General features: G+C 39.3%; 2 protein-coding genes across 2 annotated transcripts in view; both read right to left on the bottom strand.

Annotated features, from left to right (window-relative positions):
* The window catches only part of ISOC1 (isochorismatase domain containing 1), a 19,451-nt gene extending 7,841 nt beyond the window's left edge, over positions 1 to 11,610 (bottom strand). Inside the window, exons 1-3 of the mRNA XM_039236681.1 lie at positions 11,269 to 11,610; positions 314 to 433; positions 8 to 211 (exon numbers count right to left, since the gene is read on the bottom strand). Coding sequence (XP_039092612.1) covers positions 8 to 211; positions 314 to 433; positions 11,269 to 11,571 — 627 coding nt within the window. The 5' untranslated portion in view covers positions 11,572 to 11,610. The remainder of the gene's footprint in view (positions 1 to 7; positions 212 to 313; positions 434 to 11,268) is intronic.
* A 36,241-nt stretch (positions 11,611 to 47,851) lies between these two features.
* On the bottom strand, positions 47,852 to 120,989 carry SLC27A6 (solute carrier family 27 member 6). Its single transcript, XM_039236700.1, has 10 exons — positions 120,509 to 120,989; positions 103,857 to 104,060; positions 88,944 to 89,102; positions 87,513 to 87,637; positions 65,849 to 66,043; positions 58,955 to 59,045; positions 54,990 to 55,188; positions 53,668 to 53,765; positions 52,371 to 52,501; positions 47,852 to 48,228 (listed from the first exon to the last, which is right to left on the bottom strand). Exons 1-10 carry the CDS (start codon positions 120,987 to 120,989, stop codon positions 48,052 to 48,054), a joined length of 1,860 nt encoding a protein of 619 aa, XP_039092631.1. The 3' UTR covers positions 47,852 to 48,051.
* Between the last annotated feature and the right edge of the window lie 23,190 nt (positions 120,990 to 144,179).

Raw genomic sequence — 144,179 nt, 5'->3', positions numbered from 1 at the left:
TACTTACTTCTACTCCAAATAACACAACACTCCTGACTCCAGGAATCTCGGCTAATGCTGCTTCTACTTCTGGTAATACCATTGAAAACTTGGTCTTGGGAAGTACCAATTTTACGCCTGTTAAATCAATTTCTTGAACAGTGCTTCCAAGACCTTTAGGGTACTGTTCTGTTACAATAACTGGAATTCCTAACATCCGGGCCCCTTGTAACTGGAAAAAACAAACAAAGATAATTAGCAATATACTATCTGTACATATATAAATGTATATCATGCTTCTGCAAACCGGAAAAAAATAAACAAGCAAACATACCAATCTCTGTCCCACACTAATAATATCCCCAAAATATTTGATGGCTGGTCTGAATCGTTCCTGCATATCACAGCAGAAAAACACAGTGCTTGAAGGTGTAAGATTTCCCAGGGTGGTGAGCTGAGAAAAAAAAGAAAAAAGAATGATTTAGCACTCGTTATACAACGACATTTGTTTTCAGTGGAGGTCAATAAAGGAGAAAAGTGTTCCTACTGTTTGACCCAGTAAGTCACGTCTATAACTATTATCCCTAAGAAATGAGTTGAATTACAAAAAAAAAGGAAAAAAAATATGCACAAAGACATTCACTGAATTGCTTTCAATAGTGAAAATTAGAAATAAACCAAGGACCAACAATACAGAAATGACTACACAAATTTTAACACATTCACATGATAAAACGTTTTTTTAGAGAGCCGAAATAATATATGCAAATAACTTTTCAAAAACTTTGAGCCATCTAAAAAGAAATGCTCATAATCTACTGTCAATTTTAAAAAGAGAGCACAGTTCAATAGTATTTCAATAATGTAAAAATACAAATAGAAGGCAGAAGCAAATATGTCAACATATTAACAAGGAGAAACAAATATGAGTATTAAAAATTAGATACCACTGTTTAAAAAATTTTTTTAATGTTTTATTTATTTCAGAGAGAGAGAGAGAGAGAGAGAGAGAATGAACAGGGAAGGATCAGAGAGAGAGGGAGGGAGGGAGACACAGAATCCGAAAGAGGCTCCAGGCTCTGAGCTAGCTGTCAGCACAGAGCCTGATGCGGGGCTTGAACCCAAGAACCATGAGATCATGACCTGACCCGAAGTCAGAAGCCAACCGACTAAGCACCCAGGGGCCCCAATACTATGACTGTTCTAGTGACTTCCTACTTTATTATCTATGTGCTGGTCTGAGGAACCCTGGCATCAACCTTCCTTTGGTGTGAACTCTACAGACATGGAACACCAAGGTCATGGCAGAATAGGTGTGCTATCTGTAGTCTGAACACGAGGTACAGGGTTTTCCTACTCTGCCAATAAAGTCTGATTAAAATAAATATTCAAGCATTTAAATTATATATTTTATCATTAGCTGTTTTAATGGGTGTTGGTAGTATTTTTTTTTCTTTATGGTTTTCTTATATTTTCCAAATGCTATTTAAAAACCCTTCCCAATGATATTTTAAAATATGCACTGGGGCGCCTGAGTGGCTCAAGCGTCAGACTCTTGATATCAGCTCAGGTCGTGATCTCACAGTTGTGAGATGGTGCCCCACAGTTGGGTCAGGACTGAGCATGGAGCCTGCTTAAGATTCTCTCTGTTAGGGGCGCCTGGGTGGCTTACTCGGCTAAGCATCCGACTTTCGCTTAGGTCATGATCTCGCGGTTCGTGGGTTCGAGCCCCGCCTCGGGCTCTGTGCTGATAGCCAGCTCAGAGCCTGGAGCCTGTTTCGGAGTCTGTGACTCCCTCTCTCTCTGACCCTCCCCTGCTCACGCTGTCTGTCTGTCTCTCTCTCTCTCCTAGAAATAAATAAAAAACATTAAAAAAAAAAAGATTCTCTCTGTTACTCTCTCCCTCTGTCCCTCCTCCACGATCTCTAACACCACACTAAATAAGTAAAATAATAAATAATAAAAATATGCACTGCTTTTACTGGAAAAAACCGTTACGATAGTAAACATCTTAAATTTGATGCATGCAATGCTTACAAGTATGAAAAGTAACATTGAAAACAATCTGTAGCAGACACTACAGAACATAAAACTAAAAAAAAAACCAAAAAACAAAAAAACCCCAGAAATCCATGGGGCTCCATGGGTGGCTCAGACAGTTAAGTGCTAGACTCATGATCTCTTCTTTTTGGTTCATGAGCTAGAGCCTCACATTGGGCTGAGCACTGAGAATGACGAGCCTGCTTGGGATTCTCTGCCTTCCCCCTTTCGCTGCCCCTCCCCCCAAAATAATAAACAAACTTAAAAAAAAACCCAAAAAACTCCAGACTTGCTGCAGTCATAAACAAAGAAATATTAAGATGCTGTTCTCAGGAATAACTTCTTGGGAGTTCAAAAAAGAAATGCAATAAAATGATGCCAAACACATCACCACCGTTAAATAGACAGCCATAAAGGTGACATCCACATTCTTAAAAAAATATTCATCACAATCAGGAAGTTAACGAATTAAGGTTAAAAGCAGGTATTATATTACCAAGCTTTACATTAATTACTGTTAAGGGCTTGGGCTACAACTTGGGCCCAATACGGATTTACCAAAAAGTAAAAATGACTGTTAAATGTAAGAATTTAATGTCACTCATGGATTCTTCAAGGCCCATGCTTCTTTCCTTCCTACCTTCTCTCATTTGAGAGAGCACATATACAAAGGAAGCAGCCTGGTCTTTTTTTTTTTTTTTTTTTTTTTTAATTTTTAATGTTTTTTATTTATTTCTGAGAGAGAGAGACACAGCATGAGCAGGGGAGGGTCAGAGAGAGAGGGAGACACAGAATCCGAAACAGTCTCTAGGCTCTGAGCTAGGTGTCAGCACAGAGCCCGACGTGGGGCTCGAACCCACAAACCGTGAGATCATGACCTGAGCCAAGGTCAGATGCTTAACCGACTGAGCCATCCAGGCTCCCCAAAAGCAGCCTGGTCTTGAATGAACCCATACCCCTCCTCTAATTAGCCACTGCTTAAGTCTCGCCTCTAGTTACCCTGTTTTCCCCTAAAACCACCCATGGATAATACCTGTCAATAATTTCCTCTATAGAGGAAACTGTGTCCCAATCACCTGGTGTGGCTTCCCCACCAGCCTGGCCCTAGACCCTGCCCTGGTGCCAGTGCACAGGGCACACTCTCAGGAAACAAATGCTCTAGGAATTAAATGAATCATTAAAAGAAACCTTTTATCCTTAGTATGACCGTCCTAGTGACTTTGTACTTTATTATCTATGTGCTGGTCTGAGGAATCCTGGCATCAACCTTCCGTTGGTGTGAACGCAATAGATGAGCAACACCAAGGGTAGGGTGGGACGTGTGTGCCATCTGTAGCTTTAACATTATGTACAGGGTTTTCCTACTTTGGCAATAAAGTCTGGTTAAAACAAATATTCAAGCATCTTAAATTATATATTCTATCTTTCACTGTTTGCTTACTTCACTTTTTAATGCAGGTGTCATGCCTCCATTTTGGTCCTCTTCCAAAGCAGTATCATGTATACAGGAGTACTCAGGACACAATTTTAAAAACCAATCACTATATATGAGTATGTATTTGAAAATTCTCAGTGAAAATTATATTTTGGCTAAAAGGGTTCAAAATCCAAATGAGTCCCTAGGCGTCTACAATGTGTTTAGGGCGCACTACGAAATGCAGTTTACCCGTGATTGGTCTGCTTCAAATTATAGCAATGCAAGTCAGCTATTCTTGCCATTCCACGGCTGGGAGCACAGTAAGCAGGCCAAGTAAACGGGGAAGGGCTGAAGCGTGCTGGATGGCCACGCACTATCATCCTTAGAGCTCGTACCTGCTGTATCTCCAGCTCACAGGTCTCATCTCAGATAATGGATGAACTCTGTGTACACTCCTAACACAGTGAGCTGTGCACACGCTAAATTCACAGAAGGTCATAAACAGCAGATCAGAAAGGAGAAGTGCTGGAGACAGGCAAACTGGTATCAGCAAGAAATGACAGGTGACAGAGAAAAGATTCAACACACAGTAAAAGCAGATCAAAACTCAACTAGTTCCACACTCTAGACTTCTAGTGGAGGTGTAACTGTATGTATATAACTTATAAACTAGGACAGGATCATTTTATAGCAGGCTCACTCAGAAAATGTGAAATTATATAATACCTCAGGACCACAATATTAAAATGGTCAAAATATCCAATACTGGGATATTTAAAGGAATAAAACCTTACATACACAGAAATCCTAAATATTGAGGGTTGTGGTGTCCTGGGGTTTCTGTTACCTGGTGCTTCCCTACATCTCCCTTCAGATGGTGAGGTATCCTGCTCCAGGTAAGGAACTACAACAGATGTATGTCATAGTAGTCACAGACTGGGGACGTCAGAAGATGCAGCCATAAAATTCTCACTACCTCGCAAAATCCTTCTAGTGCAGGAACTTATCTACAGGCCTTCAGCAACTCAGAGAGAAACCAGAGAGGTAATCGGCAAGGCATATTATGCAGCGATGACGGATTATACTTTAGTTATTCAAAAATGCCCAGATCGCCTCCTCTCAGTAATCCAGACTTTAACTCCTGACACCTGCTTGGACATGGCCTGCACTGAGTAATCTGCTTCCTCAAAGCAGAATATAGAGGCAGTATGGTGACTTTACAGTGGAAAAGACAGCTGTGATATCACATTGATAGTATATATGATAAAACTTGATGAGAACAATCTTGATGATCTGGCTCTCAAAATCCCATTTTAATCTTTAGAAAAACATCAGATAAACCAAAACTGAGGTACATTCTACCAAAATACGTGACCAATATGCCTCAAAACTGTCAATGACATCAAAAACAGGAAAAGTCTGAGAAACTTTCACGGGGGTCTAAGAAGACAAGATAACTAAATAATTAGAATCCAGGAATGGATCAGGGAAGATAAATTGCAGAATAGCAAATTAAAAGTGGACTTGGCCAAATGCCATCCATCACAAGTAAAATACAATTACAAATCAATGCATATTCAAGCAGCATGAAAAATTCACACAAGAAAATACGTGTGTATATACATACGTACCTTCCTATATCTATCTGCAAACACCCCTACATACACACATGCAGATAATACACATTTCAATAAACATTTAAATACAAAAAAATTGATCGAAGCCAACAGCTTCCTCAAAAAATGTTCTAATATAAATTGTTGTCCATTTTATTTATTTATTTATTTGGTCCATTTTGTTAAGAACTGTCAGGGGCACCTGGGTGGCTCAGTTGGTTGAGCGTCCGACTTTGGCTCAGGTCATGATCTCATGTTCATGGGTTCGAGCCCTGCGTTGGGCTCTGTGCTGACAGCTCAGAGCTTGGAGCCTGTTTCAGATTCTGTGTCTCCCTCTCTCTCTGACCCTCCCCTGCTCACGCTTTCTCTCTCTCTCTCTCTCAAAAATAAATGAAACATTAAAAAAAAAAAAGTGTCATAGCTGATACTTGACCTTAGATTTCATAGTCAAAAAACTTTTCGCCTCCAAGTACATTATTACCATTCTCATGACAGTATTTTCCCCTCTTCACTACTACAGGGGTTCTGACCATTTTCGCACAATGACTGCACATGTGCAAGGAACCTGAACCTCTCATGCTAAGTGCCCCAGGTTACTCAGGACAGGCACATACAGGGAGGCTGGCCTTGTGGAGGGACTCTCTGTGCACCAGTTCTGTTCTTCCATAAAGCAATACATGGTAGGTGTTGTATGTTGAATTGTGTCCCTCAAAACTCATATGTTGAATTCCTAACCCCCAGTATCTCAAAAAGTAACCCTATTTGGAACGAGAATCATTGAAAATCTAACTAGTCGAGATGAAGTTAAACCAGAGAAGGGTGAGTACCTAACCCAACATGACTACCATCCCTATAAAAAGGGGGAAATTTGATGGGGCACCTGGATGCCTCAGTTGGTTAAGCATCTTACTTCATTCAGGTCAGGTCATGATCTCACCACTCATGAGTTTGAGCCTCACCTGGACTCTGTGCTGACAGCTCAGAGCCTGGAACCTGCTTCAGATTCTATGTCTCCCTCTCTCTCCCCTGCTTGCACTCTGTGTATCTCTCTCTCAAAAATCAATATTAAAAAACAATTTTTTTTAAAGGGGGGGGGCCTGGGTGGCTCAGTCAGTTAAGCCTCCTACATCAGCTCAGGTCATGATCTCATGGTTTTTGGGTTTGAGCCCTGTGTCAGGCTCTGTGCCTCAGCTCTGGGCCTGCTTTGGATTCTGTGCCTCCCTCTCTCTCTGCTCCTCACCCACTTACGCTCTGTCGCTGTCTCTCTCAAAAATAAATAAAACATTAAAAAAAAGGGGGGGGGCGGGAATTTGGACAGAGAAGACCTTGCAATTGAAGGCAGAGATTAAGGTAACGGGTCTATAAGCCAAGCAATGCCAAAGATTGTCAGCAAACCACCAAGAGCCAGAAAAGAAGCATGGAAGAGATTCTCCCTCACAGCCCTCAGAAGGAGTCAACCCTCATCACTAGTCTCCAGGACTATGTAGAAACAGATTTCTGTTGTGTAAGCCACTCAGTTGCAGCACTGTTAGAGCAGCCTTCCAAGGTCAACTACTACAGTGTGTAAACTATATCTTTAGGAATGATTAAAGTTTAGAATTGTAGGGGCTCCTTAGTGGCTCAGTCAGTTGAGCATCTGACTCTTGCTTTCAGCTCAGGTCATGATCCCAGGGTCGTGGGATTGAGCTCCACATCAGGCTCTTTGCTAAGGAATGAACCTGTGTGAGATTCTCTCTCTGCCTCCCTCACCTACTCTCTCTCTCTCTCAAAAAAAAGTTTGGAATTGTAAATGTGATGTGTTAAAAACTGTGGTAGTCTATTATAGTCACACAATAGGCATGATGTGCCTGGGAGAGAGTCCAAAGGGGTACGGAGTATCATTATTTCACTGAGCAGTATTTCTAAGCACATGTGATTACCACAGTAACAGTAAGGCCTTCCTCCAGGACTGACTCCCTTAAAACAGATTTCAACGATGGGATCTCCTGGGGTTACAAGGCTCCCTACATGGCAGAGCTGTCAGCGGCGTTGGAATCTGAGACCAAATCTCAATTTCACTAAATTCAGTTACGTGAAATGATACAAATCATTAACATTTTCAAATGGCAGTTTCTTAACAAAGCAACCAAAGGGCATTTCCATCAGACGGCTTCGTCAAGGATTCAATGAGCTGCATGTACTCGATCAAAAAATTCATAGTTCCCACTCTGAAACATGGTATTTTCTGAAACAGGTAACCTCCACAAGGGACAAAAAGCATACAATGCTTTGGGCGGAATCCACAGTGTTAAATGTTAACTTTTTTGAAAATGACACACACACAACCCCATGTAACCGATGGGGTTGAGGCAAACCGCACCCTCAAGATCCAGCTGTTAACTCTCGGTGCCCCGACACTGCTCACCTCCCAGAGATCTGTCCGGCCTCTTCCTCTACTCTGCTTCTCAACATTATCTCAGCATTATTATCTATCTGCTCCTCCTACATGCTCCCACAGCAAAGGTTTTGTAATCAAAAATCACCACCTTCAAATCCAGGAGGCTCAAGGGGGTACGGATTCGTTTCCCTCACCTTTCTTCCTTCCTTTCTATGTTTTATTTATTTTTGAGAGAGAGAGAGAGAGAGAGAGAGAGACAGCGTGAGCAGGGGAAGGTCAGAGAGAGAGGGAGACACAGAATTGGAAGAAGGCTCCAGACTCCGAGCTGGCTGTCAGCACAGAGCCCCACGAGGGACTCGAACCCACGAACCATGAGATCATGACCTGAGTTGAAGTCGGATGCTTAACCGACTGAGCTACCCAGGCTCCCCTTTTCCCTCTTCTTTTTAAACCCTGCCTTCTCTCCCTTCCCACCACGAACCCTGGGGTCTCTTCTAGCTAGAAAATGTCCATGCCCCCTGTTAAAAATAGTAATAGTAGTAATAAGCCTTCAAGAACGTGAAAGCTGGAGTCAAATCCCCTCCCAATTAACCATCTCAGGAAAGGTCAAGATAACCTTCCCAGGGAAGCCCTGATCTCCTGCCCACACAAAGCTGTCAGGGCCTCCCTCCTAGGTACAGAGGCAAAGTGGCCTCACTGGCATCCTCCTTAAAATGTCCATTTCTTCCCCTCTTCCTTTGGGCTCTGCCTTCCCTGATGACAAGCTGGAAAATAAAGTGCTGGTGGTATAATATCAAATTTACAGGCGTTTCCAGGGTTCAATGTTCCCGTTCGTTAGAACCTGGGAAACACCTTTTGAAAAATTAAAACCCGTAAATTATAAAATGACCTAAATTCCCACCATATAATCCTCTCATTTATATTTCTTCCTCTGTGTCTCAAAATTTCCCTGAGACTTCAAGCATTCTGACAAAGCACAAGACACATAAACCATGCCTGAAACACGAGCTGACTTCAGCTACCTGAGCTGTCAGCGGACACTCAGTCACTTTGACAGAACATTTCATAGACGAAGACACTCCTAAGTCCAACACTGGCAACAGGAGTCTCAAAGATCAGTCCCCACAGAACAGCGTAACCCACCGGGGCGCAGACAGTATGGCACAAACGACCATGGTGTTTTACAAGGTCAACAGCAGTAGCAGTCAGACAAGCATGAAAGCAAAGTCCCGCCCCTATGCAAATTAAGAATATATTCTAGAATATACAGTACGTGAGCCAGGAACCTAGAGGCTCTAAGGTCTGTGTTCAGGAAAACAACAAGTTCCATTATTTAAGCAGTGGACTACATGTGGCCAAACTTATGCTCTCTGGCCCCTGCCTCTGGGAGAAGGGGTCTGCTATGCCCAGTAGCAAGGCCTCAGTGATGGGCCATCTTGAATCTTCCTAAGCGACAGGCATCGACAACAAAGAGCAGTGAACACCAGGAAAACAAATGATATTACAAGCCCAAGTCTGTGGCCTGTTTTCTATGCTGCTTGATGTTTTCATTAAGCACAAAAAGAAAAGATGAATGCTATGCTCAGCTATAAGGAAGGCCCTTCCCAGCTCTGCCGGCTCCACCATTACCTTGGAGTCTTGGGAAATTTACCATCCGTTCTGCTCTCTTGCAAAGTGAGAGTTACAGTATCAGGTAAGGAACAAGAATTCGGTCTTATCCATGTTTGCTTTCATTGTGCCAGGCACTTAATGCTGCCACTCAAATGTCTGTGTCATGAACTCTATGGTCTCATTTAGCTACAAAACATCCACGTCCTTTGAATTATACAGCTAGGTTCCAAAAACATGTAACAAAACATCATGGAAAGAAATATCTTCCCCTTCACTTCTGAGTATACACAGACATAAATACACATGTGTGTGTGTAGATCTTCTCATATACATAAAAACAGGCTTCAGAATAGGCTTATGGATATAGATGAGGTGTGTGTCCTTCCACATTATTTTTAGGCTAGGGGAGGGACCCAGCAGAAGAAGTCAAAGTATTATCATTACTAAAATGAGATAATATAAAATAAACATTTTTTACAACTTTGAAATATATAAAGTATTATATAACAGAGGCTTAGGAATTCTTGGACTATTTAGTGAGGTATAAATAACATTTTTTAAAAGATGGAACAGAGTTCTGCTATTATAATTTTTATTTTAAACATCGCCACCAAAAAAATTATGTTGTGTCCTGCACCACGCAAAATATTTCAAAAGCCACAAGTGACCTGAATTATATAATGCCTTTTGAGAATGTCCAGGATGTTTCAGGTACACACATGTTTAATAAAAAAGAGTCGGCAGACCTGAGCCTTGAATTTTTCAAAATAAAAAAAATCTTATCTGGGGGAGAAAGGCTACAGGAAATGCATCAGAAAGAAGTCAGCATCCTCAGGATCGCTCCAGATCTCCTCAGTTGGTATGTGGATTCTGGCCTTTATTAATGGATTTATCAAAGGTGCATTCAACTTCTTGGGTATTTTGGCAGCAATTATCTAAATACACTGACAAGGAAGGTTGCAAAGAGGTGTCAGCCACAAAAACTCCTGAAGACATAAAAGCGGGGGAGTATTATGAACACCTACAAACCACCATTTCCCTATCGACAGCAGGACAAATTCTGGGGGATCAGAGATATCCCTGTAGGATCTCCAGGAATAGGCAGTAGAATCTCATGGCCTTTGTCCTTTGAACATAAGGAATTTATCCAGGTTAAAAGTACCTGCTTTGGAAGCTTCTGGCATGGGTGGTGTCATAGCACACAAGACCAATTCTGCAGCCGAATACAGCTGGAAAAAAAAAAATCTAGAAAACAATCTTAAGAATATGACATTTGAATATTAAAATTCCTTCTAAGCCTGAATCCCACATTTCAGTTTGGTCTTCAGAAGAAATACCTTAACCGTTTCTCAACTAAAGAAAAAAATGTGGATAGTGTAGTATCTAAAATATACCTTACGTTCTTCCTTTTCAAAAATAAAAATCCTCCAGTGAATCCTCTGAGCCTAAAAAGGACAGGAGACAGCCCCGCATGGTACTGGGGAACCTCTTTAAAAAAAAAAAAAAAAAGTATAAAATAATCCTCAGGTGCAACAACTTTCTCAGCCAGAAAATCGTGGTCTAGCAAAAGTTCGATAATTAAAAGGTATTACAGTCCTAGAGTCAAATGACTTTTTCAACGTAGGCGACGCATATGTAATCAACAGATTCGGTAGCCAGTTACCAAGAAGAGGCTACGCAAATGATTGTTTCGCTTAATGTTAGGGGAAGATTAAGCTCAAGAAACTGAAAGCTGGGGAGGGGGAAAGGTCTGACTCCCGAAGTTTGTGTTGCCGCAAGTGGTAAACACAACTCCGGGTAACAAACCCTAAGGCCAATACTCTGCATCAACTCTCTACCCCATTGGGCATCACCCCCAAATAAAATCACAGCTAGTACCGCACAGCCCTTCGTTACGCAGGCGGCTGGACTTGCTTCAGGCACACAAAGCGGATGCGGGCGGCCGAGGACCACACACGTGGGGGCGTTCGCGCGCGCCGCGACCCGCTGGGGAGCCCCCGCCCCCGCCTCGGGGGCGGACAGCTGCCGGCCGTCCCCGTACGACTGGCCCCTTCTCCGAGCGGTCCCCGAGGACTGCGATCGCCGCACAGCCCTTCCAAGCCGGCGAGGCGCGCAGGGCCCGGCGCCAGGGCGGCGCGGGGCACCTGAGGAGCGCGGCGGGGGCGGAGACACGGACGCGCGGGGACCTGGAGCAGAAGCTGGGCGCGCGGCCCTCCGGCGGGACCCACCTGGATCTGCAGCGGCACGAGGCGCACCTTGCAGCGCTCGCTCACCGCGAAGCCCTTGGGCAGGTCCACGTACTGGCCCCACTCTTCCGCGAAGAGCTGCACTACGAATTTGCGGTGCATGTCTATCTGGTCGCCGTACAGGCTGAGGAACTTCTGGATGAGCAGCTCGTAGCCCGCGCCGTGCGGCACGGACGAGGGCCGCGCGAAGACCGAGAAGCAGAAGAGCACGGGGACCGTGCCCGACGGCGCCCCCGCGCCGCCGCTGTTGGGGAGCGCCGGGACAGCCAGCTCCGCCGCCGCCATGTTCCCCCGAGCGTCTGCCAGCTCCGAGGCCAGCGAGGCGCAGACAGGGCCGGCCGCCGCGGCCCCGCCTCCCCGCGCCGCCCGCCCGCTCTGGAAGGCGAAGGGGCGGGCCCTGGCCGCCGGGGCCCGCGCGCCCTCCTCCGCCCCTCAGGGGGCGGACCGCGGCGGAGGGCTGGGCGGCGGGGCCGCGGCGAGTGCACCGACCAGCGCCTGCGCCCGCTGCCGGGACCGCCCCCTCCAACCGGGACCTCCCTGGGCCGCCCGGCCTCGGGTCTAGTACGCGGGGGAGGTTTGTGGCCCCACCTTTCCTCGCGCTCCGCCCACCTGCCAAGGAGCGCTGTTCGCGGGGAGTTTACGTGGGACCCAGGGCTGCCTGGCTGCATCTGCCGGGACGCGTTACCCAACAGGTATTCCTGTGCAGAAGCATAGTCACCCCTCCTCGAGGGTGGCAGCAGTATTTGCAAAACCAGTAAGTCAGGCTGCTAGAGAGCCTGAGAAGAGCAGCAGAATGCATGTTTCCTGAGGGCCATCCGAGGCTCAGAATTTCTTATTTTTTCAGTCCCGTGGAACACAGTATCTCTCGTAATAAGTCTGAGATCTTGGCCTCCCTTTATCTCAACTCAGTTTCAGGGAGACCTTGGATTGGGAATGGCAAACTATAGAGAGGTCTATGAGTAAAAAACGAGACTTTATATTCAAACTGAGAATTTGTTTTTCAGTAAAGGGGATCACCTGCAAATTAAATAATCCTCTGCCTTATGAACACTGTCAAGAACTGTGTACAATGAATTGGAATTAGAGAAGCATACACTATGAACTAAATTTCCTTAACATCAGGTCCTGGGAAGGCAGGCTCAAGAGTCTAAACACTTTTTAGATCTTAGGGGTTTCCTCTTCTTAGAAGGTAATTTAAAAAAACGATTTTTTAATTTTTATTTATTTTTGAGAGAGTCAGAGACAGAGTGTGAGCGGAGGTGGGGCAGAGAGAGAGGGAGACACAGAATCTGAAGCAGGCTCCAGGCTCCAACCTGTCAGCACATCACAGAGCCTGACATTGCGCTCATACTCACAAACCTTGAGATCCTAACCTGAGTCAAAGTCGGATGCTTAACTGACTGAGCCACCCAGGCACCTCTGAAGGTAGTAAGTTTTAAGTCAGGGTTTCTCACCTGGAATTGTTGCCATTTGGAAAGCATACTAGTTTTTCAAGGCAGGGGTGGGGGGAAGGGAGGGTGGTGGGGAAGCAGTATCTCCTATATTTGTAAGATGTTTAGCAGCATCCCTGGCCTTTACCCATTAGTTGCCAGTACTCCTGGCTCCTCCCCGGTCTTCACAATCAAAAATGTTTCCAGACATTGCCAAATATCCCCCAGGGGGCACATTAGCTGCCAGTTGAGAACTGCTTTCAAATAATGCTAAGACCGTCATTTGGCCTTTATTGCTCACTTATACACAAACTACTAAAAAATAGTCCGTTTTCTTTATCTCAAACTTTGGGAGATTCCATTAAAAACTCTTATTGTCTGAACCCATCAAACCCAAAATAAGAGTTTTGCAACTATTAACTCCATTGAAAAGTCTTCCATATGCAGATGTGAAAATCTGTGCCAATAAGAGTTACAGTTGTGAAGCTCCACTGACGCTCTAGAAAAAGATAAGGAAAAGATAACATGCAATTAAAAGCTAAGAATGAAAGCCAGAGGCCTCTTTGGTAGCACTGAAAAAGGCTCTTAATTCCTGCAGTAGGAAGGCAGGGAATGCTGAGGACCAAGGGTAGGAGTTAATATTAAGAGTAGCAGAGCTTCAAAGAAGGTTAAACTCTTAAACTGCTATTTTCTATGCCAGAGCCAGAGCGCTGGTTGGAAATGGGACCATGACCCATGGAATGGGGTTGATGATTCCCCAAATCATGAGGCCTCAGATTCCTTAGTGACACATTCCTCCTTTTTTTTTTTTTGAAGACAGTGCAGAGGCTTTTCCATAACAAGATGTGAACTCCCACCAGGATTTCCACCCCAGTTTTTCTCCTAGTACCCAGGCCCATAACATAGCCTTAAGGAACAGCAAAATTAGGCCACAGGTGTACTGGGCCTCGTAAGAAAGGAAAGGGACCATATCCCAAAGCAATAGTAGAATCCAAAGGAAGAGCTGAAAGAGTATGTGTAACACTGGATTATGAGGACATGTGATCAAAGATGTGGAGCAAAAGTTTATCAATTAAGAAATACTCCTGGCATATAAATTTTAACACCCTGGTAAAGCTTTGGAGACATAGTCTGAACACAGTGCATATAGGGTAGCTCCTACATGAGCCATATGTTTATCTTCTCACCCCGAAGCTATGTTAACTGTTTTTCCCTCTGTCATAAGACAGAGACAAACTGGCAGAACATCACATTTGTCCACTATATTAATAACATCCTGTTAATTGGACAAGATAAACAAAAAGTAACTATTTGTAGAAGTTCTTGGCAAGACACAAGAACTCCAGAAGAGACAGAGAACCTCTAAGAAGTTTCAAGGGCCCATAACAAGGAGATCTGGGATGGTGACATGAAAATGCTTATATGGGAAGGAGCACCAAGTGTGACAATTTTCATGTTTCATGGTAATGCTCACTCAAGAGGATCTACTATAGGAGAGACACTATGTCAGTGCGTAGACAACCAGAATATAAAAAGGACTCTTTCTACTTGATGATAAAAAGACAACCCAATTGGGGTGCCTGGGTGGCTCTGTTGGTTAGTCATCAACTCTTGATTTTGGCTCAGGTCATGATCTCACGGTTCATGAGCCCCCTCATTGGTCTCTGCACTGACAGTGTGGAGCCTGCTTGGGATTTTCTCTCTCCCTCTCTGCCTCTCTCTTTCTCTCAAAATAAATTAAACATTAAAAAAAGACAACCCAATTAAAGTGGGAGAAAAGGCTTGAACAAGCACTTAATAGAAATAGATGAACAACTGTCCAACAAGCATATAAGAAAGTGTTAAACATCACGAGTTGTCAGGAATATACAAATTCAATTAACATAAAAATAGTACTTCTCATCCACTAAAATAGTTAAAATTTAAAAAAACAATAAGAGCAATACAGAACTAGAACTTTTATACATTTCAGTGGGTCTGTAAAATGGCAAAAACGCATTTTGGAAAAATTGATATGGCAGCTATTTACATAGTTAAACATACATCTATTCTTTATCCACAAAATCTCGATCCAAAGTATTTATGCTAGAGACATGAAAATGAGTGCCCACAAATACTTAGACACAAATATTTATGGAAGCTCCGCTGAAGATATCCAAAAACCAGAAATAGCCCAAATTCCAGTGAGGTTTGATGAACTGTTGGTGATATATTCACACAGGAGAATACCACAAGAAATAAAAAAGGATGAATATCTGATACACAGAACAACACAAGTCAATCTGAAAAAACAACAACTAAAGCAAACATGAAGCCAGACACAAAAAGGTATATTTTGTGTGATTCCATGCAAATGAATTTAAAAAAACATAAAACTAACCTCTGGTGATAGAAATCAGAACAGTGGTAACCTATGGAGGGATTGCAAGGACTGGAAGAGGGTCTCAAGATTTTCTGTGTTGGTAAAAATATTCTATACTTCACTTGCATAATTAAGATCTGCATGCACATTTTGCTATATGTAAACTTTTACCCTAAAATAATTAAAAATAAAAAGTACAATCCAATATCTTAGTTCTCTGATCCTAATTTCTGGCACTCACTCTCACTCCCCACTGATCCCTTGTCATTCCATATCCTTTGTACTTGCCATTTTTTCTGCCTGAGAACTCTTCTCCCAGGTAGCCACATCCCATCTGGGTTTTAAAGGAGCTTCCTATCGGCTGCCTCGCTGAATTTAGGTCTATGTTTAAATACGAACCTCAAATCAAGGAGGTCCACCCTTTCTTTCTGACATAAGATAGATCACTTACTGTGATTATAGTAAGTAAGCCAACACCTATTTCCTGCTTCACTTTCCTTGTCTTTCTTAGCATTTATTTCCATTTGTATATATTGTGAGAGCAGAAATTTGTTTCCGTCATTCCCTGCTATATCACAAGGCCTGAGAACACCACCTGGCACGTACTAAGCTCTCCACAAATGTGATGAAGGGTTGTTACAGTGAATGTATCTTTAAGCTAACTGTACTGAGAATTCAGAGGGATGCTCAATCAAAGATACTATTGTTTAGGTGAATGCTTTGTCTATGTTGTAAATTAATCCCGGGACAGCTATTAGTAGAGGATTACTGGATTTCTCAGGAGTCTCCACACAAGATTATGTGGCTCCATTGGTGTTTTCTGAAAACGTTGTGATAAAGAAAGCAAAGAAAGTCAAGTATCAGACAGCCTTTACACCCTTCTCCACGGAGATTTCTGACAATTTTCTGCAAGATAAGGGGCGGGTGTCAAGATGTCATTTCATACATAGAAGCAATGTGGTACAATCAAATGATGTGAAGAGCTACCAGATAAAATAAAAAACCAGAGGAGAGACCTTAAGATAATCTACTAGAAACATCTAGCAGAAAATTATGGCCAGGATTTATTATCATTTCATTATAACATCACCAAAGATCTTAAGTTGATTACTGGCACATCCAGCTGTGACCATCTCCCATAATGTTATTCAAACTCATATTAATGTAAAATTAAATTGCTTGAATTTTCCATCTAGTTGATCAATGAATACTATATGCTTAGGATTCTGTACTGAACAAGAAAGATAAAATTCTTACAGAGCTCCTTGCTATTATGGAGCTGACAGTCTACTGGGGTAGGTAGGTAGGTAACCATGTAAACAAAAGCAGATGAGTGAAATCACCCCAGTTAGCTAAAACAAAGAAACTACATTGAACACAGTAAAACTAGGTCCTTATCCCCTATATTCCACTTGAACTGCCCTTGTCAAAATCACCAACAGACTTTCTGTCCCTTGGCAGTGGTAGGAGGCAGAATATTTTAAATAAATTCTCTGTGATATACTTTCTTAGAAGGCAACATTTAAGCTGTGATCTGAGTGGTAGGAAACAGTTTTCCAGAGGGAAGAACAAGGGCTCTTAAAGTGTGACAAGCCTACTATGTTTGAGAAACGGTGTGGTTGGAACATAGTGAACCATATGACACAGGATATGTGATCAATGGCTATAACCACATAAGGAATTTGGTGGGTTCTTTAAAATTTTTTAAAGTTTATTATGAGAGAGAGCAAACAAGAGCTGGGGAGGGGCAGAAAGGGAGAGAGGCAGAGAGAGAATCATAAGCAGGGTCCACGCACTGGAGCCCAACATGGGGCTTCATCTCACATACCATAAGATCAAGACCTGAGCTGAAATCAAGAGTCCTCTGCTTAACTGACTGAGCCACTCAGGCCCCCCAAAATTTGGTTTTATTTTAAGTAAAATGTTTTAATCAGGGAAATGACATGAAATGATTTATGATTGAAAAAAAAAAAGCTCATCTTAGTAGTATGTGGGAACTTGAATGTGAGTGTTGAAAGTAGAGGCAAGGAGACCCACTTGGTTGGGAAATGCAGTCATCCAGGCAAGAGGAGAGGGCTGATTGTTCTGGAACAGTGGTTTTCAGCAAGAGGTGATTCTTCCCTGGGGCATATTTGGCAATGCCTGGAGAGAGAGACAGATAGAATGGCCAACTATGTCAAAGACTGCTGAGACATCAAGCATGGAGAGAATAAGCAGAGAAAATAAGGGGACATAAGGTCTCTTGGTGATTTTGACAAAGGCAGTTTCAGTGGAATAGAGGGGATAAGGACCTGGTTTTATTGAGTTCAAAGAGAAAATTGGTAATGAGAAATGAGTGGACCAATTCATTAGATTAAGAAGGACAGGAGTTTAGAACAATTCTTTGAGGATAGAAAATGCCAGAAACATTGGATTATCATTATTCTGTGGTGAGAATTAACCAGGAGAAAGGGAGACATTTATAATACAGTGGGAGAGAGGATAATTGAAGGAGAACAGTCCTTGAAAAGGACAGAACCCAGAACACAGAAAGGGGGGGTCATGCTTCTTTCAGGAACAGGGATCCTTGTTCTGTTGAGAATGAAAGGCAGAGAAATTGGGTAAACATCCAGGTAGAGTAATAACTTTGAAATAAGAAAATAAGTGAGTCTATTTTCTTTTTCATTATATATACTTTTGTTTAATATTTATTCATCCTTATTCCTTACTATCTATTATCCTTATTTCTTAGAATGATTTAGATATACATTATTACATTAAAGGCAGTCATAATTTTGGCTTGGCCTGGTATTCCTAACTCTGTCTTTTTTAGTCTCTTTTTAAAGAATACACTTTTTAAAGAACACATATCTATTTTAAAACATTCCTTGCCTCATAGCCCATCTTTCGAAGATAGAAAGGTGTTTATAGTTTATTTCATTTTGTATTTCAGAACTGCTACGTATCTCATAAGGCAGTTTCTGTCCCATGTGGAATCTGGTTCATTTCTCAATAAAGAGACTCCTGGGGTGGAAAGGAAATAGGCAAATTATAAACTTGTTCTGCTCGAACTGTTCTTGTCAATATCATCAATGATCTTCTTGCCCGTCTCGTGACTATGCCTATGGCTACGGGTTATGTCTGTATTCTGAACTTACTAGAATTTTCAAGCATATGCAACACGTTTCTCATCACTCTCTGCTTTTTGAAATCTTTTTAGGTTGCAACTAATATTGCCTTATGTTCCCCTGCTTTTCCTTCTTACTCACTGCTTTCAGCAGACTTTTTTTTTTTTAAGTTGTTGTTCTTTCATTATCTGACTTTTAAATGTCAGCGCACAGCAGACATCAGTCTTGAGTCTTTTTTTTTTTTTTTTAATCTCTGTACACTTTCCCTAATTGATGTGATCTGGTCCCTAATTGCCATCTCTATGTTACAATAAAGTTTTATCTCCGATGTTGACTCCTCCCTGAAGTTCACACTCATATGTCAAACTGCCTCCTTGATCCCTCCACCTGATAGCTCCAGAACTTCTCAAACACACTGTGATCAAAACAGAACTCTATGTATCTTTCTTCAAAGTCTTCCCTCATCTTAAAAAGTGCAGTCATGTCCCAGTGATCAAGCTAGAAACCTGTGAACTCTTCTGGACTTATCCCCTCCAGCACCAACACATTCATTTTGCCAGCATACCCATTGCTTCTACCAACCAGTGTTGCTCAAGTTGCTACCACCTAGTGAAAGCACAGGAGCTCTCTCCTGGATGGTTGCCAGCGGTTTCTCTGATTTAGCTCTTGCCCCTGAGGCCATGCTGCACGCTGCAGAGTGAACTGTTAACAAAGTAAATGAGAACATTGCACTTCTCTGCTTACAACCCCTCATTAGCTTCCAACTAGATTTAAAATGAAAGGAAATACATTTCCTTTACATGGTCCGCTAGGCCTTACAGAGTCTGACTCCTACTCTACTTCTTTGCTCTCATATCCTCTCTTCCTGTCCTTAACTCCCACAGCTCCAGCCTCATTGAATTTTCTAGAATCTTCTGGCTTCAAAGCCTTGCACTTCTTCTGCCTGTAAGATTGTTTCCCATGATTTTCCCAGGCTGGGCCCATTCTCATCCTTCAAATCGGCCTAAAGTAGATTACCTCAATCCTATCTCTTCAGTCTTACCTTGTCACTGTCTTTATTTTTTCCTTGGCACTTGCCATTCTGTATTCTTTTACATAAGTTTATTTATGAAGCGTAGACACTATATAAAGGCACAATCCCATCTCTTCCATCAGGGCATTCCTAGAGGCGCCTGGGTGGCTTAGAAGGTTAAGCATCTGACTCTTGATTTTGGCTCAGGTCATCATTTCATAGTTTATGACCTTGAGCCCTACATCCAGCTCTGGACTGATAGCACTGACCTTGCTTGGGATGCTCTGTGTCCTCTGCTCTCTGCCCCTCTTGCTTGCTCTCTCTCTCTCTCTGTCTGTCTGTCTGTCTGTCTCTCTTTTAAAAATAAATAAGTAAACATTAAAAAGAAGTATTCCTAGGAGCACAGTGTCCGTTGAATAATATAGACTCAACAAATACATGAATAAATCAATGAATAACTAAATGTAATTGATTTACCTTTTTCCTTGTTCTCTTTATTCTCTGGTTGAGTAATTTGAAGTTATTTTCCACCCTTTCCCCAAAGATGTTCCAGTGGATTTACGATTTATGTCTTTGTGTGCTCCTAGTTCCCTACACCTAAATTATTGACAGCCTGAGTTTATTTGTTGAGATCCTACCAATTACAAACACAGCTGTTTTCTCTTATCTGTGGTTTCACTTTCTGCCATTTCAGTTACCAGCAATCAAGCACCTTCCAGAAGCAAATGACTCTTCTGATGTATCCTCAGAAGGTTAAGAGCAGCCTAATGCTACATCACAATAACTAAGTTAATCACCTCACTTCAACCTGTCAGGTAGGCACTTTATCATCTCACATCATCACAAGAAGGGTGAGTGCAGTACAATGTGATATTTTGCGAGAGGGAGAGAGACCACTTTTACAGAATTTCTCTCATATTGTTACAGTTATTCTATTTTATTATTAGTTATTGCTAATCTCTGTGTCACTGCTGTGCCTAATTGACAAGTTAAACTTCATCATAGGTATGTACGTATAGGAATAAAACATAGTATATTTTGGGTTCGGTAGTGCCCACTGTTTCAAGCATCAATGGGGGCCTTGGAATGTATTTGTTGCAGACAAAGAGGGACTATTGTACTTGTATTTGCAAGGGACAAATGGCTGACCAACTGTTTATATGCCGAATGTACCTAGAAGTCTCGAAGAAGAAGGTGGTTGGCAGCAGATCCATGAGGTCATTTAAAGCAGGTCTCTGATTCTGCTACTCTTCCTTTCATGGTCCCGTGCAGTTTCCTGGTGCTCCATACAGTTCCAAGCATCACACAGCTATACTGTGGCTCAAAGCAAGGGCACCACAAGGGCAGTCTCCTTCCCTTGCAATTATTAAAGAAAAAGTACATTTTCCAGAACCCCTGAGCAAACTTCTCCTGACACATCATCGGTCAGGAGCAGATCACATGCCCATCATTGGACTTGCAAGTAGGTATTGTGGTCTAAGGAAGGAGGGAATGGCTTCTAGTGGACAACAAAGAACAAGAGCTATAAACAATTATAAGAATAGCCAAATTCAGCCTTTCACCTCTGGCCTTGCTACATGAAGGCAGCAGATGGCAACTGGCTCAGTTTACACATTATTACACAGCTCACAATCTTGGGATGCTTTTCAGCAGAAGCATTGCGGTTGAAGCAGACAAGGAGGCTTCAGTCTTTTTCCACTCGGGTAATGCATGTCTGGCTTTCCTACATGGCCTCTATGGCCACTTTATATTGTCAATTTTATCACCCCCATTAAAATTTAAAATCTGGCTGGGCGCCTGGGTGGGTTAGTTGGTTGAGCATCTGACTCCTGAGTTTGGCTCAGGTCATGATCTCATGGGTTTGTGGGTTCGAGGCCAACATCAGGCTCCATGCTGACAGTGCAGAGCCTGCTTAAGGTTCCCCCCTCTCCCTCTGGGCTTTCCGCTGTCAGTGCAGAGCTCTCGTTTTGGATGCTCTGTCCCCCTCTCTCTCTCCACCTCTCTCTTTACCCCTCACTTGCTCGCACACACTCTCTCTCTCTCAAAAAGAAATAACCATTTAAAAGTATTTTTAATCTGGCTATGATGAAGTTAAGTGATTTGTCATAACCTCCTTTCTGGAGCTCAAACTTGGCAAAAATAGGATTTCTGTAATTATTATTGCTTTAATGCCAGCATCTCCTTTCACTGTCAGGATTTTCCCCCACTTTAAGTTTATTAAAAAGTTGGACTATCTCCTATTACTTACGTTTCTTTTCAGGAATAACCTCTCCAATCCTAATATGCTACCCCCAAACATTGTGCCACCAGGCTTTCATGCTTTAGAGAGTAAGGCAAACAATATTTGGACCTAAACCAAAAAACATGGTAGGATCTTTTGTGCACAAGTTTTGGTACTTTTCTTCAAACTCGCCTAAGTCAATTGTCTACTTAAACTTCCATTGTTTCTGATTGAATCTGTGCCTTGGTCTAATCTTTTTTGGATACCGTTTATTGAATATTTCCTGCTCACGAGGTCTAAGACTAAGCATTTTACATGTGTTTATTTAATTTCACACAATAATCCAAAGAGAAAACGTGGCTTCACTGTCCACCCTCCTCCCCACTTCTCAGTTTACAAAGAAGGCTAAGGGCTAGAGAGGGCTTGGAAGTGGGTGCTCGGAACGCGTAACTTGTAACTACAGAGTCACTTTAGTTGGATCACCTTCTCTTGCATGAGTTTCTTATTCTTTGGGAGACAAAGTTTTAACTCTAGATACTGCTCAGGGGCACGTTTTAAGGCCGTAACAACTATGTCACATACCTTCTAGGTGATTTTACTGCATGGACTATGAGTAGAACATCATCTTAATTAACCAGAAGGAGAAGGCTGTGGAATGTGGCCACTGCTTCCCTGTAAGGCTCTCTGAGTCCTCTTCTCCTTGTTGCTTCTGATTAAACTGTCTTCTGGTGGAAGGTGGGATGCCAGATGGCAGGTTCTTTTCACTTGCCTCTTGAGAATAAGCTTCTGTCTGAAAATCCCTTCAGTAGCCAAGTAAACAGAAACACATTCCTTGAAAATATATAGTTAATAGTCCTTGAGCTGTCTGATCCTCAATATTTCAGCATCTGAAGTTCTGGCTATTTTCTTGAGATACTAACAGCAAACGTTTTATAATGCTTAGTATGTTAGAAGTACAGGTCTAAGCATTTGTATTAGTTTCCTGTGGCTGCAGTAACACATTACCTCAAACTAGGTTACTTAAAACAACACGAGTTTAGGGGTGCCTGGGTGGCTCACTTGGTTAATTGTCTGACTCCTGGCTTCCGCTCAGGTCATGATCTCATGGCTTGTGAGATCATGTGAATCCTGCTTGGGGTTCTGTCTTTCTCTACCCCTCCTCTGCTCACTCTGTCTCTTTCTCAAAAATAAATAAACTAAACAAAACAAAACAAAACAAAAACAACACAACTACAATGTATTTTCTCACAATTAAAGAAGCCAGAAATCTGAGGTCCATATCAGTATCACTGGGCTGAAAGTAAGATGTCAACAGGCCTGTGCTACATCTGGAGATTATAGAGGAGAGTCTGTTCCTTGCTTCCTCCAGCTTTTGGTGGCTGTTGGTATTCCCTGGCTTATGGTCACATCACTTCAATCCCTGCCTGCATCAATGTAACACCTTCTTCTATATCTAAATGTGGTCAAATATCCCTTTGCCTTCTTCTTATACAGATACATGTAATTGCATTTAGGGCACCTGTGGATAATCTTCCCATCTCTACATCTTTTTGATTTAATAATTTGCAAAGACCTTCTTTACCATAGAAGGAAACATAGATGGGTCCCAGGAATTAGGACCAGATAACTCTGGGAGCCATGATTCAGTCTACTACAAATTTTATATATGTAACTCAATCACATTGCCATTGAGGAAGGTATTATCATTTTCCATATTTACTGATGAAAATGACACACAGAGAGTTCATACAACTTACCCAAGATCAAACAGCCATTAAGTGTCAGTGTCTGGACTTAAACCCAGATTTGTGACCTGAAAAACTAGCTGCCATCGTAATTCCATGAAAATAAAATTCCTATAGAACCCCCTAGGCTGAGTGTGCCAAGATTGAAGTCTAATATATAGAAGTCTCTCCTTTAAAGGCAGTACTGGATTATGGAATTTCCCCACTTTCTCCTCTTTGGCAGGACTCCTTGCTCCACTGTGTACTTTATCATCTTATACATACACAATCACTCTAAGTGCAGGGCTTTTAGAATAATGTGATAAAAGTGTGTTGTATAAACTGCAGGCAGTTTAGGTATCTGCTGAATGAATGGACTTTTAACAGATCCATCAAAGGAACACCATGTTTGAGTTGGCAATAAGCAATAAGCAAGCTCAATAGATCCTTCTAGAAGAGCTTGCTAGACTCCTATATTCCCCAAATCACGGCGTAGTTAAAGATTCTTCTATAACCCTGGTATTTCAGGAAAGGCTTTTCCAGACTGAAAATCCCTTGGCATCAAACTTCTGGAATTCCAGCAGACAATTCTGTAACCTTTGGGTTACAGAGCATTGAAGGCTCTGCCCTTTGAAATCTCAGACCTATCCATCTCTGCTTTTGGTTCAGGTCAGGCTGTTTTAATCAAGTAGCCCATTTCTGTATACATGTTCTGGAGCCCCATCCAAAAAGCTCTATATTTACATCTTTTCCCAAGTCTATATTCCTTAGAGTACCCTTTCAACCAGTTCATTTTTTATTTTTCTCCCCCATATACTCAGAGTTTTACCAAAACACAATTTTTCACATCACTAGACTCTTAAGTTCAGGTCACTTGGCCTGAAGTTTACTTCCTTCCATATGAATCTCATTCTTCTCTGACCAAACCAGCACAACAGCTCACATGCCCTTCACTTTATAGCCTTTAGCTATCCTCTTAGTGCTGGCCACAATAGTTATTTCTATTCTGCAAAATATTGGAAAGATGTATTCAAAGCATAATACCGCATCAAATAAAAATGTTTTTAAAAAATATTGTATGTTGGGAGGTGAAATAAGATAGTCCCTCATACATTTCTGGCGAGCATGTAAAATTAATATAATCGTGTTAAAATGCAACTTGCCGTCATCTGTCAAGAACCTTGAAAATATTATCTTTGATCTATGAACTCTACTCTGTAAGTCGGTACAGGTTGAGGTGCTATAACTGAGAAATTCAAGCATGTAAACTGGTTTAAAGACAAGAGAGGTTTATTTTTCATTCATGTGATAGCCCCAGTTGAGCAATTTTCTTCAATACAGTGATTCAGAGATCAAGCTCCTTCCTTCTAAGGCATCGCCATATCCTAATTCTTTATCACCTGCATCTGGCAGACATAAGAGAAGAGAGAGCATTGTATTCACTTCGAGTTTTAATGCAGAAGGACAGCTGTCACTTCCCTTCATATCCCCTGGTGAAAACCCACCAGACAACCAACCGCAAGAGAAACAGAAACACAGTCTAGCCTACATGCTCAGAAACAAAAGGAATTAATTTTTTGTTGCTTAGGTAGCTGTCTTGGGCACCTCAATTTTTCCTAAGAAGCAAGCCTGAATATAATACCAAAAGCATAGTGTAGTGGGAATATAGCCCTAATACTGAGCATATACAAGCATCATAGACAGATAAGTGGGCTCCAGTTTGAATGCTGGCCCTGGCTTTCATAAACTGGGGCCCTTATGTAATTTAAAAGTCATTCCATTGGGGCGCCTGGGTGGCTCAGTCGGTTAAGCGACCAGCTTCGGCTCAGGTCCTAATCTCACGGTTCGTGGGTTCAAGCTCCGTGTCAGGCTCTGTGCTGACAGCTGGCTCAGATCAAAATCTGTTTCGGATTTTGTGTCTCCCTCTCTCTCTGACCCTCCCCTGCTCACGCTGTCTCTCTCTCTCAGAAGTAAGTAAAACATTAAAAATGTTTTAAAAAAATAAATAAATGTTATTCCATTTTATAGTGTGGATAATTCACTCTCATTGGGATTTGATGAAGATTAAATATATTCAAAGCATTTACAAAAGTACTGGTTACACAGTAATCATTTCACAAATGTCTACTATTATTATAACTGCTCTTTTAAAGTTATGTACAAACATATCTATGACAGTTATTCTTGTTAAACCAAAACAATCTAAATGTATCAGTAAGTTAATCAGGGCACATACATTGAAGTAGGAGATATTTGTAAGGAATATGAATTTAATTAGGTTAAACTACCAAGCTATATTAAAATCCAAAATGCAACAAAATTTTAACCACTGTTATCTATCATTCTTCATTTTTTTGTTTTAACTTTTTATGTTTTTGAATTTTTAGTGACTTTTACTGTTTTTTTCTTGCTTTTGCTGTTTCTTATGTTAAACTTATTTAAAATAATAAAATATTATAGATGTATTTGAAATTCCATTAAATCCCTCCTGATACCCCTCTCTCCCTCTAAGAGAAAATTTTTTCTTGAGTTGATGTGTAGCCTTCTTGATCAGGTATTTAACTGACTGTGCACATATTTTTACATAAAAATATATGATAATTTGGAATTGTTAATATTACATGAGTGCAATATTAAATTTGGTTTATAAATGTATAAATAATAAATTAACTTTTAATTAATTAATTTTCATGCAATATTATGTATCCAATATATTTCCACATTTAGTCTATACATCTAGTTCATTTAAAATTCTATAGTCTTTCATTGGGTGCCTGTAATACAATCCATTCATTCATTCTCCATAGATTAAGATTTCCAATTTTGTGCTATTCCTGAGAAATACTGCAATGAATATTCTTATATATGCTTCCTGTGAACGTGTCGTAGATTTCAACTTATAACTTTAGCCTTTGCCATTTGTGATAGTCCTTTACATATTCACTAGTATGGTTCTCTCTCTCTTTTTATATATATGTATTCTCAAAACTAACCACATTTTACACTACAAGTACACTAAATGCCACTATGTATTGTGTGGCTGGATATATTGCTTGTCAAACTTAAAAATCAAACTAAGATTTGGTAACTCTGGTGGGAAATTGTATTTATTTTCAAGTTGTTTTTATTGTGAATAATATATGTGCTTCTCTAGAGATTTTTGGGGACAAATGTATATTTCCACACAGATCAAAGATAGACAAACCCTTGAACCTCTTGCAGCTCATCTAGCTTGTAGCTAAAGACAACGGAATCTAAAAATGTTGCCAACTCTCAAGGATTTTCATACTGCTCATCCAGGCTTAAATATCTGCTAATTTAGATAATGGCTACAGCCCATCCGCTAATAGTATTTACAACAAAAACATATGGCCAGTACTTGGAAGGCCAGTTCTTAGCTAATGTGAGTCATTTCCAGATGAATTAGAGATCATTTATATTGTCAGCATGAATTCTATTTGAGTGCTCTGGCGTTTACCAGGGTTGGCCCTAAGAATAGATATTGGTGGCTACTTATGTGTTACCCACGAAGGACTCTGAAAAAGATTACCTGCCCATCACAAATTAGGAATACAGACTGGAAAAAGCACTAAAGCTTGAGGGAAGTGGCTGGGATGGGGGAAGATATAAAAAAGCAAGCAAGCAAGCAAGCAAGAAAGAAAGCCAGAAAAGAGTAGGAAGATAGAGACTGAGCAAGTTAAATTCTGTGTTAGTCAGAATCAGGGCTAGATCATGTTGCAGTAACAAGTTGCCCCTAATAATAATGATGGCTAACCCCATTAAAATATTTTTTTGCTTACATATATATTCCTCAAGATGTAGAAGCTTCTGTGATCATCAGAATTTCCACCCCACAATTGATATACACCATTTCTGATCATCCTTGATTGTCTACGGCAGATGCCATAGCTGCCTATAACTTCCACAGGAACTAATACATCTTCCATGGCAGCCTGGAACATTTGGTAAACAGCATAGTGACCACCAAAGACCACCAGTGTGGTTATCAAATGTTGGTTAAGTTGGTTCACTCTCTCTTCCCAAAAAGAGAATACATGTACCCTGACTCCTAGAGAGACAACCCCTGAACCCCACCCACTCAGCACGGTGTTACCAAGCCCCAAGTTCAGCTGCCTGTCACTTGAAAGACCAATACTCAAGAGACAGTTTTGACTGGAAAGGAATTTGAAGTTTATTCAGGAGGCCAGCCACCTGAGGAGAAGGTGGACTCTTGCCCAAGAGTCAACTCTGAGGTTTCTGCCTGGTCTTGGGGTTTTGAAAACGGTTTAGGGTAATTAACCAGGAAATGGAATGGCAGTGCTCTGCAATATTTCTTGATTACATGCTGACTCGATGGTACCAGCTAACAATGTTATCTCAGTGCCCCCCGGGGGGTTGTATGAGCAGGTTCAGTTTTTGTTCCACAATGTGCAGGAATATTCTGCTCATTCTGCAAAGGAGGGCAAGGTCCTACAGATAGATACACAAAGGGAGGTTAGTAAAATCATTTGTGTGACCTGAAAGATGAAAACATTTTGTTTAAAAACAAAATACTAGGGTCATCAAAAAGCCAAGGTTGCTTCAATCAGACATGCTGGCCTCTATGGCTTGGGCGAGTTTTAGTCCTACACCCCTCAAGGCTAGTGGCCTCCTTGCTGCAGATCATGGGACTTATTTCAGAAAGTAAGGAGTGTGTGGACTTGAAGCAAGTTAACAGACCAGTTAGAGTGCTGTTACAAGGTCATTACGCTCATTATTTTAGAACTTTGCATTATATTCTTTCATATCTACCTCAAGTTTGGATACGGCTACTCTTAAATGGAGAACTATCAACTAAAAGACAAGTTAACACCTTCCAACACACACACACACACACACGCGCGCGCGCACGCGTGCTTCATACATTGGTGTAAGAGAAACAGGTAATCCTGCTAAGACTGGAAGCAGTAAAAGGCCAGTTCAAAAAGTAAAGAACTGATAAAAACCACTAGTTTAGTGTGGTTTCTGTGAATCTTACCAATGAGCAGCATCAGGAGGCTGTCTGGCATCTTTCATCCAAAGCTGGGTTTAGGATGGTACCTGGAAAAGACAGACACTCCATTACTCAGTACTTTGCCAAATTAATGCAATGAAATAAAATCTTCTATATCATGTCCAAAGATGGGTAGACATCAGGAGAGGTCACAGTTTACTTTTATCCCAGGCTTCTCTGTCAGCTTCTAGATGCGCAAAATTAAACTCCCTGGTGGGCTGACTATATTTAAACCGCAGGACTCCTCCAGCAAATGCATTTTGCGTTTATTTCCACCTCACTTTCTTCCCGCCTATGCGGTCTGCAGCCTCTGAGCTCATTTAGACTAGAGTCTAATATCCGTGCCTCTGGCATCTGGTTTGTTTGGTCCCAACTGAGTCTTTCCCTTCAGAAGATAGATCTATAAAAAGAAAAGGGATATTTTTAATAAGCGTGGAAAACTTTCCCGTTACAAATGTTTTCATAATGAGACCAGTGGCTGAAAAATAAAATTTGAAATGAGAAAGTTTGGGGGTAATTTTTAATATGTAGGTAACACTTCAAGAAGGATAATATCCTGGGGTAATAACCTGGGAGGAAGTATAGAATGCCAAACACCATAGGGAATAAGCAATTGGAAAAAAAAAAAAAAGCTTGGGGAACTTTTCAAGAGAAGTCAGTTGAGGAAGCTGACCCTTCCTGTCATGATTTGAACGCTAGAAGCATAGGTATTATCTGGGAAGTGGCTGGGAAAGCATAGTCTTAGTTACTGAACCTTACAGGATCAGAGTCTGCATCTTAACTATATCATGTGTTGATTCAGATGTGTGCTAATGTTGGCACTCAGCAAGATTTTAATTGTTAAAAGTTATTTTAGAATAGTAGGGTATAATTGCTCATATATTCTTGAATTCAGAAAGCAGAACCTAACACAGTTACCAAATGTAACATAACCTAACTACGGGGTTATCAGTAACTTTATTATTAAGATTAAGTCACCTCTTTTGTACTGAAAACAGTACAAAACACTGTAGACTATTACTGCTGAGATAAACTTTATGGCAAAGCAATAATGTAAACTTTGAAAAAACAACTTGAAAGGGAGGAATGCCTTATAATTTACATATTCCTGTGCATGTACGTATGCATAAATCATGTATACAAATATCTAAAATGTAATGTAAATTAAAAGTGTAATCTTTGTCATGTCAGTGTCTTTATCTAATAAAGGAAACCTACATACAGAGAACTTAAATGTATCCAATGTCACAAAAATTTTCTGTAAATGTTTATTTACTTTTGAGAGAGAGAGAGAGAGAGCACAGTGGGGGAAGGACAGAGAGAGAGAAAGAGAGACAGACAGACAGACAGAATCCAAAGCAGGTTCCAGGCTTTGAGCTATCAGTGCAGAGCCCAATGCGGGTCTTTAACTCACAAACCAAGAGATCATGACATAAGCCTAAGGCTGATGCTTAATTGACTGAGCCACCCAGGCGTCCCCAATGTCATACAACTTCTAAGTGGCAGAATATGGAATAGAATCTAGTTCTCCTGATCATTATATTGCAATGTATCTAATAACTTTGATGCTGAAATAGTTTATTAACTACAGTAGTATGTTGTGATGAGTTTCAAACAAGAATCAAATTATAGCTTGAATGTTAGGGACATTATGTTCATGTTTTCTGGAATTTTAAATAAATGAAATGTTTATCTTGCAAGTAAAAATATTTCTCATAATTTGTAAGCATATTTTTAATGTTTATGCTATTGTACCATTATGTACTTTTCTACTTTCTAAATCAAATGGGGTAAATTTAATTTAAACACTAACGCTTTAACTCCAAAATTTTAATTTCACTAAAGGCTATCACAAAATTTTAAATATGAAAGCTTTTCTAACACTTGATTCATTTCAATCTATTCAATTTATATAATGGAAACCATAAGCTATTAATAATAAAGACTAATTTATTGGGTAATTTCTATGTGTCATGTACTTAGGTCAAATTTGCACCAATAAAACTTCCTTCTCTTCAACATACTGATATATATTAGTTTCAAGTTTATCATATGTAAATAATACCTTATTTATATCTATACTTTAAAAACAAGGAATGTAGAAAATCAAAACACTTGTGTTATAATAAAATAATCTAAAATTGCATGTACACTGTGATTATAATATACGTATCCATACATATTAGAGAATGAAATGCAAAAATAAGTTTATTTGCTAATGGAGAGTTATAGATTTTTGCTCCTCTAGATATTTACATAATATTATATTATTATTTTCACAAAAAACTGAGTTCTCTGTGTGTGTGTTTTCAAATGAGAAAACAAGTGTTTCCTCCTACTGTGCTTAAATTTGTTTCTTAGTGATCAGCTTAGAGGAACATAGAACTTAATTTCAATTGAATTAGAGACATTAGTCTTCTTTCATATGTTTTGGTTCTGTTTAAGTTTTTATCGATCACAAGTTTGTATTGTCTCATCTTCTAGAAGTGTCATAGTTTTACCATTCATATTTCAATTCGCAATTAGCATGTAATTGATTTTTGTTTGTGGCAGGGTGTTGAGACAAGTTTTATTACTTTTCCACATGGATATCCAATTTTCACAACATGGTAGTTTGAAATCAGCATCATTTCCCCACCGATCTCCAGTACTACTTTTCCACAAGTCAAATGTCCATATGCACATGGCCGTCTTTCAGGCTGCCCTGTTCTGTTTCTTTCTTAATTTCTCTACCTTTGTGATACCATGATAATATCTTAATTATATTAACTGTATAGTAAATCTTTTATTACAGATTTTATTCACGTCATAGAAGAATATTCAGATTAACAACGTCTTTTTAATCAGGGCAACATTTATTTACTTATTTATTATGTATGTATGTATGTATGTATGTATGTATGTATGTATTTTAGAGAGAAAGAATGTGTACACAAGTCAGGGAGAAGGAAAGAGAGAGAGGGAGAATCCCAACCAAAACCCTGGGATCATCACCTAAGCCGAAATCAAGAGTGGGTTGCTGGGGCTGCCTGGGTGGCTCAGCTGGTTAAGCGTCCAACTTCAGGTCAGGTCATGATCTCTCAGTTTGTGAATTCGAACCCTGAATCAGCTTCTGTGCTGACAGTTCAGAGCCTGGAACCTGCTTCAGATGGTCTCCTTCTCTCTCTGCCCCTCCCCTGAACATGCTCTATCTCTGTCTCTCAAAAATAAACATTAAAAAAAAAATTTTTTTTTAAAGTGTGTTGCTCAACTGACTGAGCCCATAGAAAGTCTAACATATATGTAACTAAAGTCCAAGAAGGAAAAAAGAGAGACAAAGAATGAGACAAAAGGAATATATGAAGTGGTAACAATTAAGAATTTCCTGAAACTGACTAAAGACTTCAATTCATAGATTCAAGAACACCAAATTGTGATCAAGATAAAATTTTAGAGGCAAATAAGTGGGGAAATGGTTAAAGAGGGCACAAAAACAGAAAGAGAAACAACAAAGAAACATATTACATAAAAAGCAAGTAGAAGCATTATAGGTTTTGCTCAAATACTATGGAGGTTAGGTACAAATTCAAATACCCGTTCTATTGTATGTAACTGTAGTGAGCACTAGGATTGGGCTGTTTCAGAACCTCTCAGATGCCTTGAAGATACTATGCAGTTTCTGCAGGAGCTGATCCCTTCCCAGTCTACCCTAACTCCTACAACGCAATCTTCTGAGCTTAATAGAAAGCACTGTAGACTCGGAAGGGTCCCTACCCTTGGTGGGTTCTGGAGTGTCTTTGTCCCAGCTCCCCCAAATTCTTTCATTAGTGTGGCTGGGCTTCCCGGATACTGCTTTTTGGTCAACCCAAGACCCATGGGCCAAAGCAGCCCCAAAGGGACTCACCATTTCTCTGCATTTCTGTCAAGACTCGGTTATTTGCATTTCTGTCTTCGCACCCAGTGATGTTGTGCTACTTTATTAGGATACTGATCACTTTATTTTTTTTGCAACCTATTTTTTTTGCAGGTTTTCTAGTTCTCAGTGGGAAGTCACCTGGTTTGCCATTACCAGTAAAGATAATTCCACCCTTATTATTTTTTTTCACATGCATAGGGGCTACCATTTCACCTTCCTAATCTAGTTCAATGGCTTCTTCATTTCTGAAACTTATGAAAAATAAGGGTTTGAATATAAACAGCACAGAATCTCATTAAAAGTCAGAGAATCTCTGAGTTTCATCATTAATATTATATTTAATATTTGTAAGTCAAGGGTTTAACCGGTTTATTGTATGCATTGCCCTTGTATACTATGTACTAGTATACAATATTAATACATATACTATGCATATACTATATTAATACTATATTTATTGTATACTATGAATACATGCCTAGTATTCAGTTCCATCAAGATTCAAATGGACCTAAACTTTATGGAAGCATGTTCAACATCAACTTTATTGTGCTTAGCTAATTCTAAGGAAAAACATGGTAATAATAGATATAATATTAGGGATATGGGGCAAGTGGTCTCCAAATATTTATAATCTGGAAGATACTAGAGAGACAGGAAAACCAGTAACTAAAAGCAAAGACAGAAATAAAGATGAATATGTGCAGAAGACAAATTCCATTTTTTTCTTCAATTTTCCTAGGCTCTACTAGGGCTCTCTCGAGCTGCTCGTTCACCTAGTATGCAAATAATGAGGAATCGGGGGTTCACATGAGTATTTCTCTCATCCCATTTTTGTAGCTTTATGCTTGCTTATTCTTGATAATGAAAACAATGCCAGATGGTATGGCCAGTTAATAGGCTCTAAGAGACAGCTACCAGAACTTACATGGGATCTAGTCTTAAATACTCAATTTAGTTGCTGTCCTTTATTGTGAATGGGAAATATACAATCAGTTGGCCAGGGATAGACTGAGTTACTGTATGTTAATACTTCAAGCTTTGTTTAATGCAGTTGTGTTCAGAGACTGCCTGTGAAGTAGAAAAGATTTCTTGGTAAAGACAAAGTCTGTGATGGCTGGTGAAGAGTGAGTATGAATCATCAAGGTTGAGAAGGGTATGAGGGAAGGGTGACTAACACAGGGATGTATTTAAGAGATGTATTTTAAAATCTTACCATGGGAGAAGCAAAGGAGTAATTTCTGCCTCTAATCGGAAAAGAATTTCTAACCTGATGAATTGATTGAACAGATAATGGTGCAGTTTACTGTGATTAAGAAATACAATTGATTGAAATCCCAAGATGCACCAAACTTAAGAAACTGGATTACAAAGAGGGGGCAAAGGGCTATGAGAAGACATGGAAGAGAATCCAGAGAAAGTAATATCAAAGAAGTCAAGAGATTTGAGAGTTTCACAAAGAAATAAACACCCAAAGATATCAAGTGAAGCCTGGAAGTCTAAATAGAAAATAGTGAGAAGCCATTGGGTTTAACAATATGTTGACTATTAAGGACTTTTAGAAAGCAATTTTGACATCATTATGGCATCAAAAATGATGTACCAAAAACCTTACATATGCAGAAATCCTAAATATTGAGGGTTGTGTCTCCTGGGGTTTCTGTTACCTGGTGCTTCCCTACACCTCCCTTCAGATGGTGAGGTATCCTGCTCCAGGTAAGGAACTACAACAGATGTATGTCATAGTAGTCACAGACTGGGGATGTCAGAAGATGCAGCCATAAAATTCTCACCACCTCGCAAAATCCTTCTAGTGCAGGAACTTATCTACAGGCCTTCAGCAACACAGAGAGAAACCAGAGAGGTAATCGGCATGTGACATGGAATGGTAGCTATAAACGAATCAAGGTTGAGGGAAGGTCTTGTTTCCCCCAGAAGGAGTAAACTGAGAGATCAGAAAGTCCCAGGGGACTGGTAAGATTAAATAGAGGGAAAAAATTACACAGCTGACAGAGAAAATACCAAGTGAGAAAGAGGGGTCTTTTTTTTTTTTTTTAAATTTTAACTATTTATTTTTGAGAGAAAGAGAGAGAATAAGCACAGGAGGGGCAGAGAGAGGGAGACACAGAATCTGAAGCAGGCTCTAGGGTCCAAGCTTTCGGTGCAGAGCCTGATGCAGGGCTTGAACTCACAAACTGTGAGATCATGGCCTGAGCAAAAATCGGATGCTTAACCTACTGAGCCACTCAAGTGCCCCTGACAAAGAAGGGTCTGGATGGAAAGTAATGATAAGAATTGCTCATAAAACAGAAGGACATTTTGAACATCTGAGGGTAGGCAAACATTGTTTAATGAAGATATAGATGTGAATGTGTTTGGAGAGGCTTAGCTGTGTAGATGATGCATGATCACACCTTAAATGATGAAAGATACATTGATTAAGCTTTACTCTGGAAACTTAGTTGAAGTTGATGTTTAATACAAAAGATATAATTAAGAGAAATAAGACAATTTGTAATAGTCACCCACATAATAGAGACTCTAAGTAAGATAAATGATACTGTGAGCCAATCCAAAAAGAATATTTTAATTAAAAAATCCTGCATTCAAGACTGAGCTTGAATGACAATTATGGGATGGAAGAAAGTTGCTGATGTTGTGTTAAAGGCTATGTTCTCATCAGGAAGGCCACCCTTAGCCTTAAAGGACGTCCAGCCCATCAACCTAAAAAAGGCCAGTGGTCACAATGGGGTGAATATCTGAGATGGCAAAAGTCAAAGAGGAGGACATGCCTAAAAATATGATAGAAAATAAGAGCTGAGGAAAGAGTTTTTGAAGCATTCACCACAATTCACTGCACCTGGTAATCTTCTATTTATATTGGCCTCTGGGATTTCGATAGAGGTCCCACATCCCTGTTTGCCTGGTTTACATCTGTTGTCACAGCATCCTCTCCTATTTAACATTTGTCATGTGGTGAGCCTAGATTTAGGCACACCTGGTTGAACATGAGACTAAGAAAGGTCACGCAGAAGTTAAGTGAATATGTCAAGTGAAGAGGGGTAAGACATTTTTAAATTAGATTGCCGTGTCCACTGGTGTTTGCCCAAAGCCACTCCCAGCCAAAGCATTTTGCTTTAATGTAATCTGACCTTGATATGCTTGATTTTATAAGCGTCCCTGTTCAAACTGCAGGAGATTAGCTAAGGCTGAACTACTGACCTGATGATAAAGATCTAATCACAAGAAAAATGCCCCAGAGGCTCATAAACCCTCTCACTGAATCCAATGCTTTTTAGATCAAGAGGCAGCTACCTTAAAAGAAGTAGTTATTTGTAGCCACACGTAAAGGACTGTATTAGCATTGTTTTTAAGGAGAGAAAAGGGGGAAAATCAATATCTCCTTTTCCTGTTAATTTGCTTTGCCTTTCTTCTTTTCCCTTCCAATTCTGGGGAAACTGGCTTAAAATTTGTGTATTTTTTCTTGAACACAAAATCAATACAAAACCCTCTACAGGCAGCTGAGGGATTTTATACTTCAGAGCAGGATTTTCCAACTTTGGCATTAAATATGCCTAGAAGGCTGGTTAACACACAGGTTGCTGGGTCCTGCCCCCAGAGTTTGTTTCAGTAAGTCTGGTTCTGAACTGGAGAGTGGAGGAAAGCTAGGTTTCTAATGCTCCTGCTGCTGGTCCCAAACCACACCTAAGAGTCCCTCCTTACTAGAGGCAGCTGCTCAAAATACTGTGTTCCTTGTGTGGCACTCGAGAAGCCCTGACTCATTCTTGCCCCATGACACTGCTGCCCGGGTGCAGTGAAAATTCAGGCCTGCACTGAAATCCCAGATCACTCATGATGAGTCACACACTTCAAGAGACTCTGACCCTCAGCGGCTCATGTGAGAATTAAGTGAGAACATATTAAGTTAAATAGCAACCAAAGTAAAAGGCCTGATCAAAAATCCAGAAGCCCAGGGGGTACCAACACAGAGCCTGTGGGACCAGAGGGATTAGCTTAAATGAGCTCATTCCACATTTGTTAAGTGTGCCAACATGGACGCCTGATCAGGGTAAAAAAGGCTTGTCTGTGGCCACTAATCAGTTTCTTTGATATATTTTTTTTTAATTTAAAAATTTTTTTTTAATTTTTAAAAATGTTATTTATTACTTAGAGAGAAACAGCATGAGGAGGGGAGGGTCAGAGAGAGAGGGAGATACCGAATCTGAAGCAGGCTCCAGGCACTGAGCTAGCCATCAGCACAGAGCCTGACGCGGGGCTTGAACCCACGAACCGTGTGATCATGACCTGAGCCGAAGTCAGATGCCTAACCAACTGAGCCACCCAGGCACCCCAGTTTCTTCCATATTTTGATATGATTGCAATCTTAGGGAAAATGGGAAATTTTACTTTTCAGATTACTTTTTTTAATGTAGGTTCCACTTTTTTAAAATAGGGCAATTTTACAGATTACTTATTATTATTATTATTATTATTATTGGAGCCCAATGCAAGGCTTGAACACATAAACCTTAACCAACTGAGCCACCCGGATGCCCCTAATTTTACAGAGGACTTCATAAAAATAGATAAACAGTAAGCCGTTGTTCTAACGTAGCACTTCTTAAAGTTTTTTGGCTCCTGAACTTTGAGAACCCAAGGAAAGCTATGGACATTTTCCCCAAGTGAATGCATACAGTTTGTTGAGGGAACAGTTCAAGAACTTCTGAGAGGTCTATATTCTCCAAATTCAGAACCTCTTGCTCTAAGGGTTTCAGTGAATGAGCTTTCCACAAAGTTAGGATCTGAAAGGCTTCTTCCAGGAGGATTGCAGAATCAGGAAGGGCTACCTCCCACTCCCCAATGAGCTGACCCCATCTGTGTCTTTAACTCAAACTTCTTTTGTCCTAGAATTGTATTCATTTTAGCTGCTGTGGAAAATTACCACAAACTGTGCAGCTTGAGAAGAACACAAACTTAATATTTCACAGCTCTGGAGGTCAGAAGTCCTAAAATCAGAGTGTCAGCGAGGCTGTATTCCTTCTGGAGGCTCTAGGAGCAAATCAGTTTTCTTGCCTTTGTCAGTTTCAAGAGGCCACGTGCATTTCTTACTTGGCAGCACCTGCCTCTACCTTTGCAGCCAAGAGCCTAGCTTCCTTAAATCTCTTTTTCATCTTTGTATCTCTGGCCTTCATGCCGAGGTCTCTGGCTTCCCTCTGTCCCTTTGTGAGGCCTCTGTGACTATATTGGACCCACCTAAATAATCTAGGATACTCTTCACATCTCAGTATCTTTAACTTAATGATTCTATAAAGTCCCTTTTGTACGTAAGGAAATACATTTTCAGTTTCTGGGAATGAGAACATGAATCCTGGGGTATGTGTATGGGAGACATTATTCTGTCCACTGCAGTATTCAGTTTATTATCATCCCTCTCACATACACTGGCTCTTGGTTGATTATCATTATTTTCAACATCAGTCAAATACAATGAATAATAACTGTGGATTTCAGTTAAACGTTTTAAACTTAGTACTAGTGAGGAAGGACACCACTAGCTGCTCTATGAAGTGTAAAACACTTATAAACTTAGATATTTATACACACAAAATAATAATGTCTCTAATTCTTGAATCGAAAACTTGAACATTGTGGAACATGGTCAAAAGAGCCTATCTATATTTTCAGACCTATGAAAAAATACAGAAAAAAAGCAAATCAGTTTACCTTAAAAGTCCATGAGGTAATTTAAAAAAAAATTTTTTTTAACTTTTTAAATTTATTTCAGAGAGAGAGAGAGAGCGTGAGCAGGGGAGGGTCAGAGAGAGAGGGAGACACAGAGTTGGAAACAGTCTCCAAGCTCTGAGCTAGCTGTCAGCACAGAGCCCGATGCGGGGCTCCAACCCACAAACCGGGAGATCATGACCTGAGCCGAAGTTGGCCACCCAACCGACTGAGCCACCCAGGCACCCCAGAGGTAATTAATCAAAAAGTCTTGTGCTCAAATATAGAAAACCACTATGAAATGCAGGAATAAAGACATAATTTCACAGAAATAGTGTCAAGAATAAAATGTTATTTTTTAGTTGATTCGGTGTTCAATATGAGTTTCTAAGATAATGTAATTTTAAGCTGAATTAATTACTTGTAGTATATTATTTAGAAAAGGAGATAACATCCATTCATTCAACAAAGATTGTTTTGTATGGTAGATGCTATCCACCATACACAATTTGGAAACTCTCTACTTTGTACTATTAGAATGTCCTCAGTTTTAAAAATTTTAGATTCATAAAACCTGAGCAAAAAAATTCACATTACAGTTACAGGAAAAGGCCTAATCGTTACACTCAATAAAAGCTTGGTACAGTGAATTTTTTTTTCTGAATTGTTGTATATGATTATGCAGTTCTATTAGCAAAAATGTATGTAAACCTGTTTTTCTATTATCAGTTGCATGATGCATATTGAGGTTTTAAACCATCTGCTTTTGAAAAAAATATATAATTTATTGTCAAATTGGTTTCCATACAATACCCAGTGCTCATCCCAACAAGTAAACTTTCTGCTTTTCAAAATATTCAATTTAACATCACCATCTGCTGAATGGGATTAAGAGCACAGTAACCTTGATGAGTGCTGAGTAATATACGGAATTAGTGAATCACTATATTGTACACTTGAAACTAACTTAACACTGTGTTTTAGCTGTAGTGGAATTTAAAAAAATTTTTTAAAGCAAGCACATTCTGACACATGCTACAACATGGATGAACCTTGAAGACATTAGGCCAAGTGAAACAAACCATCTGTAACATTTGAAAACTGTGTTTTCTTTTCATTTTGTTCATGTCTCATGCACATCTGTCAGGATATACTACAGTATAACCATTTACAGAGCTTACATGCTATCTTCATTTTTAGCTGAACTTTTAATATATTGCAATTTTAAGCTGCAAGAGTAGTAAAGGCGGTATTATAAAAATCTTTTAAACCAATAATTATGTCCACGATATTCTAAATTGTCTCAGCCTTTTCCACAGACTCAAATCCCGGTTTCATCATTGTATTTGGGATGGACACATATTTTTAAAATCCTGAACTGATGCATTTGTAGGCAGATGCTATTTGTGTTAAAAGTTTTACGACATCAGGGGCACCTGGGTGGCTGAGTCAGTTTTAAGTGTCTGACTTTGGCTCAAGATCTCACAATTTGTGGGTTCAAGCCTCGCCTTGGGCTGGGTGCTGACAGCTCAGAACCTGGAGCCTGCTTCAGATTCTGTCTGTCTCTCTCTCTCTCTCTCTGCCTCTCCCCTGCTCAAGCTCTGTCTCTCTCTGCCTCTCCCCTGCTCAAGCTCTGTCTCTCTCTGCCTCTCAAAAATGAGTAAACCTTTCAAAAATTAAAAGAAATTTAAAAGTAATTAATTCCTCTTCTTCAATGAACTAAACATGGAAAATAATTAGGAGAACATGAGTGGTAACTGGTGAGTATATATCACACTGCAGACTCAGGTGCACAGGAAGGGAAACCAGGCCATGGTGGCCTTGACCACTTGATGCTGGCATCGGCTGACCTGTCCATCATCCCACTGCCCATCTAGTCTGCAGATCAGGCCCGGGGCAGGCACATCAGTGGCAGCTGAGCCTCCTCCCCAACTGTGAAGCTTTTTGTTCCAACTCTTTCAATACCACAATGCCCCTCTAAAAGGCTTGGAAAAATACTTGGCTGGGCTCCCAAACCCTGCTGGCACAAGAAGAATTCTCTCGGGCTATCTCAGACCACTTGTGCTTAGACACACCACAGGCAGTTCCTACCACACCACGCCATATTGGATGAAGGGGTCCTTGAGGTCTTGCTGCCTCTCAGGACTTTACTTGAACTGGGGTTCAGACTATACCCCCCCCCAACCACTGCTCTAATTAGGGTTTCTACTCTTCTTCTCTTTCCTGGTTTTTGGCCTCAGACATCAGCCAGGGAGCAGAGCCCAATCCCTGGGAATCACAACAATATCTAACCCTTTGATATCCCCCGCCACCCCCACTTCTAGTCTGGTAAACTGGAATATTATCTCCAGAGACAGGAAGCAGTGGCTCTGACTGACTTTACAGCTAACCCTTGTGAAGCTCGGAAACTAAGTATTGACTTCTTTGTTCTGTGTTCTGCTGTAATAACAGGCCAAATTGGAAGTAATGGCTGCCCCTGCCCTAGTCAGGTAGGAAGGTGGTGAGGAGAGAAGGGGGAGGGAAGAAAGGCTGCTTCCTCCGATAACTAGGAGGTAGAAGCACATGCAGAGTCTTAATATCAAACTTAAAAAGACGAGAAAAAGGACAAATTTGTAAGTGATTTTGTCAAGGGGAAGCCTTTAACTTATGTGGAATTCTTGAAGTTACAGGAGTTGTGAAGAGAAAATAACTTCACCTGAAAAGGCAGAGGATCAAGGGAAAAGCAGAGAAGAGTGCTAGTTAATAAACCAGCTTTTCACAAGGCTTGTGTAATTTGATTTATTGTATTTTTTCTAGGTACAATTTAAATTTTAGATTTTAAATGCTATGAGGAATGAAAATGGGCTGGGCAAAAAGGAATTCAGTCCCATTTTTACAAGTTCTCTTCTGGTCACAAAGTGGTTGCAAAACTTTTACCTCAGGAGGAGCACCTGGCTGGGCCAGTCAGTGGAGCGTGTGACTCTTGATCTTGGGGTTGTAGTTTCACACCCTGTTCTGGGTGTAGAAATTACCTTAAAAAAAATAAAATCTTTTTTTTAGTCCTGAAAAAAGTGAAAAAAAGAGGTAGAATGTGTTCTCATCATCTTCTCCCCTTCTTATTGAAGACTTTCAACCCTAACTCTCAGATGCTGCCAAGTATTATGATAAATTGTTTTTTTTAAATTTTTTATGTTTATTTTTGAGAGAGACAGAATAAGAGCAGGGGAGGGGCAGAGAGGGAGACATAGAATTCAAAGCAGGCTCCAGTCAGCACAGAGCCAGATGGAGGGCTCAAACCCACGAACTGTGAGATCATGTCCTGAGCCGAAGTCAGACGCTTAACTGACTGAGCCACCCAGGTGCCCCTGTTTTTCTTAATTTTATATATTTTCATTGTTACTGAAGTAATGCTTGTGTTTTGCTAGACAACTGTATTTTTCAAAGCACAATATGAATTTTATTCTATACAATAACAAGGAAAGAATCCAGGCACCAGACCAAAAGGGCATTATAATCTCCTGCCATAAGAAAATAATCCACTTATTCCATGGAGAATAAGATGCCATGACCCATAAGGAGAACGATATGAAACTGATAACCTGAGCATGCGTCCCCCAGGGCCACAGGCTGACCGTAACTGATCCTGGGCACTCAGGAAGTAGGCTGCCAGCTACCGATACCAGGAGAGCAGCAAACCAATATAGAGATATCCATACTCATACAATCTATTTTGGCATTTGAAAGCTTATTTACTCCATCTCTTAAAGTATCTTTTACATAAAGTAATGCATGTCAAAATTTCTTCTTACAAATTATTTCTTCACAATAATAGCCACATCTAATTTTATTGTCCTTTTCCCCTTCTGGTTATGGCTTAGTACTACTGGTAATGTCAGACTTTGTGCTTGACTTACATTTGAACCTGATTTAGCAGCTTTCCTGGAAGTCTCTGATGTGTTTCCTAGTGGATGTGAGCACATCAGGGTACTTACAATGACAGGTAATAGGAATCCCAAACTAAAGGGGCTTCATTACTTCCTGTAACTAACGGTCTAGATAAAGAACAAATTGCTTGAGAGATCCAATTTGGGAATTTTGCTCCAATTTTCTGCAGTGCTCAATTTCACGCTTCTGTATGTGCTCGTATTTTTTTTTCCTTAGCTCAATCGCCACATAATTGGTTTTTTTTTTTTAATGTTTACTTATTTTTGAGAGAAAGAGAGAGAGACAGATTGGAAGGCATGAGGGACACAGAGAGAGGGAGACACAGCATCGGAAACAGGCTCCAGGCTCTGAGCTGTGAGCACAGAGCCTGAGGCAGGGCTTAAACTCACAAGGCATGAGATCATGACCTGAGCCAAAGTCAGACACGTAACTGAGTGAGCCACCTGGGCACCCTGTTAATCACTACATTAAGTGTAACACAGCTGTCTTCAACAGTTAGGGCAACTCGCTTCCTCATTCACCTCTGGCTGGAGAGTCTGCCTTTCCATTGTTCTTTGTTGAAAGTAAGGAAGGACTTTTCCCAGGAACCCCCAGGAAACTTACCGAGGTGCCTCATTAATGAGAATATAAAGCTCATTTCCATTTTTAACAAGCTATCATTGAAGGGAATATCAAGAGCAACTTGTTCTACACCATAAGCTTTGGTCAATTACACAAACCTTACAATTGATAGAAGGAGAAAATCATCATCATCATCATCAATACCATCATCATCACTATTATCACCATTTCAGATAGGTTAAGGAAATTAAACATACTGGCCTTCATTTATGGACTATTTTTTTCTATTAGAGAGACACCCCCCCCCCCGACTCTGCATCTTGTCAGTAATACCTCAGTGACCTATTCCCTCAGCCTGGAGCTTCAAGTAGTCAGTCTTTTTCTAGACTTCTATGTCCAACCCCTGCCTTTCCATGTTCCTCCTACAAGCCTTCTCAATCAAGCACACTTCCTCTCCCTTAGTTCTGCTAAATAAAGGTGAATGAATATTCTGTATGGTTTTCATTCCTGTATTAACTTGCTGATTAATGGACACTTAGATAGCTTTGTGATGAATAATAAGAAGGAATGTTATTTGTTACTTATAATCATTGTTGTCATGTTTGGATTAGTAAGATTTGGGAATCCACCCCTTCAGAAATGTAACCTTGTACTAAAATCAAGATTCCATGGGAAAATGACTGTATTTTTATCATTTCCATTGCCATAAAATTCATTTATTATTCGAATAAGTATATGGCTCTTAATTTAAATAACAGTTTTTTCCAAATTAATGTGTCCATTCATTCATTCATTCAATAGGAGTGATATTGCACAACCTAAATCCTGTACGTAGGAAAGAGCCATCTCTATTTTTGCAAAATGAAAATTACACACAGTTGTGTGTATTCAGTAGGTAGACGTGCAACAAGCATTTTTTTTTTTTAATTACTGAGTGTACCCAGGGCCTTCACCTTTGTTGTCCATTTCATCTTCACAACATTTTTGTAGGATTTATACTTAGAGTTATAGATTTATAACTCCTATTTAGCAGGTGAGGCAAATAAGGGTTAGAGAAGTGACTTACCAAATGTAACCCAGCTAGGTAAACGCTGAGGCTATGAGAGAAGAGAACACAGTAACCCTGACTCTAACTGCACTTTACTCCGGAGTTCATTTTTTTTTAAAAAATATTTACTTATTTATTTTGTGTGTGTGAGAGAGAGCTTGAGCAGGGGAGAAGCAGAGAAAAAAGTAGACAGAAAATCCCAAGCATGCTCCATGCTACCAGCGTGGGGCTCTAGCCCACAAACTGTTAGTTCATGACCTGGGCCAAAATGAAGAGTCAGACACTTAACCTACTGAACCACCAAGGCTCCTCCTACTCCTGAATTTAAATAGAAAGTCATAATGCTGGACACCAGACACGGCAATGTCAAGGTGGCAATGCACTTAATTTCCAGGAATCATATATTAAAATAATATTTTGGTATGCATTAAGCTTCTACATCTGCAGTGTGGGCCAGTAGATATATGCCACTGTTTGGGAAGTTTTTTAAGAAATAAAAATCACTGCGGATTAATAATAAGAAAGATCATCATTCACTATTGCATAGAGTTTACAGAATGTGTTAATCTGGTATCTCTTACACAAAGACAATAATTTTCTAAAATTGCCCAATATTTTACATTCCAACCATAGACACAAGTCTTTATATCTCTGGGTGTTTACTGACCTTGACAGTTTTGAGGAGTGCTAGTCAGGTATGTTGGAAAGTGTTCTCATTTGGCATTTTTCTGATGCTTTTTCTCAGGATAAGACTGGGGTTATCTCTGGGTTATTGCTCACAGTCTTTTTTTAGCCCAGTGTGAATGACTAAAGTCTAAGAAAAACATATGAGAAATCTGTATTATTGCTTTGTTTTTTTAATATATGGAACTTCTCCTATTTCCCAGAAAAAAAATTCTTTTTACTACAAAATCCTACTGATCTAAATGTCTTTTCATGTTTTCATAGCAGACACATTGTAATAGTTACAGATAATGTTTTCTTCTTGGGTTTAAATAGAGTGTGAAGGTAACTAAATAGCAAGATCAGGTATTTTGATGCAGATCAAAAACAATCGACCATTTATAGACTTCCTTTTTATTTTTATGTACTTTTTAAAAATTTTTTAAAAAGTTTATTTTGAGAGATGGAGAGAGTGTGAACAGGGGCAGGGCAGAGAGGGAGAGAATCCCAAGCAGGCTTCCCACTGTCAGAGCAGAGCTGGAAGCAGGACTCAAATCCCGGAGCCGTGAAATCATGACCTGAACATAAACTAAGAGTTGGACACTTAAGTGACTAAGCCACCCCGGAGTCCCTAGACTTCCTTTTTATTTCATTATTATTTTTTAAACTTTTTAATGTTTTATTTATATGTGAGAGCAAGAGAGACAAAGCATGAGTACGGGAGGGGCAGAGAGGGAGACACAGAATCCAAACCAGGCTCCAGGCTCCTAGCTGTCAGCACACAGCCCCACCTGGGGCTCAAACTCACAGACCCTGAGTCATGATAGTTTGGCTTGCTTCTCAGTCACCAAAATATTTGACTAGTACAGGATGTACAGTAGTAGATTTGACCATTCTCTTTGATATAAACCAATTAGGTCATATTTTTCCCTTCTTGGTTTTCTTGGCAACATCAAGAAAGAATTACCTTTTAGTTTGTCAAATTCAGTTTGACAGAAATTTGTGCATTAAGTTATTCCCTTTTTGGCATAAGCTTTCACATATTATCTTCAATATTTTTATTTCATTTGCATGAGAATATAATACCTGGTCTCAATACTGCAACTCTTAATACATAGAGAATTTGCTTTAATTTTCCTTTATGTCATTGACAGTTTACAAAACATGTCTGTAGAAAATGGCATTTTTTGGCTCAGATGTTGACTTACAGAAAATAGTACGTTCAAGAAATAGCACAGAGAAGAGCCATCATAAAAAAAAAAATCACAATGACTTATCTAACTCCATTCCCAAATGTGGCAGCAGAATGTCAGCATAAGTCCGTCATTGGCCCATCTATTACTGGTACGGGTCCTTTCTTCCCATCCATCATGCACGTGGAAGCCAAAGTAATCCCTTGGCTGCTCTTTCTATTCCAGCCCTAATTCATAAACAAGTAGAAAGAGGTAAAATATCTGCCCATTCTAAGAGAGTTTTTTCTTCCATATCTGGAATTAAAAGTTAAAATATTTAATTTCAGTTTGAATCACAATCTAATTTACTTTTTCAAAGGTAAGACGGCAGCACTTAATTTCAGGTAATTTCAGCTTCAATCATTTCCTTCAACTTTGGGTCTACGTCCTGAGCGTGTGCCGTGGACGCTTGGAGAGGAGGGTGGCATTGAGTTAAGTGCCATGCAATTGTCTCTCAAAAAGTCATTGTTTTATTTGACTCTCAAAGATCCGTGCTGTTGGTCACTCAGATGCCCCAGCCCTCTAGCAACCCAGTGTCCTTCTCCCTAATCTCCTGCTAAAATGGAAGTCATGGGAACCATTCTATTTCTGAAATAGCCTCATCTCTGTGTCCCTAAGATCAGCGACTTTGCACTCCAGGAAGAAGCCTCTCTTTTCTAGATACTCTTAAGGACTTTATTTTTCTGAAATTATAATCAGAAACCTCCTTTCCCCCTGCTTTTATCCTAGTAAAGTTGGATCTTGGTAGGAGGTCCATTTCTCATATTTTCCTATTTTTTTTGCAAGTGTTTGTTCTTAATATATATGTGGGCAACTTCCTTCCCCAAGTTTCTAGATGTTTTGTCTTACTTCCCAACTCTTTAAAAACTTAAATCTTTCGTGTCTTGTTTTAAAAGTGTTTTGAATGTCATGCGGTCTTATTTTCTTTTTTTTACCTTATGAGTTATTTTGTGCACTGATGGACATTTTTTACAATTAAAGGAAAAGCAGAGAAACTCACTATCTCAATTTCTTACAGTTAATTAACCTAATTACACAGAGGGCCCATTTTGGTCTTTATATGTGTTTTCAATGTGGCTGGAGTTTCTTTTGCCTTTGAAGCAGTTTTCAGTTGCACAAGCCTGAGGCTTTGTTTCTCCCATCCATCTATTGTTTCTTTGATAATCTGATCCCAGGTGTTTTCTATTTTCCAGTAATTTCTGACAATGTTTTATCTACAGAAGACAGACTCTTTTGTTCCTCCCCCCCCCCATCTTTTAGTGGATTATTGTCTGCATAGTATTTTGTCTTTTACTATAATGGATTTGACAGGAAAGGTGTGGGTAAGGGAGGGAGATGCGTATGCCAAATTCACCATCATGATCTAATCTATGAAGATTTTAAAGAGTTAGGAATTAGCAGAAAAATGTTCATTCAGATTTACTGCAGTAAAGAGCACCCGTAAATTAAAAATATGTGCATAAAGGCAAAGCAGTTTTTTAATGGGAAAGGTAAGGAACATCAATCACCAATGTAAAAATTCAGTGCCAATTTATTCATTCACTTAATAGTTTTTTAACAAAGGACATTTATCCATTCTCACTTAGTGGGAAAATACACTTATTTAATTCATCCTATTTATCACTTAAAAACGTTTTTCCCTTTAAAAATTTTTGAGCTTTGCAAAATTGATTATATTGCCTCTTTTTTTCCCTTAAAGTTTGACCTCTTATTTCTGTTACTTACGGTTAACCTTTACATTTAAAACATATTTCAACTCCATAACCTTTGTTTTCTTAACAGTGACGAAAAGGAACTACAGGATCTGCAAATTCTCTTCCAACCAAAATAAGCGTTTTAGCAGAGGAGGCAACATGAGGCAAAGCCAGCTTTCCTCTGGGTTGTGCAGGGAGCTGGGTTTAGGAGCGAAGGAGTTTCCTGCTGTCTCAGGCTAGCTCCACAACCCCCTCCTGTGGGAGAAAGCTCACTTTGCTGAGAGTCCTTCATGCAGTTCTAGCTTGAAGCAAATCTTGGAGCTCGGTGCTTCCAGGCCAAACGAAGTCCAAGGGTGTGTATTACACTGACCTTGCAATACATTTCTCAGTTAACTACTCACAAGCCTGCTCACACGCAAAGCCTTTTCTGCCTCTGATCTTGGGGTTAATACCTGCATTCGATTATAGTCCATTCTTTCTCTGTATCATTCATTAGTGGTTTCTGGAGCTCTGTTGGATTTTTATCATTAAGTTAATCCCATTTACGTATCTTCCAAAAGTTCCTAAATGCTTTGAGCTTCCCAGTTTTCTTGCTTTGCTGTCTCACACTCCTGTGTTTCTTCTATCATTTGAATGAATGTGAGTTCAAGATAAGGGTGATAGGAATGCATATATTTGGTCAGTCAGCTTCCCCTTCTGGACGTTTACAATTAAAAGCATCAGAAACAAAACACCTCACAGCACATATTAATGAAGATGATTTTATTGAGTTACAGGACAGCATACATAAAAACCAAATACGTGAGTATAAATTAACCAATTTTTCAAAACTAGAAATTTTAAATATTTAAAAGTACATTTTTACTAAGCGCCTAAATTGTTAACCACTTATTTATCATTTAGAATCTTTACAATTAAAGCAAATATTAGTTATGCACTGAATCCTCAAATAAGACAAATAATCAACTAAAGTTTGTTTTGAATTAAAACAAATAAAGGTCCTACTGAAAGAACAACTGTTGCATATTAAGAAAATATGTTAATTAATGTCCGTTTCCTTCCTCATTTCATGTTAAAGAATCATATACTCGCCTCTCTCCTGTCCTAAGAAAACATGAAAATCCAGTATGTAAAAAATCTTAAAGTTTGATCTCCCCTAACATGATTTGATCATAAAGTTCTTTAGTCAAGGGAACATAAGATCTTTTCAAGTTATCCATCAAATAGAGTTGGTCAGAAATTTTCAGTGGACTAAACCCTTCTTCTACCAAATGAAACTTCCGTAGTTTGAATGTCTCTGTTGTTTCCATATTCTCCTATAAAATAATGGCCAGAATTAGTGGGGTCATTTAACATTATCTAAAATATATAAACAAAATATTCAGTAATATAGACTACAATGTTTAATTATAACACTTTCATATCCATTGACCATCTCTCTATTTACTACTACTTATTCAACATTAGAAACTTTAAAATGCCCTCTAAAACAGTGGCAACTTACCTCTAAACTTTATTCATCCTATAAGAATTATGAAAATCGTCAGGTCACCTGGCTGTCTCAGTCAGTTGACAGTGTCCGACTTTGGCTCAGGTCATGAACCTGTGGTTTGTGAGTTCAAGTCCCACATTGGGCTCACTGCTGTCAGCCTGTCAGCAGGGCCCGCTTCAGATCCTCTGTCCCCCTTTCTCTGCCCCTCCCTCACTCGCACTCTCCCAAAAATAAATATTAAAAAGAGAGTTATGAAAATTGTCAAAAACTAATTACGCCTAATTATAAACATGTCTAAAACACACAGGCTTATCTCTTTAATTCACTGCCAGTACACTATGTACAGAGAATGTTATTAGACACCAAGAATATAAAAGCTATAAAAGAGAACATTCTATTCCATGAGGCAGAATTCATTAAAAACCAGAAGGGGTAAAGGATGATCTAAAACTTGGGTTGCCAGTCTCTGCATTGAGGTGGTTTGTGGTATCCCCGGTGAATTTCCAGAGGGTTCAAGGGATGTTTTGAATTTTCTAGGTAAACCCAGGGACATCTGTCGGTCACCACTCGCAAACTACTAGCTCAAAGTAGTTCACAGTTCCAATATTAGTTTGTGATACGTTCTTCCCAATGATGTCATGTCTTTGTGAAACACGGTTTTCAGTGGTTGCTGTGATAAAAGGCAAGTACAGCTGAAAATCAATGTGGGACAAGAAATTAGGCTGACCCTGTTCAGTCCCATCTAATCCCTGCATCTGAGGAGTTGTACGATGTCCAATTTACTCTCATTGGTACTTTGGTTATTTAAAAATAAAAGTGTTTTTTCTTTCAAATTGTATGGATTACTTTTTCAAACAGCAACTAATTTGTTAGACTTACGAATTTGTTTTGACCTAAATACTGAATAAATGGAAGTTTAGGTATTTGCTTGACTCAAGAATGCCAGGAAATATTTACTGAGACACTAAAGATGCCATGAATCTAGAAAATTTCAGAAGCTCTGCTTTAAGGGATTTAAAGGAGATAAAATGGGGATGCCTGGGAGGCTTAGTCAGTTAAACGTCTGACTTCGCTCAGGTCACATCCTCAGTTTGTGAGTTCCAGCCCTGAGTTGGGCTCTGTGCTGGCAGCTCAGATCCTGGGGCGGCTTCAGATTCTGTGTCTCCCTCTCTCTCTGCCATTCTCCTGCTCATGCTCTGTCTCTCTCTCAAAAATAAATAAACATTAAAAATTTATTTAAATAAAGGAGATAAAATATATCTCTTTGTGGCTGTTTCAGTCATGGAGAAGCAGCTTGTTTTAAATCAGATGACCACGTTGAGGTCCTTATAAAGGTTCTAGGAGTAATATGGCCATTTTTATTTATCCTTTTGAACTAATTCAAGAGTCAGGTTCTCTGTGAATCTTCTTCCCTGATCTCATTCATCCTTACTGTCCCCGCCCTTCCCCAATACTATCATCACAGAATTAGAGCTATGTAGAAACACATACTCTTTTCCTCATTTTTAGAAAATCAGAAGCTCACTATATTTATACTACTGATGTTCTCCCTTAAAAAAAAAAAAAAAAAAGGCTTTATAATGTGCCAGATAGATTTCCCCAGAATAGGTACTTTTTCATTAGGTAATGAAAAATGATTAGGTAATGGTTTAATAAGATCTCATCTAATTATATATTTTAATTAAGATTACTCTTATTCTAACATATAAAGAATATCACCAATTTTTATTGCTATAAATAACACTTTGAAGAGCATCTTTACATATAACACTTGTTCATCCTTGATTATTTTCTAAGGATACATTTCTAGAAATGAAATTACTGAGTCAAAACATATGTAAATTCTAAGAGTCTGATTATATACTTACCAAACTGTTTTCTAGAGAGATTATAACACTTTGTGTTTCTACAAGCAGAATGAAAGGACCATTTAATTTCACTGCACCCATACTGAGGAATACCATATAATTTTTTTTGGTAAAATTCATGTTTTAATTTGTGCTAAATGGACTTTGATAAGATTTTGATTTTGATAAGATAGTTGCTTTATTCATTTTGTCAGATGTGACTTATACTTTTTGCACTGCATCTATCATATCATTTATTAGAATTCATTTGCTAAATAAATATTTTGACTGCCAGCCAAGTGCCATGCATTGTGCTGACTACAGCAAATACTGTAATGAACATAACTGTCATGGCTCTAGTTCTTTGAGGTATTTAATGACACTAAAATATTTCCTAAGTCGGTCCAAGACTGATTTAGACTTCGAGAGTAGTTCACAGGTGAAATATTTCTTCTGCTTAATGAAAGTGGATTTTAAGTTGCCCCAGGAGAAAAATGTTTAAGATATTATTTCATCCATGAGCTGTGTACTCCATTACAATCCACTGTTTCTAGGGCAGTAGGGGGAAGCCAAGAGGGAGCTGGGTATAGTTATAAGAGGGAAACATGAAGAGTCCTTGTGGTATCAGGAATGCTCATATCTTGACTACAGTCAACGATGAATGAAGCAACATGGGTGATTAAAGTGCATAGACCTTAATACACACACACACACACACACACACACACACACACGTGCGTGGGAATATAAGCAAAGCAGGAAATTAAATAAGATGGATAGATTGTATCACTGTCGATGTCCAGGTTATAACAGTTTTCAAAAATATCATCGGTGGAGGAAAGCAAGTAATGGGTAGACACAGGATCTTTCTGTATTATTTTTTACAACAGCATGCGAGCCTACAATGATCTCTGCAAAGATTCCAGTTAAAAGGTGTTACTTCTGCTTCATATTTACTTACCTTTAGTATTTCAGAGTATTTTAGTGAAAATAATCTGAGGCAGTGTATGAAAAAAGACTCTTAAAAATAAAAAAAAAATTATGTAAATAAAATATGTATTTATGACCATTAAGATGATATGTCCCACTGGCCAAGTAGTGACAGGGCCACAAAGATGCTCAACAAATGCTTTAAAGATGAATATGAGGCCATCGAATGTTCCACTAGAGATGTAACAATGATGTGACAAACGTATCCAGAAAAGCTCTATGTGATTGGATGTTAAGACGGTAAGTACGATCTTTGGGTTCACAATACTAAATGCACGAATGGCTGAAAAAATGAGCAAGCAAATTGACATGGTAGCTAAGTAAACTTCTCTTCTTACTGTTTTTTATTCTAATAACCTAAGAAGAGAATGCCCAGCTCTCCAAATACGTTCAGAATTCCCAAAAGGTATAAAGTCCTGGCGGGGGGGGGCGGTTGGACAGAAGGAAGATAAAAATTAAAAGCAGAGGGGCGCCTGGGTGGCTCAGTCGGCTGGGTGTCCGGCTTCAGCTCAGGTCATGGTCTCACGGTTCGTGGGTTCGAGCCCCGCGTCGGGCTCTTTGCTGACTGCCAGCTCAGAGCCTGGAGCCTGTTTCGGATTCTGTGTCTCCCTCTCTCTCTGACCCTCCCCTACTCACACTATCTCTCTCTCTTTCTCTCTCAGAAATAAAGAAAACATTTAAAAAAAAAAATTAAAAGCAGAATTGCATTTGCTTTTAGGCTCTGCACACATCCGGCAGACACCTTGAGGTCAGCTTGGTGGGACGTGATGTTAGGCACAGAGCATCACCTGTCTTTACAAGGCTTGAGGGAAATGTAGTTCTGGCGTGCCGCCTTCTCTGAGGTCTTGAGTGAAGAGGAAGAAAACAATTCTATAATGAGGACAAAGACATCTTAGCATTTCATCATACTCCCTTCTATAATTAGGCTTTGAAGATGGCATAAATTAGCATCCCAATGCTTTGCAGTGTTCTTGAGATTTTCTAATAGAAATAAAATGCCCATAATATCTAAAAGATAAAATATTACTTTGTAAGGAGACCATCTCCTGGATTCCTGGTCTCGTAGTTCAGCTGAATCTTTACTCAAGCACAATTACCTGAATTCTGAAAGTTCAAGCAGTAAGATTACCTGAATTCTTAAAAATCTTGGGCAGGCATAAGCTGGTAGAAAAGATACAACTTGTTCATAAACTTTGTCCAGGTCTAACGACCTATTTGGTTTTAAAATAATAGAAGCCATTCCTGCTTTCCCTTCATAATCTGAAAGAAAAATAGTTTGAAATAGCATTAATTTTACAGGCACTAGGCGATTTTTAAAAGGGTCCTGTTAATTACGTACTAATAGTTGCAAATAGCAACATTAATCCTGTCACAGAAATAACAATGAAACAGTAGCATAAATGAGTGGGTCCTTCTTTGAGCATAAGATTTGCTCCCCAGAAATAAGTTAGGAAGAGGGAATGGTAGAGTCTATTCTTAATCATCCACACCACGTAAATGAAATAGATGGAGTAGAAAACACCATAAGTAACCCCTAGTTTACATCCTACCATCATTAATATAAAATATTAAGAGGCAACATTTATTTACAGGTGAATATATTCCAGACAAATGTACATGTTAAAGGCCAATGCTAAAAATAACAGACAACACTGTTTTTAAATTTAAAAACTAGACTGGTATTCCCATAACTAATTCCACAGATCACTTACTGCCACCTAATCATGCCACCTACGGAGTTTTTCAGGTAATTAGAATCTCCTATAGCTTTTCTCTAGCACCCAATGTCTGCCTGTTAGAGTAAATATCCCCTTCGTCTGCCTCCTATTTAATACTCCCACCTCATGTGTCCTGGGCACCTACAAACATTAGTTGAAAAACATTGTTGTTTATCAAAACAGAACAAAAGAGTCAAGGGGCATAGCGAATCCTATAATTCTAAGTTGGTAACTTTTCTATGTTCTTTTTACCATCGTGAGAAATCCTCTCCTGCATACTTTCAAACATAAATGAGGCCAAACAGATTTTAAAATTATTTTTGAAGAAGACTCAACTTAGCTACAAGTTAGTGTCATAAAACTTTTAAACTAGAACATGTCCCTGTTTAGTAGCATGTATAAACTCTAGTCATAAAGAGAACAATAAACTATGGAAAAGCTGTAACTATTTTCGAGCAGTGAGTCACTGACCAGAGCGATCAAGCTTTACCTAAAAATATACACAGACATTGAAATTAAGTTGGTACCTGATGTGACCATGAAATTTCTTAGCCTGCTCTAGAGCATTACTTGCCAAGGCGAGCCTAAGATACTTATTGTAATTGATAAAAAAAATGAAATGATGCATTAGTAAGATCACTGCAGAAGTACAGAAAAGTGGCACATTCTATTCGGAGAATTCTTCCCAAACCGGAAATATATTCGTACCTGGCACCGCCACCCCATAGACGTTTGTTTCCTGTATGAAATCCAACATTCCAATAACATCAGCAACCTCTGTGGTCGCAACATTTTCTCCTTTCCACCTAAATGAAAAACAAGTTCCAATTAATGCACCTATATTTGAAGAAGTAGGCATCCAGTTTTAGTCGTAGTGCCTTGTGTTTGGCTCTATGCCAGCACCTAGTAACAGAACACAATGGCAGTTTTCAGAACGAACGGAAGGCATGTGCAAGGGAGCACTTTGTTGACAAGTCAATAAAACCAGAATCAGTGTTTTCATTAAAATTACTTCATCTGTATACATTGGTTGCTGTAAAGTGTTTTTCTATAATATGTCACAAAAGGATAAGAATGATAAACCTCTCTATTTTCAGATGTATTAACACTTCACTACATAACATTCCCTGTGTCTAATGAAAGAGATAGAAAAAAGTGAAAGGAAAGCTATAGTGGCTGTGCACGTACTGACCTAATTTCTAGGGATTAACCCCTTTTGCTCCTCAAATGCCAATGAATATTCTTTTTTTAATTTAAAATTTTCTTAATGTTTATTAATTTTTGAGGAAGAGAGAGAGACGGAGTGCGAGCAGGGAAGGGGCAGAGAGAGAGGGAGACACAGAATCCGAAGCAGGCTCCAGGCCATGAGCTGTCAGCCCAGAGCCCTTTAGGGGGCTTGAACTCATGGACGGTGAGATAATGACCTGAGCTGAAGTTGGACGCTTAACTGACTGAGACAACCGGGTGCTCCATGAATATTCTATCTCAATTAAAATAATTTTACATATGTTGAGCACATTACATGGTACAAGAAAGTGAGGAAGTAGGAAGTATGACTAATTTATTCATTCAAACATTTTTTTGAATGTCTTCTGTATGTTCTTCACTGTTCTATAATCATAGATCATGAGTGATAATTTCAGAAGCCCAAAATAACCTTAATTAAGAAATGTAAAAAAGATAAATTCAGCCGTTTTATTGTTTTCATCATTATGTCAAGAATCAGACCGTATTTGACCACACTGGTTTCTGTTTCAACCCTGCCATTTAAACACTATATCTGTCTATTTTATGTTCTAATGAAAGGAGCTCACTGATTTGGACCACAAATGATAAAAACTGACATCAAGATTTAACTTAGGTTTTAATCTAGCAACAGATGGCCAATGAATTTTTAAATGAGGAGACATTATTGAGATCAAAGCGCTCTGCCTGCCCCCACGGGGTCTATAATGTTTCAAAAGAGCTGCCTTGCTGAGAGCATGGTTCACAGTCACAGAACCAGCAGTACAGCCGAGGATATTTCATACCTGAAAGTGTCTCCAATACGGTCCCAAAAATAAAGGAAATTCTCCCGATCTTGGACCATTAAATCTCCTGTGTTGAAGTAAACATCTCCCTTCTTAAAAACATCATAAAGCAGTTTCTTTTCTGTATGCTTCTTATCCCCAGCATAACCAAAGAAGGGCTTCTTCTCATTCACTCGAGAAATGAGAAGTCCAGGTTCTCCTGGGAGAGAAAGGCATTTTTCAGTTATTTGATGAAAATGATTATTACACATATCACGCACGTACTTGATATGTGACCAACCCAAACCAGTGCTGCTGATCTTCCCCTGAACTTATTTTTATTATATTTGACCTCATTCACTCTGGGTGTCTGCATCTAGCAAATCCTTTCACAGACTGTCACGGACACAAATTACTTTGGAACAATTAATGAAAAGGAAACCGAATGTCAACAAAACCATATTAAATTCATTTTACATCCTGTGTGGATAAGCAAAGGCTACTTTTCTTTTACGTTACATAGATTTTTAACACTGAGAATAATGACAACCATATAAATAACCACAGTAACATTTTAAAGAAGATTATGATCGCAGTGATATTTATCGGGCATGTACTTCGTAGCAATCCCCATGAGCCCCTTGCAAATGTTATCCTGTTTATTCTTCACAGAAAGCCTTTGAAATTGATCATCAAAATCCCTATTTCACCGGAAAGAAACCATGGCCCAGAAGGGTGAGGTAAATTACCGAAGACCAACCAACAGATGGAAAAGAATGGACCTAGAACTCAAATTTAAGGCTACAATTCTGCAGCATGGTTTCTGTTCAATTCTATCTCTGGTCTACAAGTTATTAGAAGTTTAAGAAAATGTTTTATTCTTATGGAATGTTGTCTGGATATCCTCAATGAGCAAAAGATGATGCACAATAGTTATTAGCATTACTTATATTTAGATACATTATTTGAAAAAAAGAATTTTCAATCAGATTTACTCAAATTAATCAGGGTTGTGCGCAGCAAGCTGCACAGTAAAAAATTTCTTCTACTATGAGAAGGGTAGAAAGCAAAGGGAAACAGCAATCACTGCCTGAGAAAAAAATTTTTAAATGTTTATTTATTTTTGAGAGAAAGAGAGAGGGAGACAGGATCCAAAGCAGGCTCTGTGCTGAGAGTAGAAAGCCCGATGTGGGGCTTGAACTCATGAACCGTGAGATCATGAGTTGAGATGTGAGATCATGACCTGAGCTGAAGTCAGATGCTTAACAGATTGAGGCACCTAGACACCCCATCCCAGAATATTCTAAGGCCATTGTTGACTTGCTATAGAGAGAGGCAACATCTACATGAATTGATTAGATGGGGTTAATTCCAGCACACTGTAAAGTGATTCATAGTATTTTAACATTCTCTATTGAACTCTTGTTGCTTCCACTCCTTCTGGACATCCTGGCTTCCAAAGGCATATATACCACTGGCAAAACCACACCTGCTCCACTGAAGAGGCTCCTGGTTGCCAGTGTCATCAATGACACCTTCATCTTCATCATCTTCACCATCGCCATTGCCATTGCCACACTTTCCGAGCACTTTCTGGCTACGAGTCATTATTCTGAGCACTTTATTTTATGTATTCCATTTGATTATCATCACAAACCTATTACACAAGCCCTCATATTATCTCCCTTTCAGAGGTGAAGAAACCAAGAAAGAGAAAATAATGTGCCTAGTGTCACACACTTGCCAAATGTTTTTTTAGGCGGGGTTCATCTGACTCCTAAGTCTGTCTTCCGTCACATATTCCTTCAGTCTACAAATCCTCTATTTCATAAATTTCCAAGCTTCTCTTATTTCCCTTAGGATCTGTGTTCTTTTTATTTTTCTTCTTCAAGACACAGGTTGATAGTTTCTTCCCTGACAAAGTAATTATTGCAAATGCTTAAAAAAGATTATAGGGTTTCTTCTATCTGTTCAAGGCAAATGTATGCAAGACACAGTATCATTAATGGAAAAAAATACTGAACAATTCATAATGAGAACTGTAAAACACTAAAGCAGATGTTTGGGGACAATCTGCTTTTTAAGAAACCCTGAGTTCACATACACAGTTCTTATATAAGTAGTCCCAATGTCAGATATGATTGTAATTGTAATAAATAAAATACACTAGGGGTGCTTGGCTGGCATGGTTGGTGGAGCATGTGACTGAATCTTAAGGTTATGAATTTGAACCTCACATTGGGTACAGGGATTACTTACACAAATAGAATTGTAAAATAAATAAAATTAAAAAAAAAAACACAAGGAAAGTGTGCGTTTATAAAGGCCTTTGCAATCATTTTAGAAATGAATTTTCTCTTGGACACAGCTTACAGAGTTGAATTAGGGAAAGATATTTTATAAATGCCCTTAGGCTTGAAATTCAGAGGAGAATGAAATTTGTGTTTTGATAGATAAGGCTTATATTCTTTCCAAGCTTTCGGCTACCAGAACAAACAAACCAACCAGGCTTGCAACCTTTATCTCCATATTTGAAGTAACAATTTAAATGAAATCATCTCTGAAATGTAGTCTAAGCATATTCTGAGGCGGCAAAATGTAATTTTGGCCTGATTTATTCAGACTGAATGTCTAAACAATTCCAAATGCAGATATCTACATTTAAATTTCTAGACTGATTATATGCAGCAGCAAGTTAATTGGGGCAGTTGCTTTTATTAACATGTCTAACCAAAAATTATCAGAAAGTCTTCCTCGGGGGAGGAGAGGAGTGAGTGGGGGAATAGAAGGGGGGAAGTAGCAAGCCACACACCAGGCTCTCTGTAGAGTTCTACACATATCATGCCATTTAATTGTGAACAATAACCTCATAAACAAATATTGTCACCTCTACTCTACATACGAAGAAAATAGTTTCAGCCTGAGTGGCCTGCCCAACGTTGGACAGTTTCTAAGTGTGAGAGCCCACATTTAAATCTAAGTCTGCCTGACTTTTCACTATACATAGAATGATAACTAAGGCATTCTTTTTCACATTATATCTTTGTCATATAGGACATTAGTGCCACTGTAACAACTAGACATGGTAGACTGAGAAAAATATAAGCCCAGGAGCACCTGGGTGACTGAGTTGGTTAAGCATCCAACTCTTGATTTTGGCTCAGGTCATGATCTCATTGTAGTAAGACTGAGTTGTTTGTCGGGCTCCACTCTCTCTCTTCTTCTATCTCTGCCACCCCTCCACGTGTTCTCTCTCTCTCTCTTTCTCTCAAAATAAATAAATAAACTTTTTTTAAAAAAAGGAAATATGAGGGGCGCCTGGGTGGCTTAGTCGGTTAAGCGTCCGACTTTCGCTTAGGTCATGATCTCACGGTTCGTGGGTTCGAGCCCCGCGTCGGGCTCTGTGCTGACTGCCAGCTCAGAGCCTGGAGCCTGTTTCAGTCTGTGACTCCCTCTCTCTCTGACCCTCCCCTGCTCGCGCTGTCTCTCTCTCTCTCTCCTAGAAATAAATAAAACATAAAAAAAAAAAAAAGGAAATATGAGTCCAGTAGTAATCTGTTCTAAGTTTCAATAACTTGGGGCATCTGGGTGGCTCAGTTGGTTAAGTGTCCAACTTTGGCTCAGGTCATGATCTCACGGTTCGTGAGTTCAAGCCCCATGTCAGTCTCTGTGCTGACAGCTCAGAGCCTGGAGCCTGCTTTAGATTTTGTCTCCCTCTCTCTTTGACCCTCCTCCCATTCATACTCTTTCTCTCTCTAAAAAAAAAAAACCTAAACATTAAAATTTTTTAAATTTCAATAACTTACTATTTGAGTGACCCATTTGAGACCCCTAACATCTAATAATTAAACTCTTCTTCCTGCACTGAAATTCCAAACAAGTCCCCTCACATATTACTAATAGCCATTCATTCTAAATTCAGTAGTAATTAAACAGAAATTCAGAAACGTTGCCTGAAGGGACATGGTCAAATGCAAGCATCTTACCTTTTTTCACAGGAGTACACCAGCCCTGTTCATTTCTAATGGGTTCATCTTTCTTAAAATCATACTTTATCATGTCAAAACTGAATAAAAGCTGCCAAAACAAAATTAAACACACAGTAAAGACAAAAACAACAATGAAATATTCCTTTGTGCAGTGACATCTGCTGGTGATGGACTTTTTGTTCAGTCAATTGAAAGTAAGAATGAGAAAGTAGATTTATTCCTATAACTAAACTTTACTGAAAAAAAATTAAATATGTATTTGAAACTCAAAACTGAAGGCAATAGTAAATAGCACTCATATACTGGCATTTACTTCAATTTCATTTTATGTTGCACATTTTCTTAGCAAAATATTAATTTTATTCTTTAATGAGTGGTATCAAGCCCTCATTAACATTCTGGCAGATTCCAGAAGTTCCCAAACTGCATTTATCGTTTTGGTCAAACAAGAACAGAGCCCTGTTCATTACCAGTCTCTTTTAACATGTTTTATATTTTGAAAACTTTCCTCCGGAACTGTTGATATCAGCAGTAGTGTTATTTCTTTTAGATTAATTTGTCAACCACATTCATGGATGAGATTCATTTTACACCAAACCACCATTCAGTGTGCCTGTTATCACATATAGAAGACTTGCAGGTCACAAATTGGGTAATTTTATCATAGGAATGAAATTTAAATATATAACAGCATCTTGACATAGTCTGTGTCTCAGTATTAAGTTTTAGCTAGAGGGAATCCTATTTTTTTCTTACCTCACAAGATTATAAAAATGGCTGTGTTATAACAACACAAATAAAGAAAATAAATCCTCATCTTAAATTTTTTTTTTTAAGTTTTCTAATGTATTTACTCAGAGAGAGAGAGAGCACAAGTTGGGGAGGAGCAGAGTGAGAGGGAGAGAGAATCCCAAGCAGGCTCTGCACTGTCAGTGCAAAGCCCGATGTGGGTCTGGAACTCACAAACTGTGAGATCATGACTTGAGCCAAAGGCAAACACTTAACCAACTGAGCCACCCAGTCGGCCACATCCCCACTTTAACATCCCCTAAATGTATATGTGCGCACATAGGTATAGGTACGTGTATTGAGAGCAAAGGTGCATGGGTCGCATTCGTAAAAGATGAGGTAAACAGGTCCCCACCACTGTGAAGCACACACCTGTGGGCTGTACACACTGCCTCAGAGTTCCCATACACATCTGTGTGCTTTTGTATATTCACATTTGTAAACTCAGAGGCTGGAATGGAAATACAGAAATCATTGCCTCTGTTAATAGAGATTGATCTTGTTTGTTTTCTGACTTCTCCCAACAGAATATAACCTGCACATGAACAGGAATTTATGTGCACTGTGTTCACTGGGTTCACAGGGTCAGGCATACTGAACACTTTTAATAGATTGTATAAAGGAGTGCAATTGATGAGTATCGTTACAAATGTGTTTAAATTGATAGAAAGGGAGGAAACTGATTAGTCAAATATAATCTCTGAAAAATGAAACCACACCAATTTAGGAAATGAAATCAATTTAAATTTCCTCGAATTTATTAACCAATGAAAATGGAACTCAAGTTAAATTACAGTGTTTCTTTAGTGTAAGAGACCTCAGTCCCTGTGAGGTAAAGCATTTAACCTTGACCTCAGAATTTAACCAGAGGTCTGGCTTCACTCTCAGCTTCTGGCAGATAATCTCTATGCCCCTGCAATGCCATGGCCAACAGGAGTGTATTCTTAGCCTCAGGCCGTTTGGCATTCGGATAGTGACAATATGAGTTAGATTTAGTGTCCCTGAACCACACTGATAATGTGATGTAGAGTTGGGGCTTTGGTCACCTAGCTTGACCTCTTGAGGGACTGAAGATGGAGGTCAGCCACAGAAGCAGCCAACTATATTTAAATTGTGGACATCAGGGCTGGTGAGTTTCCCTAGCAGGCAATACTCCATGTACACTGTTACCCGTCAATTCCAAGAGAGTAATTCCTGTCCCCACAGGAAAGGGGTAGAAGCCTTGCATTTGGTGCCCTCCAGATTCGGCCTCACTTCTTCTCTTTCTGAATCCTTTAGATCCTTTAGATGTCATAAACAGTAATTATAAGCATAACGGCTTCCCATGAGTTTTGTGAGTACTTAATCAATTTTCGAACCTAGTCTATAAAATACATCTACTTTTGGGGCACCTGGGTGGCTCAGTTGGTTAAGCAACTGACTCTTCATTTCGGCTCGGGTCATGCACAGTTCGTGGAATCAAGCCTCGCATTGGGCTCTGGGCTATCAGCATAGAGCTTGCGTGGGAGTCTCTCTTTCTGCCCCTCCCCCACTCTTCCTCTCACAAAATGAATAAACTATTTTAAAAATACCTACTTTTAAGATAATAAAAAAGTTTAAAGAGATGTGAAGGAGCCTTTTATTTATACTGTATTTATGGACTTACTATATAAGATGAGAGAATTAGATGAGAGAGTATTTCTGCCTCTGCTCCCACCCAATTCCCATCATTATTAGTCCTATAATTATTTTTATATTTATATTTATTTACTTTATATTTTATATTTAAATTTATTATATTTATATATATCATATTTATATATAAATCAGGATTTATACTTCAATTTCATCTGTAAACATAATTTGAAGATGTTTAATCTTCTATATTTAAATGGATTTAATCAGTCCTTTTAACTGAAGATGATTCCTTCATTTCTAAGTTCTGCTTTGTCTTCAGGGTGACTGGACATTTTCACTGAGTGAGTCTGATTTAAAAGTACTGCATTCTTATTAATAGATGGGTATTATAGTCTCTGATTTCTTAGCATTGTGAGAACACCTCTTTATACTCAAAGAACAATGGGATAAGAAGTAAAATTCTTAGGTGAATATATTACTTTCCTTTTTTGTTTCTTCTCTGGCACTGAGTGATTTGTCTTAATTTTGAGAGATGCCGGAGCTGTTTTGCATCTTCACCCCACACTTTATTCAACCTGTTTTCTCTGGCTCAGCATCTCCTTAGAGATCTTTAATTTGTGCTCAGTAATTTTACCAGCATATATTTTTCTTTTTTTTTAATGTTTTTTATTTTTTTCTGAGAGAGACACACACAGTGTGAGCAGGGGAGGATCAGAGAGAGAGAAAGAGATAAAGAATCCAAAGCAGGCTCCAGGCTCTGAGCTAGCTGTCAGCACAGAGCCAGATGCGGGGCTCAAACCCACGAACCGTGAGATCATGACCTGAGCCAAAGTGGGACGCTTAACCGACTGAGTCACCCAGGCTCCCCTTACTAGCATGTATTTTTCTGATGATCATCCTGCACCAATTTGTTTGTTCCTGGGACATACTGTGCTCTTTTGCTAGAGATTCAAATCTATGAGGTTTTCCTCTATTAGGTTTCAATAAAAGTCTTCTCTTTGATTTTTTTTTTTTCTGCAGGAACACCCATTAGCGTATGTGAGATAATTGTTTATGCTTCCAAAATCTGTCTTTCTAATTTATTTTATATGCCTATTTGCTTATTCTATTTATTGTTTGTGTACTCCTTAATCCCATCCATCTTGCCTCCAGCAATGTTTACAGCCTGTAATGTGGTGTTCACCTCTGCAATACTTTCATTTTCCCTTTTATTTTTTTTATTTGAACTGAGTATGTCTACTTTCCAAGTCCTTTTGTTGATTTACATTTCCCTTGAACTTTCGTCTCTTGAGCTCTTATTTTTAAAGACAATATTATTGTAATTTTTGAACTTAAGGGAAACTGTTTTTCTAAACATTCCCTGGTCATCTTGGAAGATATTATTTTCTGTGCATCCATATTTTTTTCCAGCTACCTTTTATTAAGATTTACTTCTCTCTATTTTTCAAGTTTTATTTTCTCTATGGACTTCATGTTTGTTCCTTCCCAATTATGTGATCCCTGGGTGTAGAAAAGGAAAAGCTAGTCCTCTGCTGTTATTCGGGTTTGTCTCTCAACTGCACTGTCACAAAATTTGTATAGTGTTTGCTCTGAGGTCATAAAGGGCATACACAGCCCTTTACCTGTGTGCTTTTAACTGGTAAGTATGGCACTCAAGAAGGACACTTAGGTCACAGGAAATCTGTGTTGATGCCTCCTCTTTTTCCTTCTCTATTAATATACCATCTCTGTTTAGAGGCTGATTTGTCTCAGACAGTAAATGGAAGCCTCCATGATATTTAAATTTTTGAGAGACAGGCTTATCAAATCTTTCCACATGCTTATAAAACAAGCTTTGGTCCACATTTTTCTGATTCCCTGCTATGGAACAAAATAATATGCACATGAAATGAGAAAAGATAGAGTAGAATTCGTATCACACCAGGTACAATTTTTTCCATTTACAAACTGAAATAACCTAAAGTAAGTTTCCAAATCAGTTGGAAACAATCTGGACTTCTTGCTTTATTGACAGCATTACTGTCTGACAGGGAATTTAAGACATTATAAAATTATAATGAAGTCAAGCCAGTAATGTAAAATACAAAACTTCTTCATTGTGCTCCTGGTGGATGATTACTTTGCAATGACTCAGCTTCACGAAGGAGCTTTAATATGAATACCACATTTTTAATGGAACCAGTGCAATGAGTTGAGAAAATTAACTGGAAGGAGTGTAAAATTCGGTAAAATCATCACTTATTTTTCCAAAATTACTTTTCAGAATGTAGATGCATTTCTATGAGGTCAATAAGACCCTCAAAATCCCAAAGAGTGAATCATCAAAACAGTTTGTATCTTCTCGAGGTCACAAACATCAGAGCAATTTCTACCAGCTTTGAATCTGTTTTTACTTTTTAAAAATCTTATGTTTATCTCTTTTGACACTCCACGCTAAATGTTTAATTTACATTTCTTTAATTTATGTTCTTGATTACCTCCTTCTTTTTTTTTCTTTAGGTTTATTTCAGTTGCTTTTTATTTACTTAAAAAATGTTTTTTTAATGTTTGTTTATTTTTGAGAGAGGGAGACAGAGCATGGATGGGGGAGGGGCAGAGAGAGAAAGGGAGACCCAGAATCCAAAGCAGGCTCCAGGATCTGAGCTGTCAGCATAGACCTGAGGAGCTGTGAGATCATGACCTGAGCTTAAGTCAGATGCTTAACTAACAGATCCATCCCAATGCCCATCAGCTGCTTTTTAATTAATCCCCAGAAATGGATATTTAGTTCACAAATTTTCAACCATTCTTATGTGAGTCTAAAAATTGTGAAATATAATGCTTTCATCTTGATTCAGCTCAAATTACTTTCTAACTTCGATTACATTTTTGTTGTCTCATTGGAAATTTATAAATGTTTTATTTCCAAATATATGGGAGATGAAAGAGCTGTCATTTAAAATGTTTATTTCTACTTGAATTAAACTGAAACATCATCTATATTCAATCCTCTGAGATTTGCTGGAATTCCCTAAGTGGCCCAGTAATCTTTGTGAACATTTCATAAGTGCTTGAAAAGAATGGGTGTTCTGCAGTTTTTTCAATTTATTTTTATTTATTTTTGGTAAGCTCCATAACCTGTGAGGACCCCCACGCACAGCCCCATGCTGGGCTTGAACTTACGACCCTGAGATCAAGACCTGATCTGAGACCAAGAGCTGGACACTCAACCGACTGGACCACCCAAGTCCCCCTACTGTGTAGTTTTTAATGTTTTTTTTTTTAAATTTATTTCTGAGAGAGAGATATATATAGAGAGAGAGCGTGAGCAGGGGAGGTTCAGAGAGAGGGAGATACAGAAACAGGCTCCAGGCTCTGAGCTAGCTGTCAGCACAGAGACTGATGCAGGGCTTGAACACATGAACCGTGAAATCATGACCTGAGCTGAAGTCAGACGCTTAACCGAGTGAGCCACCAAGGCGTCCCTACTCTGTAGTTTTTAGATGCAGTATCCTATATATATTCATTAGTTCAAGTAGTTTGTTGATTGCATTATTCGGTATCATTGCAGATTTTCTTTTGCTTATTCCTTCAAACACTGAAAGAGCTATAATATCCTGCTATTATTCCAGCTTTATTTTGTTTCCACTTGAGGTTATATACATTTTGCTATATAAATTTAGAGACTATTTTCCTTATGTTCACTTTTATTCTTCAAAAACATTGGTGAGTATATATAGGGCGACGGGGTTAAGCTTCTGACTTTGGTTCAGGTCATGATCTCATGGTTTGTGGGTTCAAGCCCCGTGTCGGGCTCTGTGTTGACAGCCCAGAGCCTGGAGCCTGCTTTGGATTCTGTGTCTCCCTCTCCGTCCCTACCCTGCTTATACTCTGTCTTGCTTTCTCTCAAAAATAAATAAAAACATTAAAAACCTTCCTTTTAAATAAAAAAATATTGGTGAGTATGAACTGTATTTTGACAATGACTTTCTCCAAACCAGCTGAAGACATCTTTCAATCTTGTTTTCCATGAGTGCTACTAAGAAATCAGCAGGAATTACTTTTACTCCTAGATAAGTGATTTTGGGGACAGCCTTTGAGATTTTGGCAGTATCTTGATTCATTAGAAGCCTGTACATAATTTTTAAGTGATATAAAAATGAAGAGTAAGCAGAAATACTGCATTGAAAATATTCAGGAGAAATGGAAAGAGTCAAATTAACATGTATCAGAAATTTTCCTTGTTGTTTGTACATTATATCATTAAATTTGAAAACATAAAAAAGATTTACGTATCATTATCCCCACATATAGAGGAAAACACGCGAGATGGTTGATGTTTTCATAGTCCATGTTCACCTAGAAGCCATTACTTTACAGCAGTTCTCAACTTAAAAAAAAGAAAAACAATGTGACAATATTTACCATAATTTACAAGCAGAAAGTCTAGAAGAGAGGTAGGCAGATCTCAATATATTTCTTGCATAAAGAAAATACTATACTTACTTTGTGAAAGAAATTTGTTCTCCCAACAGATCCAATCTTCCCAGTCTGATTCATGAAAGAAATGTTTCCTTCAGTAGCTCCATAAAGCTCACATATCTTAATATTTCCAAATCTGTCTAAAAATTCCCTCCACACATCACTCCGTATGCCGTTTCCAACTGCCAAACGCACTTGATGATCCTTTTCTCCTTCTCTCTGTTAAAGGAAAAGATTTGACTTGTGATCGACTCATTCCAGCTCTCTGTTCTCTTATTATTATTACTTAAATGGAAATATCCAGAAGTTAGTTGCACATATGCAATAATGGAAGTAAAAACAAATCATGTTTAACTCTTGCAGAACCATGTCCAATAGCTAATGAAATTAACACTGGCCTAGAGTAATATAGCTTTTATTATCTGTTGAAAGCTCTGCCTACACTCTAGATTATGAAAGCCTTAATTTGGTAGAGATTAGGTAAGGAGGAAAGCATATTTCAGGAAAAAAGCAATATTTGAAAAGAATTATAAAATGTACTTGAGTTCACACTGTCAGGTCTACTACCTACTATCTATATAACTTGGGACCACAGGTTGAATACCGTTATGATTCTCATTTTATTCACCCGCTGAGAACTGAGAACACCTATCTCACATATATGCTGCAGTATCCGAGTAAACCCAGCACTTAGGAGATGGGAAACAATAAAGTGAGGTCATCTAATCACTGTAATATCTGACAGTGCAAATATTATGGCAACTACTAAGTAAATTTGCCAATTTACTATGGTAAATATTATTTTTGAATGCATAATATTTTCATATTTTACTTCTAATTCATATTTTATTTATGTATTTTTATTAAAATTAAAAAAATGTTTTATTTATATTTAAGAGACAGAGACAGTGGGTGAGCTGGGAAAGGGCAGAGAGAGATGGAGACAGAATCTGAAACAGGGTCCAGGCTCTGAGCTGTCAGCACAGAGCCCGATGTGGGGTTCGAACCTATGAACCGTGAGATCATGACCTCAGCCAAAGTTGGATGCTTAACTGACTGAGCCACCCAGGTGCCCCTAATTCATATTTTAGAATTGAAAGAGAAAATAAAACTGTATTTTCTTCTGCATTTAATACAATAACGTTAAGTAACATCTATGAGAATGGCTATTTTTATAATGACAAGGAATAACAGGTGTTGGCGAGGATGTAGAGAAAAGGAAACCTTTGTGTACTGTGGGTGGGAATGTGCATTGATACAGCCGCTATGGAAAACAGAATGGAGATTTCTCTAAAAATTAAAAATAAAACTCCCCTAAGATCCCATATGATTCTACATTGGGGTATTTATGTAAAGGAAATAAAAATGCTAACTGAAAAAGATATGCACTCCCATATTCACTGCAGCATTATTTACAGTACCCAAGACCCAAAAACAACCTAAGGGCCTACTGACAGATGAATGGATAAAGAAATTGTGGTACACACACACACACACACACAAACACACACACACACACAGGAATATTATTCATCCAAGAAAAGGGAAATATTGCCATTTGCAACAAGGTAGATGGACCTTGAGGGCATTATACTTAGCAAAGTAAGTCAGAAGGAGAAAGGCAAAGATCATGTGATCTCACTTATATGAGAAATCTAAAAACAAAAGCAAAACCCCAAAATCCCTCTAAACCCCAAAGCTCATACATATAGAGAACAGAAACGGGAAGTAGGGGAAGGTGAAATGGGTGAAGGGGATTTAAGGGTACAAACTTCCAGATATTAAACAGTCAAGGGAATGTAAAGTTCAGCATGGTGGGTGCAGTTAATAATGCTGTGCTGAATATTTCAAAGTTGTTAAGGGGGTAAATCTCAAAGTTTCCTTCACAAGAAAAATAAATTTATAACTACATGTGATGTTGGATATTAACTAGACATATTTTTGTGATCACACTGCAAAATACATGACTACTAAATCATTATGTTGTACATCTAAAACTTACATAATGTTGAATGTCAGTTACACCTTACCAAAAAAATTAGAGTCAGAATATACTATCAATGTAGTTATGGTAAATCTATGATTTCCTCTGAGCTACCTCTATCCTCACAAAAGTAATACAAACTTAACAAGAAATAATGATACATTAATGGCAGTAATGAAATAGAGAAACCAATGTCCCTGACTCTATAATTAAAAATGATCGATTGATCACATTCTTTATATCAGGTCCTTCTCAGCCTTAAAGGAACAATTTTAATCAATTAATTCTCAAGAACAAAGATAATGTGAGTGAAAGCTCATTCTGGAAACTGGAAAGTAAATAGATAACAGCCATGGACTAAGCAGAGGGGGGAAGGCTGATATCAACATCCACAGGCGGGACACAACAAGCGCTCTGAGGTGTTGTGGAAGCATCCTTCAAAAAGAATGAGGAAGGCAGAAGGCTGCATCGAAACTGTTTGAGAAGCAGCCATACCCACAGATATGTCAACACAGATGATGCACTGGGGCATCTGCCTTTGCTACACATTAGCCAAATACTGGAGATTTACTCTGTGAAGTCTGTCTCCAGACAGACAGCAGTCTGGGCTGAGGGATCTACTGAAAATAGTAGCATTAAATAAAAGGTGAGATCATTCAACTCTTCTGCTCTGATCCCAAAGCAAAACTAATCTACAGTGATAGAAATCAGAATATTGTTGGCGTTTGGTGGGACAATGATTGATTCTTGAAGACACTCAGGGGGATGGTCTTCATGAGAGAAATAAGATTGCTTGAAAACACTTGAAGTGTTAAACCATAATGAGAAATTTCAGCTTCAATGGAGAGTTTGAGATGAATTAGTATTTCTTTCTTTTTCTTTTTTTTTTACAAATAGTTTATTGTCAAACTGGTTTCCATATAATACCCAGTGCTCATTCCCACAAGTGCCCTCCTCCATGCCCATCTCCCCCCTCCCCCCCCACATCCATCAGTCCTCAGTTTGTTTCTCGGCATTCAAGAGTCTCTCATGGTTTGCCTCTCTCCCTCTCCCTCACCATTTCCCCCCTTCTTCTCTCCAATGGTCCTCAGTTAAGTTCCTCTTAATCATGGTCCATCCATGTTGCTACACATGGCCAGATTTCATTGTTTCTCATCGCCATGTAGTATTCCATGGTATAGATAAACCACATCTTCTTGATCCATTCGTCCGTTGATGGACACTTAGGCTCTTTCCATGTTTTAGCTATTGTGGAGAGTGCTGCTATGAACATTGGGGTCCATGTGCTCCTATGCCTCAGCATTTCTGTATCCCTTGGGTAAATTCCTAGCAGTGCTATTGCTGGGTCATAGGGGAGTTCTAGTGTTATTTTCCTGAGGAAACTCCACACTGTTTTCCAGAGGGGCTGCACCAGTTTGCATTCTCACCAACAGTGTAGGAGGGTGCCCATTTCTCCACATCCTCGCCAGCATCTCGAGTTCTCTGATTTGCTCATTTTAGCCACTCTGACTGGCGTGAGGTCGTATTTCAGTACTAATTCATTTAGATCCTAATTCATTAGACATTTAGAAAGCCAAATGCTTTCTTAAAAAGGCAACTATTAGAAACAAAATGTTGCAAAAGTCAAATGTAATTATATTTTAAACACATGACCTGCCTCAGCTATGAATAAAATTTACATATTATAATTTCTCTATAATAAAAAACTGATGATCAACATAGTTTAAAACGATCACAGTTACATTGGTACCAAAGAGGTAGAAGAAATATATGTATGTAAATATGTGAGTAGGAAGTCAGGTAGGTGACAATTAAAACTGAAAAACCAAGGGGTACCTGGTTGGCTCGGGTGGTTAATTGTCTGACTCTTGATATTAACCTGTGGGATTGAGACCCGTGCTGGGCTCCGTGCTGGGCTCCATGCTGACCCTGGAGCCTGCCTGGCACTCTCTCACTCTCCTTCTCTCTCTGCCCCTCCTCATTCCTCACTCTCTCTCTTTCAAAATAAACTTTAAAAAAAGGAAGAAAAAAGCCCTGAAAAATCAATAGTAATATATGTATTTCATTGAGAAATAGGTGACTGTGTAAGCACCAAAAATATCTTAAAATAATTAAGAATGTTTACCTCTAGAGGTCAGGCATTGATAGCAGGGGGTTACTGTTTATCTTGAGAGCTATTTGACTTTTTAAAACTATAGAAGTCCTTATTTTTTTATAAAATAAAAATTAAAGAAACCAAATAAGAGACAAACAAGAGTGTGGACACATCAAAAATAAGACTCTGACTTGCCGATTTCCTTAGTCCCACATAAATAGGGCTTAAGGTAAACATTTTGCAGACAGAGAAAAAAACTCACTCAGACAAGAAGAGCTCCTTCTTAGGTAGAGGATTCTTTTCAACCACTAAATATAACCCTGAGCAGTTTTGTACTGGTTCCCAGCTCCTATGGACATGTTGTATACTGCCTACCTGGCATGGAATTAGCTCTTGGATTTTCCACTGCCATTTTTCTAGACAAAACAGTAGTGCTGCAAATCTTAGGATTTATTCTGCTTGAACAGAGAACAATCGTGTATATGGTACAACTCTTGGATGCTTTTCAGGTCAGAGATGAGTTTCAGCAAGTATCATTACTTCTGAAATATGCTGGCACGCTCCACGAAACAGTAAGACGGTGGTTTACAAACCAAATTTCATACACTTTAACCTGTGTGGGCCACACTCATAGAAGTTTATTAAATAAGGACATTCATTCAAAATGATTCAATTGGTAGAAAAAAATCAAATTATTAAAACTAGGATAAGGCTTTTGTCTGAAAAGATCAAATCCCCTTATCCAACTCTCAGGGTATCTTTATTCTACTCTCTTGCAGTGCTGGGGTGGTTCATTTAGTTAAGTGCCTGACTTCGACTCAGGTCATGGTCTCATGATTCATGGGTTTGAGCCCCATGTTGGGCTCTGTGCTGACAGCTCGGAGCCTGGAGCCTGCTTAGGATTCCCTGTGTCTCCCTCTCTCTGCCCTTCCCCCACTCATGCTCTCTCCCTTTCTCTCTCTCTCCAAAATAAATAAACAGAAAAAAAGGTAACTTTAGTCTATGGTCTTCCCTTTTAAAACCCAGAAGATCATGTTTTGAGGGGTCTATGACAGAAAACCTGATTCATTATTTATTATTATGGGAAAAAAGGAAAGGTGTATTTCTTCTGATTTTGAAATATATACACATCATAGAAAATTTGGAAAGCACACAAAAATTTAAAAAGAAATTTAAAAATCTGTAATCCTACTACACTAACATTAATTTTATATATCTATATATATACATGAAAAGTTACATTCACACTGTATTAGAGCTGTATCTTCTACTTTATTAATACAATGCTATATTCTGAACATTATCTTCAGGTATTATCTCTTATGCTTCTAAAATATGATGTTTCATGTTGATATGATTATAATATTATATCACAATTCATCTACTACCACCTCTTTTTGGATAACCATCTTGTTTTTAAATATTCAGCCTTATAAATAAAACTGAGTAAATATCTTGTCTCTAAATCTTTGCAGCTCATTCAGCTACATTCTGAAAGAACCTACTAGTTGTACATTTTTACTACTTTGTTACCAAGACTGTTGTATTACAACGACTGTCCTATTTATATCCTATACGTCCTCCAGGTACTAGAACGAAGAATCCATGTAACTTGCTAATTTGAGGAGAAAATGTGTAATGTTTTTTTGGATTTTATTTGTTTTCTTTGATTTTAGGCAAGTTAAATTCTTGTCACATAATAATATATTAATAAGATTAGTACTTTGTTTTAATAGTTAACAGGATTTGTTTCCTTTTACCTTTATTTTTATTTTTAGTATTTGTATTCAATGTGCTTATTTTCATAATTAAACATATTATTCTCTTGTATATTTCTACTTAATTTGCAACTAAAAATCTTCTTTCCCATTCAATAACAAAACAAAAAAATCAAGACTTCTTTTTTCCTTTACATTTAACTATTACATTTATCTAGAATTAACTGTGTGAGAAAAGTGTGGCTTTTAAAATTTAATGTCACGATTTGTCTCATTTACGGCCAATTCAGATTTTAGGAAAATTTAGTTTTCAATTTATTCAATTGTACTTATCCAAAGACTTGCAAATAGAAGTTCCTCAACAAAAGTCTAAACTTTTATAAACATCTTTAAACTGATTTGGTAAGTGCACACAAAACACTTTTCAACAATTTTTCTGAAATCTTCCTTTAAAAGATAACTGAGAATCTAAAACTAAGCACTCCAGAGAGAGTCCAATATAAATGACATAATTGATATGAGCGATATAAATTACACTTGTGTACAGTTTACTGCAATAATTAACTAAGGTTGTCAATAGCATTATTCAGAGTTTGTCTGCCTGATTCAAATCCTGAGCCAGGAAATATCTATAAATGAAAATAATATGATTCCTTTGTTTATTATAATAATGTAAAAATTATATAAAACCTGTAGCAAGCCCAAAAGATAGTTATTTTTGGCATACACACTAACATGTATATACATATATGAGAGAGGAAAAGAGAGAGAGAAATAAAGAAAAATTTTAAAAACCTAGTCTGCACAGGACTGGAAATTTTACATAAAAGATCTATACAATAAGATGTTATCATAAAGTCTCAGTCAAAGGTTAGCAAAGTATAGCCTATAGGGGCCAAATTCAGCCTACCTCCCATTTTTGTGAATGAAGTTTTTTTTAGAACACAGTCACACCCACTTATATGGACTATCAAGTCTTTTGTAATCCAGTGGCAGAATTAGGTACTTGTGACAGAGGAAGTATGATCCACAAAGCCTAAAATAATTTATTCATAAAAAAAAAAAGGCTAGCTGACCTTTGTCTTAAAATTGTAAATAAGATTAAGAAAAAAAAAAGCAACAACTTCTTAATATTGAGACAAATCAAGCCCTGTCTGGTTAATTGGAAAATACACTGGTGCTACAAGTGTTGGTTCATTAAAGTTCCTCCAGATTCCGGTGTCTGTTTATTTTATGTTTCTTTCCTAAGATGAGCCTTATCTTACAGGAAATACCTGGGAATTGGTTTTATTTATAAAGTTGATGAGTAGCTTCTCATGCACATTGAGCACATTGCATTGGTAGGTGGGTAAAATATTGGTCAGTTTAGTCTAATTTTTTTTAGTTAAAAAATTTTTTTAAATATTTTATTTATTTTTGAGACAGAGAGAGACAGAGCATGAGTGGGGGAGGGGCAGAGAGAGAGGGAGACACAGAATCTGAAACAGGCTGAAACATGGAGCTTTAAAAAGTGATCCTGGAATGTATGGAAATTGGAAGGTGGGTCTAAGGGTTGCTAATTCTATTTAGTTTTATATGTGTCCATATATTGCTCAGAAGCTAGCCAGTACATTATCTAAAATACAGCCAAATTTTTCAACTCCCACCTACAATTAAAAAATAAAATCCCCTTCTCTATCCATGAGTTCTTCCAAAAAAAATGTTTTTTTAAATTTATTTCTGAGAGAGAGACAGACACAGTGTGAACAGGGGAGGGTCAGAGAGAGAGGGAGACACAGAATCAGAAGCAGGCTCCAGGCTCCAAGCCATCGGCACAGAGCCTGATGCAAGGCTTGAACCCACAAACTATGAGATCATGACCTGAGCCGAAGTCTGACACTTAACTGACTGAGCCACCTCAGCATCCCTTAAAAATTTTTTAAATTCCTTTTTTCTAAAGTTTACTTATTTTTGAGAGAGACAGAGACAGAGGTGAGTTGAGGAGGGGTAGAGAGAGAGGGAGACACAGAATCCAAAGCAGACTCCAGGCAATGAGCTGTCAGCACAGAGTCCAACATGGGTCTCAGACTCACGAACTATGAGATCATGACCTGAGTCAAAGTCGGGCATTTAACCGACTGAGCTACCCAGGTGCCTCTCTTCAAATATTCTTAGAACAAATTCCTATTTCTTCTAATTCTCCCTGAGGCATGAGGTTACTACCTAAATATCACTAGATATCTAAGCTGCATTGGGAATGGAATGAAGAGAGTATGCATAAATATAAGTACAATTAGATGGATGAAGGAATACATAACACCTACAAATATATATGTGCAAGAGAAAGACAGACTGGCAGAGAGAATAAGAAACAAGAGAGACAAAGAGAATACATGAGGGACAAACAGAGACCCATGGAAAGCAGGAAAGACACAGTGAAAATGAAAGAAAGTGAGAGAGACCCACACAGAAGAAAGTAAGAAAGACACACAGAGCAAGGTGTGGAGGGTAGGGGGAGGAAAGAGTGAGGATAGAGAGAAAGAGAGAGAAAGAGGAGAGAGTATAAACAAAAGAGAGAAAGGGACAAAGAGTGATACACAGAAACAAAGACACAGAGTGACATATTCAGAGGCAGAGAGAGACCCATACTGTGAGCAAAACACTGAGAAATCCCAAAAGATGTAGGAAGATACTCACACCACCATATAGGCATGCAAACACATTCACAGAGAGACCCACTACTAAGTGACATACAAAGACAAAGGTGCTTGCACACAAAGGGATCTCTTTTGCACACATGCATGCACACATGCGCAGAAAGGTAAAAAAAAAAAAAAAAGGCAAGATACAGAGAAACATACTTGAAGAGAGAGAGAAAGATGCGCACACAGAGACACACAGATAAGGACACACAGTTGCCCAGAGAGACACAGGTACTGAGACACACAGAGATACAAGCAAATAGAGAAACAAACAAGTTACGTAGATAGAGACAGAGAAAGGGGTTAAAAACAGAAATCCAGAGGATGATGAGACAGGATCCAAAGACGTGTTTGCAGCCAAATCAGCAGAAGCAGAAGGATGGAGGATGTGTTTCAGCCCCATGGCCAGGTTACTGTATTATCTCATTTTAATCACCACGATAAGATCACTTTATAAAATAAGATGTATTATCTCCATTTTGCACAGGGGGATACTGAAGTTCAGGTCCAAGGTCACAGACATGAAATAAAAAAGAGACAGAATTTGAACTCCTTAAAATGAAAGCACTGTGAGGGCAGGACTGTTGCTTGTACCCTCCTCTACTGAACTCCGTTGCCCAGGACAGTGCCTGGTGCATAAGAGTTGTTTAAAACATATCTGGGGGAGGAAGAAAGAAAGAGAGGGAAGGTATGTCAAAGAAAAAGGAAGACAGGGAGGGAAGGAAGGAAAAAAGAGAAGGAGAGAAAACAACAGCTCAACCCCCCACCTCCAACAAAGACCATGTTCTATTTTTCCTAGTATTTCTCCAGGATTTTAGTAACAGGAAGCAATCAAAACATGAGTTTCGAACTCAGTAGTTAATGCTTACATATTTATAGACTCGCACACATGTAGGGTAAGCCACTTTAGAACACGCAGAAAGTATTCATTTTATCTCCAGCCATTTAAAATCTCATTTTAGGGGCGCCTGGGTGGCTTAGTCGGTTAAGCGCCCGACTTTCGCTTAGGTCATGATCTCGCGGTTCGTGGGTTCGAGCCCCTCTTCGGGCTCTGTGCTGACTGCCAGCTCAGAGCCTGGAGCCTATTTCAGAGTCTGTATCTCCCTCTCTCTCTGACCCTCCCCTGCTCACGCTGTCTCTCTCTCTCTCTCTCTCTCTCTCTCTCCTAGAAATAAATTTAAAAAAATCCCATTTTAATTATTATTTATTTTTTTTAAAGAAGAGAGAGCTTGAGAGTTGGAGAGGGGCAGCGAGAGGAGAGAGGGAATCCCAAAAGCCAGACTCAGGGCTTGTGTCTACAAACTGTGGATCATGACCTGAGCGGAAATCAAGAGTTAGGCACTCCGCTGGCTGGGCCACCCAGGCGCCCCATCCCATTTGAAATTTAAAAGTGAATCTGCTGAATGAGTCAGACCTTTTGGTACAGAGATCCCAAGGTCTTGGATTTCAGGAGAGCACTTGGCTTTCAGTACCATGTATCCACTCCAACTCGGATGCCCCATGCCCAACTGATGTGACCGTACAGGAGTCACATCAACAGGAAGCAAGGCTCTGGGTTCTTCAAAGTGTTCTCGGGGAGCTGTTTTGCCAGCAGTGTCTGTTGGTTGAGCTGCTCTAGGCCAGGCAGTGGTTGAACCACAGTAACCTCCTGCAGTCATTTATTTATGTATTCAATTGCTTCAAAAAATGCCCTCCTAGAAACAAAGTATTCTTATTCCAGAACATGTGCTTAACCCTCCTCAGAAAATGTAAAACACACCCAAGCGAAACAGCCTCTTTACATGTCTGTGAAAAGTGAAACTCTGGGAGGCTCTGCTTAAATACAGGTAATTCGGCATTAACTTTGATTTCTCTGGAGACAAAGAGCACTTGTCGACAGATGGAGACACAGAAAAGAAATAGAAATTAACAGTGAAAACAAAGGGGCAGATCCTCTCTGCCTTCCCTCTTGGATAACTGGCTGCTTAAGGTGCAAATCAAAAGCATGGTCTCATTCCTCAAGGATCATCTAAAATTTATGACAACACATGCTAGGGATTATGATTCTTCCATCTTGATTCTATTTAACATCTATTTAAGGTCTATTAAGACCTCTTTTTCCTAAGCCCACTGATAATTATGCATGCATATTGCATGTGTCACATCAACACAGTCCATATAATAATAAGAATAAACTACATTCCAACAGTTGGCTTCCTTCACAGCCACTCCAATGTTATACCTTGAAAAAAAATAAAGGCAGTGTGCCCCATGGGTATTACAGAATGGACACAAAGTGATACTAAATGCAAACAGACTGTCAGAGAATCCCAGGGCAAAAATCCAGGCATAAAACAGCAGACTCCCTTTTACCGAAAGGGGAAAGGAAGGGTGGGGGGCAGGGTGGAGGCCTCTTTCCAGAAGGGACCAGAGTACCTGAAAGGAGGGATCGGCACTGCTAACTGGGTGCTGGCTCCAGCCACCCCTAGAGATCTTTGCCTTGCTTGCCCCTCCAGCCTGGGTCTGGGCAGGCCAGAGTTCCAGAGAGGCCAGGCCTCAGGTCCACAAACCATTTCAAGACATGAATAATAGCTTGACAAGACCTCTGTGATTTCAAGTGTTACAGCAGAAAGCGGCCACATCAGGGGCTTAGTTCACACTCCTCTTCTAAATATAACAGTAAGAGGGTCTGCCATTTACAGTCCGCTTCTGAACAGGTGTTTTCTACCCTGGCAGGACTCAGGGAGACGCGGCACGGGGGCTGGGGGGAGCCATGTTCACACCAGAGACATTTCAAAGCTGCCTTGTTTGAGAAAGACTGGTTCAAAGAGTCTCTGCAGGGCTTGCCTTAAACCTTAATTTTATTTCATCTAAATAAAAAAGGGCTGTGTAGACACAAAGGGGAGGGTGGTCTTCCCTGGACACCCAGAAAAAGGGTCACCTGAGCCACAACTACTGTGATTTATTAATGAAATGTTCTGAAAAGTGCAGGGGCCCATTACCAAGATAATTTCTGCTGTGCGCTGGATGCAGCAATGGTCTGACTCGCTCCAAGCAAGGACACAAACCTTTGATTTATCCAAACTCTCTCAGTAGTCTCTGGCCTTCTCAGGAACTTGACTTTCTGATTTTTAAATAAGAATTTTTTTAACATTTTATTTTATTTGTTTTAGAGACAGCACAAGTGCGGGGGGTGGGGTGGGGGGGAGGGGCTGCAGAGAGAGAGGGAGACACAGAACCCGAAGCAGGCTCCAGGCTCTGAGCTGTCAGCACAGATCCTGATGTGGGGCTCGAACCCACAAACCATGAGATGATGACCTGAGCCGAAGTTGGACACTTAACCTCTGAGACACCCAGGTGCCCCTTGACTTTCTGATTTTGACTGAGCTTACCATGCAGGACTAGGACTAGAGAAAGATTGTGCTGGTCATGAGCACACAGGTATCTCAGCAATGAGGCTTGTTACACTGGTTATTTAAAAAAAAAAAAAAATCAACAGGGGAGCCTGGGTGGTTCAGTCAGTTAAGCGTCCAACTTCAGCTCAGGTCATGATCTCACAGTTCAGGATTTTGAGCCCTACGTCAGGTTCTGTGCTGACAGCTCAGCTTCGGCTTCGGATTCTGTGTCTCCCTCTCTCTCTCTGCCCCTCCCCCCCCCTCAAAAATAAGTAAACATTAAAAAATTTTTTAAATAATTCAACAAATTTTTACTAAGCACCTATTATATGTCAGGTACCATGTGAGTACTGACGATTTAACCATAGATGAAAAGGAACTTTCCCGGAATCTATGTAATAATAGAAGGGAGGGATTTAGAGAGAATAAAGACAAATTATATTTAAAATCTGTAATAGCATAAGAAGTTCTATGAAGAAAAATAAAGCAGTGAATGAAGACTATGGGATAAAACTGTAATAGAGCCGACTTCATTCTTGGTGTCTGACTACTAACAACTTTTAAGCTGCAACACTCCTCTTTCTTTCCCCGCCCCACATTCAGGAAAGCTGGAGAGAAAGCCCAGTTTTCCTTCCTTTGGGAGTAACAGAACGTTCAAAGCACACAAGCAGTGCCAAGTGCACAAGACCAGTCACCCTGGTGCCTCCTTCTTATCACAATAAAAGCCAAGCCCATCTCTTTCTTCTGCTTTCTTTAGCCATTAAAAAAAAAATTATTTATTTATTGTGAGAGAGCCAGAGAGTGCAAGTAGGGGAGAGGCAGAGAGAGAAGAGAGGATCCAAAGGAGGCTCTGCACTGTGTCCTATGTGGGGCTCCATTTCACAAACCAAGAGGTCATGACCTGAGCTGAAATCAACAGTCAGATGCCTAACTGACTGAGCCACCCAGGTGCCCCTGATGTCATTTTTGGATATGCTTGGGACTCTGCTCTGCTCTTCCCAGAAAGCTGGTACATAAGTAATAGACCTGTTCATATTCTCTTGGTGCATGTATGGTGTCATAAGTCTCAATATCTGTACCAAATCTGGGACATCTGAGTTGCTAAGGTGACCACACCTCACATCAATAGGACTTGTGGTCAATGAAGCTCTCTGCCACAAGGTGGGGGTGTGGATGGGCCAGGGAGTGAGCCATGCAAATATTTGAGGGCACATTTATGGGGAGGGAACTGAGAGCCGCCTTGCATTGAAAAAAAGCAAGGAGGGCAGCAAATGTGGTGGAGAGAACACGGAGAGAGTGGGTGTGGCACGGAGGCAGGGGATGAGGGGACCTCCCAGGAGAGGAAGCAGACCACACAGAGCCCTGTCCATGAAAAGGGAACTGAGATTTTCTTCCAAGTGAACCATCAGAGGGATTTTCAAAGTAACATAACATGATGTGTATTTTAACAGAATCATTCCAAATGCTATGCAATGACAGAATTTAGGGGGACAAAAGTGAAGTGAAGAAGAAGCCAGTGGTAAAATATAAGAAAACAGGCTGGCTCAGATGAGAGCAGCAGTGAGCTGTTAAACTGGGGTTTGCTTCTGGGTGTATTTGAAGGTCAAATCTGTAGGGTTTGCGCAGGGATTAGAGGGGGTGTGAGGGAAAGAGAACCTCCAAGATGGATTCGAGGGTGTTGTGTGGCTGAGGACTTGGCAGAATGGAAGCGCCATTAACTAAGGGTCAGGTTCGGGCAAGGAATGCAGGTCGATGGAGGAGGTGGTGAAAACTTGGGCTTTGGCCATTTTTTAGATCAGATGTCAGGAAGATTAAGGAAGGTCCAGTAATGGAGACCGTGTAAAGCTCTCAACTGGCACTCAGGAACTTGGTGGATATGAGTCTAATCTAAACACGTACACTGATAAGGGGAATCTGAACCTATCAGGCTGCACACTGGCTCTTCAAATTAGGCATATTCCCTAAGATAACAAAAACCATCTCAGGAAGCCTCTTCCAGAGAGTTCCTTGCTACTGGGATCAATCTGTTTCCATTTGAATTCCTGCACTTAACTCATTAACCCTTATATCAACTCTGGTCATAATTACTATTACACTCATTTTATAGATGAGAAAACTGGCATGCAGGCTGCTCAGAAAAGCAAGATACTTTGCCCAAGATCAGAGAGCTTTTGAGACATGGAAGTTAGGCTTGAATTTCAAACTGCCTGATGCCAAGGGGCAAAGAAATTAAATGACTTGCCTGATGTCATATGGTGAATTAATGGAAAGGCTGGAATTAGCCCCCTGGTATGCTTAATCTAAATTTATTGTTATTTTTTCCCACTGGGAATAAAAAGATCATTTGGAAAATTCTAGTCATTTATCATTTGCTGAAGTTGTTGTGCTTGCTCACTGCAGGGTAAAGACTGGCCATTTCTCACTTTGATTTTCTATGTCCATATCAAGTAAGTCAGGAACACGCTATTAAAGGAAGAGGCAATGAGAAAAATTCAAATAAATGATCAAATAAATAATCTTAATTGTAAATCTTAAGATTTTAAATCAATGTGGACTGTAAGAACCTCACCCACATACCACATATACAGGAAAAATAGTTATATAACCCAAGAGGAAATAGGCATCATATTTTCTGGACGTCTAATTATATATTTTTTATTTTTAGTTTTTATTTGTGAAAATACAATATTATTAAATTACTAAAATGTTAATATTTTACTTTAAATATTTACTTTAAAATTATGCTGTAGTGAAACTGGCTTTTATAATTAAAATGTGATTTTTATTAGTCAAAGACCAATTATTTTCAACACTCACAAAAATTACTCTAACTTTACAATGACATTTGCAGGAAACGTTACTACATTCTGTTTAAAAATAAAATCCTTCCATTTGTATTGGGCTTTCCAGTGTGGATTTTTTTCAAGTATATCTCATCACTGGATTATGAGAAGCAAGGGGCAAGCAAGGACAAGTGAATACTATCACCTATTTTAGATAAAGATGGGAAGTATGGCTCAAAGAGAAGTGATCAGCAGAAAGTCATACAACAAGAGTTTGAAATTGAGAGGCACCTGGGTGGCTCAGTTGGTTAAGCATCCGACTTTAGTTCAGGTCATGCCCCCAGAGTTCATGAGTTTGAGCCCCACATTGGGCTCTGTGCTGACAGCTCAGAGCCTGGAGCCTGCTGCAGACTTTTTGTCTTCCTCTGTCTCTCTCCCCCTCCCCTGATCGTACTCTGTCTCTATCTCAAAAATAAACATTAAAAAGATTAAAAAAAAAAAGTTTGAAATTGAACCTGTGTCTTTTGATTCCACAGTTAATGCCCTATCTGATAACTTTGTCAACAAAGTAAATTTGTTGGGAAATTCAATAAATAAGGGATATGTGTATTCTTTTTTTTTTTTTTTTTTAATTTATTTCTAGGAGAGAGAGACAGCGTGAGCAGGGGAGGGTCAGAGAGAGAGGGAGTCACAGACTGAAACAGGCTCCAGGCTCTGAGCTGGCAGTCAGCACAGAGCCCGATGCGGGGCTCGAACCCACGAACCGCGAGATCATGACCCAAGCGAAAGTCGGACGCTTAACCGACTAAGCCACCCAGGCGCCCCGGGATATGTGTATTCTTAATGGAAATCACAGCATGAATGGTAAAAGCAGATGGAAAGAAAAACGTATGTATATTTTACATGTATCACTACCAATGAAACTTGAATCATTAAATTTTAAATTAGCAACTAAAACCTTTAATAATTTACACAGTCTAAAACATCTCAAAATATTCATTAATTCCCTGCTAATTCTACTAGCATTTAGGCTGCTTGTCGTTATTTCTTATCTTATTCCTTCTAAGGGCTCTATTTCTAGAATTGTAGTTTCTATGAAGAAAAGAAGGTTCTGGGAGCTGGCCAAATTTTCTAAATGCTTTCATACCTAGTATGAAAATATTAAACATATCTTTGATTTACTTAAGGAAAACTGAGTTTTAAAAGAGAGATGATTTACTCAACCATATAATAATATGCTTCAAATATTTGGGGGAAATACCAAAAAAATGAATAAATATCTTAAAATGTCTAGGTCTCGGAGATAAAATCAATTATGTTGAGTGTTCCAGAGAGGAAAATGGTAATGAAACTAACTCAGGACATCTTAATAACAGTTAAAGTTCACATTAATTTAAAAATGTCCTTCTTTAAAGGCTATTAAGTATGATGAGAAAAGTTTCCAGAGCTTCATGCTTTGATAAACTACATCTTTTACAAGACACGGTATGAGGAAAACGTGATGATAAAACATTTGAAGTCATGTATGTAGAAATGAAGAAAATGTAAACATGATAAAAGAACAAATGTTCTTAATATATCCATTAAGGTGCACTTATTCATCCATGTCAACTCAGCATCATTTAGTAACGTCTAGTGGAATTTTACCCTTTGATACTGCTACATCTTCATTCCCCCCTCCTACCTACATATGACAGGGAAAAAGCTTGTCTTGTCTGGTCTTAAAGCTTGGAAGAAATGATGGGCTTTCTTCAGAGAAAATAGAGTGAGTGTTTTTTTCAAACTGATCTCTTAAAAAATCTCACAGCCCCAATATTTGACTACTGTTATTCAACACTTTCATTTTGTTACACTCAGCAAAGCCCAGAAAATACTTAAAGGTTCCTCAGAGGATTGTCTAAACATTGCTAGTGGAAAAAAATCAGTAAAATTTATATGGCTTTTAATAAGCAATATTTAATAAATACTTATCAGCTATCCAGGTCCTGCAAAATGTCTCTATTTTCATAAGGAATCGAGTGTAACCCATTTTGTCAAAGTTTTAATGCGCTTTAAAGCAAGTATCTAGAATCCTAAAGATACTTTCTAGCTGCCAGTGAATTTCTTGGCTTTTAAGAAAACAGCAGGAAGAAAAGTATAGGTAGGCTATGCCTTCAGAATGTCAAAATGTAGGTGTTTTACATGGAGACAAACTACATTGCCCAAATGATAAACTATAATAGTAACTGGGGGGAAAAAAACCCATTACATATATGCACCATAACATAGGTCTTTGGTTTGTTAATTATATCCCCTCTGCATGCTCTGGGCTCTAGCTCCCCACATACAACTGTATATTCTACCCTGATGCCTCATGAACATACCAAAATTAACAGTCAAAAATGCATTTCATTTTAATTCCTCAAATCTTGGTTTTCCTCATCTCTGCAAATGGCTCACAATTTACCTATTTCAACCAAAATCCTAAAACTCATCATTGATTGTATTACTTCATTCTCTACCCCTATTATCTTTCCTTCAAATAGATCCCAAATCAGTATAGTTTTTTCAGTTTGCCTTCATCTTTTTCCAAATGCTCTGATGAGAATGAAATGCAAATTTCTCCTTCACAGTAGACAGAGCCCTTCAAGATCTGGTCCTTCAGTAGCCTGGCCAAACCTTCGTCCTCTTTAAATATTCAGGCTGTGTCCTTTATTTTCATTTTGCTCTGTTGTGACTGCAATCCCCCAGCTTTTCCATGGCTGGATCCCACTTGCCACACCAGTACTTGAGCTCATAGGTCACCATTTCAGGGAACCCTTCCCAGACCCCTCAACCTAATTAACAATGCCTCACTCTCACCACTCATCATCCTCAACTGCCTCTCTCTCTTTTTCTTCATCACACTTGGCCTTGTCTGTAATGACTTTCCTTCATGAGTTGGCTGGTTTATTTACTCACTCCCCAGACTAGAGTGTGAGATCCATGAGAAAAGGGGTCTTGTCTTGTGTGCCCCCGTATACGGAAACCTGCAATATTACCTGAATGAATGAGCCAGTGACAGATATGATCCTATTCCTAGAGAAGGCTGTCTGCTGTCAGAATTTATTTAAATAAGATGAAATGCTGCAGGAATCTCCCAACCGATCACTGACATAAAGCACTCCCCCACATTCCTCACCAATCGATACTAAATGCCATTGATGGTAAAAAAAAAAAAAACAAAGAAGTAGATCCAATCAGAAGCTGTATGATGGTGCTTCAGTAATGCAGGAAACATGGAGGATGGATGTGGGGAAAAGCTGCCTTCCTACTCTCCAAGGAAGAGAATAATTATTCCATCCCTCTGTGACTAAGAAGAGCCAGTACCTTGGCTTTTTGTAAAGGGTAGTGTTGCTGCCAGAAGTCTGAGGCACATCCAATGTGTACGCCAAAGGAACTTTTGCAACTGGACTTTGGAAAGGAGAAAAAAGACAAAACAGGGTTGGGGGGTGGAGGTGGATAAATGCTTTGCAGCCAGGGAAAGCCAACTCCAGAGTGTTTTTATGCAACTATGTAAAACCACATACAGCTTTGGGCAAAGCTATATTTATTTCCTGGTTTCCTCCTCCATTTGCCTTCAGGTAATTACTTCAAGATTATTTCACAAACACTAATTTTTCCCTGAAGAACTTTGGTTCAGAATTAAAATATGTAATTCACTGAAAGCAATCAGGAATAAACACTCAACTCAGGTGGTGGATTCCACTTGCAGATAAATCTCCTTTGGAATATATTACTTACCCTTGGATGGACAGCAAATTCGGATGTATCTGTGAAATAGGTGATTTTGCTTTCTTTTATTCAAGGATTTATTTTAAACAAATGTCTAGGGGGCTTCAAACCATGGTTTATGAGACTTCCACTTTTAATTCCCTAAGGGTATGGACCTTATCATCTGTTTCCTCTCTGGTGGTACTGGAATTCAATGCTATACTCACAGAAGACACGGCCTCTTCTCTGCAGAAGCAATTCATGGAAAGGAATAAATATTGAATAGGAAAAAAAAAAAAAAAGAAAAAGACCTCCTTGAAAGGGTAAGATGTTAGGGCGCCTGGGTGGCTTAGTCGGTTAAGCGTCCGACTTTCGCTTAGGTCATGATCTCGCGGTTCGTGGGTTCGAGCCCTGCGTCGGACTCTGTGCTGACTGCCAGCTCAGAGCCTGGAGACTGTTTCAGTCTGTGACTCCCTCTCTCTCTGACCCTCCCCTGCTCACACTGTCTCTCTCTCTCTCTCTCCTAGAAATAAAAAAAAAAAAAAAAGAAAAAAGAAAGGGTAAGATGTCATAACAGAATGACTTTCTTCTTTTCCTAATCTTTAATGCCAAGAACTGTTTGTTCTCGCTCTGTGTGAAATCAACAAAAGGGATTAAGTAATACAATGCATCTCTGCTTAAAAAAAATAATTAAGTTCCTGTCTCTCTCTCTCTCTCAAAATAAACATTAAAAAAGTTATTAAATTTTCCTTTGGGCAAAGCTATTTTTATTTCCCTCTCTCCTCCTCCACTTGCCTTTAGGTAAATATTAGAGATTATTTCACAAACACTGTCTTTTTTTCAAAGAACTTGTGTTAAGAATTAAAATATTTAATTAACTAAAAGAAATTGAGTACTCTGCTTTCTGTTCTTGGTTCTCTCAAATTCTCGAGGCTATAGCATTTTCCCAAAACTAGTGCATTTCATTACTATCTCAGAGAGGTGAAAAGGATATTTTGTTTTATAAAACAAATTCAGAGGAAAACATTCTGAAAAAAGATTTTTAGTGAACATGACAAACTATTGATACCTTTATTATAGGAAATGATAGCTCAAATAGGTAAGAAAAGAGAAAATATTATGAGCTAAAGACATAAATGAGTAAAAGGCTCATAAGAGACATTTTAAAGAAAAAAAAGATAGAAAATTATCCCACCTTGCCAGGAATCTTAACAGAGAATTTAAAAATATGTTGATTTCTAGTCTATAAAATTATAAATAATATTATAGTTTTCCCATTAAAAAAACAAGGCCTTCTTTGTTTGAACAAAATATTATTAAGACGCCCAACCAAACTGAGTTTCATCCATCATATCTGAAAGGGTGGATCTTGAAGATCAGTCTATTTTCTCTATTCACCATCCTTCAGGGACTTTTGAGGAAACTTGAAGAAGGTGCTGGTTCTCCATGAAGCATGATTAGAAAATAATATTTTTAATATCACACAATACTGATAAGAAACTGTGCGATACGCATCCTCCCACAATGGTCAATGAGATTCCAAATCACATCAACCATTTTGAATAGCAGTTTGGAAATATGCCATAAAAATCACCAAAATATCCATGTCCTTTGACCGTCTTCACTTCTGAGCCCCTGTACTGACTATTTTGCATAAAGATACTAATTGCAGCATCATTTAATACAGTAAAATGTTAGGAAAAAAACCTCATGTATTCAGCCATTTAGTACGTACTTAATGAGCAAATGTTCTTGCAAAAAACTAATGCTGTTACTGAGGGATCAGGAGGAAAAGGAAAGGCTAGGTGCACAGTTTAGAAAGTCCATGAAGTACCTAATCTATCCTTTACTGAAAGTGGCTTCTGTTTTACTAGAGGACATTAATTCCCTAAATTATCTTAGTCCAGATATCACATTACCAAAGAACACAATGAAAACTAGAAGAGAAAATATGTCAGGTTGTGGCATCATAATTAATCGTTCGACTAGGACTTTTGGGAAGACTATAACGCTGACATTGGCAGAGTCTCCCGAAGAGAACAAAGGTCAAAAAAGTCTAGAACATGTCTCTGAGACTCCCTGTCTTAGCGATGGATCTAGGGAATCTGTAGCAAAGTGAAGCACTCCTAACCAAGGAGAGAACAAGGACGGCTTCTGGCCGCAAAGGGGGGTGGGTCAGGAGCTAGACAGGACGTCTTTACATGGTACACTATGAGCTGAAAGTGAATGAGAGCATTTTATAAATAAGGTTCTCCAGTTTCACATTCTTTTTGTGTTTTTCTGCCCTGTGTAATCCCATATCTTCACCAAAGTCTTATTTAAATGCTTCCAGCCTAGTCTCAGCTGTGCTGTGGGTAAAGGAAGGATTACATGTCCATATTTTAGCCACCCAGTGAAGACATCTGGCCCACCATCCATGCCTTAAGCTGGCATGATGATGGCAAAGGTGATGAGTGAGAAATAAACTAAGAGGGTTAGCAAGGGCCAAGGGCAGGCCATCACTTCTGCTGCCCACCCCACACAGGGGGGCATTCTCTTTATCATTATTCATGGGGCTGGAGTAGATCTGATTACAGAAGGCCACTTCTTTGTAGCCCTGAGAATGTTTAGAATGTCAGACAGTTAAAAAATAAGCATCTTGAAATACAAATGGCACCAGGGGAAGGAAAATAACCTCTGAGGCAAAAAAACAAACAAACTAATAAAGACATACTCCAGGCTCTTGCAACTCTCCCTGCTTGCCTATTTTCAGAAAGGGGCAATTTATCAGTTGTTTGTAGAAATGGTTGGCTCAGGTGGGCGGACAAACACACATCAAAGTAAAATTTCTTCTCATGTTTAAATCAAAACCACACAGATATAGTAATGTAATCACTTATTCAAAAGAAATAGAAAAAAAGTCTAATCCCTATCATTAGCTTTGTCTTGTTTTGTTTTGTTTTAAAGGAACAGCATTTAAAAGATTCTCTAGTTCAACCTTGTAATAACTGCCTTCTGGGTGCATAGCATGCATCTAATTTCATACTTGGATGTGTGCTATGTTTACAGAAATTTTAATCTGTCTAAACACGAAGTGGACTGGATCGTGGGTCTGTCCTATCCTGCCACCATAGAGGGCAGATTAGTACAATCCTGCATAGCTCTCCTTTTATTTTCTCTGACTTGTTTTATACTCATTTCCTCTTGGGTTATTGCAAACATGTGTCAGTCAGTCAAACTATATTCTGAAAGAAGTGGAATATACACAAATAAAAATTAATTTTCTCTCTGTGCTTTTTCTTCCTGAAATTACTTTCCCTTTCTGATAATGATTATTCTTACCTTAGCTTGTTTGCAAAGATAGCGACAAAGTTCTCCAATATACTGAAACACAGTCACATTGTACTTCCTACAGTCGTTCCAAAACTGACTTGCTGAGAATTTCTTCTTTAACACACAAGTAGCTCCTAGGGGAAAAGGAAAAAAATTAAAAAATTAAAAAAAAAAAATAAAACAGGCACTAGGAGAAAATTTTAAGGGCAGAATTAACAGAAAACAAATGATGTTGCCCTGTCTGGAACACTTGTATTCAATTTCAAGGCTTTTATAATCCATCAGCGGCCATTTATGTCAAACTCATTTGAAAACATTAATCTTACAGTCCAATAAACCTTTAAAAAATTCATGTTGTAATTCTATATTTTGACTGCAAATATATTCTTTTTGGGGTGAAAGAAGTAATCAAAATATGTAGGGAGTTGCAAGTGTTAGAGCATGACTAGAGATAAGGGTCAGCCTTCTCCACAGGGATGAAGAATATTCATTTACTTTTGACCTTGAACATGTACATTTTATTTGTTGTTAAAATCTTAAAGGAGCCTTAATATTTCTTGAGGTTGAGAGTTAGTAAGGTAGAGTTGGTAAGATAGCACCAACACACAAGTTCATGGATAGCTGCAGAACTTAACTATAACAACCTAATTTTCACAACAATGTAAATCATCAGACTTTTCTCCAAGGAAAATGCTAATGTCTTGATCCTCGTCTTTATTTATTTTGGACACTGATCATATACTAAATATGCTACTCCATAAAATTCTTTATTGTATTTCAGACATATACGGTATGACATATACACATATACATAATACAGATATACACATATACGGACACATAATCTAAGCATGTTTATGGATGAAATCTACCCAGTCACAAACTCTACCAACTGAGTTACTGGATGCCTGGGGTACCTTGTTTGCAAAGGTAGGCTCAACAATTCCTCCTATGCATTTACCTTTGCAATGTGCATTTACGACTCCTCCTTTCAAGAGGTAAGTTCTGTTTCCCCACCTCTCAAATACTGAATCTGGACTGGCTTTGACCAACAAAATACATATGAAATGTTCTAAATGATTGCTGAGCTTAAGCCTTAATAGCAATGCAGCTTCCACATCCATCCTCTTGGAAGGCTCTGAGCACCATTTAAGAACGCCAGAGTAGATCATCCAAGGATGAGTGACCACATGGAGAAGGAAGCCCAGTCAACAGCCAGCTCCAACCACAAGGCCGAATTTCCAAGGCACTGGTCTTTCCAGTTTCAGGAATAAACTGAGTATGTCATGAAATTATGTCATTTTAATAAAGGTTTGTTGTAATTATATAATAAGCACACAACCACTCTGAATTCTACTGATAGGGTTTCAAACTTCAGTGAACACAAGTTATAATTAATAGGCATTTTGAAAGCTTATCAAACAGAAAATACAAACTTACCTAACTCAATACATCCACCGATTCCCAGAAGAGCTCCTGAGCTATGATACAGAGGAAGAGTTATATAAATGATGTCATTAGCAGTACAGTCGAAAGCCCACAAGCCAGCAGAACCCTGTAAAGCCTGCAGCTGACTGATCACAGCTGGTTTGGGCAGCCCTGGAAGAAAAGAAAAGAAAGGTATGTAATAGAAAGTTTATGCTGGTATTAACCACAGTAGCAATTGAGACAAAATACATCAGAGTACTACATGTACTTGATAGGGGTCCGTGCAAATGTGATCTGCTACTGTAATTAATTCCTAGAATCTTGGATCTACCCAGAAGGATCAAAACTAAAATTATATAGAGTTTTAGGTACTATAAGGCTTCAAAGAGCCATATCTGCAATAAGAATGACAAAAATGTCCCAAATCCAAAAAATGTACACCCAAAAGGAAGCAAATCACAACATAAATCTAAATTATACTTAAAACAGAAATTTTCTAGTTAACAATTCAAATTTCAAGTAAGATTCTGTCCCAAGAACCAGTAATTTTATCATGTTTCATCTGACCTGGAATAAGATCACTATAGAATATAAGATTCAGTAAAACATGATGTTGCAATAATTCTAAACATTCATGATCCAAACATAAATCATCTTTTTTCCTTCCAGTCATCTTCTATGTACAATGGGTTTCTTGTAAACCTTTGTAGCTGTAATTAATGTATAAAATGTTTTGCATACTGTTTTTCATTTTCTTTATTGTTATAGTCTTTTGGATTACGATGCCAGCATAATAAATTCATCCAGTTAATACATAATGCAATATGAAATTGGCTTCTCTGAGACTGAATATCAGCAATTTCATGTTTCAGCATACATTTCCTTAGCATGGGACACAACTTGTTTTCCCAACGATCAGTATCCAATCTTGAATTCATTTGTTAGATTAAATGCTATTTTAGTCCTATTTTGTCAGTTCAAAGAGTTCTAATATTTTTGGAATGTCTTCATGCAGAGGGCCCCAGCCCAAATCTACCTCACCAATGAAGTTACTTCGCTTCACAAAATGCACTGGTGACAAGGAGTATTATTCGTTGTTCCAGAGAGGCACGTCAGAGAAAACACTGGAACAAGCAAATGACAGGATCAAAAGTGAAGAGCAGCAGACAGTAGAACCAGAAGTATAGCCTTTTCCTCTCCCTCCACGCCCCGCCCCCATTCTGATATAGTCCTACTCACTATCTGTCAAAGGTAGGTCACTAATGTCAGCGGCTCTGCAAACTTCCTGCTGCACCTAACTGGACTTTATTTCCCAATTCTAGAAATGGAGTCCTAAATTCCACAATGTGTTTCCCAAACAGAAGTGCTTCCTTATTATTTTCAGCTTGCCTTAAAATCTTATAGTAAAATATACTCCTACAGTGATGTCAGCTGCAAGGCTGTGTCAGTCAGTCCTTCTTTCTCTCCCCTCTGATATACACCTAATGAGACATGTATAACTACCCCCTTCCAAAAGTCCCTCGGCACAGCATACAAGGACACCCCAGAGATCCATCCACTTGTGGACATGAACATGAGTGAACTGGGCCCCTGAGGCGATGGCAGAGTGAGGGAAGTGGTACTGGAGCTGTGGAGGCAGAGAATGGGGTAGCTGGCCCAAGGGCAGGCCAGCATGACCTTGATGGCAGAGGAGGTCACAAGTGAAAGTGGGTGAGTGGTGAACTGGCCTGGCCGCATGTGTTGCAGATGGACGGAACAGTTGCTCTCTCTGAGGAGAGATCACAGGGACTGAGGGGAGGGAAAGAAAAGTGAAAGAGGCAAAGAGAAGTGAAGGGAAGTGACTCCTACTGGTTGCCCCAGGACTCAAGAGGACCACCCATAGACCTCTAGGACACCCTTCCCCTCACCACTTGTGATTTTCCCTACCACGGCAGGGGCACATCCAAAGCCCCAAGTGCTAAGTACCCCCCGCCCCCCACTCTGCCTTTTTTAACTGCTGACAGCTCCAGAAAGAGAAACCAAGAACTAGTGTTATAGCACCAACTTCTTGAAAACAAAAGGAAGGCTCCTAACTACAATCATTTTCAACTGTTGGTATCAAAATAAACACAATCTTGCCTAGGGGCACCTGGCTGGCTCAGCAGGTGGAGGGCAAGACCCTTGATCTTTGGTTTGTGAGTTGGAGTCCCACACTGGTGTAAAGCATTATTTAAAATCTCTACCAGAAAAACCACCTTGCCTGAATAAGAAAGGTATATGGTGGCAGAGGCACTATTCATCAAACACCATGAAAAATCCTGGTAACACAATATAACAAAAAGAAAATGAAAAATTTTCATGAACTGAACCCCAAAATATGGAACACTGCAATATAACTGATACGGAATTTAATATAGCTATTAAAAGGGTGCTTGGGTGGCTCAGTCGGTTAAGTGGCTTACTTTGGCTCAGGTCATGATCTCACAGTTTGTGAGGTCTAGCCCCACATTGGGCTCTGTGCTAACAGCTCGGAACCTGGAGCCTGCTTCAGATTCTGTGTCTCCCTCTCTCTCTATCCCTCCCCCACCCCTGCTGATTCTCTGCCTCTCTGTCTCTCTAAAAAAATAAACATTTTAAAAAATGTTTAAATAGCTCTTATGAAGAAATTCAATGACCTCCAAGAAAACTCAGAAAGACAATATGATGATCTCAGGAAATTAATGAATAGGAGTACTTTACCAGTTCTGGAACTGAAAAATTCAATAAATGAGATGAAAAATGCACTAGAATGCACTGGAAATAGACCAGATCATATGGAAGATAAAATCAGTTAGACGGAAGATAAAAGTATAGAGATGATTCAGGTATAAGAGTAGATGAAAACTAAGATTTTTAAAAAGTGAAGAAAACCTATGAGAACTCTCTGATTTCAATTGAAAAGCCAACAGAAGAATAATGGGTATCCCAGAAGGAGATGAGAGGGAGAGGGGGAAAGAATGAATATTTAAAGAAATGATAGCTGAGAACTTCCCATACCTGGGGAAGAAACTGGGTATACAAGTCCTTGCAGCTAAAAGAACACCTTAGTATTTCAATGTGAAAGATCTTTTCCAACACACATTATATTAAAACTGTCAAAAGCCAATGATAATGAAAGAATATTACAGGTACCCAGGGAGGAAAAACGGACAATGTCTATAAAGTTAGGCTATCATCAGATTTCTCAGCAGAAACTCTACACATCCGGAGAGAATAGAATGAAATATTCAAACTATTGGAAGATATTGGAAGATAAAAGCTGCAAGCCAACAATAAGCCAACTGGCCAAGTTATCTTTTAGATATGAAGCAGAAATAAAGGCTTTCCCAAACAAACAAAAACTGAGAGAATTCACTACCACTAGACCTGACTTACATGAAATATTGAAAGAAGCTCTTTGAGCTGAAACAAAAAGACAAAATTACACAAAACTGTGATTAAGTTGATAAGCAGTCAGTCAGAACTAGAATACTGTAACTCTTTTTTAGAATAGTATAATAAACTCTTAATTATAACATAAAGGATAAAGGAAAGTAGCATTAAAAATAGCTACTGGGGTGCCTGGGTGGTTCGGTGGGTTAAGTATTTGACTTCGGCTCAGGTCATAATCTCCCAGTTCATGGGTTTGAGTCCCATGTCCAACTCCGTGTTGATGGTTTAGCGCCTGGAGCCTGCTTCAGGTTCTGTCTCCTTCTCTGCCCTACTATACTCATGCTCTCTTTCTCTCAAAAAACTTATATAAAAATATAAAGGGTAAGAGTAAAAAAGAACCTTTAGAGGTGAGTGAAGATAAATTGCTATCAGCAGAAAAAGAACTATTTTATCAAAGAGATATTTTTATGTAAATGTTTGGTAACCATGAAGCAAAAATCTAGAGGAGAGACATTAAGCATAAAAAAGGGGGGAGACTGAACACACCACCATGGAAAACTACCAACTTATAAAAGAAGACATAAAGAGAAGGGAAAAGAAACCATGGAAATGCAAAATAACCAGAAGGCAAAAGATAAAATGACCCTAGTAAATCCTTACTTATCAATAATCACCCTAAATGTAAACAAATTGTACTCATGAGTCAAAAGGCACAGAGTGGTTGCATAGGTTAAAACAAGCAAGACCCAGCTATATGCTGCCTAGAGAAGACTCATTTCAGCTCTAAAGGCACACATAGGTTCATAATGAAAGGATGAAAGTTGATATTACAAGAAAATGGAAATGAAAGGAAGGCAGGCATAGCCATATTTATATCACAAAATAGACTTCGGGCCAAATGGGTAATAAGAGAAAGAAGGCCATTATACAGTAAGGGGTCAATACATCAAGAAGACACAATAATTGTAATTATATGTTCTCAACACCTGAGCACCAAAATGTGTTAAGCAATTAATGACAGACCTTAAGGGAGAAATAGATAATACAATAATTGTATGGGACTTCACATTTGATCTTGGTCAAAAGACCAAGAAGCAATTGTAGGGGACTTCAATACCCCACTATCAACAATAGGTAGATCATTCAATAAAAAAAATCAACAGGGAAGCAGTGGAATTGAACTACATTTTAGAACAAATGGATTTAATAAGCATATACAGAACTTTCCATCCAACAGCAGCAGAATACACATTGTTCTCAAATGCAGTGCAGTCTCCAGGGTAGATCACAAAACAGATCTTAGCAAATTTAAGAAGAATGAAATCATGCCAACTATCTTCTCTGACCACAGTGGTATGGAACTGGAAATCAGCAACAAAGAAAAGTTAGATCTACAATTAGTGGAGGCTAAACAACACACTTCTAAACACCCACTGAGTCAAAGAAGAAATCAAAAGGGAAATAAAACATTTATCTCAAAACAAAATGAAGACACAACATAACAAACATTGTGGGATGCAGCAATAGCAGTTCTTAGAAGAAAGCTTATAACTATAAATCCCTACATTAAGAAATTAGAAAGGTCTCAAATAAACAACCTAACTTTACACCTCAGGGAACAAGTAAAAGAAAAAATTAAGCCCAAAGTTAGTAGAAGGAAGGAAATAATAAAGATCAGAGAAGTACAAACCAAAATAAACAATTGAAAAAAATCAATAAAACTAAAAGCTCTTTCTTTAAAAAAGATCAACAAAATTGGTAAACTAGAGAAGAGAGATGAATCACATAAACAAATTAGAAATGAAAGAGAGGACATTACAACTGACACTATAGAAATAAAAAGGATCATGGGAGCTAATATGAACAATTATATGCCAAAAAATTACATAACATAGAAGAAACAGATACATTGCTAGAAGCACACAGCATACCAAGACTCAGTCAGGAAGAAATAGGAAATCAGAACAGATCAATCATGAGTAAAAAGACTGAGTATAAAAAACCCAAAAACTCACCAAAGTGAATTCCCCAGACCAGATCCTTCACTAGAGACTTCTACCAAACATTTGAAGAAAATAATGACAAAGAAGGAACACTTCCAAACTCATTTTACAATGTCAGCATTACTTTGATAACAATACCAAATAAAAATACAAAAAAATATGAAAAACAATATCCTGATTAAAATAGATGCAACAATTCTCAGTGACATATTAGCTAAGCAAATTCTAGAACACAATAAAAGCATGATACACCATGACCAAGTGGGATTTATCCCTGGGATCAAAGGATGGTTCAACATAGGCAAATCAATAAATATCACGTCACATCACATCAATAAGATGAAACATAAAAATCACATGATTATTTCAGTGGACTTAGAAGAAAAGCATTTGATAATACAACATCCTCTTATAATAAAATCCCTTAACACACTATGTATTGAAGGAATATACCTTAATATAATAGGGGCCATATATGACAGACTGACAGTTCAACAAAGAGAAACTGAAAACATTCCTTCTAAGATCAAGAAAGAAGACAAAGGATGCCCACTATTACCATTCTTATTTAATACATTACTGGAAGCCTAGCAAGAGAAATTAGGCAAGATAAAGAAATAAAATGTATCCAAATAGAAAAGAAAGAAGTAAAATTGTCATTATTTGCTGATGATATGATCCTATATATATATAGAAAATCCCAAAGAATTAACCAAAAGACTATTGGAATTAATCAACAATTTCAGCGAAGGGTCAGGATACAAAATCAACACTCAGAAATCAATTGTATTCCTTTACACTAATGATGAATCATCTAGGAAAGAGAAAGAAAACCATCTTATTCACAATAGCCTCAAAAACAATAAAATACTTAGGAATAAATATACTTAAAGAAGTAAAATATCTGTACAATGAAAAACTATAAAACTTTGCTAAAAGATATTAAAGAAGACACAAATAGAAAGACATCCCATGGTCATGGATTGGAAGAATTAATATTATTAGAATTGCCACACTACCCAAAGCTATCTACAGATTCAAAGCAATCACCATCAAAATACCAAAGGCATTATTCACAGAAATACAAGAAATAATCTGAAAATTTGTGTGGAACCACAAAAATCCCTGAATAGCCAATGTAATCCTGAGAAAAAAAAGAAAAAAGCCAGAGGTGTAATGCTTCTGAATTTCAAACTATATACAAATTCACAATAATGAAAACAGTATGGCACTGGCACAAAAACAGGTATATCTACAAATGGAACAGAATGGAGATCCTAGAATTAAACCCTGGCATATATGGTCAACTAATATTTGAAAAGTAAGCCAAGGATACCTAGTGGGGAAAAGATAGTCTCCTCAACAAATGATGCTGGGAATACTAGATAAAGATATGTAGAACAATGAGGGGTGCCTGGGCGGCTCAGTCAGTTAGGCGTGAGCCTTTTGATTTCAGCTCAGGTCATGATCTCACAGTTCATGAGATCAAGCCCCACACCAGGCTCGTGCTATCAGCACTTAAAACACTTTTAAAAAGGTGTTACAAACATATAGAAAAATGAAATCAGACCTCTATCTCACACCATAAAAAAAATTAACTTACCATGTATCAAAAACTTTAAGACCTAATGCAATAAAACTCCCAAAAGAAAATGTATGGAGGCTGCTCACTGATATTGGTCTTGGCAATAATTTTTTATACCGAAAGCATAAACAACAAAAGAAAATTCAACAAATGGGATTACATCAAACTCAAAGTCTTCTTCACAGCAAAAGAAACAGCCAAATAAAAAGACAACCTACAGAATGGGAGAAAATTTCTGTAAACTATGTATCAGATAAGGAATTAATATTCAAAACATGTAAAGAAGTGAATTCAAAAACAGGAAAAAAATTCCAATTACAAATTGGGCAGAAGAAGTAATAGACATTTCTCCAAAGCGTACATCAAAATGGTCAACAGATAGCTGAAAAGATGCTCAACATCACTAATCACCAGAGAAATGCAAATCAAAACCACAGTGAGATATCACCTCACACGTGTTAGAATGACTATAAAGAGACAAGAGACAACAGATGCTGGCAAGGATGCAGTAAAAGGGGAATATTTATACATTGCTCGTGGAAGTGTAAATTGGTCTAAATACTATGGAAAAGAATATGGAGCTTCTTCAAAAAATTAAACATAGATTTACCATACAATCCAATTTCATTTCCGGATATATACCCAAATGAAATGAAAATGTGATTTCACTAAGACATCTGCCTATCCCATGCTTATCACAGCATTATTCACAATAGTCAAGACATGGAAACAACCCAAATGCCCATCAATGGATTAAAAAAACATGTGGTCCATTATTCAGCCATTAAAAAGGAAGCTATTCTCCCATTTGTGACAATATGGATAGACTGTGAGCTCATTATGCTAAGTGAGATAAGTCAGAAAGACAAAGACAAATACTGTATGATATCACTTATATATGGGGGTCTAAAAATTTTAAGCCTACAAAAACCAGAGAGTAAAATGTTGGTTACCAAAGGATAGTGGGGGTCGGGGGGATAAAAGTGATGGTGTTTATGGGTACAAACTTTTAAGGAACAGCAAATAAGCTATAGAGAGCTAATCCACAATACAAGGAATATAACAGTAATATTGTACTATAATTATGTGATATACTAAATATCACTATGTTGTGATATTATAATATATAAATGTTTCAAAGTAACATTTACATACTTTAAACTTACAATGTTACACATAGAACTTAATAAAAATAAGATATAAAATAAAATACGCTTCCATGCCTGATGTTCCAATTTTGTAGCCAAAATCTCCTAGTGCCCACTACATGCTTCTCTGGGTATGCTCTGGCCCCATGCAATGCCCTACTGCTGATCATTTACCTGCTCTGGCTCAACCTCTTTGAAATGATGCTTGATGTTCCAACTGAGATTTGACTCATACTGGTATTTCTATCTCTTTCTATCTCCCAACATAGATGTCACCGCGACCATGAGCACTACCTATCGCATACAAACTAAACTCCAATTTCCTCTCATAGGCCTTCTCTGATTTCATCACATATTTGGTGTTTGCAGTAACCAAAATTACTTACACATTGCACAGGCAACTGGGGCACCATCTTACTAATACTAGGACGTCATTATTTTCTCTGACTCAACATATTCACGGATAAGAGCCAACATTTTCATGGGGTTTTTGGTCATAGCAGCACATGGAGCTATGAACCAGGGGCCTCTGTGATTCCTATACACTTTTACCCTCAAGTCCACCTTGTTGCTGCACCTGCTTTGACATTGTCCAACAAGCTTTGTGCTTGTTGATCTCATATGCAAAGCTGCCATTATCTTGCTCTTTATCCTAACTAAAATTTACTTTTTTTTTTTTTTTTCAAAAGAAATCTCTCTGGCTCTTCCTGACAGCTTGGCATCTCACAACGTCGAAGTTTCTTGTCCTCCACATGCAGAGGGAATCTCTCCAAATCTTCTTGTCAAAGCCACGTATAAAGATTTGGGGTGAGACTAACTTCATCTTCGGCTTTTGATAATTCAATGCCTTTCTCTTCTTCATCCAGAGGATCAAGCATTTATGTGTTTTATGCTTCCAAGAAGTTCCCACTCATGGTCTTTCAGTCACTATATCCCCTACTTCCCACACTGTTCCAGATTTCATGGCAACCCAACTTTAAAAATACCTTTTTTACTTGAGGCTGCAACCACAAATAAGGATGCTTTATCTAGGTGTTTCCTGTGTGCCTATGTCACTCCTTCGGAGCACATTAATAAATGAGTTAGCCATGTTTCCCTTCCTAATTTGGTTAGCTTCAAGTGATAATGACCTTGTTAATTATAAGCCTTCCAAAGTATTCAGTTACATTTTTTGATAAGAGACAACAATTATGAGCTTGTCCAGGAAATGAAAGTGATCAAAAGTCAAGGCTGAAGTTGGAAAGAAGGAAAAAAGAAAAAGGAGATAAAGTCTGTTAAAACAGCATTTTAAAGTTCCCCCTTTAAGGAGTTAGAAAGCACATTAGCATTTTAAAGTCCTTGTGGGGCCCTATGGTGCGGAAACTGATGTTTAAAAAAAATTTTTTTTAATGTTTTTATTGGTTTCTGAGAGAGACAGAGAGGCAGCATGAGCAGGGGAGAGTCAGAGAGAATGGAAGATACAGAATCTGAAGCAGGCTCCAGGCTCTGAGCTAGCTGTCAGCACAGAGCCCGACGTGGGGCTCGAACCCACGAACCGTGAGATCATGACCTGAGCCGAAGTCGGACGCTTAACCGACTGAGCCACCCAGGCGCCCCAGAAACTGATGTTTTTGTTGACGTTCTTTCTCAAACTTGTCTGGTCATAAAGCCCCTTTTCAATTTTTATTGCATTTCTTTAAAGATGTGAAGGCATATGTTGTACAACAGACTTTGAGAAAAGCCACCTGAGGTGGTCTCCAAAGTCCTTTGCTCTCCTTCTGTGAACCCCTAGCTCTGGATCTCCTCAGGTCCGGCAAGAAGTCCAGGCATAGAGGTGGGAGGAAGGCTGTGTCCAGTGAGGTGAGGATCAGGAGGATAAAGGAGGGAGAGATGATGTCATGAGAAATCCAGGTGAGAGGTAGGAATAAATAATTTGGGGAATTCTGGGATAGTTCTGGAAAAATGAACAGAAGCCATAAGGTTAAGGAAAAGGAGAGACAATGAAAAGAAACTGAGATGGTGCTAGCAACTGGCTTCCAGGCATAGGGTGGCAGGTAGTGACCTCGTTTTCTTCCTCCACCTCCTTGTAGGAATGGTCAAACCCATGGTTGCTCTGTCCAGGCTCCAAAAGCTTTCCTAGACATTCCTGAGGCAACCTGACCAAGCCCAGTGAGCAGTAACAGGACTAGATGTTGGCAGAGAGAACAACATGTGTAGACCCTCAAAGCAAAAAGAAAGGAATTACAGATGAAAACAACCAAATTTTGGAAAAGCAGATGGACGGCTGTGGTGATGGACACAGCAGACCCAAAAAGCCGACACAGGACATAAGCCTTGACGAAAGCTGATTTGCCCACACAGAACCCCAGAAAGGCTCAGAAATTTGATTAGCAGGCGCCCTACAGAATGGAAGATAAATACGGAACTATAAACAAGGAGCTCTGTAGGAGTTCTATTTAAGAAACCATGATGTCAGGGCTGTAGAAAAGGGAATCTATAAGATGCTCAACCCTTATTCATTAAACTTTCACATTATCGCCTAAGTCAAGGAAACGTGAATGCCTTCAAAACTGAACTCAACCTTCTCCTTACTGGGAGACAGTCTGTGTTTGCTCAGATCCAGAAATATATTATTTTGGTGACCTTGGGCAAACAGGACTTGGCAGTGGTAAGAATGGCTAGGAAATGTTTACTATCAGCTGAAGGGCTTCCTTACAACCTGCCAACAGGACTTATGAGCAGATTCTCCCATCTCTCCCTTTTTCAAAGCTTCACCTTCGATATCACTTCCTAGCTTGCATCAACACCTTCTTCATTATCAGCATCCTAAGACTTTATAGTGTGAGAATGAAGTGACTTTTATGACAGCAAATGTCATACTAATGTAAATGATCATATTTATTACCATGACAGTCACTAAATTTAGCTCAAGGTTTTGAGTTGCAAAGACAACGTTTTGTATTAGAGCGAGATACCTTTTATTAAAAAAAGGTCAATTAAATCTTTAAGGAGGCTCCATATGGTTTTGTCACACTCTTCGATAGTATTATATTCATAAATCATAACATCTACTGTGTGACCAGTTCTGCATATTGCTCTGCTCTGTTCTTTGTAGGAGGACCCCGCATTGCTTAGACTTTAAGCTAAAAGGGGATGACATTTGTAGAACTTTCCCTGTGTAAGATCACTCACAAATCAATTTTCAGAGAATGTCAATTAATGCTTCTTGATATCTGTTTTACAATTCAAAAGATAATACAACAGTACAGCCCAAGATTGCTTCCACTATTCTGGTAGAACTTATGACATTTATCCTCTGGAAAAGAGAAGCCTCCAGAAACCCCAGGAAGAAGAAATATTGAGCAAACAGGGGAATAAAACAAAGTCTGCTTTTTCCTTCAACTCCCTTTCACATTTGACTCACTTCACACTTTTAGATTCCTGTCTGAGGAATCTGAATTGTCCACAAATAAAAACTGAAATACACTGACAGTCATGAATCCCATGACAAAATGTCCTTTACAATGAAACCAATCAGTCCACAAATTCCACTCAGGCACACGGAGCCTGTAGTTCAGGATTTGTTTTGGGGAGCTTCATGTGTGTTTCTGTGTATGAAGTCGATATTTAATGAAATCCTCTAGGGTAAAGGACAGAGGCCAAAATAAACTAAAAGATAACAGATATTGGCAAAAATAGAGACAAGGCAAAGAGGAGAAATTTTCAAAAAAATTATTGCTAATATTCTGAGAGATATGAGATAATAAATAACAATACAAAATAACATGGTACAAAAAGAGGCATTTTCAGAGAACAGAGGTATAGAAGATAAATCTCTCAAGAAGTACATGAAAAGTAAGAGAAGGAAAATGGGATAAAAAGATTAGAAAATTAATAAGTCAGCCCAGGAGGACCAACTTTAAAAAGTTAGTTTCAAAGACAAAAGAATAAACAAACAAATATAATATAAGGAAGAAATGGGCAGAAAGGATAGCAATAAAAAGGGAAAGAGAAAGGGATGGAGAACTTCGTTTTTCATTTAATTTCCAAGTACCTAGACTTGTAAGACATGAGTCTCCAGACAGAAAAGGCCTACAAATTTCCCAGGAAAAATGTATAAATAAGACCAGGCCCAGTAGAAGTCATCACCAGCTTAGAGATTACTGACGCTTCACAGAAGATAATAAAAATTCCCCCCAAAAGGAAAACAAGACCAGCTTGGGTGTAGAGTCAAAGAAATCAGAAAGGAAATGATGTCTCATTGTGTGTCCTGGAAGTCAGAAGATGGTGCCATGTCCTCTAATCCTGGCACAGAAATGTTTCCAACCTAGGATATGACACGGATAAATAGAAGGGTAGAAAAAGGACATTTCTGGATGTGAGGACTTAACAATTCATCTCCTAAATACTCCTTAGCAGACAGCTACTGAAAGCAGGGCAGCAAGAAAATTAAAAACAAACCAAAGAAACCAATTTAGGATCTAGGAATTGAGGGGGCCAGTAAAAAAAAGAAAGAAAGAAAGAAAAAAGAACTGAAAGGAATTCCCAGGACAATGGTGAAAAATAAGCCCAGATGGTCAGAGACAGCAAGAGGTAGAGACCAATCCTGTCAAAAAAATTTTTTTTAAATATTTTTATTTATTTCTAGGAGAGAGAGAGAGAGACAGCGTGAGCAGGGGAGGGTCAGAGAGAGAGGGGGTCACAGACTGAAACAGGCTCCAGGCTCTGAGCTGGCACTCAGCACAGAGCCCGACGCGGGGCTCGAACCCACGAACCACGAGATCATGACCTAAGCGAAAGTCGGACGCTTAACCGACTAAGCCACCCAGGCGCCCCCAATCCTGTCAAAATTAATTATCACACATGATTAGTGGGATGTTGGGGAAAGAAAGTTTCTGCACCAGAGAGAAAAAAATGAGTGGAGAGGAAGAGTGGTTGGTGACAGAAGGCAAATCCTCATTTCCATCATGGAAAATCAGGAGATACTTTTCCGTTAAGAATCTACTAGGGGCACCTGGGTGGCTCAGCCGGTTGAGCATCCGACTTCGGCTTCGGTCATGATCTCACGGTTCCTGGGTTCAAGCCCCGCATTGGGCTTTGTGCTGACAGGTCAGAGCCTGAAGCTTGCTTTGGATTCTGTGTCTCCCTCTCTCTCTGACCCTCCCCTGCTCATACTGTCTCTCTCTCTCTCTCTCTCTCTCTCTCAGAAATAAATAAAACATTAAAAAATTTTTTTTAAAGAATCTACTAAATATCCAGTAAGATACTTATTCTGTTTAGAGAAACAGAGGTGATTCTAAAAAGAAGATCTAAAATACTGACTGTATTTGGTTTGGGGAAGGAGAAATTGTTGGGGGGGGTTGCAGGGTGCTTTTCTCTAAAATTTCTAAAACCATTAGATTTTTTTATCTCTTCACTATAACTTTAACACAAATAATTATCAAACAAAATCAAAATTGTAGTGCTTTTGCTTTCAGGCTGTCATACAAATGCATTAAACAATCTGGTTTCAATCTTGAAAAACAAAAAGTTGTTACTAGTGGCTTTGGCATGTTCTCTTTGGGGCTGGGGGGAGTGGCGAAGATTATTTGGAAGACCAGTCACTTTATATTTTTAGCAAGAAAAGAGCCATACAGATAGATTGGTTAAGTACCTTCTGAAGAAGTTTTTAAAGCCTATCATTTCTGAAATGTTATTGTCTCTTTTAAAGTCCAAAGTCAGACTGAATGTATGCCGACAACTTGATATACATTAGCCTTTTCCAGTTCATGTATCAAGACCGTTCTAAATGAAGTCAAAAGCACAGTCTACTCTCCAGTCTAAAAGAGATCATTGTTAGCCTCCAAACAGTAAAAAAAAAAAAAAAAAAAAGAGAGAGAGAGAGAGACACAGACAGGCGTGCGTGCGCGCCTGCACACACACAGAAGAGGAAATGGAAAAAAAAAGTAAGAAAACTTTTTATTTAATAGTAGTTTGCTTGCAATACTGCCTGTGCTTAGGAAATAAGAGACAATATTTTTAATGTGCTTACTTCAAACCTCCAATCATCTTCACACTAACTACAAAAGCGTATTTAGCCTACCATAAATGCCATTCAACTTTTCCTAAGAATCAATTGAGATTAACATTTTTTTAAATTTTTAGGCAGTTTAATTATTCTTTTTATTTTGGTGTGTTGTTATTTTACATCCCCCCACCCCCCAAAAGGGGTGAATGATCCTATTTTGTATCTTCTCCCAAACCTGCAGGACTTCCAAGACTTCCTGTTTGTCACATGTTCTGATCACCCTAAGGAAAAACTGGGAGAGCCAGCTACAGGTGCTTAAATTACAGCTATAGCTGGATTGTGTTTAGGATTTAACATGGTACAACAGAATACAGAAGACCATTTCAAAAAAGACTAATGGATTTGGAATCCAGGAAGATAATTAGAAACGACTTCAGCTAATCTCTTCCTTTTATGTATCAGGAATCTTAGGGAACAGAGAAGCTCGTAGTTATCTGGCCGAAGAAGTTGGTCAAATTTCACACTCTAAGCAACTGCACTGGGTCAAAGGCTTCGGACATGCCAGTGTCCTTCACTGAATTGAGCTTAAATAAAATCTTTCTAAATGAGACAGTGGCCAAGTGAACATGGTGATTTGCCACGTTGCAATTAGAGCAATTAGCTTTTTTCATCCAGGCTTAAGGCTTCTAAGATCTAAGAGCCTCAGGACTTCTTGGATGCTTTCTCAGATGTTTGCGGAATACCCAAGGTGACTGCCGTTACTTTGCAAATATGTTGCTTTCTTTTTAATTCTCAAGGACAAATGGATCATACCTGTGGTTCCAGAGGTAAAGATGTAAAGATGAGCAGACTTGAGGCTCGACGTGGCATGGTGGCAGCGTGGCACTGGCTTGTCGGATGCCATGCTCAGTTTTTCTTTGAGTGAAATCATGCCTCGTGGAGCAGAATCACTCATTGCCCAAACACTGATACCTCCTGGGAGACTCGGAAGGATGTCTTCGACAGTTCCAAGCAAATCTAAAAACCAAAGGTTTACGAATACATAAATAAACCATAAATCGCAACCATTAACCTGTGTTTTCTTTTCTCTGTTGGAACAGGGATGATAAGTAAATATAACACTGACTTCCTTTCCATTAGGACAACTAATATCATAGCCATTTTATGATTCTGATTCAATAGGACCAGATGAAAGGGAAATCTGGTTATCATCTGACTTAATAAGTTCAAATAGGCTGATTCAAATTGAATTTCAGAGACACCATTGTTCAGATTATGCTTTTTTCCAGTTTTTAGATGGAACTCTGTTTTTATACCCTGCTTTAAATCCACACTCAGGACACTACAGTAAACGTTTTCCTTGAAATACATCTCAGTAGCTCATTATTCCCCCCAAAACTGTCTGTCACTGTTTAATTCTACCATAAGGCAATACATCCAGGAGATTCGCCGGACCCTTCTGGTATCAAGATCACTGTGATTTAGAGACCTTTTCAGAGTCGAAAATTAAGTTAAGGAAATTTAGAGATGTGCTTCTCTCCGGATCAGGATAATGAAAAATCAGTTTTGGGTCATCTGGGTGGCTTGGTCGGTTGAGCATCCAACTTTGGCTCAGGCTGTGATCTCACGGTTCATGAGTTCAAGCCCTGCACAGGGCTCACTGCTGTGAGCCTGTCAGTGCTGAGTGCACTGTGGATCCTCTGTCCCCATCCCTCTCTGCCCCTCCTTTGCTTGCACTCTCCCTCTCAAAAAATAAAACATTTTAAAAGTGAAAGTCTTTGAAAGCAAAAGGAGGAAATGAACCCCATCCAGAAAAGGCAGTAAGATCCTCAGTTCCCAGCAAGGAGCAACAGTGGCAGGTAGGAGCAGGCTGATGACAGCAGCACCCTCCGTCAGCAGCAGTGGGACCCAAGGCCAAGCAAAAAGGGAGGCTGAGGAGTAGAAAAGCCTGAAACACTGGTGTGCTCAGGCCTGAAGATCTTGAGAGTCTCATAAGACAAAGAATCTGGGTTGCAATAAAGGTTTCAGACAGGAGAACAGGACACCTCTCCCAAGAGGCATCTACCATATAGGGAACGACAAAACACCTGGAGAGGAGAGGCTATGTTACGTTAATTTGGGAGACTGAACCAAACCTTCTTAATCTGGTCATTAATGTAGACGAAAATGTCATCTGCTCAGGGGGAGAAGTAGGTAGAGAAAAAGCACGACAGAAGATGGGCATGAGTCCCTGAGGAGGAAATATTTAGTAAGGCACCCAGCACACTGTAGGATATAAAGCAAGCAGGGCATCTCATTCTTGGAGAGTCTTTGTAGAAGCCAGTGAGGAGGCCTTCTCTTTTTTTCCAGAGTAGAGACACAGTTATAATGTATTTTAAATTCTTTTAAAATTTAACACTTCCTACTTTAATATGGATCTCTATCAGTGAAGTTTGACTTTCCCATTCCACAAGGTGCTCCGATTTTAGTTTGGTATTCCTATAAAATGTCTCAGTTGCCTGAGATATAAGGGATTTCTGAGGGCTACATTCATTTATCTTAAAATCTACATTATTGTCATTGAAGATATGAAAAACTAATACCCCACTAGTCTGTAGAGTTAATGCAAGGAATGCCAAAATTATCAACAACCACCAAAAGCTAGGATGAGTCAAGGGAAGATTTTTTTCTTAGACTCTTTAGAGAGAGCTGGGCCCTCCAACAGTTTTATTTTGGACTTCTAGCCCCAGAACTCTGAGAAAATAAATTTCTGTTGTTTTCAGCAACCTGGTGTGTGATACTTTATTTTAGCAGCCCTGGGAAATTAATACACCAAGGTCACAAGTTGGTGGACAGAATTGTTATCCTTTTTTAAAAAAATTAATTAATTAATTTTTGAATTTATATCCGAGTTAGTTAGCATATAGTGCAACAACGATTTCAAGAATAGATTCCTTAAAGCCCCTTACCCATTTAGCCCATCTCCCCTCCCACAACCACTCAAGCAACCCTCTGTTCTCTGTATTTAAGAGTCTTTTATGGTTTGTTCTCCTCCCTGATTTTATATTATTTTTGCTTCCTTTCCCTTATGTTCATCTGTTTTATACATATTATATTATTATTCATATAATTGAAGTCATATGATATTTGTCTTTCTCTGACAAATTTTACTTAGCGTGATACCCTCTAGTTCCATTCACGTAGTTGCAAATGGCAAGATTTCATTCTTTTTGACTGACAAGCAATACTCCATTGTATATATACACCACATCTTCTTTATCCATTTATCCATTGATGGACATTTGGCCCTTTTCAAACTTTGGCTATTGTCGATAGCACTGCTATAAACACTGGGATGCATGTGCCCCTTTGAAACAGTACACCTGTATCCTGTGGATATATGCCTAGTAGTGCACTTCTGGGTTGTAGGGTAGTTCTGTTTTTAATTTTTGAAGAACCTCCATACAGTTTTCCAGAATGGCTGCACCAGTTTGCATTCCCACAAGCAGTGCAAAAGAGATCCTCTTTCTCTGCATCCTCACCAACATCTGTGTTTGCCTGAGTTGTTAATGCTAGTCATTCTGATGGGTGTGAAGTGGTATCTCATTGTGGTTTTGATTTGTATTTCCCTGAGGATGAGTGATGTTGAGCATTTTTTCAAGTGTCTGTTAGCTATCTGGGTGTCTTCTTTGAAGGAGGGTCTATTCATCTTTTACTCATTTCTCCACTGGATTATTTGGTTTCTGGGTGTTGAGTTTGATAAGTTCTGTATAGATTTTGGATACTAACCCTTTATTTGCTATGTCATTTACAAATGTCTTCTCCCATTCCATCAGTTGCCTTTTAGTTTTGCTGATTGTTTCCTTCGTTGTGCAGAAGCTTTTTATCTTGATGAGGTCCCAATAGTTCATTTTTGCTTTTGTTTCCCTTGTTTCTGGAAATGAGTAAGATATTGTTGAGGCTTAGGTCAAAGGGGTTTTTATCAGCTTTCTCCTCGAGGATTTTGATGGCTTCCTGTCTTGCATTTAGGTCTTTCCTCCATTTTCAGTTTATTTTTGTGTATGGTATAAGTAACAAGAAGAGATAGAAAATTTGAACAAACCCATAACCAGCAAAGAAATTGAATTAGTAATAAAAAATTCTTCATAGCATTATGGTCTGAAAATATACACAGTATGATCTCAGTCTTTTTGTACTTGTTGAGGGCTGTGATGTATTCTGGAGAAAATTCCACGTGCACTCAAGAAGAATATATATTCTGCTACTTTAGGATGAAATATTCTGAATTTATCTATTAAGTCCATCTGGTCCAATGTGTCATTCAGAGCCATTGTTTCCTTGTTGATTTTCTGTTTAGATTATCTTTCCATTGCTGCTAGTAGGGTGTTGAAGTCCTGTACTATTATGGTATTATCATCAATGAGCTTATGTTTGTGATTTATACATTTAGGTGCTTCCACATTTGGAGCATAAATGTTAACAATTTTTAGATCTTGGTGGATAGACCTGTTAAGTATGATAGAATGTCCTTCTTCATCTCTGGCTATAGTCTTTCTTTTAAAATCTAGATTGTCTAAGTATCGTTTTCTTTTGGGGACCATTAGCATGATAGATGGTTCTCCATTCCCTTACTCTCAATCTGAAGGTGTCTTTAGGTCTAAAATGGGTCTCTTGTAAACAGCATATAGATGGATCTTGTGTTCTTATCCACTGTGTTACCTTATGTCTTTTGATTGGTGCATTTAGTCCATTGACCTTTAGAGTGAGTACTGAAAGATATGATTTATTGCCATTATGTTGCCTGTAGAGGTGGAGTTACTGGTTGTGTTCTCTGGTCCTTTCTAGTCTTTGTTGATTTTTTTTCCCTTTTCTCCCCTCAGAGAGTCCCCCTTAAAATTTCTTGCAGGCTTGGTTTAGTTGTCACAAACTCCTTTAATTTTTGTTTGTTGGGAAACTTCTTGATCTCTCCACCTTTTCTGAATGACAACCTTTCTGGATAAAGAATTCTTGGCTGCATATTTTTCTGATTCAGTACACTGAATATATCCTGCAACTCCTTTCTGGCCTGCCAAGTTTCTGTGCACAGGTCTGCCGCAAAGTCTTAAGGACTTTTTTCCCTTGCTGGTTTCATGATTCTTTCTTTGAGTATTTGACTATGATATGCCTTGCTAATGGTTGTTTTTTGTTGAATCTAATAGGTGTTCTCTGTGCCTCCTGGATTTTGATGTCTGTGTCTTTCCCCAGGTTAGGAAAGTTTTACAATATGACTTGCTCACAGAAGCCTTCTACTCCTTTTGCTGTCTCTTCATTTTTTGGGACCTCTATGATTCAGATGTTATTCCTTTTTAATAAGTCACTAAATTCTCCAATTCTTATATCAGGCTCTTTTACCGTAGTTTCCATCTTTTTTTCTGCTTCATTATTCTCCATAAATTTGTTCTCTATATCACTGACTCCCTGGTCTGCTTCATCTATCCTTCCCACTGTGGCATCCATTCAAGACTGCAGCTCAGTTATAGAATTTTTAAATTTCATACTGAGTAGGTTTTACTTCTTTAATCTACACAGAAAAGGATTCTAATCTATTTTCTACCCCAGGTAGTAATCTTACTATTGTGATTCCAAATTCTGGTTCAGACATCGTGCTTGTATCTGGATTGATTAGGTCCCTGGCTGTCATTTCTTCCTGTTCCTTCTTTTGAGGTTAATTCCTTCATTTCATCATTTGAAGTTAGAAAAGGAATTAATAAAGTAAAAAAAATGTTTAATTAAAAAGAACACAAAAAAATAAAATAAAACGTACTAGAGCCTAGGTATATTTTGGTCTGGTGTTGAGAGAAGTTTGAGAGATTAGAGAAAAAAGGAAAAATAAAAAGAGGAAAAAAGAGGGGAAAAAAGGAAAACATTTGAAAATTTGAAAAAAATGAATTCAGTAAAGTAGAAAAAATTAAACAATGAAAGTAAAATAGAATTTTAAAACTTTACACAAATGTAAAAAATACAGTAGAAAAAATAAAAGAAAAATCTTAATTGGAAAATAAAAATAAATGTTTTCCCTTTCTGTATTTAAGAATAAGAAAAGAAAAAGAAAAACAATGAGTAGATGGACCAGCAGACAGAATGAAATACGATTGAAATTACATTTGGTTTCCCCTAGAAGTCAAACTATGAAGCACTTTGTAGTCTCTAAACTTCGCAGGCAGAGAAACTTGTGGTGGTCCTGAAGTGTGGTTAGCCCAGTTGGGCAGGGCTTAGTGTAACAGCTCTCTTGTCCACTAGATGGTGCTGCTTGGCTTACTGCGGTGGATTGCTGTGGCATGGGTAGATGTGTATGCACATGCACCAGTGAAAATGGCATCACCCACCCACCCAGTCTCTAGTTTCAGAACTCTGTGCTCTCCCCAACCGGCAATCAAGTACCCCTCCTTTTACTCCGGCTTCCGTCCACTCTCTCCTTCTACACTGCCTGTGACCAAGCCGTCAGGCTGCCAGGTGGCACCTCCTTCCTGAGTTTTATCTCAGATGGAGCTATGCTTCCTAAACCCCTCACTTCTGAGGGACAGTGGCCTTGACTTGCTCAGACCCTCTGAGGGAGGGTCTTACTGAGCAATGGCGGGGTACCAGCCCACTCCCAGAAACGTTAGCAGGACCATGCTGCTCCCAATCCCTAGAAACTATGGCTGGGTGCCAGACCCAGAAAAAGTTCGTGCAGTTATGTAGCAACAGCGTTTCAGGGATTATGGTAAATCACCACACACATGTGGCACCAGGCTTTACCCTTAATGTCCTTGTTCCAGCACCAGATAATGTGGTGTTCTTTGGGTTCTCCTTTGCCTGTGTGGAGACTGCACAGCCTCTACCAAATGTCCTCCCAGCAGCGAAACCACTACTCCCTGTGTGGCCTGAGGGCCCCTTGGAGCTTGCTCTCTGCTCCTGGGGATTTGCCCTTCCCACCAGAGTGCAACCAGGTATTGAGCTGTGGAGTTTCAGACTCTGTGCTCCTCCTGTTTATAAAATCTTAATGGAATTTAAACTCCTGTTCTCTTTTTTCCCTTTTGTGTTCAGTCTCTTGCAGATGTTTGCACTCTTCCACTTTCTTTTCAGCTACTTTCGGGGGTGGTGCTTTACCCATACTTTCCCCATGTCTCTATCCTTTCTTCACAAGCAAAAAGAGCTCCCTGCCCTCCGCGGCTTCTCTCTCTCCCAGTTCACTTCTCTATGCCGAGTACCTGCTGAGTTCTGTGGTGGAGATTGTGCAGATTGTTGTGTTAATCCTCTAATCAGTTTTCTAGGTGTGCAAGATGTTTTAGTGTTGACCTGGTTGCATTTCAGGGATGAGAGACACACACACAAACCTTCCATGCTGTTCCACCATCTTGACCCCACCTCCAGAGGGTTGTCTGATAATCTCTAAAATCTATATACTACCTCATTAAAAAAATCAATTATAAAAGAAAATATTCATGGTGCTGTGTGGCTCCGTAGGTTGAACATTCAACACTTGGATTTGGCTCAGATCATGATCTCACAGTTTATGAGATTGAAATCCACCTTGGGCTCTGCACTGAGCATGGAGTCTGCATGGGTTCTCTCTCTCTCTTTCTCTCTCTCTCTCTCTTGCGCTCTCTCTCTCTCTGCTCCTCTCACCCCCAAATTAATAAACATTAAAAATAATGTTATTAAATATTAAATATACCCTGGTAAGAATGCTCAAGTACATGTAGATATGAATATTTCCATCCACACAATTATATTTTTTTTCTAATTTTTAAACAAAACTTTAAAAGTAATTACAAGATGTATTTGAAGCTGAACTCAGGGTGCTGCATTCCACACTTTTTTGGAAATGTCAATCAGTTTCTGGTTACCTCAAAAAGCAATCTGTCAGCCACTATTTAATTCTACCCTAATCTAACACATTTGAGAAAAAACTCATGATTTACTTCCTCAAACCATATCATTCAAATCGATCACAAAGAAACAACAAGAGAAATATGCCAGATGGGACCAGGTAGCTCACAAGTAAAACCTGCAATAAAACAAGGGAAACACAGAAAATGACAAGGAATTCATAGGCAGGCGGAAGGAAGCCAGACTGGGACTTAAACTACTTTGTATTAATTTTCATTCCTATAACAAATCCAAATAAAATAAACTGTAGGAGTCCAGAGTTCCATGGAGCATACACAGCACACTGCAAGTTGCTTTGGTAAGAAGAAGTGAAAAATCACAAGGAATGCTGGGGGAAGAACAAGCCATAAATAAATGAAAAAATAGGACAAGCAAATGATCTAGACTTTCTATTTTCCTTTCCTTTTATTTTAAGAACTCTTTCTCACATTTTGAATGTATAAGTACAAGTCTCTGAATGGACTCATTTCATTATCTTAATTTCAAATCGCTCATGGGGACTTGTAAATTAACAATACAAACTTTTATATGTTCGTAATGATATATATGTCTAAATAAGCAAAATAAGTGCAAAGAAAGTTACAATATGACAAGCTCTGGCCCCAAATCTTTGTTGGAATTGTAGAGCCTAAAGAAATACTCAGAGGCACCTGACTTGTTCACTTGGTTAAGTAATGGACTTTTGATTTCAGCTCGAGTCATGATCTCATGGTTCACGGGGTTACAGCCCAGACTCTGGCTTCGTGGTGCCTGTGCAGAGCCTGCTTAGGATTCTCTCTCTCTTTCTTTCTCTGCCCCTCCCCTGCTCTCTCAAAATAAATAAACAGACTTTAAAATATATATATATAGAAAATAAAAAAATAAACACTCAAAGTTGTCAAAGAGTCAGATTTTTCCAAAAAAAGGAAGTGAGTAGATTCCTAAGAATTAGAGGAAATACAATTTAATTCCCTCCATATACTAAAATTAAACTGATTTAGCTGAAACACTTAGAATTCCACAGAACTCTGATCAAACAAATTATTTCCTCAGGAGTAGTGGAAAATGTGGGTGAGGATAGTGAAAACTGAAGTAAAAATTTGCAGTCTTGCAGAAGATAAAAGTATTATTTTATTTATCATGGCCAATTTATCTTAACAAAACAAAAAGTTTCAGTGTAATTTTGAATTGTAAATTCTAAATCTTAAGTCCTGACACAAAAGAGCATTTCTTTAAATGCCTCAAGTAAACTTGGCTGTGTTTCATGAAGATTTACTCTTTAGTGAAGGGTACTACCATTGAGACCCAGAGAACTGTAACATCTTAAAGGAATGATATGTACCGTAATCCATACTTGAGTGGACTGTGCCTGGCACACGCACTGGAGGTACTGGATAGAGAACTGTTTACCGAGCTGAGCTCTGCTCATGGGATCAACTCTGGAAGCAGGTTTTGACAGAAAACTACCATAAGAAGTGAGACAGCTGAATATTCTATGACCTTTAACTAAGTTGACATTACAGAACAAGGCTGTCATGGAGAAGGCTTTCAAAGAAATGGTTCTTTTAAAAGCACATATTATTGAAGCACCTGGGTGGCTCCATTGGTTAAACATTTGACTCTTGACTCCATCAGCTCAGGTCATGATCTCATGATTCATAAGTTCAAATCCTGACTGGTCTCACAGTTCAAGCCCTGGTTGTGATCTCATGGCTCATGAGTTTGAGCTCCATGTCAGGAGCTGAGCTGACAGCTCGGAGCCTGCTTACAATTTCTCTCTTTCTCTCTCTCTGTCCCTCCCCTGCTTGTGTGCATGCATACTCTCTCCTCTCTCTCAAAATAAATAAGTAAACTTAAAAAAACACATATTATTTCTCAATTACGCAAGGCATTTCATTAGGTGGTGCTGCAAGCATAAAAACAGGTAAGTTGTGATCTCTGTTTATGATCCTTCAGCACTTTTTGTACCAATAAATTTGTTTCTACATCAAGTCTCCCACTCCTATTTATGACACTACAAATGCAATGAGTAAAATTTAATATATCATTCTACTATGCCATTAGCATCAATTATGTATTAAAGGGTTTGCAAAGGAATAGCTTGTGGCCCTTAATACATTGGCAAACACTTGAACTCTTAGGTAAGAAGAAAACTTATATGAAATTCAACTACAAACAATTATATTGAGCTTCCCCCACCACAAACCAAGAATCACACAGAAACCAAAGTGAAATTATAGACCTCACTGCAGATTTGTAACTACCATCCTGCTACTTAGAATAGCTTTTCAGCAGCTTAGAACAGGTTTTTCATAGAAAGTAGGGGCAGGCTCTGGTTTCTAAGAAGCTGATATTTAGTTGATATGCTAACAAATATTAGTTTGTTAATTATCATAATAAGCCTAGGAAGGGCACAGAAGCACAAAACTTTCCATTGTGATAACATATTCTTCCCTGAAATGATTTTATTAGCTGCCCTGAACATATGCGAGTGAGTTTATAAGGGGGGTTATGTGTTTTCACTTTTGGCCATTTCCACCCATTTTGAGGAACAGACATCATATCTCTTATGGGTAAAATTGTGAACAAAAGTAGAACACTTCATTTGACTTTCTTTCTAGCACATCTCCCATTGCCAGTGAATGATTATCACTCGAATGGGACCACAATGCCACGGTGTATGCGGCTTACTATTTTTCAATGACAAAGTAGTAAAACCTAGTAAATGCATAGAAAAACTCTCTAGACCCAGACGAATCAGTAAGTAAATGAGAAACTGATAAAAAGGCAATTCTGAGGTGGTATTTCTACACATTTTGGACCCCATCAGAGTTCTTTTGCACAGTCCTTTTTGGTTATAAATGGAAGAATCCTCTTTTTTCTTGGCCACAGAAGAACTAACCAATCTGGCTCCTGAGTTGTGTCTGACACTCTTCCAGCCCTGGTTGCTGAGGACTGGGAAACAGATATGGCTGCAACGCTCCTGGGGAGGACAGAAGAGCTGCTTAAACCCAGTTCACATGGGCCGCGTGCCATGTGCCCGAATCTCCCTCCTGTCAGCCCTCTGCCCACAGCAATGAAAGAGACTCTGAGTTTGTATATATGTCTCTGCTGCTCTGCAATTAAAAATAATTATAGCAACGATTTAATGAATAGATACTATGGTCCAGGAACTCTGTTGCGTTCTTTAGGTTTAATTCACACAAGACCCAATGATACTCGCTGATCATCTGCTATGTGTCAGCAGTCAGTTAATATCAGAGTTAGGTTTCAAGCCCAGGTTAGGCTGCTCCAAGATGGGTATTTCTCCCATTTAACTCTGCCACTTCTCTAAGCAGGCATGATCTCCTTTTAAATAGTTTTTACTCCTGCCAGTATTCAAATATCATCCCCTTACAGTAAACATATGTCCAACAGATATTGTAAGTAAGAACCCCAGTGAGTGTCCATGATTAGAAAAAAAAAAACAACTACAAATGCATCAGTGCTTAGAACATGGTCTTTTTCAATTAATGAATCATGAAGCCACTTAACCTTCCTAATTTTCTTTTGGAACGGAGGTAATCTTTGTCAACTCTAAAATGGAAAAGAAAAATGCAAAACAGCCATTCATTCTACTAAACATAAGTAAAAATATTACAATGCCCTAAAAATTAAAACAGATATACATGAAGATAATTATATCACATAGATTAAATAATGAAAGTTTACATGAGCCATGGATCTTATCTGAAAACATATTCCTTTCTGGAAAGCTTAAAAGGTCTTTATTTTTCCCCTACCTCTTCTTCTTGGTCTTTGAAAAGCAGATATCTTTATGGCTGATGGTCACTGGGAGAATGGCATGAGAACTGATTGTTAACAGGAACATTTGCCCTGCACAGTCTGAAAGCAACGGTTCATGAAAACCAACTGGGCAAACCTGCATGTGTTGCTTGAAGTTTATGGTGCTGTTTCTTGGGGAAAAAAACCCTTCCAAATGTGTTGAGACACAAAATACTATTGAATCCAAAGTCAGAGTTCAGGGTAATATTAATATGTATTTTTTAGTTATCCATTGATAATAATTTGTGTATATTCACAAGGAACAGAGTACAAAACACACTCATGCAAGTAAATCTGAAATGCTGGGGATGCTTAGTGTGTCTAAAAACCTTCCTTCATACCTTGGGGGCGCCTGGGAGGCTTAGTCGGTTAAGCGTCTGACTTTCGCTTGGGTCATGATCTCGTGGTTCATGGATTCGAGCCCCGAGTTGGGCTCTGTGCTAACTGCCAGCTCAGAGCCTGGAGCCTGTTTCAGTCTGTGACTCCCTCTCTCTCTGACCCTCCCCTGCTCACGCTGTCTCTCTCTCTCTCCTATAAATAAAACATTTAAAAAAAAATCTTTAAAAAACAAAAAACCTTCATACCTTGGGGGAAGTCATGATCTTAACACTTAGCGACATTAATATAAAGTAAAACAGCAAAGTAATTCTGCTGATGTACCTACTGTCACCATCAGCTACCAGACGGACAGCAGAGGGACAGCTTCTTAGCAAAGCTATGCAAGTAAATAACAAGTTACTGAGTGTGCATGTGTGCCTGGGAGTTTTTCATTAGTTCATCCATTCATTCATCTAGGCAATAAGTATTTGCTGAACATCTCCTTTGTGCTAAATTTGGAGAATTTAGCGGTGGGTGAACAAAACAAACTTCCTCAACTCAAAGAGCTTACATCCCCGTTCGAGTCTACTCCTCCCAGAGTGACAAAAATACCAAGGAGAACTGCACCTCTCCATTGGGCCCTGTGAGCAGCCAGAGTACATGGGAGGCAGGATGGGTGAGCGGAAAAGGTACTGAAAGAAAGTAGGTGGACAGATGGGAAGTGAGAGAGAAGGACGAGAAAGGGGTAGGGCAGGGGAGGGGCGGGGAGGGCAGGGGAGGGCGGGGAGGGAAAGGAAAGAGGGAGGTGTGGGGGATGAACAGGGCAGGAGGAGGAAGGTGTGCCCAGCTGGCTTTTGCATCGGAAAACGCAGGCTCCTGTCATATGCTGCTCCTACCTATGGGGGCTTGAGGGGACCTCTTGCCCACTCTGAACTCTGCTTTCCTGATCTTTAAAACAAGGGTACTATGGCTGGAGTGAGGATCACCTAAGATAAGACATATACAATTTGTAATTTACAAGGTACTTTAGAAAAGAAAGATAATTTATTATTATTATTATTATTATTATTATTATTATTACTAAATAGGTCAAAGAATAGAACTAAAGTGATATACAAGCACCCCAGCATTTTCCTATGTATTCTAAACAGAGAAAAGCATATAGATGTATATGATAATCTTGGGGCGCCTGGGTGGCTTAGTCGGTTAAGCGTCCGACTTTCGCTTGGGTCATGATCTCGCGGTTCGTGGGTTCGAGCCCCGCGTCGGGCTCTGTGCTGACTGCCAGCTCAGAGCCTGGAGCCTGTTTCAGAGTCTGTGACTCCCTCTCTCTCTGACCCTCCCCTGCTCACGCTGTCTCTCTCTCTCTCTCTCCTAGAAATAAATAAAAACATTAAAAAAAAAAATTAAAAAAAAAAAAGATGTATATGATAATCTTGGCAGCAGCCACTATTACTAATATCAAAGCTGAAATAATTGGGAGGAGAGGACGAAGTTTAATCGCAGGGTATTTTTCAGGAAGCACTGAAATGTTCCAGGGAAAACTGAAATGCCATTTGACACTTCCACAAAACCACATGCTACCCACAGAAAACTTCCTGGTCAGTATTTTTGAATCTTCAGACTGGGAGGGAAAAAAACACAAGTTATAAAACCATTTAAATTGTTTCTAGTTATCTGTGTATGAAATACCTGGTGTCTTAATATTGGCAACCTTTACTTTACTATTTTTATATAACTGGAATGCATAGGTTTTCCTAGTTATATCACAAGGGGACTGACAGCTCTTAGAAACGATTAGGCTCTATTTCGGATTCTGTGTCTCCCTCTCCTCTGACCCTCCCCTGCTCGTGCTCTCTCTCAAAAATAAATAAAACATTAAAAAAAAAAAAAAAAGAAAGAAACGATTAGGCTCTACGGTGCAGCGCTGTCTTATATAGGAGACCAGGAACGAATGATAGCTCTGCAACCTGAGTTGCGTCAACATGGACACCTTACTCAATTTCTTTCCCTCGGTTTCCAATATATAACTCTCGGTCCCTGCCTCTCGGAATCACTGGGAGTATGTTTTGCATATTTGGCCTTGAGTTAAAGGCAACTGTTAATGTTTTCGTTAATGCCAGTAACAATTTGCCTGGTAGATTCATTGCTATCTTTTCCTTTGACTTGTTCCTGGAGACAGGATTATAAGACATTATCTGGACTACCCATAAAACCTGTTTGAAATCGATTCTAGATAACTTCTGGAAAATAAAGTGTTGTTAAAATATACCAAAGTAAGATGTTTGAGGTCCTATGCCAAACCACTTACTAGCCTTTCTCAGAGCTAACACCATTTTAGATTTTAACAGCAATATCCAAAGAAGTTTCCTTATTAAAAGCCTCAACTAGGGCACCTGGGTGGCTCAGTTGGTTGAGGGTCTTACTTCGGCTCAGGTCATGATCTCATGGTTGGTGTGTTCGAGCCCCTCCTTGGGCTCTGTGCTGAAAGCCCAGAGCCTGGAGCCTGCTTCAGATTCTGTGTCTCTCTTTCTCTGCTCCTCCCCTCCTCATGCTGTGTCTCTCAAAACTAAACAAACGTTTAAAAAAAATTTTTTTTTAAAGCCTCAGATGACTTAATAATGATAATAATAGTAACAATTATTTCAATTCACGAAGGCTAGGGGCGCCTGGGTGGCTTAGTCGGTTAAGCATCTGACTTTTGCTTAGGTCATGATCTCGCGGTTCGTGGGTTTGAGCCCCGCGTCGGGCTCTGTGTTGACTGTCAGCTCAGAGCCTGGAGCCTGTTTCAGTCTGTGACTCCCTCTCTCTCTGACCCTCCCCTGCTCACGCTGTCTCTCTCTCTCTCCTAGAAATAAAAAAAAAAAAAAAAAAAAAAAAAAACATCAATTCACGAAGGCTTCAGCTAGTACATACCAGGCATTCAGCTAGTCACTTTACAAAAGTTCTATCATTTAATCTCAGAATTACACTGTGAAGTAGATGGTATTGTCACCATTTTGTAACTAAATAAAAAATGAGAGGCAGCACAATTGATGATCTTACCCTCCATTACACAGCTAAGAAGTGACAGACCATGTATGAAATCCAGATCTGCCTGGCTTATCTCCATCTAAACCATCTGATTCCTCCTTCCACCTCAATATACTTCCCTGGGCATATAATAGTTTAATGGTACATCTCGATTAGAAACATTCCATGAGATTCTAAGACCTCTAACATTTAAGGCTCTAAAAACCATATGTATATATTTAACTCAAGATGGCAAGAAAACAGAATTTCTCATATTTCAGGCTAAGAACTTCAAATACAGAAAAGTGTTTGTGATATAAGCCACATCTTAACAAGAACTAAAGAATCTAGTCATAAAATGAAACAGAATTGTCCCATAGCTGACAACCTTACATACCTTATGTATTTTAGATATGCTAAAAAGAACTGTTACTAAGATTTAAGGTTGATTTCTCCACCCATCTACTCCCTAACAAACTGACTGGTGTTGGCTTAAAATTTCAGCATCTCAAACAGGCTTTTTTATACCCAAACTCACTGTTGGTGTTAAAATCAAAAACAAGGAAACAACGCAATTAAGTCACTGGCAAGGAAAGCGAAACTTTGGCACAAGTAAAACTGCAAAATTAATTGGTCCTAATTAGATAGGCACTCAGCGAAGAGCAAATGGAATGTTCTGTGTTGAAAGGTAACGAGCCCTATACACTTTGAGAGGAATCCCTCAGGAAACTGGCTGTAGGATGTTTCTCAGGTTGGCTTTAATAACATGGTTACAGAAACCTTTTCAGGGATACTCTGGCCCTCTTCGTTTGCTCTTGTGAAAACAATTTATGGCTTTATCAAATTTTAGCACAATTTAATTTCTATTTGCTCTAGAAACCATGACCTCATTTGGATATCGCAATCTAACTGGACTGAGCAATAATATGGGCAACGGAATAAAATGTTAAAATATATCCAAAAAACTAGGATATATTGTTTTTAATGCTTCGTTTACATTTATCATTTGCTCCCGTTCACCAGGATATCAAAATTCTGTGTGACTCATTTATACTGCTTATGATCACAGTTCAGAGAAAGTTCGTCATGCTAGTTAACCTCTTTCCAAGGTGAGGGAATGATTTTCAACCTCAGGGGATAGGACTATGGAACGAAAAAAAATGAACAAAAAATGCACAGACTATTTAGTTTCTCTACTCCTTTAGATCAAACGAGACAAAGTAAGTGCTTGAGAGTGAACATTTTGCTACTTTATCAAGTCCTAAGTTGAGCTGGAAGGACAATGGGAACAAGCAGAAATCAAAGTCTTGAGTAACTAACGTTTGTACTATTTATCCCCTAACCCATTATTGTGTGATATGCAATTACGGTATGATAAGGGTTACTTGTCAAGTTCTTCACCTTAAAGATCACTTATGCATACAAGCAGATATTTTTTCCAGACTGCTCTGTGAATCTAAAAATTCCGTATGAGTTGTCAGTATACATCTATTAATCTAAAATACTTAAATACTTTCGCTAAGGTCCTTGCCACAGAACCTCTTCATCCTCTACCTTCCTATCTTTATGCCAGAAAAATATGCATAAACTCATTACATTATACCAAGTAAGTATCACTTGTCGTAATTCAATTCCACTTGGTCGTGCAACTCGACTTCCTAGGTTCTTTGTTAATGAGGTGCTCAACCAAAACCTTTTCTTTGCAGTTCTGGGTCAGTGTGTGTATCCAAAGCCTAACGTCAAGGGAGGAGGGAGAGAAGACCAGAACATAATTAAAACAAAAAGAAAAACATGCAGAGATGAGGGTGAGGGAAGACAGAGCAAGAAGCCAGGAGTCTGCCAAGAGCCCACCCACTGGCTGCGAGATGGTGACCTAACCTTGCCAGGCAAATCCCAGCTTGCAAGCAGGTCAAAATAAGAGGAGAATGAAGATAAGAATTCATGCAATTCACATGAAACGTACTTGTTCTTCAAACATAGGCAACCTTCATACGGTTGCTGTTAGAGGCAGGTAGGCGTTCCACAATGAAATCAAAGTGACTTTCCTACTCATCAAATAATTCTGTTAGAGCTGACAAAACTAGAACTTACCAAATTCTACCTCTCTGTGTTCTTGCATTCCTGTAAGATATCAATAACCGTAAAAGTGCCCCTCTCTCAAAATAGTGAGAAGCAGAGATTTCAGAAAAGTTTTCTGAACCTGTCCTGGTGTTTACTAATCTACAAAAGAGTAAGTGATTGAAATCGAGCAAGGGATATTAGAGTAGCAGTCACAGAACTGTAAAGGTATTTTGTGGCCATACTAAGCACACTTCATCCCACACCAGAAGTATTAGCTGTGAACTGTTCTAACCAACAGGGGCCAGGGGCCGATGACAGGCAGGGTTGCCATTTGCACAGAGGACTCGCCCAAGTAGACCTCACCCCGAGGGACTTTTTACCTGCACCCACCACGAGGGCCCTGGGCTCACAGCTGCGGATGCAATGTAGAAGGGAGTTGGAGCGAATGTTGGAACTGAGGAAGGCCACCACGCAGCCCAGCTTGGCCAGGCCGAACCACACGTGGACGAAGTCAGGCTCGTTGCTCATCAGCAGAGCCACGGTGTCCCCCCTTTTCAGCGAGGAATGGTTCAGGAAGACGTGAGCCACTCTGCTACTCCTTTTGTCCACATCCTGATAGGTGTAGATGTCTCCCTCATAGATGATGAAAGGCTTCTGGGGCTGCTTGTTGGCAAGACTCAGGAATTTATCCAGGACAGTGAACAGCTCGCCTTTCAGCACGTACATATCCAGCCAAATTCTATAGCGTACCACCTTCAGCAGGTACCAGAAGTCGTCCCAGAAATAAGGCAACACGAGTTTCTGCAAGAAATGCAGGACGACTATTCCAGCCGCTAGTCCTGTTAACCATGTCAAGAGCATGGGGGCCACGGGGACAGAAGACAGCTCTGAACCCAGTCCTTCTTTTCTAGTACAGCTTTCAGCAGAGACCGCGGGCTCAGCGCTCAGGGCGGGCACGTGCAGCCTTTCTGGGAGGAAGAGGGTAATCCTGAGAAACAGAATCAGCAGTGTGCACGGAAGAAATCGCCCCAAGGGATGCTGCGGCTAAGGCTACGGTCACCTGTCAGGGGCCTCGGAATCGAGGAGTCCAACTCAGCGCCCCTGCCTCACAAGCCCCGACGGCTGCCCGCGCCCTGCGCGGTTCTCTGGCCCCCTCTCCAGCCCTCTCCCTGCAGGCTGGCTCAGTCCCCGACGCCTGTGCGGCCCTGAGCAAACCCCACCACCCTCGGGAGAACTATGTCCAGGAGCAGACGCTCTTCTTCGGGGTGTGGGCTTTCGGGCGGCCGCGGCTTGGAGGCTGAATTCGAGCCTGGAGAAGCGGGGGTTGGCGACGGCTGAGAAATGCAGCGGCTTCCCCTCTTAACCCGCCAGAAACCGCGCGTGGTCTCAGGGCCACGCCTCTACCGGGATGCCCCCAAGTCAGGTGGGATCCTTGCCCCGGCCCCGCCCCTGCTCCGCCCCGCGCGCTCGCCCGGCGCCCTGCAGCTTCCCTCCCGCACCCCAGGTCCCGGCGAGCTGCGGCCGGGTGACCGCCAGCTCCGCGCTCCTACGGTGCTTGGGCTGGTGTAGCTGTGCTCGGCACCGCTGCGGAGGTGTCGTCCGCCCACAGCCCGCCTCCAGGCTGCCGGCCAACCGGAGCCCCGAGCGCCGCGGCGGGGACCGCTCGGGCCGCGCCGCCGCCTCCCCTCCGGGCGCGCGTGCAGCCGCCCCGGCTAGTGTGTGCCGCGCGACCGGGTCTCCCGCCGGGAAAGGACAGTCCCTGCAGGGGAGCCGGGGACCCTGGAATCCGTGGCTACAGTCAAGGGCAACCAGGCTGCTGGAACTGGGTCCAGATAGTTCATTCACTCAACAATAAAGCGAACTAAACAAAAGCGCTGGAGAGGCGATTGGAAGAATTAAGAAAAAAAAAAAAATGTCCCGACAGGGCGAAAACGACCAAAAGAAAAAAAAAAAAAAAAACCCGGATATTTATGAATTCGTCAGATCAAGAATATTTGAACTCTTTGTTCAGAAAACACAAAAATTGGGTTGTTGTTCTTCAAAAAGTAGTTTTGAAAATTTAAAGGTTGGTATTGACATTTATGTTGAAATTCTATCCTTAGATAAGTGCCTAGTCAGTGCTCTTTACAAATATTGATGGATGTGGAAACTTAAGTCCATATCCACATCCATTATTTCCTTTTAGGTGTAAAATACTGTTCTCTGTCCCTAAAAATAACTTTTTTTTAAATCCCCCATTTAGATTGGGGCTTCGAACTAAGAATTCCCAAGGTGGGGGGGGGAAATGGAGAGGAAACAAGAAATTGCAAAGAATTATAAAATTGTTTGCGATGATGAAATTTCACCAAAGGTGACAAACCGAGGGGCATTTAATTACACTTTTTTGTTGTTGTTGCGGATACCATCATCCCAGGCCTCTGTTTTTAAGAAGTGTGAATAAATGGTTAATTGCACATAATGAAATGATTAAGTATTGCCTCACATTTCCGTCTTTCGTCTGTCTTATGTTCTGCAGCTGGGTTCTAGCTAACCTCAGATTTCCTAATAAAGAAAAGCCCGGTAACTGCAAGGCTGACTCTGGTTTATTAATCTGAAAATGATTATTGTGAAATCACAGTGAATTGCCCAGGAGAAAGACAGGCTCTTTGATCTTTTTTGTGCAAATGAAGAAAATGCTTTCTCAGTTTATTCAGAAGCACTGGTCTTTTCGATTCAGAAACATCTTTTCAGTTAAAAAAAGAAACAGTGTTCCTATCAAGCAGTTTACAACTTGAAAAGTCACTTTGTGACTTGAGAAGCACGTTTGCAATTCGATCCTTTTCTCTCAGCTGTAATCTCACTCAGTCACCTCCTGGAAAACAACTTTTGGAGCAGAGAATGGAGACTATGGAGAAAGCAGACTATGGACAGTGGGTCTTCAGCTTTGGGATTTCCACTACAAGTAAAACCTGTCCTCTAGTGGAAAAAAACGACTAAAGAAACATACATTTGCTATCTTTTAATTTGTTAAATTAAGAACGTTAAGCACACATTAAAACAATTACCGGCTGCCATCACCATTGTTTTATAAAGGGAAGGATTTATTTCAACATTAAAAACCAGGAAAGGAATACTATTATAATAAAGGATAGTCTTTTAAAATAAATAAAATTAACTTCATGAAAAACTCATTGTGCTACACTTATTTTTCTCATCATTTTAAAAAAAATGTTTACTTATTTTGAGAGAGAGAGAGAGACAGAAAATCCCTAGTAGGTTCTTCGCTGTCAGCGCAGAGCCCAACCCAGACATCATGAGCTGAGCTGAAATCAAGAGTCAGCTGCTTAACCGATTGAACCACCGAGGTGCCCCTCAAGGTTTTTTTGTTTTTGTTTTTTCTAAAGTAGGCTCCATGCCCGCTATGGGGCTTCACTTCAAGATCTGAGATCAAGACCTGAGCTGAAATCAAGAGGTAGACACTTAACCAACTGAGCTGTCATGTTTAACATCATCCCAAGGCACGGAGCTAGATTTTCAGCAACTATAAATATAAGTGAGTCAAGAAAATATTTGGCACCATGAATGTGAGACATTTTGATTTATTAGGAGAGCTACAAGCCTATGTTACCAAATTTTATATTGGCCAAGACCAATTCCTTGCCTGAAATCTCACCATAATAGAAACAATGAAAACATTGCGATCGCTGGCAGTACCGTATGTACTCCTACATCAGCCCATGTCTCTGTTCCTGGTTGTTTTTTTCCCCGTAAATTTGGTATTCACTTTCAAAAAGAACCAAAGACAGCTCAGTAAAATATATATAATTATTTATACAGTTGTTAATTATTGCAAAATGGGGGTAAGAATACTAAGAATAACTGCAAGTAAGTCAACTTACCATTTAGAATAAAAAGCACATGGGAAGGCTCTAGACATTTCTGTTAATGTTACTTTTGATCAGGGACAGTGCAGTATTTCTCAGGTTCCCTTTTATGGAATATAGAAATTTAATTTCTTTTAATAGTATTTGAAAATAAATATTGTGACTAAATGCAAATCAATGCAAAAAAACCCACTGTATTTTCAATGTATATATATATGATCTCCTCTCCCTCAACCCCTTTCCTCCCTACCCTGCTCCCAATCCTCTCTGTTGCAGATTGTTTAGGGAGCAGATAGAAGTAAAACTGAACAAAAAGCATCATATGATAGACACTGAGTCATCTTACGCCCATAGGATTTTACCACTGTACCTTAAGAATTCTGACTTTGTGTAGACAAATTACTTGTGTCTGTAAGTATTCTGATGAAATTCTACAGCAGTTATAGTTTGGGGGTGGGGGGAAATGTAGAGGTTTAGAAAGTCTCAAATGATGCTATGTTGGTACCAAAATTCCACAACAGGTGTTTGCAATGGGCCAGGAAGCGGTGTTCCTTGACTGTAGCAGGGCTTGGAGAGGTGGGTGGGAGTGGGGTGGAATGTGTGAGGGAGATGGATTGGTAAAATGAAGTGGGAGTGAACGTAAGATTTACACTTAACACCCATCCAGGAAGGGGGTCTTGCTCAGGTTTTAATCACTGTCCTAGCCTCTCATCATAGCTTGATTTTTCATGGGAAGCCTAACTCTTCCTACCATCAGTTGCTTTGTTTGTGTTAATGAGCCATCATTGCCCACAAGATTATCCCCCCCAAGGACTCATGAAGCAAATTCAACATTAAAGATGAGAAGTGGGTTAGAGGGTTGGTCGGTATTAGCATTACTAGATGTCTTAGACACATCAAACACTTCTTGAAATATAAAATGTTTATAGCACCAAATCAGTGATCCTATAATAATAGTCTGGGAAACAATTCTCAAGCAAATTAAATGTTTAACTATCATTTTTGCCACAGACTACAAACCATGCCTAGAAACTTCTGCCAATCAGAATCCTGCCAAGAAGATATTTTACACATGTTATTTTATTGATGCATTTTAGAAACAGCTTTCTTATATCCAAGTACGTCTGTTTACGGTAACTTCCCCTTCCTCGGTGTTGGTGAAATATACCATTTGGGAAGGGCATTTATGTGAAGTTTTACATATTTATTCTGAATCCTCAGGGTAGCTTCATTTGTATTTTATAAGCCACCTACATGCAAGCAGGTCATTTGGTCATTAGTGAGATAAATCAAACAAACTCTTTGGCAACTTTTTATTAGGAATTAACAATGTTCCAAATATCATAGTGAGTTGTTCCATGGGCCCCCACTTTTGCAAGTCCCATAGGATCTAAGATTTAGTCTCAAAGGCGTGGGAGGGGGTTGTGGGAATTCTGAGGTTCAGCATGTGTATTTCACTTCTTGGAACACCCTGCAAATTTACAACACTTAAAATTAAATATTTTTCTGATGGCTTAATTATAATAATTATTTCTCCCTGGGTAGACAAGTGGTCCAGTGCTGGTGGGCGGGGGCTCCAGATCTGGCACTCCTCTGCCAACTTCAACTCATACCTTCTATGTAGTCAAGGCAGCTGCTGCAGCTCTTGCCTGTTCCCAGTCTTCAAGAGAAGGAAGGGCCAGGGACTGAAGGAGTCACCTCATATGCTGTTTTGCTGCTTTGGTTTTATTTTTTAGCTTTTTATTAAATAACATTACAAACACAGATAAAAGTAGAAATAATACAACAATAATACAACAACTACCAGGGACGCCTGGGTGGCTCAGTGAGATAAGCCTCCGACTTTGGCTCAGGTCATGATCTCACAGCTCATGGGTTCAAGTCCCACATCGGGCTATGTGCTGACAGCTCAGAGCCTGGAGCCTGCTTCGGATTCTGTGTCTCTCCCTCTCTCTCTGCCCCTCTCCCACTCGCACTCTGTCTCTCTCTCAAAAATAAACATTAAAACAAATTTTAAAAAATAATAACCCCTAGAGTCATCACCTAGAATTTGTGGTGGTCAACATTCCGCCCAATTTGTTTCAACTACTTTTCCTGAAGTATTTTAATTACAGACAATATAGTATTTCTACTGTAACTATTTCTAGATGCATCTCTGAAACAAGGACATTTCCCTACCTCATCACCATACCATGATCACACATGCTCAGAATGATAGTGATTTTTTAATACCACCTACTACTTAGTCCATGTTTAATTGCAACCAAAATGTCTTTGGGAATTGGTTGGTTTAAAACCAGAATCAATTCAAGCTCCAAAGTGTAAGTTCTATTTTAATCTAGAAGAGTCCTTATCACAAACTTTTTATCTTTTCCCAAGACACTTCCTTGTTAAAGACAACAGACCAGTGGTCTCGCAGAGTGTCCCACCTTCCGCTTTGATCTGATTGTTCTCACGCGTCTCCTTTAAAATGTTCCTCTGTCCCCCATATTTCGGGTAAACTGGTAATTAGGCCTTAAGACTAAGTGAGACTCAGGTTAAACACTTTCGGCAAGAATACTTTGTAGGAAAAATCTATGTACTTTATGTTGTATTACATCAAGACAAACATGAAATCTGGCTGTGAATCAGACCGCCCATTACTGTGGATGATGCAACATACCTTACTGTACACAGTGATGTCCACCTGGCTTTTTCCAGCAATCTAGCATTATGTAGAGATTCTCCTCACTTCCTTTAATTATTGTATGTGCTCCATCATGCGGTCATATAATTTGCTCAACTTGCTCTCTGCTGATGGGCTTCTTTTTAATTTTGCCATTACAAACAGGGTTACAAGTAATGAATCTATGCACATGGTATATATTCTTCCCAGTGTAATTTTGGGAGAGCTTCTTAGAAATGGGATTGATTGCTGAGTCAAAGAGAAGATATATGTATAATTTTTCTGGATATTGTCATTTTGCCCTCCATATCAAATTCCCATCATCAATGCATGAGAGGTATTGGAAAGAGTAAAGAAGTCTTTAATGACTATTTTCACTCAATGGAAATACCAGGGACTACCTATAACATTCCAACAAATGTGTACAAGTTAATTCATGTTCTATATTGTAAAGGGTGTGGTTCTCTGTTCTGACACCGTTATTGAAGTGTTTCATTCCTGTTGAATATGAAGTTGTCTTTTATTTTACACAAAACTATATAATTCAAAATACACATCTGTGTTATAATTTGGGCAATACTGAATTTCCAGCCTTTTTAGATAGTCAATTACAAAAACATATTTAAAACAAAAGCTAAACTAAGTTAACAGATCTTTTCAAAGATGAGAAGTATGACAGCAATGTGGCCTCAAAACCCAGACCACACACTTCAAAGAGATATTGTTCTCCAAATTATCATAAGAATGTGTGTTCTGATTTGTTACAGAAGGCACATAGAAATGTTGGCTCATTTAATTAATGATATCCATAGTCAGCATAATATAATAGCAAATGAAAACCTAAAGATGACGGACAAGGAATTTCTGATGCATGCCAACAGGAAAAACCTGTCGACTCTTTAAAATTGGATTTTGAACTCAGAGAAGGTTCCAAAAGCCCTCATATGCATTTTTCTCAATGTGGAGATTTCAAGAATAGAACTACTAGTGTGATAATGCATTCTTTTGCCAGTGACAAATATCCAAAAACAAATGGAGAAAGCCTGGTATCCCATCACAACTATGGGTTTTCAACAAACAAAGTCAATACCAAATTCTGTGGCCCTGTTCCATCCAGTATAAACATGGCTACTGATACTTTCTTAAAAGATTAGAGTCCAAGGGACACAAATTCCAGCAATAATGATGATAGAACCTGAGGATAAATGACTTACTTGGTAGTAAATAATTTATTCAGGACAGGACAGAAGCACAGTTAGACCTGGATTTTGTCATCTGGCCACATAATTTGCCAAAGCTTAGGCCAGGAGTGGCCCCCACACAACTCAGGATCATCTTTAACAAAGCTCTAGAGGAAATACTAATTAATTAAGCCATCTTACCAGGGAAGCTTATGCCTCTGGCACTCTACCTGTGCCCTGGAATGATACTGGTGGATCATCAGCAATATTAAGCATATAGAATCTGTTCATCTATTCAATCCACCTCTTTAATGGATGTGTTTAGTATCTACTAGATAGCAGATACGGATAGGTTCTGGGGATACTATATGAAATATCACAGTCCCCTCTCTCAGAAAGGGAGGTGGGCATAGTGGCAACCAGTATGGTGGTTTATAGGATGGTTTATAGAATGAACCAGTATGGTGGTTTATAGAATGAACAAAGTGTACTGAGGGGGCAAAAGGAAAAGTTCTTGGGAAGCCTGGGAGAGTCAGATACCTATTTCTAAAGGAGGTAATACTTGAAATGCATTTTTCTGAAATTTCTCATATCAAAGATACAGATGGCCCCAGGCACACGCTCAGGAGGCAGATTCCTCAGGTATCACCTGGGCTTTCCGTTTTGAGGTGAAGTCACTTTTCCTCTGTGTATTACTTCAACCACCCAGGGTCTACTCTGGATGTAAAGTGAGATAATATAGATAGAGAACAACAACGCGCAGTAAATAGTAAGTTTCAAGTAAAGAGGATGCATTCCTGTTCTCTTTCCATTACCAAATGTTTAGTCTTCTCAGGCATTAGGATGACATCATCTGGTTCAGGTTTCACAGAGAAGGAAAAGCAGATCCAGAGAAGCTGCCTGGGCACAGACCCACAGGGCATTCATCTTTTAAAATAATTTGTAAAATTAACTTATGACTCTTCTGGAAATAGAATGTACTTCATTTTTACTATTTTTTTTTGTTCGTTTCTAAATATACTTCGATTCTGAGCTTAACATTCCTAAACAAAGTAGCATTTGGAAATTTATGATAAAAGGAATAAGATTTTTAAATCTTCACATTGTTTTAACTGTGATAACCCTTAAATGATTTTTTAATTGATTGGATCAAAAGTTGAAACTATTTGCTCTTTAAAAATGTTAAGTATTTTCCACGTATTCTTGAATACGTGAATATTTGTGAGGATAGCTTATCTGTCAGATTCTGAAAGTTAACGTTAGCATTTAGTTTACGAGGAAGAATCATTCTTTCTAACAAATTAATAGTTAATTGGAGGGGCACCTGGGTAGCTCAGTCGGTTAAGCATCTGACTTCAGGTTCGGTCATGATCTCACAGTTTGTGAGTTCGAGCCCAGTGTTGGGCTCTGTGCTGACAACTCAGAGCCTGGAGCCTGCTTTGGATTCTGTCTCCCTCTCTCTCTCTGCCCCTCCTCCACTTGTGTGACCTCTCTCTCTCTCTCCCCTCCCCCTCTTTCTTTCTCTATAAAAGACATAAACATTTAAAAAGTAAAAAAGTTAAAAAATATACTTCATTGTATAAACTAGATGATGCCCTCGAAGATCCCATCCCTTCATACCTCAGACCCACAGTAAGTTCAGGCAACTCAGCCTTAATCATACTCAAGCCTGAACCCACAGGTGACACCTTTTAACCATGTATTCATACTACTTAACATTCCTATTGCACAATAATTCATGCGAACACTATCTGTGCCCTACATTTGTATCTCACTATCACAATGCAGATAAAGAAGGAAGATTCTAAGAAAAGAAAAATTTCTAAGAACTGTTTTTTTATTTTCCTAATGAAAATTCATGAGATCAATACCAGTAAATATCACCTTTCCAAATGTTTTGAACATTAAAATTGATATTTTGATACTAAAACAATATTCATATTAATGGTATCTATATGGTCACTGCCTATACTAAATTAGCCAATACTTAAATGAAATTATCGGGGGGCACCTGGGTGGTCCAGTCAGTTAAGCATCTGATTTTGGCTCAGGTCACGATCTTGTGGTCTGTGAGTTCAAGCCCCACGTCAGGCTCTGTGCCAACAGCTCAGAGCCTGGAGTCTGCTTCAGATTCTGTGTCTCCCTCTCTCTCTGCCCCTCCCCCACTCATGCTCTGTCTTGCTTTGTCTCCCAAAAATAAATAAATGTTAAATTTTTTTTAAAAATGAAATTATCACATCTTTTTTTTGTTTGTTTATTGATTGATATTTCCTGTTTGTTTCATTAGTATTGTTTGCTTATTGCTCCAAATTCATATTTCTGTTTACTTGGCTTAGTAGCAGGCAAGGAATCATCACATTTACACAGTAAATTAGTCCAGTAAGGATTTGGTAGGCTGCTGACACTTGGGTTGGAAATTAAAATTTCCAACACATCTGTACTTACTGGATTTACACACGAAGTATTTTGTCTGAAACATCTTGTGCGATGAAGACGGTTGAGATGTCAAAACATCAATGCCCTAAAAAGAAAAGCAGCAGTGGAATTGAGTGCGTGTTTGTTCCAACAAACTTGTATCTTTGGACTTGGGTACTCCTTACTCCAATCCTATTCACTAGAAACTACAGAAGTCGAGGTACCATCTTGATGAATCAACCTAAAGCATTTAAACTGGCCATCTAGCCAGTTGATTTCCTTGATTTCCTTGACTGAGAAGAATGAAATTGGATCTCAGCGTTGCTGACAGCAAGCAAGCAAGCAAGCAAGCAAACAAGCAAGAAAGAAAGAGAGAGAGGGAGAGAGGGAGTAGGGAGGGAGGGAGGGAGGGAAGGAGGGAGGGAGGAAGGAAGGAAGGAAGGAAGGAAGGAAGAAGGAAGGACTGAATCAGATATTTATACTGCAGTGACTGTTCATGGTAGATGTACTGTAATTTCATATATAGTAGGGGTGTGTACTCATGTATACCCAGGACTGGCCTTCTGGAATGTAAAAAGTTATCCCAGAAAAGGACCATAACAGTTTGCTTTTATTTCTCAGGCCTGCCCCTTCCCTTTCATTGTCTATGACTGCCTTCCCTCATCCCCACGCACAATCTACCACTCCCACCCTGAGTTTTTGATAGTTAGAAGAGATATAACAAGGAAGCTGGCTGAGAAAGGAAAGTGGAAAATCTCCAAGGTGGCTTCTTCCCTGACGTATGACCTCACCGGCAAGCCGCACTGTCAGTCTCCCAGTGAAGCTTTCACCTGTCACAGTTCCCCTTCCTTCTCTTCACTGGACTTCTAAAGTAGATTTTGCAAGGAGCTGCCAAGACAGTCATCCTTTACATAAAGCAGAGCTAAAATACCTAATGTTTAATGAAACCTTAGGGAAACTGATTGCAACTGATAACAAACGAGAGAAACCAACTAATGCTATGCAGATTTAAACAGAAAAGGAATTGCCAGAAAGACGAGAGAATTGGACAAAACTGAGGCAAGAGCCAAGAGGCTAGACACAGTGAGTACAGCTGAAACCTCACCTTGGCTGAGTGCCGCCTGGAAGCAGACACCATTATCCTTCCAGCTGTACGTGAGGTACAGCACCAGACACCCAGTTCCGTTTGGCACCAGGCAGGGACTGTTGCACCACAACAGTGACTTTGGCCAAAGCTAATTTAAACTGCCAGATGGGGGCACCTGGGTGGCTCAGTTGGTTGAGTGTCCAACTTTGGCTCAGGTCATGATCACAGTCTGTGAGTTTGAGCCCTGCATCAGGTTCTGTGCTGATAGCTCGAAGCCTGGAGCCTGCTTCCAATTCTCTCTCTCTCTCTCTTTCTCTCTCTCAAAAATAAATAAATATTAAAAAAAAAACCTGCCAGATAATTTCTTGCTCTAGACCAAGCGCCTGTAAGCTTGTACTCATCCCTCACTTCGAGGGCCTAGAGAAAGAACTGTGTTTGGACAGTGGAGATTTTATGGTAGGAGATGGGTCCTGCTTCCCCAGGCATCATGGGGGTAGAGAAGTTCCCAAACATAGGAAAGAAGCTCAATAATTAAGCAGGCAGAAGTAAACTAAAAGGCCCAGAAGAGTGAGACTTTTTAGATGACCTGACTTTTGTGAATTTCCCTACTATATGTCAGTTTTAAGCTAATGTTTTTAGTTTTATTATTAAAATGTTGGGGCACCTGGGTGGTTCAGTCAGTTGAACATCTGACTCCTGATTTCGGCTCAGGTCATGATCTCATGGGTTCGGGGGTTTGAGCCCCTGTGTCAGGCTCTGTGCTGATACTGTAGAGCCGCTTGGGATTCTCCCTCTCTCCCTCTCTCTCTCTTCCTCTCACCAGTGTGTGTACATGTGCACACACACTCTCTCTCAAAAATAAATAAAAATATTAAAAAAGAAGTTATGTTTTAAAAACCTTCAAATAAGGATTCTTAAAACAGTGCGATGTGACCTCTAAATCTGTCATTAAATCCATTTAGTGAGCTGATTTTTTTTAAACTCTTTTTATTTATTTCTAGGAGAGAGAGAGAGAGAGAGAGCGTGAGCAGGGGAGGGTCAGAGAGAGAGGGAGATACAGACTCTGAAACAGGCTCCAGGCTCTGAGCTGGCAGTCAGCACAGAGCCCGACGTGGGGCTCGAACCCACGAACCGCGAGATCATGACCTAAGCGAAAGTCAGATGCTTAACCGACTAAGTCACCCAGGCGCCCCAGTGAACTGATTTTTTGCAATACGCTAGAAGGAAATACAAATGATCAACGTGCCTATCACACAGTATGATGAGTTTTGTTCCCTAAAACTCTTGTTTCAGTTACATAAATATATAGGTACATATTTATTTAACTATGATGTAACATGCTCTTCTTACTGGGGATCAGAGTAAAATAAAATTTTGTTTGGAAACCACTGCTCCAAAGGACTGTACACTTGGGATTCAGGCACTCGGAGACTAGAGAACAGCTTCAGTTTTTCATGACTGTGACCTGGGAGTGGAGACAAACTGTGGGCAGAAGGGACAGTTCTATATAATAAAGTTCCCTGTAGTAGAACTGGAAATGTGTGGTCACATCAGGGCTCTGTAAAGAGTAATGTAATTTGGAGCTGATGCAGAATGAAGGACCAAAGAGTCGCCCTTGCCCTCTTCCGACAGCCCTTTCGCCACGTCCCAGAGAGCTGCAGCTCTTCATCCAGCTCTCAGTAATCCTTCCCAGTGACTGGGGAGACAGTGCTGGGAAGGGTTACATAGTGGGACACGGCTTCTGCCATTTGAAGTCAGAATACAGTATGAATTTCCCCTGGGGAGAGCTTAGAGGACGATGCTAGTCTTTAGTGAGGCACATTATGAGTTAGGTCGGCCTCATGTATTTATTATTTCTATAAACTATATATTCAATTTCCAAAGAACTGACACACTTTCTTATGACTTGGTAGCTTCTTCCATACTTCCAAGTGGAAGTGGAGGTTGATGAAAAGTCATGTGCACAAAAGAGGAAATATCTCTCAGTATAGACATATTGACAGGCGGTAGAGGTGTGTAAATATTGCTTTGTCATTTGTATTGGCACAAACTGTAATCTATGAATACTAGACGCCTTTAAGGGTGTCACACTCTGACATTACTCATTTTTAGGCCTCCCCCAAACTGAGTTACCATTAGCCGGAACACACTGAGAGATCGTCTGCTCTTCCTTTTTGTAGGGATATCATTTCCTGATATTATCGCAGCGATCTTGTGTACCATGCCAGAACACCTTTCCCTGACATTGGAGCGTGTGCTGAACTGCATAGTTCATCTGCTGAATAAACAGCATTCTATACCTCAGAACTGCACGGTGTGGCGGTTCACAGGACATGGAACTACAAAGAGACTCATCCCTGAGATGCAAACACATTTGCTCTCACAGATCACTAGACTGTAAACTTCTAGAGAGTAAGGAATGTGATGTATTTAACTCTGTGTTCCCCGATTGAGTATAGAGCTTGATATTCTATGAACACTCAGCGTATCATTCTGGAATGTGATAGATCCGTTTCTCTCTGACATTTGTTATTACAGCCTTCATGAATTAATCTTTACAAAAACCCTATGAAGTAGGTTTCATCGGCTTTTACATTATGTAAATGAGAAAACTGGGGAAGGTTAAATAATTGTCCAGGTCATACAGCCCATGGTTAAGCGGGGATCTTAACCATGTAGTCTGAGTCAACAGTCCGTAACCTTAGTCGCTGAGCCAAACTGCCTCTATTGAAGTATTGGTGGAAGGCAAGAGGAACACAATAAATACTACCAGAGGTCTTGAGAAATTATCAAAATGAGAACAGAGGTAAAATTACACAACCTCCCAACAGAGTGCTACTTTCCTTGCTAAAACAACTTTCCTCTCTGCCTCCCTTTAGTGAAACTGTCTACATCCTGTAGTGTTAGAATGTTTAGAGACCAGAATACACCTTAATAGGAGGCATTACATAAATAGAAGGTTTATTTTATTCTCATGTAAAACAAATCTGGAGGTAGGAAGTCCACCTTTTTTTTTTTCTTAATGTTTATTTTTCTTTTGAGAGAGGGTGGGGGGAGGTGCGCAGAGAAAGAAGGGGACAGAGGACCCAAAGTGCGTTCTGCACCGACACCTGAGAGCCCCGCGTGTCGGGCTCAAGCTCACAAATTGTGAGATCATGACCTAAGCTGAAGTTGGATGCTTAGCTGACTGAGCCACCCAGGTGCCCCGGTAAGAAGTCCATCCTATGTTTTCATCAGACATCCCGACTCCTGTTTGTTCTCTTCTACCAGGTTAGCATAAGGTTACCACACTGAAGATACATCGAGACCCAAAATGGTCTGTGGACTTCAGCCATTATATGTGAGTTGTGGGCCAGAAGACAAAAGGCAGAACAATAAAAGGAAACTCCTTCCCGCAAGCCAGCTTGTGACCTTCTTTAAGCGACCTTCACAGAAATCACACATAACACTTCTGGAAACATCTCACTGCCCAATGCTTAGTCACATGACTGTACCTTGCTTTAAGGGAGGCTGGGAAATGTGGTCTTTCCATGCATCAACAGGCTTAGCTAAAATTAAGGATTTGGGGCTATGAAGGAAGGGGGATCATGGATATCTGGGTAGATGACTAACAGTTTTTGCCACAGAGTCCCTAAATGACATGTCACCTATTCTATAAAATCTTTCCTTAACGTTTAAAAAATATGTTTATTTATTTTTGAGAGACAGAGCACAAGCAGGGGAGGGGCAGAGAGAAGAGTGAGAAACAGAATCCGGAGCAGGCTTCAGGCTCTGAGCTATCAGCACAGAGTCTGATGTGGGGCTCGAACCCATGAACCATGAGATCATGACCTGAGCCCAAGCTGGTCGCTTAACCGACTGAGCCACCCAGGTGCCCCAACTTTCCTTTAACTTCGAATCTGATATGATGTGTCCTTACTTCAACTTCCATAGCATCTTGTGTGTACTTCCAATGGCAGTGTTTAGTATCTGATTTATATTGTGCTCTTGTTTTATCCTTACAATTTGATGGTCAGATCCTTTAAGTCAGACCCTGTCTCAGTCCTTTGTGCATTCCATGCAGCACCAAGAATATAGTCTTGAATCGAATGTAGGTTCAGTGTGAATGTAAATGGAAACTTCTTTGTGTTGCAGGCAAACAAGAGTAGTCACACATGATGCTAATGTTAATGTACAACAGGTAGATGATTTCCAATAAAGCAATAAGACTGTACATTTTTCAGCAAATAGAATTATTTGAGGATCTACTTTGACCTAAGTAGAGGGCTAAATAATAGAGATAATTTACTGCATTGTGCAGACATGTCTGAATAAAACAAAGCATGAATGATGAGCTTATAATCATTGTCATTATTCCTTCATATTATTATCCAATCATCATTGCCTTCAGGGAGATTGCCTTCTATACAAGCAAGGAAGTTCACTAGTCTATAAGTAAATATGTGCCAGATGAGCAAATCCCATGTATTATCTGAAATAGAAAAATAATATTTTAAAAACAGAAAACAGGGGCGACTGGGTGGCTTGGTCAGTTGAGTGTCTGGGTCTTGATTTGGCCTCAGGTCATAATCTCTTATTTCATGGGATTGAGCCCCGCACTGGATTCTGTGCTGACAGTGCAGAGCCTGTTTGGGATTCTCTCTCCCCAGCTCTTTGTCTCTGCCCCTCCCCCACTCATGTAAACACAATCTTTCTCGCCCTCAAATAAATAAATAATCATTAAAAAATAAACTAAAATAAAAAGATAAAATGCCATAAAAATGAAGGAGAAGATTTCCTCAAAAAGTGATTTTAGGAAAGGTGAAAATAGTAGCTCTCTCTTTAAAAAAAGAAAACTTTTTTGTGACATAATTGACATAAAACATTACATTAGTTTCAGGTGTAGTACATGATTTGATATACGTATATGTATCAAAATGATCAACCGAGTAAGTCTGGTTTACATTCATCACCACATAGAGTTATAAAAATTTTTCTTGTGCTGAGAACTTTTAAGATTTACCCTCTTAGCAACTTTACATATACAATACAGTGTTATTACCTATGGACATCACGCTGTACATTACTTCACCAGAAATTATTTATTTTATAACTAGAAGTTTATACCTTCTGACCAAATTCCCCATTTCACCTATCACCTGCATCCCACCTTTCGCAACCACCAATATGTTCTCTGTACCTGTGAGCTCAGTTTTTGTTCTTGTTTTTGTTTTAAATTGCATGTACAAGGGAAATCATACAGTATTTCTCTTTCTGTCTGACTTATTTCACTTAGCATAATGCCCATATACATGTGGGCTTATTTCTGGACTGTCTTTTCTGTTCCATTGAACAATGCATCTGGTTTTTTTTTTTTTTTAAGTTTATTTACTTATATTGAGAGAGAGAGAACACAAGCAGGGAAGGGGCAGAGAGAGAGGGATAGAGTGAATCCCAAGCAGGTATCAAGCTGTCAGCTGTAGAGCCCAACATGGGGCTCAATCTCACAAACTGTAAGATCATGACCTGAGGCAAGATCAAGAGTCAGATGCTTAGGGGCACCTGGGTGGATCAGCGGGTTGAGCATCCGACTTTGGCTCAGGTCATGATCTCATGGTCTGTGGGTTCAAGCCCTGCGTCAGGCTCTGTGCTGACAGCTCAGAGCCTGGAGCCTGCTTTGGATTCTGTGTCTCCCTCTCTCTCTGCCCCTCCCTTGCTTGTGCTCTGTCTCTCTCTGCTTCTCAAAAATAAATAAACATTAAAAAATTTAAAAAAAAAGAGTCAGATGCTTAAGTGACTGCTTATACAACTAGAATTTTGTTAGAATGGCAGCCAAAAAGTTAGAGTTGTACTGTATTCCCATTGTTACCAATCTGATAGATATTTGTAAATTATTCCGAATAAAAACTTTTAAAAAATGGATGCACTAATACTATTACCACCCAGGTAGCTTCGTACAGGTCTCCTTGCTAATTGTGAAGGAGTCAGTTTCGCCAATCACCCACCAGGGGCCAGGGAGTGTTGAAGAATGGCACCTCCTATTCTGAGGCCATTTGACCTCACCTCTAAGATCTTCATTTCAAACTCTGATAGTAACTTTTGAGACGTACAAAGTTATAGTGTTCTGAGACAATCCTCAAATTGTTCCTCGTTGTCCCCAAGGGCCAGAGTTCTCTACAGGAAAGTAATGAATAAGAAACAAAGTACTCGGCTGGCAAAGATTATTGTGCTAAACAAAGGTCAAGTTAAAATTCATCTTGAGAAAGAAAGAGTTGCATTTTCTGCAATAGAATCCTTGTACATCTAACTTTAAGACCCTGTTAGCCAGTAAAGAGAGTCAGCACCATATTGAGTCTCATATATAATGTAATGATTGAAAGCATATTTTACAGTTTTTCTAAGGTACTCAACACAAACTATGCTTCCAGAATTTGGCTTCAGTAGTGTTCCTCTTCTCTCTCTCTCTTCTCTCTCTCTTTCTTTCTCTCTCTCATTCTTTAATAATATCCTATACAAAAATGTTATATATAACAGGTTCAGAAGAAAAGAGAGATCATTAGGTATGCTGGCATTGGGAAATGGAACAAAGCCCAAGACTTGGAAAGAATTTCTTGAATTGTTTGTTCAATTAAAATGCTTAGGGATTACAGACACACAAAGTGAAATATGTTTATCTTCATCTACCCAAAGGCTACAGGAGCTATGGGAGGTCACAGTGTCTTTTCTGAGATAAATATTAGTGTGCTTTGGTATACACAGCCTGCCTGAGCCCTTCCTGTGGAGATCCGCAAGTATGATTCAGATTTCCTTCTGTGTTTGCCAAAATAACCATGATTTCACCAAATGAGGTTTTTACTTCATTTACCTTAACACTCCTTTAACTGTCTTGATACTTAAAGTGAAAAAGTATGAACAATTTGGAGTGGTATGTCAAGGGTGGAATGTCAAGGCCAGACTGGGTATAAAATGGGTATAAAATGGCTTTGTTTTCAGCACACCATTACTGATTGCCTGAGATGAAAGACCTAATATTATTATTGTGGCAATGGTGACATGCACATAAAATTAAAAATATAGTAGAAAGATTAATGCCAGACAAGAAAAAGCAGTGCAAGTCTAAAAGTAAAATATCTTCTTTTCTATAGTAGGTTGAACAGTATCTTCCAAAAAAGATACGTGCCTCCCCTAGTCCCTGAAGCCTGTGAATATTACCTTATTTGGAAAAGGGTCTTTGTAATATAATTAAATTAGAGATCTTGAAAGGAGGAGATCATCCTGGATACTCTGGCGGGACCCTAAATTCAATGACAAGTGTCTTTATAATGAACAGCAGAAGAGAAGACAGACATACAGAGGAAAAGTCCCTGTGAAGATGGTGTCAGAGATTGGAGTGATGTGGCCATTACCCACAAGGTGGAAAAGGCACGGAGAGATTCTCTCCTAGAGCATCTGTAGAGCAAGGCCCTGCCCACACTTTGATTTTGGACTCTAGTCACCAGAATTGTGAGAGAATAAATTTCTATGGTTTTAAGCCACCATAAAAAGTGTATGGCACTTTTTACATACACTTAAGTGTATGGCAATATTAAGGCATCCCTAGGCAGTTAATACACTTTCCAAACCACACACACACACACACACACACACACACACACACAGAGATATGTGTATGTATACATGAACACATGATAATGTGTATACATATATGTTATATGTACATATTATATATATACCTGTATGCACCCATACTTAGGTGTATACGTATGTATTTTATGTGTTACACATAAGTGTATATGTATGTGTATCTATATATTCATCATTAACATATTCATTACATAGCCTCCACCAAGCAAATCTTAACAACTTAAAATATTGTGTAATGTTTGACATATATCTCTAGGTTCCTGTGATTGACTAAATGCTTATCTCTCCCTAAACTTCAGGTTGAAATCCTAACCCCTAATATGATGGTATTAGGAGGTGGGAACTAATTGAGGGCATAAGGTTAGAGCCCTCATTGAGATTACTGCCACTATAAAGAGAAACAGGAGAGAGGCATCTGGGTGGCTCAGTCAGTTGAATATCCAACTCTTGATTTAAACTCAGGTCATGATCTCATGGTTCATGGGCTCTGTGCTGACAGTCTGGGACCTGCCTGAGATTCTCCCTCTTTCTCTGCTCCTCCCCCACTCATGCACATGCTCTCTCTCTTGCAAAAAATCTTTTTGGGAAAAAAAAAGAGACATGAGAGAGTTTGTTTCCTGTCTCTGTCTGCAACGAGAGGACACAATGAGAAGATGGACATCTGGAGAGAGAGATAGAGAGACAGAGAGAGAGAGAGACTATCACAAGCAGGCTCCACACTCAGGACAGAGCCCGATCCTGGGCTCAATCTCATGCCCCTGGGATCATGACCTGAACCAAGATCAAGAGTCGGATGCCCCACTAACTGAGCCACCCAGGTGCTCCTATAGTATTATTAGAGCAGCCCAAACTAACTATGACAGCACCCTAAGTTCATCAGTTTTTCCTAGAAGGTATTATTATAAATGACAGAGTCATATGGTAGGAGGATTTTCTATTATCCTTTCTCTTGCTCTCAGAATGCTTGTACCTCCATGCCAGATTACCTGTTAAAGCAACACTGCTTAGATTTCACATATTTTCTTTTTAAAAAAATGTTCTAATGTTTATTCATTTTTGAGAGAGAGAGTTAAAATGCGAGCAGGGGAGGGACAGAGAGAGGGAGACACAAAATCTGAAATAGGTTCCAGGCTCCAAGCTGTTAGCGCAGAGCCCATCACTGGGCTCTAACCCATAAATCTTGAGATCATGACCTGAGCTGAAGTTGGACACTCAACCGACTGCGCCACCCAGGTGCCCAGATTTCACATATTTTTCTAAAGGAGATGCTTCCATTAGTGGGAGTGTATCCCTAATGGAGTATGCTGTGTAATGTGTGAACCAACTAATTTTGTCTGCAACGATCTTATTAATTAATATAAGATTACTTGTAATCCTACATTTTAGTGCAATTTAAACAAGAGTTATTTACCACCAATAAATACTGACAATGATTCTTTTAAGTCTAATGAGAGGAATGCATTTCCAAACTGTCTGTACATAGGTGCCTATGTCACGAATGAATAAGAGGGCAAATATTATTTTTCTTCCCTTTTAACATTCAGAAGAGGTTGACTTTTTATACCCCAAGTGACACCAAACTACAACTTGTTGGTCCGTGACAGAGATGAAAAAGGTATTGAAAGCAAAACTGCTAAATAATGGTGTATTTGTAAAAGAGGATGAGAATTTTGGGGTCCTGCTCTTCGTGGCCGAAGAAGGGCTTCTGTACTCAGGAACCAAGAGGGAGATGCACTTGCGGGGATGCATTTTCTGCAGAAGTACGCAGGTGAGGCTCAGTCACTGAGGAAATGCTCTGAAATGAGCTATAGAGATAATGTCATGCTCCTTCTGAAAATTATATTCAACATATGCTAAAGCCTAAAATTAAAACATTCTTTTCCTAGACCAGAAGTCTGAGATCCCAGTCACATGGCAGCATCTTGGTTGCGATCTCTGTAAAATTAGGTCTTTTTGTACTTTCCTTTCTTTTCCTTTGTGTTACATTGCCATCAGGCACTATTCACACTGTAACTGCACCATAATGAATACTATTTTCATATTGAGTTGGTATGATGTCTTCACAGCTTGAATAAGATGTGTTTCAAAAGGAATCACTGGGAACAGCCAACTCACTTAATGTGTTTTAAGATATAGTTTCCAAACTGGAATTCAAATATTTTAGGAACTAACTGGGCACGTTTTCAATGAAAGCTATCTTGTATGCTATTTCCTTCTTGATTCCTAGGCACAATCTTTTCCATTAGTTGATAAAATATGCCTTCTATCTTCCTGCCCTGTGCTGATATTCTTATCTTTTCTTAACCCTTCGATTTCAATCTTAGATATCTGGATTACAGATTTACTGAGATTGTAGGTTTTCCTGTTGTTGTTTTCCAAGGACAGTAATAAGGACTTTCGTGTTAATGCTTGAGCTAAAGAAAAATCTGGTTGAGGTTCTCTTTGCTCTTATTTTCTGGAATAAAATTTAAAATGTCATTGGAGAGTTTGTGAGTATATATGAAAAAAAGAAACTTGTTTGAGATAAAAGCTTCCAACTTTTTGTCAAAAAGGAATTTATTTTCTGTGTACTATGTACATTTAATAAGATGGAAAGGAGAACGTAATTCAGCTATGGAAGCCATTGTCATGATGGACTTTTTCAAGAGGCCCCTGTATATGAAGCGAGACTACCAGATATCATGGAGCTCTGTTTTCAGAATTCGGTTATTTTTTAAACCTAAATATAGGAGTGCCTGGGTGGCTCAGTTGGTCAAGCGTCTGACTTCGGCTCAGGTAATGAACTCACGGTTCACGGGTTTGAGCACCGCATTGAGCTGCTGTGTGCTGACACACAGCTCTGACAGCTCAGAGCCTGGAGCCTGAGCTCCGATTCTTCTGCCCCTCCCCGACTCATACTCTCTCTCTCTCTCTCTCTCTCTCTCTCTCCCTTTCTCTCAACAAAAGTTATTTTTTTAACCTGAATATAAATTTATAAGAAGGACTGAAATTCAAAGACCTCTAAGGAGGGAAAATAGTATTGTAACTAAGAATTAGGATTTCTTGCAAAGCTAACTTAGAACTATCTGTGCTTACTACTCTGAGAAAGAATTTGGCAAAGGTGTGAGCATGCTTTTCTCAAAGTTTCAGTGCACTGGCTCAGTGACAGCTCCTGAGTCTGGGCTAACTCTGTGAGATTTAACCTAACACCCTAAGTGTTATTCCCATAACATGCTTTAACATTTGTTGTCTTGATCATGTGTAAAGGGTTTGTTTGTTTTTCAGTTTACCTGGTTGTAATGTAATAAATCATGAAATTTCAATCGCCTGAAATTTAAAGAATTTCATTCCATCGATAATTTTAAGATGACTTTGAAACCATGTTAATCATCAAGCAACAATGATAATGACTATCTGTTGATCTTATTCTCTAAAGAGCTCGTAGGAATGGTGATAGTCATTCTTATCCATCTCAAGAGCCAGATGGGAAAAGAATTTATGAGCATGCTATGAGTTTCCACCTAAGTCGAGTCGTGGTAAGAAAAGAGGTAGCGCTTCCAAAGAACTATACTTGGTTTCTGTTACATGGCTTGCTTTTGACTCCCTTCCTCCGAATAGAGCCCAGAGGAACTACAGAAACAAGAATCTGGCTGGGAAGATTGAGTCAAGAGCTGGTATGAGGAATGAGTGAGGCAGTGTTGGTACGGACACAACGGTGGCTGGAGGCTGAACTGAAGGGATAATTGGGAAGAAAGCTATAAATTCCATTCTTGCTTTTCACCACATCGCCTAGGGAAAATTATTGCTTAGCCTGTGAAGAGAACTCTCAGCAACTGCCAGGCTGCTGGGATTGGTGGAGTGTACCCCCAAATCCTCTCAGAAATTTCTGATGAGACATGCACAAGGATTTCACAACAGCCCCATGTGAACACAGCGAATGTGGTGAATCTGACCCTGGGAAATAGTTCTCTGTACTTTGGAAAAACAGCTTTCTCAAACAGGTTAAATTATCCAAAGAAATGAGGTAAATTGGAGTTGTCAGGAAAAATTATTAACACCACTCATTTCAATCTTCTTCTTTCCCCCATATTCTCATACCCATGAGTCCAAAGAAGCATGATTGTCGGTCTCTCCTCATGTATAGCAATAGTTTATAAAGTTATCTATGTGTCATGCAATCCAATATGGTTGTCATTGCGTCTGTTTGATTCCACAACTGAACTGTGCTCAGGAGTCAGGAGTTTTGGAAGGCAAGAATGGAAATCAGGATGTGTTGACATCATAATTAATTCACTGATTTCTAAAGACTGTCTGATAATGTAGTCCCAACTGTCTTTTGAGAGAGATTCTCCATCACTCCTGTACTTCACAACGGCAGGCAGGCTCCACACCTGCCTAACCTGTGTTAGGTAACTCATTTCTCCAGTTCCTGGTTTGGGAAAGATTATAAAAGAGGGCAAAAACCCAACCAACCAACCAACCAACCAACCAAACAAACTATGCTACATTAGAAAAGCAATATTGAGGGGCACCTGGGTGGCTCAGTTGGTTAAGCGTTCAACCTCAGCTCAAGATCTCATGGTTTGTGGATTTGAGTCCCACATTGGGCTCTGACAGCTCAGAGCCTAGAGCCTACTGTGGATTCTGTCTCCCTCTCTCTCTGCCCCTCCCCCCCATACTCTGTCTCTTAAAAATAAATTAACATTAAAACTTTTTTAAAAAAGAAAAGCAATATTGAAAGAGATACTACATAATTTTATATTTTCATTAACTGGAATTTTTAGGATCTCATAAAGAAAACACCAATGTTCAAGGTATTTGAAAGGAATTCTAACAGTAAAAGGATGTAATGCAGAATATCACTTCTGGGGCACCTGGATGGCTCAGTCAGTTAAGCGTCTGACTTCGGCTCAGGTCATGATCCCAGTTCATGGGTTCGAGCCCCACGTCGGGCTCTGTGCTGATAGCTAGCTCAGAGCCTGGAGCCTGTTTCAGATTCTGTGTCTCCCTCTCTCTCTGACCCTCCCCTGTTCATGCTGTCTCTCTCTCTCTCAGAAATAAATTAAAAAACATTTAAAAAAAAGAATATCATTTCTGACCAGCATAGGTTATCATTGTTATCATGATATTTTCAAAGTACATGGGAATACTTCTAAGGATCTGAAAAATCATTGTGATTTTAATGATTATTTGGCAGTTCTTCTACTTAGCGTTGCTGCATCTCATACCCTTTTCTTT

Source organism: Hyaena hyaena, unplaced genomic scaffold, assembly GCF_003009895.1.
Source record: "Hyaena hyaena isolate Hyena2069 unplaced genomic scaffold, ASM300989v1 scaffold_115, whole genome shotgun sequence".
NCBI lineage: Eukaryota > Metazoa > Chordata > Mammalia > Carnivora > Hyaenidae > Hyaena > Hyaena hyaena.
Note: the sequence above shows the minus strand (reverse complement) of the source record. Positions and strands in the feature narration are given on the sequence as shown.

Bases quoted from the DNA above. Each gene is read 5' to 3' on its own strand.
- SLC27A6 (XM_039236700.1), bottom strand. From the start codon at position 120,989: ATGCTCTTGACATGGTTAACAGGACTAGCGGCTGGAATAGTCGTCCTG. The intron at 104,061-120,508 runs GTAAAAAGTCCC...TTTGGTTTTTAG, and splicing joins GGCCCTCGTGGTGGGTGCAG to ATTTGCTTGGAACTGTCGAA. The intron at 87,638-88,943 runs GTAAGTTTGTAT...CTTTTCCCCTAG, and splicing joins CGGTGGATGTATTGAGTTAG to GAGCTACTTGTGTGTTAAAG.